At 55.2% G+C, this 138,015-nt stretch overlaps 6 protein-coding genes, 1 long non-coding RNA gene, 1 other non-coding gene and 1 pseudogene across 19 annotated transcripts in view; 4 read left to right on the top strand and 5 right to left on the bottom strand.

Moving 5' to 3' along the window:
* LOC117017632 (uncharacterized) overlaps positions 1–6,193 on the top strand; it is a 14,099-nt gene extending 7,906 nt beyond the window's left edge. The window contains exon 3 of the long non-coding RNA XR_004422109.1: positions 3,729–6,193. This is a non-coding gene — a long non-coding RNA (uncharacterized LOC117017632). The remainder of the gene's footprint in view (positions 1–3,728) is intronic.
* Positions 6,194–27,349: 21,156 nt separating this feature from the next.
* Positions 27,350–29,727, top strand: CCDC188 (coiled-coil domain containing 188). Its single transcript, XM_033097260.1, has 9 exons — positions 27,350–27,883; positions 28,081–28,188; positions 28,338–28,442; positions 28,548–28,604; positions 28,694–28,753; positions 28,884–28,948; positions 29,105–29,162; positions 29,402–29,451; positions 29,541–29,727. Exons 1-9 carry the CDS (start codon positions 27,350–27,352, stop codon positions 29,725–29,727), a joined length of 1,224 nt encoding a protein of 407 aa, XP_032953151.1.
* A 721-nt stretch (positions 29,728–30,448) lies between these two features.
* ZDHHC8 (zinc finger DHHC-type palmitoyltransferase 8) lies at positions 30,449–45,869 on the bottom strand. 2 transcript variants are annotated; one of them, XM_033098112.1, is made up of 11 exons: positions 45,713–45,869; positions 38,712–38,833; positions 38,378–38,535; positions 38,110–38,282; positions 37,815–37,917; positions 37,353–37,444; positions 37,046–37,187; positions 36,715–36,835; positions 36,534–36,643; positions 34,243–35,243; positions 30,449–31,372 (listed from the first exon to the last, which is right to left on the bottom strand). In XM_033098112.1, exons 1-11 carry the CDS (start codon positions 45,814–45,816, stop codon positions 31,147–31,149), a joined length of 2,352 nt encoding a protein of 783 aa, XP_032954003.1. In that variant the 5' UTR covers positions 45,817–45,869; the 3' UTR covers positions 30,449–31,146. The 2 variants fall into 2 exon arrangements, with proteins under 2 accessions (XP_032954003.1, XP_032954004.1); XM_033098113.1 differs by lacking the exon at positions 30,449–31,372 and adding an exon at positions 31,379–33,138 and having other exon boundaries at positions 45,713–45,867.
* A 3,512-nt stretch (positions 45,870–49,381) lies between these two features.
* RANBP1 (RAN binding protein 1) lies at positions 49,382–56,807 on the bottom strand. Of its 2 annotated transcripts, none has more exons than XM_033097979.1 (6): positions 56,634–56,807; positions 55,175–55,311; positions 53,202–53,359; positions 51,209–51,337; positions 50,321–50,386; positions 49,382–49,799 (listed from the first exon to the last, which is right to left on the bottom strand). In XM_033097979.1, the coding sequence occupies exons 1-6, from the start codon at positions 56,646–56,648 to the stop codon at positions 49,675–49,677; spliced, it is 630 nt and encodes a 209-aa protein (XP_032953870.1). In that variant the 5' UTR covers positions 56,649–56,807; the 3' UTR covers positions 49,382–49,674. The 2 variants fall into 2 exon arrangements, with proteins under 2 accessions (XP_032953870.1, XP_032953871.1); XM_033097980.1 differs by having other exon boundaries at positions 49,382–49,796.
* Positions 50,161–50,287, bottom strand: LOC117017918 (small nucleolar RNA SNORA77). Its single transcript, XR_004422149.1, has one exon. It is a non-coding gene; the product is annotated as a small nucleolar RNA SNORA77 (small nucleolar RNA).
* Positions 56,808–57,021: 214 nt separating the features above from the next.
* Positions 57,022–61,914, top strand: TRMT2A (tRNA methyltransferase 2 homolog A). 5 transcript variants are annotated; one of them, XM_033097974.1, is made up of 12 exons: positions 57,022–57,477; positions 57,643–58,199; positions 58,459–58,567; positions 58,838–59,019; positions 59,196–59,310; positions 59,408–59,523; positions 59,601–59,712; positions 60,301–60,423; positions 60,645–60,720; positions 61,020–61,136; positions 61,292–61,388; positions 61,579–61,914. In XM_033097974.1, the coding sequence occupies exons 1-12, from the start codon at positions 57,439–57,441 to the stop codon at positions 61,727–61,729; spliced, it is 1,794 nt and encodes a 597-aa protein (XP_032953865.1). In that variant the 5' UTR covers positions 57,022–57,438; the 3' UTR covers positions 61,730–61,914. The 5 variants fall into 5 exon arrangements, with proteins under 5 accessions (XP_032953865.1, XP_032953866.1, XP_032953869.1 ...); XM_033097975.1 differs by having other exon boundaries at positions 57,023–57,397; XM_033097978.1 differs by having other exon boundaries at positions 57,024–57,466; positions 61,579–61,913.
* A 694-nt stretch (positions 61,915–62,608) lies between these two features.
* On the bottom strand, positions 62,609–96,888 carry DGCR8 (DGCR8 microprocessor complex subunit). 5 transcript variants are annotated; one of them, XM_033097973.1, is made up of 16 exons: positions 96,733–96,887; positions 92,416–92,627; positions 91,780–92,008; positions 91,010–91,683; positions 90,382–90,541; positions 87,964–88,106; positions 87,517–87,799; positions 85,378–85,575; positions 85,031–85,132; positions 84,152–84,250; positions 82,404–82,486; positions 68,733–68,833; positions 68,293–68,399; positions 66,980–67,107; positions 65,539–65,652; positions 62,609–64,530 (listed from the first exon to the last, which is right to left on the bottom strand). In XM_033097973.1, exons 4-16 carry the CDS (start codon positions 91,670–91,672, stop codon positions 64,447–64,449), a joined length of 2,265 nt encoding a protein of 754 aa, XP_032953864.1. In that variant the 5' UTR covers positions 91,673–91,683; positions 91,780–92,008; positions 92,416–92,627; positions 96,733–96,887; the 3' UTR covers positions 62,609–64,446. The 5 variants fall into 5 exon arrangements, with proteins under 5 accessions (XP_032953864.1, XP_032953860.1, XP_032953863.1 ...); XM_033097969.1 differs by having other exon boundaries at positions 91,010–92,008; XM_033097972.1 differs by having other exon boundaries at positions 91,010–92,008; positions 92,416–92,730; positions 96,733–96,883.
* LOC117017579 (iron-sulfur cluster assembly enzyme ISCU, mitochondrial-like) lies at positions 68,852–75,777 on the top strand (annotated as a pseudogene).
* Positions 96,889–101,899: 5,011 nt separating the features above from the next.
* TANGO2 (transport and golgi organization 2 homolog) lies at positions 101,900–137,713 on the bottom strand. Of its 2 annotated transcripts, none has more exons than XM_033097818.1 (9): positions 137,628–137,713; positions 125,557–125,653; positions 118,165–118,253; positions 113,574–113,693; positions 112,877–112,961; positions 109,393–109,463; positions 106,683–106,836; positions 105,142–105,246; positions 101,900–103,024 (listed from the first exon to the last, which is right to left on the bottom strand). In XM_033097818.1, exons 2-9 carry the CDS (start codon positions 125,610–125,612, stop codon positions 102,904–102,906), a joined length of 801 nt encoding a protein of 266 aa, XP_032953709.1. In that variant the 5' UTR covers positions 125,613–125,653; positions 137,628–137,713; the 3' UTR covers positions 101,900–102,903. The 2 variants fall into 2 exon arrangements, with proteins under 2 accessions (XP_032953709.1, XP_032953708.1); XM_033097817.1 differs by having other exon boundaries at positions 112,877–112,991; positions 137,628–137,685.
* Positions 137,714–138,015: the final 302 nt, after the last annotated feature.

Here is a 138,015-nt window from a genome sequence, read left to right as displayed (position 1 = left end):
TGGAGCCCTTCCCCGGCAGCTCCAGCTCCCTGCAGAGCTGAGAGGGGCACTCGTCCCGGTCACTCCTCAATTATGATCCCGGTCACATCTCAGAGGATGTGGCTCTCCCACCTCCAGGGAAAGCGCCTCCACCCAAGAGTCAGGAAGCTCTTCCTTTATTCAATGCAACATTAATGGGGCATCTACTGTGAGTGATGTCTAGTGGGGACATGAAAGGACAGAATCTCCGCCCCAGTTCAGAGGCGACATCTGGGGACAGAGATTCCCACTTCTTAGTGTTTGCCCCAGGCCCTCGGTTCCTGGGCAGCCCCAGCCTCACCCTAATCCCCTGCACAAGACCGTGAGTAGAGCAGGACGACATCCCCATGCAGGCTACCTGCCTGTCAGACTGCCCTACACCTGAGATGCTCAAGGCACTGAGAAGTCCCGCAGGGTTTTCCTGGGGACGCTTTCTCCCCTGGCTCCACCCTGGATCTGGAGGAGTCTGTGGGGCGGACAGGCGGATAGGCCTCCTTCCCCGACAAATCACACTAGTCCTCGTTGATGCATACACTAACAAATCCAGCTTCACTCCGACAGTAAAATGATTCCCACCCCGATGATATCTTCTGTTCTTTCTGTTGTACCAGCAAAGCCACAGGACATACAGGGCTGCCCATGGCTCCACTGATACAGGCCAGGAGCTATAGCGTCACTCAGCTTAGCTACCCAGGGCCTGAAAGAGAGAGGTCGGCCCACCCCGGGTCAGCCCTCAGCTGCGCGCTCCCTGCGGCATCACCTTGGCTGACCCTCTATCTGGACATCTGCTGTTGAGCCATAAAGGGAACTAGAGAAAGTGCTTAGAGAAGGCTTCGTAGACAAAACACAGACTCTGGTTCCCTGCTTGCTGGGCCCTGCATCTCCTGGGCCTGGCAGGGGTTGCTGAGGGAGGCAAACCTCCCCCAGGGACTCCTGGGCGTCCTGAGCCATGGAGGACGTGTTGAAAGGTCTCTAAGAAGCTGTTGCCTCCCAGTTCTGGGACCCAACCTGCCCAGCAGGGTCATAGGATAAAGCTGCCTGTGTGGTGAGGCCTGATCCATGCCTCAGAGGCTGTAGAGCTCACACCCATCTCCTTCTGGAAGGAAAGGGATTTGCAATGGGGCTTTCAGGACAGGGGAGCTGACAGCAGGCAGAGGTGTGGGGGAGGAAACACTGGGTAGAGGGAAGGGTGGGAGCAGACATGGCGACTAAAGCACAAGCAGTATTGGAAACTGAGGCAGTGCAGTGGCCAGAGGGCAGTCTGGGGGATGTCGGGAGGTGGGGGAAAGCTGGGAGTGGCCCTGGAACCTGCCAGGCTGAAGAGACAGGTCAGAGTCACCGAGGGTAAGGGAGAGTTGGCCACTCTGACCACCCCGGCCAGTGCACCTCTGTCCCCAGCCCTTGTCCTGCGAGGCAGCTTCCATCCCTGTGTAACAGGGAGGAAGCCGGCCCAGAGGGGGCTGCTCCTCGAGAAGCGCTACACAGAGATCGCTGGGTGGAAGTCCTATGAAGCTGCAAGGAGTCGCTTCCGAGGTGGCCAGCTCCATCCTTGGGAGGGTTCGATCTGAGGCGACAGCCAAGCTGAGACTGTGCAAAGTACCCTGCCTAGGAGGCCAGGAAGGCAGGGCAGTCCCTGTGCCTGAGGTCCAGGGCTCAGGGGTAAATCCTAGGGTCGGGGGAGCCTCCAGGGGCATCAAGGCCAACCCTCCCCACTCCAGCCCTGAGCACATGGGAGCCTGAGAATATTGGCTGATTGGCCCTTGCCACTGTGTGCTGCTCAAACATGTCAATGTGGCGACACAACTGGCAACCTGTCAGTATGGCGTATGTGGTTTTTGAGGTGCTCCCGGGACTTGAACCTAGAATGCAATGGAGCTGCCAGTCTGTGAGCCACCTGAGCCTCTGGGGTGTCCCCAAGCACTCCATAGGGATTCCTACCCCCTCAGGTTCAGCCCCAAGCCTCAGGGTTCCCTGAAGGGCCTTTCAGCTTGTTAGGCCCCTGGGACTGCCACCCACCCAGCCTTGGGACATCAGGGGGCATGAAACCAGACACAGCTGTGAGTCCCAAGGGCCACGCTAGGGAGTCCCCACAGCTGAGGGAGGATGCCAAGCTCAAAGCCAGCACCTCCTCCCTGAGCCCTCACCCACCCCAAAAGCCTCCTGTCGCCATGATGCCAGTTCCATCCCATAATGCCAGCGCTGGACAGAAGGCTGCATCCATGTTCGGGGTGGGTGTGGTGGCCATGGGGGCTTGTGGGGACCCGTCACAGGGAGGAGGACGAGACCCAGTCCTGTGGGGCTTAGTCGTTGGCTCTGACATTTGCAGTTGTAGTCTCCCCTAACAGCCCCCGGTGGTGAGGGGTCAGGACGAGGACATGAGTGTTTCAGCAGGCAGTTTACTAACCCCTCAAATTAGCCTAAATGAGCTCCGTGACAAGAGCTTATGGACAGGCGTCAGAGACAACCTGGCTGGTGACCAAAACTGGAGGGCCAATCTCAGCCTCATCAGCCCTAAAATGCCCCCTCCTGCCAACCCAGGGTGACCAGATGGCCTTGCTGGGCCTGGCATGGCAGAGGGCTTCTTCTTCACCACCTAGAAGGCCTCCTGGGACCCCAGGGACCCCATACATGCCAGGGACTCCAGGCCCCCTTTTCCTGGACACACTCACAGGCTGCGCCCTAGGGACTGTCCTCACATGCTCACTCAGGGAAAGCTCATAGGCCCTTGCCAGCATGGCACTGCCAGCCCCCAACAGACAAGGACATGAGGCCCCGAAAGTGGAAGAGCCAAAATTTGAACCCAGGACCCAACCCCGACACACCTCAGGCCTGTGAAGGTATCTGCCACAGGGTGTCTGCCTGGGCAGATATTCAGATGAAAGCCTGAAAGGCTCCAGCGGTGCTGGGTCTGTGGTGGGCCAGGCATGGTGGGAAGGAAAGCAGCAAATTTTTCGCTTCCCAATGGCGGTATGGACCATGCTGTGGGGTGGCCAGGTCCAGTATAGCTGATCCCTCTGTGCAGGGCTCTGGGAAGCCCCTGGCCCCAAGAGGGCTCAGGGTTGGTGAGGCAGAGACAGGTGGCTGTTTTGAAGTCCCTGGCAGGGGAGCCTGCCTGGGGAGCCTGGTGCACAGTGGGGACAGATGGCTCTTGGCAGGACATGTGCCCCCACCCAGCGGGACCAGCTTCCCTAAGCTGGCATGGGGCAAGGCTTCCGGCAAACACAGAGGGGCCAGGTCTGGTGGTGGCCAGAGGCCTGGGGACGCTTGGGCTCTGCAGTTGGGGCCCCAGTGGGGTTGGGCCCTAGGAGTGGAGGAGCTTCCTGACCTGTACAGCCTCAACTTTTCTTATTACAAAAGGAAGCACACTTTCATGGAAATCAGAACATAATAATTCTGATAGAGAAACTAGGACGTTCATCCTACTACCTGCCCCTCTCGGCGTGGACTTCTCTTCCATCTCTACTGGGCCAGACCCACGAGCCTCTCGTGCCCCAGCTGCACTCGAGTTTGGGTCCTGCCTTTCTGTGAACAAGACCTCACGCAGCCACCTTCAGAGATTCTCCAGAAACCGGATTAGTGGCTGCCTGTGTTCCATCATTCGTGGAGCTGTCTTTCTCTGGTCGTATATTTGGGTTGTCTAAAACTTTGTGCCATAAATGAGCCTGCAGAGGAAGCATCGTGACGTGTCTGCATTTCTGTTTTCTCCTTAGGGTCAGTTCCCAGCGGAGGCCCCCAGGGCCCCAACTGTGGACCCTGGACCATGCTCAGTGCACCTCTGAACCAGTTACAGCCCTGGGGAACCCTCGAGTCTGACTTTGGGCAACGCCTGGACCAGCTCGGGAGGTGGGTGGTATGGGTAGACATTGCCCACGTCCTTGTACTCATCCTATGCAAACTCAAGGATGTAGAAACAGCACAGTGAGGTACCTGCCAGGAGGTGTGCGTGCCCCCTTAGCAGACCAGGCGCAGGGGCATGTGCCCAGGGTTGTATGGGGGTAGAGCTGAGCTCATTTCGCAGTGGCCAGACCTGAGGGAGTGGAAAATGCACGGCTCTCAGACATCGCTGGGCCAGCCTGACCATCACATACAAGACAGACATTCTCAGCCTGTGGAGCAGGTGGGTAGACTGAGGTGCATTGGGCCACCAGGCCTTCCACCACCCTTCCAGCCTGACATAATTCACTCTTGGGGAGCATGGTGACTGCTGTCAGCTAGGGCCCCAGGAAAATGCACCGTCGCTCTCCCTCTTTGACCAGTCCACCAGGGCTGCAAAGCCAGCCTGGACAGGCGCTCGTCAAAGAGCATCCCCACTGGGGGCTGGTCTCCTCTGCCTCTCCCCAAGGGGAGCAGGACTCCCAAGGAGCCCTTCCCTGTTTGGCAGTGTTGGCCTGGTTCCATTGCTGGGGCCAAAGCCTGTTTCCAGCATCATGCAGTGGTGGGGGGGGTGGAGTGAGGGCAGTGCCTGTGCCTCACCGGCCTGACATTTCCAAACAGGCTGGATGCACTTCCTCAGCCAGCAGAGCAAGAGCTGTCAGAGGCTCCCCAGGCTCCGAATGCCAGTGTGGTTGCCCAAGCGTGGCAGGGAGAGACCAAGCAGCCCCACCGGGCATGGGCATCAGGCAGGCTAAGTCAGGCATGGTCAGCAGGGGGTGTTGTGGGGGCCCTGGGGCTGACCTCCCCAGCACCACCCACCCTGGGGAGGGTAAGCTCCCATCCATGTGACGGGGCCAGCTGGCCTCCTGGCTGAGAGCTAGAGGGCGCAACCCACAGTCACCCCCCACCCCACGGCAAACATCTGGCTACACAGCTGGGGGCAGGGGAGGGGGCCATAAACCTTCCTGGTCCTGGCCCTCCCCACCCTTGTACATGAAGCCCAGAGCAGCCCACGTGGCTCGAGAATCAAAGCCACAACCACCGAAGGAGACTTCAGCAGCTGGTTTGAGAGAGATTCTCCCAATGCCAATGCCAAGCTCCAGCCTATAGAGTCAGCCAGCGGGTCACCCTGCTGGCCCCTCAGCCTCAGTGTGGAAGGAGCCACGAGGGAGGGTCTGTACCCCTTATCCCTGAGGTTAACGCACCCGGAGGGTCTGGGCCACCAGCACAGGCATCCAGCATAGAAAACCAAATTAACAGCCTGGCACTGACCAGGAGGCGTAATGGATATGAGATGACACTGGGCCTCTGATTCTGCCTCGTCGCTGTCAGACCCAGTGAAGGCGGCCATGGGGTCACCGGGGCCAGCGGCACCACTCATTAGAACATAAGACAGTACTCAACTGTGATAACAGGGCTGAGGAAAAAAATGGGCCTTTTTCTTTCCGGAATGAAGGATTTCAATACGAAACGTTGGAGATTCTGTTGCTAAACCGATTCTGCCAGTGACGACGCTGAAGCTAGTGGCTTGCTTCAGGTCCCCAGGAGAACAGGACCCCCAGACCCCTGGGAGGAACTGACCCTGTGACCCCTGGAAGGATCCAACTCCAGGAGGTCACCCAGTGACACCGGGCCAAGTGACTTCCAGGCTATGTGACTGAACCCCCACATGCCCACCCCTATTAGTCACCCTTTGCAGTCCAGGAAGACAAAAGGCCAAATCAACAGGTTCTCTCGAGTGACCCAATGCAGACACGTTGCCAGCTCCGGTGTGTCCTGGACCCAGGAGGAAATCCAGAGCAATGGGTCACCAGGCTGCAGTGGCTGCTGAGGGTGAGCCCAGGGCACTGCCAAGGAGACTGGGCCAGGTGGGCAGGTCAAGGGTCTCTCCACAGTGGAGTCCCAAAGCCCTGACAAAACTGAGAGCCTGGGGATGGCACCTGGTCCATGAGGGAGGCACAGGCCCTGGTGGACCCCAGCAGAAGGCCAGGGCAAGGGGGTTACAGGGTCAGCTACTGCCTCAGGGCTCCAAAGGCAGGGCACTGCACACTGACTGCACAGTAGCTGGGTCAGGGGACAAGACTCATACGGGCCAAGTTCAGGCCCACAGAGTGGGTACCAGCAGGGGCAGCCTCCAGTTTTTCTGCTTCGTGATGGATGGTCCAAGGGATGTGGGCTCCCAGCAGGTGCAGGAAGAGAACGTCAGGATGCAGAGGAGCTAGGTGGGTCCTGCACATGATGAGGGGGTGTCTGCACTGACAGGTGGCAGGCCTGAGTGTGAGGTGCTCCTGTCAAGGGCTATAGGCAGGTCTCAGAGGCCACTGTGGTAGCCAGCAGTGCTGGGCTCATGGGGGAGAGCCCACCACAGCTTGCTGTGGATAGCTCTTGACCAGGTGGCGAATGGCCCAGGATGGACATTGGGAGGGGCGGGGATGGCTCCACAGGGAGCTGAGGGGAAAACTGCTGTGGCAAGGGGCCAGCCACTCACCAGAAGAGAAGGGGGTTCCTTCGGGTCAGCTGTCTCACCCTCCCCCATGACCCCAGAGGGAAAGGAGCAGAGGGGGGCTCCTGGGGGAAGGGCTAAGGGGCCTTGACCTCATTAGACTCCAAATCACACCAGTGTCAGAACGGGACAGGGTTTGCTCTGCAAGCCCAGGTGCCCCCAGACCTTCAGGCCCTCCCAAGCGATCCCACCGTCCTGCCCGCGCCACCTCACCCCCACCTCACCCCACCCCTCTCACGCCCCACCTCTCCCCCCACGTATCACCCTCCCGTTTCGCCTACACCTCCCATGCCCCCCACACTTCCGAACTCCTAGGACACTGCCCACCTTGCCTCCCCACGAAGAGCCCTTCAAGGCTTGGCCAGTGGCATCTGTGCAGCCCACCCTTCACAGGGGCACTTCAGTCTTCCTTCTCTACACTCCAGAGCCAATGCTCAGAGGTCACAGGAGGGAACCTGAGGCACAGAATATCTGCCCAAAGCCATTGCTGATAAGTAGAGGAGCTCACGGCTCACCATCCCAGCTCGGATCAGGGCGGACTGTCGCCTCAGGCTGGAGCCCCAGACCAAGAGATGGTGCCTGGCCAGGCCCTGCACAGGATATGGGGCCTGCACTCTCGCTGAGTCTGCAGCACCCTCACGGAACAGCGCCTAGCCTACCCAGGGTCACATCCTCCAGAGTCACAGCATACGTCTGGGAGGCCTAGACCCCAAGCCAGTGCAGTCCGAGGGCAGACCTTGGGCTCCTCCCCCGCGGGAGGCCACCTCCCCAGGAAGCTGAGGCATGACACAGGCACGGGGCTGACTGAAGTGGGACTGCTGCTCTGCCTGCCCCTGCCCTGGAGGGCGGCCCTGCCCCACGAGGGGTCCTGCTGAGACCACGGCCAACCATACCCGCTAATGGGTCTGCCAGCCCGGAGCCTGAGCCGGTTGGTGGCTGATTGATGGGTAATTGTTTTACCTCTGAACAGCCTGAGCCCCATAATTTGGAGGCATAAATCCCAGCCTGTCGGGCTTGGCTGACATGGAATGACACCCAGAATTAAATGGAAGCATAACAATTAACAGCCCATAAAAATGTTCTGAGCAGAGCCCCTCCAACAGGAGAAGCATGTCTCCGTCTCCTCCGGGCCAGGTCCCGCGGGCTAGCTGGGCCTGCCTGGGAGGCAGCCGGATCCTAGTTCCTTGGGCCCCATGAGGTGGGGTAGGCTCCCCTCCTGGAAGGCCCAAACCTCCTCTCTGCTCACGGCTGGGCACCCCCAAGCAGGTTCGAGAATCTGCCTGCTCCCTCTCCGTTACTGAGTGTGGCAGGTACTACCAGAGCTCCCCTACCCCCACATCTCCCCAGAAGGTGGTACTCCACTGGGCCCCATCGGACCGAGCCCCAGCAGCTCACAGCACCCCACCCCCTGGCATACCTGGGTCATATCCTGCACCCCTCACCCCTGCTCATGGCTTCCCAAACAAGCTCCCACCCCCAGCCTCAGGTCAGGGTTCCTTTAGGGAGACCCACATTAAGATGGCAGCACACTCTCTACGTGTCTGAGGGCTCACTTGTCCCCATGTAGCCCCTGTGCTAACACTTCCTCAAGTCTCCTTGGGCCCATCCCTCGGCCTGAAGGATCTGAGGCTCACCAGGAGGGGGCCTGCCTCCCCTGTCTTCAGCTTCCTCTGTTGGGGCTAAAGGGCACCACCGCAGTCAGGGCACCCTCAGCCCTGGACAAATGGGGATGGAGTGCAGAGCCCTCCCCATAGCTCTCCTTGGCGTGTCCGGTGTCGGTGCAGGTGGAAGACGAGGCCCCTGAGGTTAGGGAGGGTGCCTCCAACAACCCCTGGGCCTGGAGGCCCAACAGCCATGTCCGTCTTTGGACTCAGCATTCCGCATACCCTGTGCCTGAGGCTGGGGCTGTGGTCTTGAGGGAGGACCTTCTCCCAGCATGCCCTGGGGGAGAGAGTGCCCATGTGCCAGCCGGAGCTGGAGACTGTCGGGAGACAAGCTGGGACCCTGCCCCACCCGTGTCTGAGGATGAAGCGGGAAGGAATCAGACAGGGCCAGCTCAGCCAGTTCCAATGTGCATGATGGCAGCTTCTAGGAGCTGTGCTGACCTGTGGCCCCACCAGGCCCACCTGATAGATGCCTCCTGCAATCGAGCAGGATCCTACCTGCCACAGGGAGCTGAATGGGGACCCCAACACCTAACCATAAGTTAACACAAAAAACTCAGTTTACTGATTTGATGTAGAGCCCACTTTAAGAATCAACTTTATAAAAAACTGCTTGCTTGGCATTGGGAACAGTCAAATCGCTGCTGTAACTTAATTGTCTCCGAGCTCTGTTTTGTACCTTGATAATTGTGATTCTGGTTTCTTATTAGTGTCATTGTTGTAAGCCTCCTCCAAGTTGTCTGCTGAGCCTCAGGGGGCTGCAGAGGTGGAGCTCCCAAAGGCTGCCTCCAAGAGTCTGGTGGGTAGCTCTGCAGAGACTGGCTTCCCTAAAAGTGCCACCCCAGTGGGGTGCTCACTGAAGGGGACATGGGAGCGGTGTCTCAGGGACAGAAGAAGCTCATCAGGTGCACGAGGGCCGAAGGTGCTCCAGGCAAGGGGAACGGCCTGGGCAAATTCACGGAGACATGAGTGTGGGTGGCTTGGTGAAGGTTGGACGCTGGGGAAGGGTGGGGGCCACAGGATTAGTGCTGCCAGTTGGCTAGGGCAGCATGAACTTGACCTTGGGTGTGTTACGGTTGAGAGGGCATCCAGTGGCCCTGATGGGGCCCTGCAGCCAGCCAGTGCTGAGGGGCATCCTGGAGATAGCCAAACACACCTATTCTGCCAGAACTAGGATCGGGGAAGCCATATGCAGTCCTGGGCTCTGGGCCCTGCAGACACCCCAGCCCTTTCCCCAGGCCGTTGGGCAGGGGCCAAACCACATTGGGAATTCGGGGCAGGTCGGCCTGCATGCTGTGTCAGAGAAATGCAACGCAATTAATTAGTCCCTAAAAAAAGTATTTGAAGTGTTTATTGCAGGACGGAGCTCCTGGTTTTATAAGCAGATGGGGAAATAAAGTGGTGGGGATGACAAGCCGGGAACAGCTGCACAGGGACCCAGAACCTAATTCATAATTCAGCAGACTAATCAGAGAACATCTTCTGCAGTCACATAATGAAAGGACGTGAGGCTGCGACTGATGAGCCTGCTCCCCGCTGTGCTGGGCTCCCATGCGCAGCCAGACAGACCCTGGGCAGCCCCTGCCCCCAGCCCTGGGTAACGGAGCCCAAAAGCCAACCTCCTGATAGGCCTTTTCTCAGCTGCAATGTTAGTCATAAGTCCATTTTTCAGGAGAGGAAACAGGCTCAGGACGACAGGCTCTGTCAGAGGCACGGTCCCCCAGGAGCCCTGGAGCCCTGGTCCTCCAGCCCTGGTGGCACAGGTCCCTCCGGCTTTGATGGGATGCCTCACACAATAAGGTGTCACCCACGTGGGATCCTCTGGCAAGGGCTCAGGTGGACTAAGGAGCCCTTACCTCCCTCACAGGTGGAAAAGGGAGTGGGAGAAGACGAGACAGGGTAGAGCATTTAGAGCCTGGCCGGAGCCAGCTGTGCCCTAGGGTAAAGCAGGTGAGTGTGTGGAGTGGTGCCTCGGAAGGCAGGAGGGGCCAGGCTTCTCCCCTGAGCACGAGCAGAAGTGGAGCTGAGACAGGCTGGGGTCCTGGAGGGTAGCTACCTGGGATAATGGAACATAAAAATTCACATGCATTTTATGAGTCTTCCAGCTCCAAGAGGAGTCCGGTGTTCACAGCAGTCATGGACTGTAAAATGCACCAGACATAAAGTCCTTGTTTTTCTCCTTGGCTGCTGTTGAAACAACAAGAGGCAGAGGGTGGGTGCCAGCCCTCCCTCACCCCCGCTGGCCCCTGTCTCTCCCGGTGGGTTTGCTGCACCCCTGGCCCTCCCCCGGGACCTTCTCCCAAAAGCTCTGCATTCTTGTCTGCGTGCCAATGTATGCCTGGCAAAATATGGGATGTAGAGAAGAACCCAGCTCACCCTGCTCTGAGCAACTCATGGCCTCCCCAGGCAGACAGATGGGGTCAGCTAAAGCTTGCACAGGCTGTTTCTTAAGCACACAAAACCACATACAGCCTCAAAGCGGTTGGTGCTATAGAAGAGGAAGGCATGGGTGTCGTGTTATCCCAATGGGGGGGGTAGCTGGGATTTGTGGAGCTGGGCTGAGAGGCACAGGAGGGGTTTGCCAGTGTGAGAACTGTCAGTCACTGTTCTCTATGCCACCAGGGCTGAATGGGATCGAGATTCGGGTTAGAATGGGACCCCTGAGTCAGACCCTGACCACAACCCTATCAGATCCCCCCAGGCCAGCCAGGCTGGGGTACTTTTCAGGGACCCAGGCCCCTGGGCACAAGCTTCCAACCCTTGGACAAGAGTCACCTTCAAACAGGATGTTAGAGGAAGGCAGAGGAACGGGAGAACTAGGGCCTAGTTTCCTACCGGCTGAAGGTAACAAACTGGCCCAGGGGCTCCTGTGTGCTGAGTCAGTGGGTCTGGAATTGGCCAGGGCTGGGCGGGTGAGGTTCTCTGCCATGGGGTGTCCTCAGGGGTCCTGCAGTGGCACGCAGTGCATGCCTGACTTTGGTGGGCTGGCTGGCAGGGGGCTCAGCAAGAGGCCGCTCTTCAAGGCAGTCAGACTCTGCATGTGGCAGCTCAGGGCCAAGCAGGAGGTGGAAGCTTTAGGCTCGAAAGGCCTGGACTCAGCACAGCACCATGTTCACCCAACGTTAATGGTCAAAGGTGTCCCAGGCCTGCCTGGGTCCAGGGAGGGACAAAGACCAATGTCATAGAGGGTCAAGGACCGTGTGGCCACCTTCAAAGGCCTTGTGAGTCCCTGCAGGCTGGGCTCAGTACAGTGTGCTGGAGGCAGCAAAGACTCACCCAGACCCACCTCAGAACTTACAGGTGCCAACATGCCCCCTAGAAAATAGGACAAACTGAAGCACCCCAAAGCTCCAGGTAGCTCCCTGTACGGGCATCTTTTCCAGAAAAAACAGTAGGGAGTGACCCCAAGATTGTAGGTAAGCTACCTCGTCTGAATAGTGATGGGATAAATCCCCCCTGGGTCCCCTCCCTTCCTGACTGGATAAGGGGTGCAGTAAACCTTGTACTGACCATGTTCAGGAGGTAGGGACAAGTGGGGACACTTGCCCAGGCAGGGTCTCAGTGCTCACATGGGATTCAGGCTCTGCAGACGGGGGGGGCTGCCTTCAATGCCCCCTGATATGCCCCACCCCCATTGCCTCCCCCAACCTGTTTGCCCTTAGCTGTTTGCCCAGGACGCCCCAGGGCCCAGCCCATGTGTAGCCAACACATTGCTCAACCTCTGTGTGGGAAAGATCCCTCCTTGTACCCTGCCCACTGGCTCAGAGACAGAAACCCACCTGCCCGAGGTCCCCCAGCTTATAAATGGCAGAGCAAGGACATAAACCCCGGTGTCCCTGGTTCCAGGGTCATGTTTCTGTCAGAGGCTCGCCCCACCTCTCTCCCAGTCATGTCCCCAGAGTGTCTACATCTGCTGTCCACACTTGCCACCTCCCACTCTTCCCATGCCTCTGATGTGGGTCTCCCTCCCCCAGAGAAGGGGACTGCTCCTCCTGACCTTGGGTCCAGGGCGGGCCCTCTGCGCACAGCCCTCAAAGCCCAGGAGTTGGCCAAAGGGCCACAGCAATAGGGCCACTATGTAAGGATCTGATTTGTGCGAGTCCAGTGCACCAGTATGGTTGGCTCCCTCGTGACCGTGCCATCTAGTTTCTGGATGGCTGCAGTGTCCTCACTTTCAGAGTAGCCGCAGTGGACAGAGCCACTCCCGGGGCTATGCTCAGTATGCGCACACTTCCCTGCCGTTCCTGGTCTGTCCTGTGGGGCAGCTCTGGCAGAGGCCATCTCACTAAACAAACACGCCCTGGATTTGCTCTGTGCAAACAGCAACAACTGTCACACCAGAGATGAGGAACTCAGAGAATAACCGAATGCACAGTGCGGTGCGGGGGGCCATGTCCTTCCAGGAAGGAACATGGGAGGTGGCCCTTCATTCCCCAAAGATGCCAAGCCATGGGACATCCCTGGGAGGAAGCACGGGATGCAGTGCTATCTCCTAACACATACACTTACACAGCCCCTCAGGGCACTGAGCTGGACACTGGGGGACGGGAAGGGGGAAGACGAACGCAGCCCCGGCCTCACGGTGGCTCCAGACAGCATACGAGCTGTGGAGGAAGTGCCAGGCATAGCACCGGCACCAACCAGAGCTCTGCCCTGGCCTCCACCCCTGAGCCCACCCCACCCCCAGCACGGCCAGCCCCACCCTGAGCTCCAATCTCAGGCTAGGGCCACTCCCGCCTCAGGGGTCCCCCAGGCCCCGTGTGGGAGCCCAGCACAGAGGGAAATCAACACGCACATGGTGACTTCCACAGAGCTCCCCTGAGTGGCCTTCCCTCCTGTCCCCTCCACCCACTCCTCACTCGCTCAATTACTCCAGGAACAGAACCAAGACTCAAGGCGGGTGATCCAACCAGGCATGACCCCTTGGCCACTGGCAGCCCTCCCCAGGGGCTGCCCTGGACAGTGGGGCCATCAGGGTAAGAGCCACCCCTGTCCAGCCACCCCCAACCCTGTGCCCTGGGGCTCTTCCGGGAAAGACCAGCCATGACGAATAAGGGATTCCTCACTATTGGCCTCCGTGCCCACTGCTTGCCCGAGGGACCCCTGCCTTTGCCTCACCACAAGCCTCCTCCAGCCCCTGGCAGAGCCCAAGGTAGACCCACAGGAAAATAACACAGGGAAAGGGATACTCATTTCTGGGGTGACAGGGGTCCTCCCTTTCCTTTCTCTAATTTTTCTGCATATTACAATTTTTCTTACACTGGCATGACTTTCTCATTTAATCAGAACAGAGTATCAGCAGGGAAAAGCAGTCTCCCCTCCCGTGTGCGGGGAACTGGAGGCCCTGGGCTTATAGGAGAGTCGAGCTCCCTCTGGGCGGGGTCCCCAAGTGCGTGGCCCAGTGACGGCCTCCCCCCCACGCAGGCAGGGGGCACAGGCTGGGTGCCTTTCTTGGGTGTGGCCGGCTTTCCCCAGAGCTGTACCAGTCTCATTTTACTGCCACTTGGACCGTTATATTAACTTGTATCTAATGGGACACTCAGCCATGGGACATGGAGAAATTCCAGTTTAATTATTCATCAGGAAGCTGGGCATTAATTAAAGAAACACAAGACTCAGCACAAGGCAGGCCGGACTTGGCAGGAAAGGTTCGGGTGAGGTGCACAGGGGTGGCCAACAGTATGACAGTGAGGGGCAGGCCCGTTAGCCCGAGTGTCCTCAAATCCTCTGTCACCTCCCACGCCGCAGGCCCGCTCACTAAAGGCCACTTGGGGTCCTGCTCCCTGATCTCCTGGCCATGCACAGCCCAAGGCTGGGCCTCTCTGGGCTTCATGTGTTGACTCCCCCAAGGAGATGGGGCAGGGGACACCTTGGAGTTCAGATGAAGCCCCCACCAATGCTCATCAGGCCCCAGCAGCCCTGGAGACCTATCACAGCCCCTGCCTGGCTCTGGCCAAAGCCCCATTACTCCACCGTGTGGCCCAACCCTGGAGAAGTCTGACCCCTGCTATGGGCACAGAACTTCAGCACACCTTCCTCCTACCTCTGGACAGGCACAAGGGCTCAGGCCCAGGAGGCATCTGGGGACAGCAGCCAAGGGCAGAGGACACAGGAAACAGGACCCAGACCCTGCAGCCAGCATGTGTGACTTACAACAACCTTCCTCCCTTTTCCCTCCCCCTGAGCCTCCCTCATCTCCCTCTCTCCGCCCACCCCCGCGGGGGGCGCATGGCCTCTCCACAGCCGTGACAGAGAAGCACATAAGGGTTTAGAGTTTGCTGCATTTATGGGAGGCGTTTTATTCTACTTTAAGCGTAGGAGATTTGAGGATTTTATACAGTGGTACCTAGGTTTTCGAACGTAATCCATTCCGGAAGACCGTTCAAGTTCTGAAATGTTCTAAAACAGCCGACAGCTCGGCCTCAGGATCTTGCACTCAGCGGAAGCCACGTGACAGGTTCGACTTCCGAGGAATGTTCGAAAACCAAAGCATTTACTTCCAGGTTTACGGCGTTTGTAAACTGAAATGTTCGTCAACGGAGACATTTGAAAACCGAGGTACTACTGTATTTGTTTCTCTAAGGAAAAACAGAAAACTAGATTAGGTGACTTAGAACATGGCCCTAGTTACTCCTCCCCTACCTTAACTGTCTCCCGAGGTTTCCCTCTGCCCTGGGCCTGCCCTTGGTCCCTCACAGGTGTGGCTGCCCCTCGGCCCCAGGACAGGCTCAAGACTCAGAGACCAGACCAGGACCCAAGGTTCTCTGGTCTAAGCCACTTCTACCAGCCCACACACAGTGTCACCTCCTTCCTCCCGGATGTTCTACCTTTGTTAATGTGCCCTGCTTTCCATCCTTGCTCCCCTGCGGAGGCTGAACTAGAGGTCTGAACCAAAGAGCACAGAGGTCCAGGTGTCTGATGCTTCTCACCAAACACCTGCTGCCCAACAGGCCCCTGGGCTGAGTCCAGGCCTTGAAATACCACGTGAGTGAGAGGGGTTTGTGTAAAGGCCATGAGGCCCTTCCCTCCTGCACTCTATCACCCAAGGGCTGATTGGGCAAGAGCCAAGGACCCCAGTGAGAATCAGCCAAGGGTGCTCACTACAACAGCGAGAGGATCCAGTCACACAACAACATCAGGCCATCTCCAGGCATCTGCTTAGGCCACCCGCGATACATACTTTTCGGAAACGCTTGAGCCTCCCAACAGCCCTCGTTTCTGAGAGCTCCTGGGGCTCAGCCAGGAGGTAACAATTCAGGGACACTCGGCAGAGAGTGGCAGAGCTGTCCTTCCTGGAAGGGTCTGGAAGTGGCTTCTGCACGTGGGCTGCTCTGTGCAGAGACAAATGTGTAACATCGTAATATTGACGTTTCCCATAATGGTGATCATATTTTTTCCATTGGTCGAGATGTGAATCAATGGCATTTGAGTAACTGAGACTGATTTTAATTAAGTCTGAGAAGTTTTGTGACCGTGCCTGACAGAGGACTCCCCTTTGCCGACTGCAGAGGGGATGGTGGGAATTGGACTCTTGTCTGCCTGACTTGGAGGTGAAGAGGCGTCATGCTCTTTGCCACCCTTGTGCGCCTCCTGCAGTGGCCCCCCCCCCCCAGGGTTGACTATGTCCTCTGCCCCCACTGGGTCTGACTCTCAGCCCATGAGGCAGGATTGGCTGGGGAGGGAGCTGGGCACAGCTGGGAGGGAGGGATTCTGGAGAAAGAGCCAGGCGGGTGGGGACAGACCCTCTCCCAGTACCCACTTCTTCATCTGGATTTTGGATGGTGCTAGGTCCCTCCCTTCCCTGATCCCAGTTTCCTCATCTGTAAAATGGGGTAATGATGCCCCCCAGTGGCCCAGGTTCACCCCATAGGAAGTATTGCCACATTGCTCCTTTTCTGTCACCTCATGGGATTGCCTCGAATATGCCGTCCAAGCATCCTTCCCCTCAAACCTTGTCCTCTAACATTTCTACCATCCCCAGGCCTCTGCCGCCAGGGCTTGGGCTACCCCAGCACTGCCCTGGCCATGCCCACTAACCACAGAATTCATAGGGCTTATGTGGGCTCCCTGCCCGGTCCCCACCCAGCTGTCTTCTGGGCCAGGCCACCACCCCTGCCCACTACCCAGAGCTTCTTATGACAATGCTAGGAGACGGGGACCAGGCACATGGCTCCCCTCCCAGCCTTCCAGAGCCCTCTCACATCTTAGGACCCCAGGTGTTACCAGTTGCCCCAGCTGCCTCCCACCACACAGCAAGCAGCTTGCTGACAGATTTAATGCCACAAAGGAGAGAAGGTCATTAACAGGAATGTATTATTAATGAAGAGGCCTAATTAGGCAAACCAATAAATTACCTGATCTCACCCTGAATCTCTGAGGACTAATGGGGGAGTAGTGCAGCCCTCCGGAGGGTCTGCCAGGCTACAGGTGAGTGGGTCCCTGGGTGCCGAGGACCCCAGTGGTGTCCAGGGCCTGGGCAGGGGCAAGGATGGCCATTGCCATGGCCCAGGGCCCCCTGCTCTGCCCCTGCTGAGCCTGAGTGCCCCCGAGAGCCCTCATGCCTCATCTTCTGAGGGCAGTCATGGACAGGACCCTCCCTGGCCTCTGGACCCGTCTCGGAAGAGTAGAGTAGGTATCTATTGGACAGTCACTGACCACAGCAAGTATGTCCAAATAAGGCCAGCTCATGGCTTGGCCTTCCACCCTCAGCAGCCTGCCCTGTCTCCCACTATCCACACTCTGCCCCTTCCAGGAAGGGAGAGGCAGCCCCTGGGGCAAGGCCAGCTCAGCACACAGCACCTCCCAGCTTCTCTGCTCCGACCCTGGGCCCCACGACGGGACTTGGCATCCTCACGATGAGATGGAAGCAGTGGCCAGGGAACCCATCCCGCACTCCCAGCCCAGGGGCCACGTGGAGGCTACACTCAGAAACGGCTTGGGCCCCTAGAACCCCTGATAACAGGAACCTCAGCACCTGATGACAGTGCCCAAACCCTCTTTACAGATGAGGAAACTGAAGTCTGGGGGACGGGCAGCCCCAATTACAGAGCAGAGACTGGGACCAGGCCTCTCCTGGCTGCCCGAGAAGACTGTTTCTGTAACTTCCTGGTTCCAGTGGTTGGGGTGCATCCTGGGAACACACCCCCGTCCCCCGCCCACTGAGATCACCAGTCCCTCCCGGCCAATGTAAAGAGGAAGTTTGGGGAGGGGTATGACCGGAGGAGGCAGGGAGGGCAGGCTGTCGTTAGAGCCGCTCATCCTGCTGTGTGGCCCACAGGGTCAGGGCCAAGGCCGATGGGTGCTCACATGGGTAGATAGTCAATTCCGATGCCAGAAAGGACATTTGCAGGCGTAAGAGGAGGGTGGGAGGGTGCCTTGAGGAGGAGCCTTAATGAGCAATCGGGCTCAGAGGAGCCGCAAATCCACTAATGGCCTCAGAGCCTCTGACCTCAGAACCGAGAGCAAGAACGGTGACAGGCTAATGAGGGAGCGCTGACCAAGGGATATTCCCAGAGCAGTGACCCCAGACCAGAAGTTGAGAGGATCTGGACCTGAGGGCCTTGGCTGGGGGCGGGGCCTGAGGGTTCAGGGGCCAACTGCCTACCTTTGGGACCTTGGCAGCACCAACCCTCTCAGAGCCCCAGGGGTGATGAAGGAGGTGGTTCTCTCCAAAGTGGGAGGTGGGGAAACTGACACAGGGACCCCACCACCCTTGTCCATCGCCTGTGGCAACCATGGGCTCTGAACGATGGCGTTCTCCTGGTCGGCCTCCCCAGGGGACTGTCACCTTTGTCGCCCCTTTGTTGCTCCAGCTGCCACCTTTTCTTAATTTTGTGCTTTGAAAAACTTTAAACTCTCTAAAAAGCTGGACGAGCAGTTGAAGTGGCCATCTGCCTGCCCCTGGCCCACCATCAGGTAGCAGGCACCTCTCTGTACCATCATTGCCTTGTGGCAGTCTGTGCAGAAACAGCACTGGCCTCGGGTGGCTACGAGGGCTCCGGAAACGGTGATGACTCAGGGGAAGGGCATAAATAAGATGGTTCTGCTCAGAGACCAAGGTGAGGTGTCAGCTGAGAGTCTGGCCAGGTGGGACTAGGAATGAGGATAAGAACAAATGACTCATGTGAAAAGCAGCAGGCCCCCAAATCCTGCCCCTCCCAGGGCTCCCAGCATCCTCTGAGCCACTGTCCAGGGCTTTGCCCTCCTCCTCTCCCTGCAGGTGAAGACTTCACTGCTAAACCCAGGAGACAGCAGGTCTAGAGGATTAGGGCAGCATGGAGCCACCAGTCACACTTCAGTGAGAATCGCTGAATACAGCACCCGGGCCAGACTTCAGGGGCCGTGCAGGGTGAGTTTGATGGTGAATGGGCACTCTTAGGGCCCAGAGGGGCTGTACGCAGTAGGAGGACCAGGCACTGGCCCACAGAGGCAGAGGATGTCCCTGCCTACAAGCCCGAAGACCCAGGACAGTGGCAGACATGGGGCCGAGATTCCTGGGCCCACTGAGCCAACCCTGTGGCCACTGCACAAACCCCCCGGGGAGGAAGACAGGTTCTGTCTAGCTGGCCTAGTGATTGAGCAAGACCTTCAACTGTCTGCAGGTAGATATGGGCCCCTCACCCTCTGTGTGTGCAGGTCCTAGAAATTGGCTGACCCAGAGGTCCCGCGGTCGTCCCCCAAGACGGCCGCCCCCAGCACCAACGTGCCCGCAATGGGCAGGGCGTCCGCCATTTTAATGGGTCTTCATTTAACTTTCTCTTTATCACAATTACTTTGAAAACTATTAAGTGTAGTTATTAATCATTAAGTAATTATTATCTGCTCTTGTATTAATTGTCTGGCCATTGGAAGTGTCACCAAGATTTAAGGTTTCTAATTGTTACTAATATTTCCCAAACAAGAGGGAGGTTTAGTGCACCGCCATATATTCTCTCCTGCCTGGGGTGAGGCAGGGAGGGCCCCACTGGGGCCACCCTAGCGGCTTGGGGTCAGACCCAGGTGCTCAGCAGAAGCCGCCCGGTGAGCTTCAGCCATGCAAAGCTTGCCACTGGGCAGGACGACGAGAACCTGGCTGTGCCAATCTCCTGCCTCAGCCTCAGTTTGCTTCTCTGTGAGATGGGATGACACGTGTCTCCTGCATAGCAGGCCACAAGGGCAGAGTGGTATGATTCTCAAGAAGGGCTATAGAGTGCTGCCAGGTAACAAGGGACCAGGGGCCGGGGTCAACAGGGTGGCCTTACTGTGTCAACTCACTGAAAATAGCGACAAGTGTTCAAGGATCTTACATCCACTGTGGTGCTAGGTACGGGTGTTATATAATGTTAGCCCACAGGGCCAGCTGTGTCCCCCACCCAGGGACTCCCCAGCCCCAGTCAGCCAGCAGCACAGCTGCCTTGTTCTCATACCAGCCCGTGACCAAGAGGGTGGCTCCTGGTGGCTCCTCCTGTGTCTGGTGCTCACGGAGTCAAAGCCAGAGTTTCTGGGGACACTGGAGACTGCAGTGGGGCTGAGTAGTCAGTGAGGCCTGTGGGGTCACATGGGCCTAGAGCAGGCAGTTGGGGGTTTACCTAGGGATAGCAGGGCCATCGGTGGGCACCTGCCACGTGGTAGGCACCTCACAGTCTAGTCTCCCCAGTGCAATCTTCCCAGCAGGCCTCCGTGCTGGGGCGTGCCCCAACCTGTGGGCCTCAGAGAGGCCAGCAGGTGGAAAGCTGGCTGTGGACACGGGGTGTGGGCCACGCTCCTAGTCTGCTGCTTTAAGGTCATATGGGAAGCTGAGGAGAAAGTTGAGTCATGCCCAGGCCCCAGGATGCACTCATGGGGGAGCAGCCCTGCTAGGCAGTGCCAGAGAAGTGATCGCCGTGACAGGGGTGGTGAAGGTGGTGGTGCTGGAGGTGGTGAAGGTGGAGGCGGTGGTGGCAGCGATGATGGAAGTGATGGTAACGACAGTCATGTTCACGGTGACAGCAGTGATAATGAAAACTGATTCTTTGGGACCCAGAATTTCCCAGGCAAGCAACGTTTTTACTGCCCTTTCCCTGCCTGGTGGGCTGTCCTCGGGAGTCAAGAAGAGAGAGAGCCTTAACCAGACCTGTCAGGACAATGTTATATCTTGAACTCACAGAGAACATTTAATTTTAGTTAAAAATAAATAAGTCCTACTATTGGAAAGGGGAAAAACAGCCTAGTATTTACTGCAAGTGAATTGAAGGTAATTACTTGGGAAAGTCCCCTTTAAGGATTCTGGACACTGTCACCCTCCTGTCAGGTCATGACTGGCAGGTGGGACCACTTTGGGCCTGGTAGGACAATAGGAAGGGGTCGCCCTACGTCCCCTGGGGGTGGGCCCCCTATATGTCCCCCAGGACAGTGGCTGCAAGGCTGGCAACGTCCCCTCTTCCCTGGTCCAGCCCCCAACTGTCAGCCAGGTCCTGGCCCATGGCCCCTGCATGCCTGGACACAGTCACAATCCAGCACCTGGCAGGAGAGGATGGCTCTGGATATCCCCAGGCCCGTGACTTGCCTGCTTTGCTGCTTACCTGCTGTGTGACCCCAGACAAGCCCTTCACCTCTGTGGACCTGTGTCCTCACCTGGAAAATGGGTGATGAGGCAGCCTGCTCCCTCCAAGGAGGGAAGAGGGGTCCATGTTGACGGTCAGGGTCCCTGTGGTGGGAGACAGGGAGCTGCTGGCCTGTGACAACAACCTGTCTGTGTGTGGAGGGTGACCTCGCCGTCCCTCTGGGGTCCACAGTGAGCACCTCCTGCAAGGTCCCCCGTCCCCATTTTGAGATAGAATCCTGAGCCTCGAAGCCCCTGGTGCAGGGTGGCACCGCACAGGACAGTTGGAGGCAGGTGCTGCTCCTGGCCAGTCTGGCCAGGCACTGGGCAGCTCGGAGTCAGGTAGAAAAGGGCTTTCAAGGGCGGCAGACCCAGGTCCAAGGCCAACTACGTACCCAGCTCAGCCCAGGACCCCAGCCCCTGCCACAGTACAGAGCAGGCCCCACCCCTGAGTCTGCTGCTTGGGGGCCTGCGGGTGTGAGTGCCAGGAAGACCTCCCACCCCCAGCCTAAGGGCCTCCTTCCAAGCCCCCCCCTGGTATGACCCAGCTAGGCCAGCCCCTCCTTCCCTCAGGGCTTCTCTCCCTCCCTGGCCTCTGGTTGCGTGGGGTCACCCACCCCCAGAACCAGTGCCAGATTAGAGGGCCTGGCGGTGACCCCAGCCCTGATCTCCGGTCCCTGCAGGCCAAGAGCGCCCCAACGCACATGCATGGCTGTGGGTGACGAGCTACAAGCTGCTGCAGCTGTAATTAGCATGAAACGGGCCCCTTTGCAGTGAAGGAAAAGCCCATCTAGGCTCCACATCCGGATGCCAGTTCAATTTCACCCTCGGGGCCATAAAACCCTTTTCCAATCACCTGGTGCTGTTGGCTGCCAGCTCCGTTAATCCTGGGGACATTAGTTAGAGCTCAGGGAAAAATTAGGTCCGAACCCCACAAGTAGCCCCACTCTGTTGCCTGCAGAGGCCTCTGGAAACAGACTATGCCCAGCCCTGGGCGCTGGGTGGAAAAGTGGGCGTCTCTAGCAGCCTCAGTCACTACGTCTCCCTCCCCTGCAGGCCTGCAGGGCCCCAGATGGGCCCATCTTGGGTGGGAAGACTGAGGCCAGGCAGCTTGGGCCCCCAGTAGACACAGCCCTGATCCTCCCCCTGGTTTGTATCATCCCACAGCCTTTCTCTAAAAATCGTTTCCTTGATTACCGAGGATAACAATGAAAACACGTAATTGAATTTCTAAGAAATTACCATTTTTATAACTTGTGCCCAGTTCCTGAGATAAATGAACCGTCTCCCTCATATGGCAGGCACTCAGCACGCATCAGCGAGAGATGACATTGCCCTTGATCAACTTCTCAGGGCCTTATTAAGAAGAATGGCTCGCTGCCTTTCGGGAGGTGCCTGGCGGGTCCACCGCAGCTCTGAGTGGGCAGCATTGGCTTGAGAGGTGCTCAGTCAGCCACACCCAGTGGTGGGTGGGCAGCAGGCTCCTGTGCTGGATAGCTGGCTGATGGTGTGGGTGGTAGGTTGGGAACCAGCTGGCATCGTAGCCCAGGCTCCCCAGAAAGCCAGACCTGAGGCCAGAGGGAGGGAGAAGGTAAGGGAGAAGCAGCAGTGAGCAGGAGTTACCCACCTGCACCCACTCCTGTTGAGCCCAACTGACACCAGGGAGCCAACTGGCCAGCAGTCTGGGCACCCAGGGGTCCCATGGCATCTCAAGGTCAGGCACTAACAGGCTCTGGGGGAGCAGCTGCTGGGCCAGCAGGGAGGCAGAATAGGAGGCCAGTTGTCTGAATGGTCAGTAAGTTTGTAAGCTGGTTGGTGGTGGGTATGATGGTCCCAGTTAGCTAGTGGGTGAGTTAACATGCCTGTGGCTGAATGGGGATTCGGGGGGGTGGGCGGCCTTTGGGTAGGGGGGAAGCTGACCCAAACTGTAGACTGAGTTTGCTGCAAGTGTTGGCAGGCTGTGCTCCGCTGACCCAACTTCAAACAAAGAACCCAATTGTGAAACCCCTCACACCAGCTACCACTGACAAACAGGGCAACATGGGGCCAGCCCAGACCTGCCTGCAGGGTTTCACAGTGGGGAAGGCACCTAGAGGGGAGCCCCAGCCCCTTGGGAGAGAGCAGGCAAGGGGCCCCTGAAGGGTGCTCGGGGTAAGTGCAGGGTAATTTTTTCAGGGTGAACCAGGGGTTGACCCTGACAAGGCACTTTCTGATCCCCACAGCCAGACAGCCGCTGCCTTAGGCCCCCACGGAACCACAGATATAACTGGGGCGGGACCTTCTCCCTCACCCCCAGCACTGCCTCTACCTTGCTGGGAGCTTCAGCCTGGGTGGACCCACCCCTGCCTGGCTCCTCAACCCAGGAGCATGGGGTCCTTTGAAGCCTGCAGCCAGTTTGCAGGGTTGTGGCACCATCTGGTGGTAGAACCTGGAACCCACTCCTCGGCTGGCCAGGAGAGGGCAGCCAGTCCTTCAGAGGGAGGGAGCACTCAGGCACTGAGGGATACTAGGACACTAGCCGGGCCTGTGGCCCTTCGAGGTCTCCAGCCCCCAACCAGCCCCTCGTCTCCCATTCAATTCCTTTGGGCCCATTGCCTAGGTACAGGGATGGACCCCAGGTCTCACAGTCCGGGACTGTCCACTCCCAGCAAAAGCCGAGTAGGAGCAGAGGGGGCAGAGGGCAGAGAGCAAGGAGGGCAGGTGTCCTGGTTTCTTGACCCCGTCAAGACCTGGGAAGGGGACCCTTAACCTTGGCCATTAGGCACTCTGGCCATGCTAGCACCCCAGGCAGTACTATGGCTACGAGGGACAGGCGGCCATGGGGGTACTGAGAAGGGGTGAGCCTAGCTGGGTGCAATTCTTGGGGGGTTCCTCTGGGCCCATGCAAGTGTAGGCACATTTAATTCACCCACCCTGGGGCACAGGAGTCCCAGCATGGTCGCTTTCCCTACCTGGAGTCCCCAACATACCAACCGGTGGTAATTTATTGGGGCTGAGTGTCCCTGAGAGGATTTTCCTGACGTTCTTATTATCTGTCTGATCCTTAAATCAAAAGTGTGAGCAGCAGGTGTCCAGAGTCACCGAGGAAGGGGAGACAAGTGGTCTGCCATGGCCTCGGCCCCGGGCGGTGCTCGGCCATGCTGGGGACAGGGCAAACATGGGAGCGTGCCCCCTCAGCTGAGCCTCAGCCTCTGAAACGAGACCGTCCGGGAGGACCTCACAGCCCAGCGCCCCTTCAGCACCATCCTCTGACTTTTACCTGCACCCCATTATCAGGGCCCACTTCCAGCCAGTTCTGTTGGGTCACCCACAGACCGGGGAGGGAAGGGGGGCTGCCCAGCACTCAGCACATGTGCCCACCTTCCAGGAGCATGCCTGCCCTCTGGCCCTGGGGTGGGCCGATCACTCCCCAGGCCACCCCACCCCTCACATGGCCGCACCCAGTGGATCCATCCGTCCCCCGGGCTATGAGTCTAGGGGCACCTGGGAGGGGAAAGACTGCCCTTCGGGCCCATGGACCCCAGCCACGGTTCAGCGTCTGTTGCACACTCGGAGCAAAGGACAACTCACTTCCCAGGCCCTGACAAGGAGGTGAGGGGCCAAGAGTGACCTGAAGGCCCAGGTAAGGGGGGAAACCCCAGCTCGAGTTGCTCCAGGAAGTCTGCTGGGCCTGAAGGACATGCAACGCGGCTCTGAGGACTGGAGGGGGAGGGTCTGGGCCAGGAGTCCAGGTTTGGGGGCACAGAGATGGGACTCTTCCTGAGAGGCGGCGGCTGGCCCAGGGATCCATCGAGTTCCATCTGCTCTGGGCCTATTTTCCAGCTACTGAAGTGAGTGTGGGCACCGAATGTTGAGGCCACAGTGAGTCCAAGCAGGTGTGCTTGGCTCAGGGCAGGAAGGGCGTGGGCTTCCTATCCCTGCCCAGCCCAGTCCCTGCTCAAGGGCTCCAGGCTCCCTGAGGCCAATGGGTGTCCTGGCAAGTTGGACAGGAAACATGGCAAGTGGGTCCATGGCCTGGCGTCCCCCACCCAGTGCTAGAGCCACGCCTTCCATCCTTGACCAGGAATTCCGGCCTGCACAGGACCCTGTCCTGGAGCTCAGATAGATGCAGATCCCCCTACTCCAATGGAGGACACTGATTGGCAGAGCGCTTTACAAACATTAGCATATCTGTCCCGTTCGTGGAAATGCCACCATGACTGTGGATCGCCAGAACTTTCTTTCCCTCTTGGAGCCCCCCCCACACACACACTTTGGGGTGTTCTCGAGCTCAGGGACACAGGGATGGGGTGAGGAAGGAAGGTTTCAGAGAAGTGGGGTCTTCAGCGCTGGGTTTGAGCCTCCAGTACACAGGAACACAGCTGGGGTAAAGGAGTGGGTGCATCAGGGAACCCCAGATTTGCAGGCTGGGAAGGGAGGCCTCCCAGGGTCATAGGCAGTAGAAGGATGCAATGGGTGGAGCCCAGGTTCCTCTGTCGTCTGGGTGGAGCCCGGGATCCCCATCGAACCCACTCTGGGATTATCGTTACCTTTGGGCTTCTCAGCTTGGCCTGTGTGCCCCTGGTGAGACATGAGCCTTAGCTTGGGGTGACGATCCAACACTTGTGAGGGACAGCAGGGGACACAAGGACTAGTCCGGCAAACTCCCCAGCCATCCCTCCCTCACTCCAGCCAGATCAACGAAATGCAGAGTAGACGTTTGCTGAGTCGGCAGGCCTTCCTTCCAGGGGCCTGACATGAGCACCCTCGAGCTCCTAACAGGGACAGAAACGCCCCGCCGCTCCTTCCTGCCTGCCTTATACCCAGGAGTAGAACAACCAGACATGCGTGGACAATGTCTAATAGGAAGTCCTAAGAGCAAACAGAAATAAAGGAACCACAAAGAGAATAGAAAAAATTGCAGGAAAAAAAACGGTCCCCCCCACCCCCCAAACCCACTTATCTCTAAAACAGAACAGGATGCTCTGAAAAAAGGAATAGGGGTATCTCAAAGAACAGTAACTATGTCTTGGAAATTTACAACATGATTGCTGAAATTCAAAAGATTGGCCTGGAGGACCATAGGGAGCCCTTCGAATTCCTGTGGGAAAACCCCCTCTGAGCTGGTTCTCTTGCTAGCCTGACGTGTAAGAAGCTCTCAGACCTGTGAGGGGTCTCACTATCTATTCTCAGGTGCAAACCACTCCAAAACGTCATAGCTAAAACAGTTTAACCCAGGACTTGGCAACTTGGCCACCCTGTGAGGCCATTCTCCGAGGATCTCGCTGGGCTTCTGGGTGGGATAACAGAAGCCTCTCTCCCAGTGACCTCACTTACTATATATAGCCAGGCCTCCCCCACAGCAGAGGGTCCTCAGAGCAGCAGGAAAGGGATCAAGGCCCAACACACAAGCATTCAAGCCTCGATGGCCAACATGTTATTAAAAATCCAGTGGCTCAAGTAGTGCCCCAGGCTAGCCCGGAGTCCAGGGTGTAGAGAGGGATTCCATCTGTTCATCCGTGGATGTGAAGTGGGCAGAGTCACGTTGCAGAGGGGCAATAACACACAGAGGAGGGATTTGTGGCCATTTCTGCTGCTCACAGAGGCAAGTTTCCTCTGATCCACATTACGGAGGTCCTCACTTGAAGATGCATTTCCATCGAACAAGGGAGGGAACGAAGAAAGAGGTCATGGAAACAGACTCCACGAGCAGTGGCCGGGGTCGGGGAATGAGGTGTGGAGGGAGGGGGGCGTACACAGTCGGCATGATGAAATCTTGGAAAGAAGGGTGGAGAAACAAACCAGGGACCTGAATCTGGTATGCAAACCAGTATGCACCCCTGGACGCATACTCTGCAGTCATTAAAAAGATCTCTGCAGCAGTGAAGAACAAGCTGGAATCCAAGGCCATCACTTAACAACAGTGTGGCCTTGGGCAAATGACTGTCTTCATGCCTCAGTTTCCCCACCTATAAGGATAGGATAACAATTGTCCTTACAGGACCATTAATGTCCAGTAAATTATTTTTAAATAAATACATAAATAGTAAATAAAACAAACAAACCCTGGAGATGTGTTAGGTAAAAACAAGCCAGGCTGGGGGATGATGTCTCCTGTGTGGAGAAGGGAGTGAAGCCAGATGCTCCGCTGAGCAGAACATGTAGCCATCCTGATAACGACCTGGCTAATGAGAGCAGGGAGGGAGGATCACACTGGACACTTTGTTTGTTGTTTGATTTTGTTGTAACCATTTGTCTGAACTATGTGTTTTACATTTTAAGAAAATAACTGGGGCAGCAGGTTAGCTCAGTTGGTTAGAGCGCAGCAGTGCTCTTAACAACAAGGTTGCCGGTTCGATTCCCACATGGGCCACTGTGAGCTGCGCCCTCCACAACTAGGTTGAAACAACTACTTGACTTTGGTCCTGGAAAAACACACTTAAAATACATAAAAGTTTAAAAGAAAAGAAAAGAAAATAGTTAAGGTAGGTGCAATGAGGAAGACGCAGAGGGGGTGACCAGATGAGGGTACTTCAGAAACAGAGACATGGTGGGAGGGGCCCCACAAGCCACCACCCCTGCCCATTGTGACCTCCGTGGTTGTGCCCAGGCCTTTGTGACAGGCACCCCTGAAATGGACTTGTGAGCCATGACACCTGGAGTTCCTACACCTGGAGTTCCCTCAGTAAGAGGGTGGCAGGTTGGGCCAGGCCAGAGCTTAGACCTGGGGTCAGGAAGGGGTCACAGGGAACTATGGAGGGACCACAAACCCTGCGACCCTGTGGCCACTCCCACCCCCAGTGCCCACAACCCTCAACTTCGAGTGGCCGTGGAGGATGCGTAGACCCACCCTGCCAAGGATTTGTAAGGTGGCCCTGCCTGGTACCTCTCAACTCCACTCACTCAGCGGAGTCTGCCAGGGCTTTCCCAGCCCCAGGAACAGGAGGCAGGGGGCCCAGGGTAGGCAGTGAGGTACCTGAGAGCTTTATTACAAGAGAAGAGGGAGAGGTGCGGCGACAGAGACCGAGAGATCCAGCTGGGGCGAGACAAGTACAGATGGAAGCAGGGCTGGCGTGGGGCTGGCCCCTGCACTCAGGAAGAGAGCAGGGGCCAGCCAGGCAGGGGGGAGCCCCCAACTCAGGGCCCAGACCCTGCCCATGCCCGCCCCTGCCACCGGGGACAGGGAGCCCGGCCTCACCCAGGGCAGCCCCCTCCCAGCTCCAGAGTGTGCCCTTGGGGCCTGAAGAACAGTCCTTCCTCCAGCTGGAGCAGGAGAACCAGAATCTGGTGAGTGAGGCACCCGCCACCAAGGCTGCAGGGCTGGCCACAGGCTCTGTGCCCATCTGTGCAATGGGCTTGCAGCTATTCCTGGACCTCCCAAACACCATGCCCTTTCTCCTCTAACCTGCCCCAGCCCTGGCTGCCTGTCTCCTGCCCAAGAAGCAGCTGTGACAGGCAGTCCCTTCTCTCTGCCCCACCCCCAGAAAAGGCAGAACCAGGACCTGCGGGAGCAGCTGGGGGCCCTTCTGGGGCCAGGGCAGCAATTCCTGCCTCTGTGCCCAGAGCACTCAAGCTGCACAGCCCTGGCCTGGGTAAGTGCAGGGCAGCAGCAGGACCTTGGGTGGCTGTCAGGAATGACCCTGTGACTACACGCACCACATCCCCTACTCCTGCTCCCAAGAAGTCCATGACCACAGATGGTGTCCATGACCTTGAGGCTGACCCAGGGGCTTTTCTGCAGCCCCCTGAGCAGGCTGGTACCCAGCCCCTGGAGGACAGGGCATCTTTGCAGCTGCTGCGACGGGAGCTGTGCCGGGGGGAGGAGTCCTTTGTGCAGCAGTCCCAGGTGGGCACCCAGAACTGGGCTGGTGCAGCTGTCCCAGGTAGGTGGAGAGGAAGGAGCTGACCACCCGCTGGCTCTACCCATGCCCACACTCTGCCCCTCCCCCAGAACGAGCTGCAGCGGATCCGATTGTCTTTTGAGAGGAAGAAGATGGCCATTACTGAGGTGCCCAACTGGCTAGGGTGGGAGGGGCTCTGGGGGACCCACATGGTGGGGTACATCCTCCGAGCATGACCCAGCCTCCCCCTCGCCAGGTGTGGGATGGCGTGGCCGAGGTACACATGGCCCTAAACAACCAGGCTTCCGGGCTCCGGGTAGGTCCCCAAAAGGTGATACCCAGAGGATGAGGGAGGCAGGAACTGGGTGGGGTTAGGGAGGTGAGTGGCAGGGGAGTGTGGCAGGGCAGGCAGAGGTAGAGGACCCTTTACGTTCTCTGCCCCTCAGAACCTCAAGAAGGACATCCGGGGCGTGCTGGACCAGATGGAGGACATTCAGCTGGAAATTCTGGGGTGATGTTGGGGAGCGGGGATGGGGCAGGTGTCCCGGTCAGGATGGGGTGGATGATCCCTAACTCCTCCCCTGTTCGACAGCACCAGGCCAGGGATCCTGCCCGGCTGGGGCAGGGAGCACACATGGCCCTGACTCTGCAAACCACCCCCCCCCAGGGATCGTGCCCACTGCCGCACCCAGACCAGGAAGGAGCAGCAGGCAGCATGCATAGCGGTAAGCCCCCACTCCTCTCCCAGTCTCCCCCCCCCCCGGAGACCCTACTCAGGGAGGGGAGAGGTGGGCTTCAGTGAAGGAGGCCCCAGGGTGGGAGCCCCACCAAGAGCCAGGTGACCAGAGTCATCCAGGAGACATGGTGCAGGTGCCTGTCCTGGGCGGGGGGAGCAGGAATGTGCAATGCAGGGACCCCTGCCCTGGGGCAGGTGCTGACCCAACTACCCCCCACCCCCTCACAGAAGGCGAAGCCCCAGCTGGAATGTTCTGAAGGCCTCAAAGGCCAGCTCTGGTAGGTGGCTGTGTGAGCTTGTGGGCAGAGCCCAGTCCCCTGGGACCATCCCGAGGGCACCCCTGCCCCCTGACCGCCGCCGCCCGCAGGCTGCTGGCCCTGAGGCTGCTGCTGGGTGCCGTGCTGGCCTGCACCGCCGCCTACGTGTACGTGGTGGACCCTGCGCCCTTCGAGGGGCTGGTGCCGCCCCTGCTGAGCCGCGCTGCCGTCTGGAAGCTCCGGGCCCTGCTGGGCCCGTTCCTGCGCCTCGAGGTGGACGACTTCCTGCCCTTCTAGGCGGGAGGCCCAGCGGCCCCAGCGAGGAGGAAGCCAGGCGGCCAGCGCGGCCCCAGGTGCCCAGCGGCCGTGCCGGCCTTTATCCACAGCACTGCCGAGCACCTTTTCTGCCAGGAGCCACGGAGAAGGGTGGAGGCGGGGTCTGTCCTGAGGGCTGGGCCTGCAGCTGGACATATAGTGGTGACACACACTGCATGTGAGCTTGTTTCCATGGAAATGGGGGCAGGAGGCTGTGCTGCATCCTGAGGCTGACTTCTCAGTGGGGGCCCTTCAGGGTGGCACCCCTACCTCGGCCCTCATGCCATCTGCCAGGTGGACGGCAGCCCTTCCACAGGAAGCCCCCAGCCTGCCCTGGCCACCAGGAGGGCTCTGAGCAGAGGATGTCGGAGGAGGGTCTCCACTGATAGTGAGGAATGGGGATTCTCATGCCTCTTCCCTCATCAGGGGTCAGCTTCTCAGACTGAATCTGCTGACCCTCTGACCTCATACCCCTCACATAACCCTCCGTCCCTGTCTGGAAGACTACAACTGCTCCCCACGCCCACCTGGCCACCACCCACCCGGTCCTCCCCCCAGCCCGCAACCCACTCCTCTCCTCTCTCCAACCCTGGGTCTCTGTCCAGTCCAGTCTCCTGGCACTGCCCCAAGGCTCAGAGGACAGGGGGACCACGTTGGTGGACAGAGCCGCGGAGGTAAACACCAAAAATTTTATTTAGGGCATTAAATTAGGGCAAGGAATACCTTTTAGAACATAGAGAATAGCTTTGTGGCTTGTTCATCCCCAAGTGGGAGAAATAGAGCTAGCTGCTGCTCAGGCAGGAAAGGGCTGGCCTGGGCCCAGCCCTGCCCCTGGGGGTGGCCAGGCCCAACTGGCTGGGGACTGCAGGGCTGTGGGCAGCAGGGCCGGAGCTCCCCAAGCAGACATCTCAGTGTGAAGGAGTGAAGACAGCCCAGGCAGGGCCTAGGCGGAGCCGGCTAGCTGCGCTAGGCGGCCAGGTCTCTTTCCACCCTGGCAGGACTTGAAGGGCTCAGCAGGCTGGCAACTCCAGGAGGTTAAGGCATCTGTTCATATGCTGGGTTCAGGGAGGGGGGAGTGCAGTGACCAGCAGAGGCAACCTGAGACCCCCACCCCAGCCCAACCACAGATTCCTGGACTCCCTGGGGCAGAAGTGGCATCTAAAGTGCTTGGTCAGGCAGGGAGGTCAGGGTGATGGTGGAACTCCTGGGGTGTTGAACTCCCTGCAGCAGGGGGGGACTTCCTGAGGTGGGTAGGCACTGGGTCACAGGCCCCAGTGGGCTGGGAGTCAGTCCTGGTGTGGCTGGTAGAGAGGGGACCTCCAGCCCATACCCTAGGGGTCATGGCAGCCTGGCCTCCTGGACTGTCTTCCTGAGCTGGCTTGTCCCAGGACCCACAGATGCCTACTTGGTGTCCCGCTCAGGCCCCGAGAATCTGGGGAAAAGGCTGGAGGCGGCCAAGTGCAGGCGGCACACAGCACCTCGGGGGGACACCCCAGCAGCTGGGCTCCAGGGAACCCGCAATGGTGGGCGGTCCTCAGGAAGGCCAAGGTGGCACAGGTGCAGGCCGGGGGGCACCCTGGGCGGGCCACGCCGCCCCCATCCTCGGCTGCAAGTGCCGATCCGCCCCCTGTGGGCCGCAGCGTCGCATGAGAGAGAAGCAGAAAGGTGGAGGTCAGCATAGGGCATAGCTGCCCACTGCAGGGTCCAAGGCCCAGGGGCCAGCCCCCCAATCTCTGCCTAGCTGTCACAGCCCCGAAAAGCTGTGTACTCCCGATGTCTCCACCCCCGACATTTATTAGGTGGTAGGGGGTGGTCCAGTAAATGCAGCTGCAGGCATGGCAATGGCCCCCACAGGGCGCCCAGCCAGCAGGTGGCCGTGTATGCACCTCCTACTCCATCTCCCTTAAGTCCCTGGATTCCCGGGGGTGCCCCTGGGGAAGCCGCAACCCCAGCCTTTCTCTAAATGCCCTCTTACTGCCAGGGATGAGGCAGACCCAGGGGAGCCGCACACTTGTCAGCCAAAAACCCATGGGCCAGCCCCTGCCTCCCTAGCCTCCAACTCGGCTTAAGTCAGCAGAAATGCCCACAAGGAACGTCTGACCCGATGCCGCCAGCCACCACCTCTCCCAGAGCCTGACCAGCTCTGCCCCCCACCCTGGAGCCCCTGAGTTGCAGCAACAGCCCTGGCCTTGCTCAAGGAATGGATAGAAATGACTCTTTTTCTTTTTTTAATAAAATTATAGATATATAGATGTAGATATAAAAACATAAAACATACAACGCAAGCGGACGCTGCTGTGTGCTTACTCTCGGGTCCCTGGTGCCAGGCAGAACTCGGACCCCCTCCCCATGTGCTTCCCACGCAGGCGCCAAGGCTATGGCGGCCCCGGCTCTGATGCCTTGGGGTGGGGACTCTTGTTTGGCAGGAAGGGACTCCTGGTCTAGAGCCCCTGTGGCAGCATCCAGCCTGTGCCTGCTCCCACCTGCCCCCATCACCTCCCACAAGAGCATAAAGCAGAGGTTAAGGCTTCAATGACAGCGAGTTTCCCGGCAGTGGGGGCAGCGGGAGCCCGAGCTTTAACACATGGGACGTGGCATGGCAGCTCAGCGCAGACACGGGGACACTCCCACCAGCTAGGCGAGACGGGACACATGGAGCCAGGACCCCACCCACAGCTGGTGGTCTATTTGTCTGTCTGTCCACCTATCCGTCAGAACCCAGAGCAGTCCTGGAGCTGGGTGCCTGTGGGCCAGGGCTGGGCTCCCTGCAGAAGAATCGGCCTCGCCAAGCTACAAACTTCTAGCCGGTCCCTGAAAGGCAGCGGGTTAGGAGCAGCAGGGTAGGCCCTTGGTCCGAAGACAGCCAGGGGCCCAGGCCTCTCTGTCCATCTCTGGGCCACAGTGACCTGTCTGTAAGGGGCGTGGGTGGAGGCTAGCCTGGTGACAACATCAAGTGCCACCGCAAGGCCCCAACTTGTGGAAGCAGGGCCACCGAGACATCCTGTAGCCCGTGGCCCTTGGCTCGGCCACGCCCTGGTGAGCAGATAAGTGGATGGACAGGCAGAGGACAAGGGACAGACTTATGGAGGCTTGGTTCTCTTTCCTGCTGATGTATCCATACCAGGCCTGGGCCTCCTCCCCAGCAGAGAAGTCAGAAGGGGGACAGCTGCTGGGGGGTCCTGGTCCCCGAAGTGCCACAGTGGATGGGTGGCAGTCAGTCCTCACACCGAGATCTCGTACGTGGTCCCACCCACGCCGGACACCTTCTTAACGAGTGTGTGACGGGCAGGGCTGGTGGAGGGCCCCGGGGGGCCGGTGGCAGGACCTAGGCGGGCCAGGCCCGGGGACTGTCCATTAAGCTTACTTGGGGGGGTCTTCAGCTGAGGGTGGTCCCTGCATCAAAACAAGCACATACATGCACACACACAGTGAACACGGGACCATGGCAGGACAGAGGCCAGCGGAGGCAAGAGGACAAACGATACAGACGGAGCCCTGGGTAGCCCCTGCCTCTGAGCTCAAAAAGTCTCACTCAGAAAGTGGTGCAGAACCTGCAGGGGGAGGGCTGTGCTGTCACAGGACAGACAGACAGATATCAGAATGGCTGTCACACACGCCCTCTCCCCCAGGTCCCTAGGTCCCACCCATTGGAATAGACCACAAGCACGGGGAGGCCAGGTGGATACCAGCCAGCCAAGCCCCTGGCCCTGCCCCGCCTTGGTGCCCTAAGCTGGGGAGCCCAGTGGGCATGTGTGGCCCCTCCCTGGTTCTGTTAGAAAAAAGAGGGGCCACCTTCCTGCCCCACAGCCTGCCCAGCAATGACCTCACTGCCCAAACAGTCATAAGGCAAGAGCCTCTCCCTCCTTCAGCTGCCTCCCTGCCTCTCTGTGCAGCTGCCACCCTGACCAAGCCTTCACTCAAAGCGGCTGGAGTGAAGCCCTGAGGATGCTACTGCATCTAGCATGGGATCCACACACAGTAGGTGCTGGGTTCCTGTACTTGGACCTGAGCTGCCAGGTAAGTTAGCCTGGCATCCTCAGTTCCCCACCTACTAGGGGGACCTGGGACCAGCCTGCCCCTCCAGTCCCAGTTTCCCCATCTCTAAGCAGGGAAGCATCTGCTTCCAGGAGCTGTGTGTCCCACCCAGGGCAACACACTGTGCTCTGGGGTAATGTCCCCCAGACTCAGCCTCCTGGACAGGGACCATCTCCTGAGGAAAAAGCCCTGGGGTCCCCCACTCATGGGTCTGCGCTGGCCAGGGGAGAATGTGGGGCGTTGGGCTCAAGATGCAAATCCTCCCACACTCTGGGACGTGCCAGGGCATCCTGGGAGCTGGGCAACCCTCCAAGTGCCAGAAGCCTCCAAGGCAGGGGAGGCCCATCCCACAGGTGGCCACAGGCCTCCTGGACAACCCACGTGTGATCAGCCAAGAGGCCCCCCACAGGAGGCTGGACACCTGCCCCATGTGGGGAAGCCTGCAGCATCCCCAGCACCCACCTCTGCACGGCCAGTGAGGGCGGTGGTTCCGGGAGGTCCGTGTGGATGAAGGCGACGGCTTTGGGGCCCATGTAGGTGGGTGAGCGGGGAGTGCTGGGAGGAGAGGGTGGGCCCTGGCGCAGGGGAGACCGCTGCGAGCCACTGCCTGGCCGGGGCCCTGGGGCATTGTTGTTGGCCAGGTCGGCCTGCAGGGAGGAGGAGGAGGTCCGAGGCGCCCGACTAATAGCGCTAGACAGCGAAGACAGCGATGTCTGCAGTGCAGGGTTGTGGGCGCCTCTGAAGCTGGGGCCAGCCACCAGGTCGTCTCTGGAGCCATAGTGCAGCGCAGGGCCGCGGGGACCCTCGGACAGCACGCTGGCCTGCTGCAGGCTGTAGGAGCTGGGTGCGTCGTAGACGCCTGAGTCGCCAAAGAGCGAATCGGCCTGAGAGCGCAGCAGCCGCTCACGCTCCTCCCTATCCTTGCGCTCCTGGATAGAGGCCATGATGGTCCTGGACAGGTTGTCATAGCGCACGGGAGAGGGCTCCCTCGGCCGGGGGCCCAGCACGGGGCTGAAGCTCCGGGGCGGGGGCCGTGGGGGGTCGCCCACAGCCCCAGGGTGCAGGTAGGGCGAGCGATAGCTGGCCATGCCAGCCGAGGGATGGGCTGGGCACGCGTGGCCACTGGGCGAGCCGGGGTTAAGGAGGCTATCATAAGACAAGCTGCCGTTGCGGTTGGGCAGCGCATGGGGGGCAAAGATGCTGTGATGGGGCGTTGGGGCCCCACCCTCAGAGCGCAGGGACTGCAGGGCTATGTGGTCCCCGCCCCGCCGGCTGGCGGCCTTGAGGCTCAGGGAGCGCAAGGCCCCCGAGAAGGTGTCGGAGGCGCTGAGGGGTGGGGACGGCGGGTAGGCTGTGTGCAGGCCACCAGGTGTGTAGTCAGGAAGGTCCAGGTTGGGCTCAGACGTGAAGTCGAGGCTGTGGATGCTGTCCTCCCCCAGCGCCAGGGAGTCAGGTCCTGGAACCTACGGGGAGAGAGGGTATACATCAACCACTGCCCACCCACCACGCCCTGCCCAGCCCCCAGGTATTCTGTGCCCACGTGGAGGCTACTATCCTGGTGACATCAAGGTGGTGTCAGGTGCAAGTAACAAGCTGTCCCCAGAAGTTCTCTATCCCCTGACCACACCACCTGGTCCTTGCCCACCAGAGCAGGAAGTGGGGGCAGAGTGGAGCAGGGCAGTGGCCCCAGGCGGTGTCTCCCCAGGGAAAGGTGTACACCAGCTCACACTCCCAGAGGGCAGGGGACACGGGGGCAGCCTCAGGAGCCGGACCTTGAGGAGATGTAATCACCACACAGTGACCAGGGCCCTCTCCCAGGCTCCCCACCTCAGAGGGTCAGGGTGCTGTGAGGCCACAGCTGGCTGCTGTAGACCCCCAGGGCAGTGTCCTTGGAGCCCACCCAGCCTACGAAGCAGCCACAGAGGCACGGACGAGGGGTCTCTTTGATTTTCTGTGATTTGAGGCATATAGGCTTGGATTTGGGAAAAGAGCCTGGGGAACCCCAAAACCCAGAGGGGGTGTAGGTTGGGACAAATGTGGCCTCAGGGCACTTGGCCAACACCAGACCCTGCGTGGGATCCAGGACAATCCCAGGAAGGTGACCCAGCCCAGGGCACCTAAAGCCCCACCCCCACCCCCCACCCCAGGAAGGGCCACTGCACACTGGCCAGGGAGGCCCAGACTCACTGCCCAGATCAGTGGGCCTCGAAAGGCAGGGCGAGGCAGGACATTGGTTCTGTGGGGTGGGGTAGGGGCTGGTGTCGGTGTGTTGGTCCAGCCACAGGAGGGCCTCTCAGGTGGCTGTGAAGGAGGGCAGGCAGGCAGCCTGGGCATGCTCGGGGAATTCCGGGGAATTCCACAGCCGACTGCTCCACAGCGAGCATGGAGTGCTATACAACTCAAGGAAATAAATGTGCTTTCTAAAACAATCTCAGATTCTTTTGAAGCCTTCCCGTGGGCCTTACAGAGTGACTAATGGTGGAATTCTAGGCATCCTGGCACATACTGCTCCTGGGGGTAGCCGCCTACTGGGCCAGCAGGCAGGCCAGCCAAGGCACGGGGTGCCAGAACTGCCTGTGCCAGGCCCTCCCTGGACACCCTGCCCTGCTCCCCTCCACCACTCCCAGCTGGGATCCCTGCAGGTTGGGGTCCCAGGAAGGGCCTCTATAACCCAGGAAGGGCCTCCTGGGGGATGAGGCCTCTGGGGTAGGGTCTCCAGGGCAGGGACCCCGGGCAGGGCCAGGCTTCCTCACCTGCTCGCCTGGCCCGCAGAAGGGTGCCTTGGGACCCATGGGAAAGGTGGGCCGGAACTTATACATGGCGGGTGTCGGGGGGCTGGTCCTCTGTGCCGACAGGGTGCTCTCTGGGGGAGATCGACCATGGTCAGGATGGGGTCAGTCCGTGCCCCCCCCCGTTTGGCCGGCCCCACCTCACCAGCACTGCCTGGGCGTGGGGTCTGCCGGTCACCGCTGAATGTGACAGCCTCAGCCTTGGGGGGCAGTGGTGGCCCCAGGTCCAGTGGCTTCTCATCAAGCCGATCCAGGCTACCCTTGGACTGGGAGGGGGCATGGTCAGTGGTGGGTAGGGTGTAGCTTGGGGGGGGCTTAACTGGAGACGCTTTCCTAGGGCCCTGGGAATTGGACCCTTCCCCAGAATCCACCCAATTCCTCCCCCTCCCCTTCTTCTAGGCCCCTCCAACCTAGCTATTTCCCGGCCCCAATGGTCTGACTCCCACCCCATTCCCTACCCACCCTAGGGTCCCCACCTTGCTGTGGCCCAGGCTGGCCTTCAGCCCGTTGTCGCTAAGCTTGACCTTGAGTGGTGCAGCTCGCTCCAGGAGCTCAGGCCGAAAAAAGGGAGGCTTCAGGCGAGCAGCAAGTGGCAGCCTGGGTGGCTCCACCACATACCTGTGCCGGGGTAAGAGGGGTCAGTGGCCAGGACAACCCAGCCTAAACACACACCAAGGGCAGGACCGGCCCCACCTGCCAAGGACAGAGTGGACCAGGCTTAGGGTCAGCAGCTGCCCACCCCGAACCCAGCAGAGGCCCCTTGACACCCCACCCGGGCCTCACCGGGGAGCCAGGGGGCTGCACAGCACGTGTTCCACGTTCCCATAGCAGCCTCGGGTGAAGGGGTTCACACCCCCGCGGAACTTCCCTGTCACCTGTGGACACGGGACCCCTCAGCCAGCCTGGCTACCCAGGGTCCAGGCCAAGGTGGGTAGAGGGACAGGTAGGGACAGCTAGGGTTCCTCATGGGTTGGACAGAGTGAGCAGAGAGGTGCCCCCACCCAGGTCACCCCCGCCGGTCCCTGCAGGAAGCTGTGGAATTTCTGGGCCCTCACTGGTGGCTGCAGTGGCATGGCCCCACACCCCAAGCCCCACTGGGGTATCCAGGGCCGGAGCCTCCCCCACCACAGCTGCATAGGCCACCTGCAGCCCCGTTCCAACACCCACCCACCCTGTGCAGCCCTGGCCCTCTCAGCATTGGGGAACCCCCATCCTCATCAGTGTGGCCCTACCCAGGGTCTGCACCTGCTCATTGGTAGTGCGCCCCCGAGTGACCAGCACCACGTGGAAGCCGGTGAGGCCGATGACAGGGATGAAGAAGAGGCCAGCCACACACATGACAGCCATGCTGGCCCGTTAAGGCCAACGGCCGTGGGCGAAGACACGGAGCAGGTGCCTGTGGACAAACTACCCAGCCACCCAGGGAGGGCAACCCACCCTGTGGGGATTCGCAGGCAGCTGACCCACCCCTCTGAGCCTCGGTTTCCCCTGTGAATTGTGCCCCCGGCCCACACTGCCTTTGTGGGCGGGCCAAGGATACGTGATGGTGGTGTGCGCAGCTCCCAGCCCTTCTGCGTGGTTCAGCACGTAGACCAGGCCGAAGGCGACGACGCCCACCATGTGCGCACTGAGCGACAGCAGGAACAGGAAGAAGTAGCGGTAGTTGCGGCGCCCGATGCAGTTGTTGACCCAGGGGCAGTGGTGGTCGAAGTCCTGGGAGGAGCGCCGTGTCAGGATGCATGGCGGGCAGGGGGGAGGAAGGACACGAGGGGGCGGGGGCGGGGCAGACGGGATGGGGGGGTGGTCACCTCTACACAGTTGTCACAGACGCTGCAGTGGGAGCAGCGCGGCGGGCGGTAGAAGTGGCAGGTGGCACACCACTTCATACGGACCTGGATGCCCCGCACATCCACATTCTTGTACAGCGGGGCCCGGAAGTCGTCTTCCTTATCCTCGTCCTCATCCGCTGTGGGCCAGGACCAGGGGGAGGGGCAGCAGGAAAGTGACTTCCTTGGCAGGAGAGCCCCTCCCCGATCTCTGCCAGACCACCCTCCAGGATCCCCCCACCCAGGACTCTCCCGGGTCAGCCACTCACACTCTAGCAAGTGTGAGCAGATGATCTGCCCCAGCATAGGGCCCTACCTCGGGGGAAGATGCCAGGGTCCATGAAGGTGGCCATGCTGAAGTTGGCCAGGACAAAGAGGAAGATGATGCCATTGTAGACGGGAACAGCTGGGGACACAGCTCGTGTCAACCACGGGCACCTGTGTTGTACAGCAGGGCAGAGCTGGGTCTGGGGGTACAGCGGGTGGGTAAGGGGGGACTCGGGGGCAGAGGAATTAGTCATGTCCATGCGTGTGCAGGGCTTCAAGGCCATGGATCAGTGCTCAGCTGGCAGTCAGCAAAGCCACTGCTGCCTGGGCCTTCTGGGAGACCCCATCCATCAGCCCGCTGCTCCTTTGCTCAACCAGCCGTCAGGGGCTGTGCGTGTTCTCCACAGTGAGCGGACTCCATGTGCCAACTCCGACCCTGGCAGGCCCCCAGGTGGCTGTTAGGAATTCAACTCACAGTTGAGGAAACTGAGGCTCAGAGAGGCCCATAGGCCTGGGGTGGCACCATTTCGGAGGGGTGGCCTGAGCCCACCCACGTCCTCCCACCCTACCCGGCATCTTCCCTGGGCTCCCCTGCTTTAGGGGGACAGACTGTAGGCAGGAGCCCGGGAGGGAAATGAGCCCGTTCTGCCCATGTGCCGTGACGGACAGAGGTCAGTAACCTGTCAGGCAGCTCAGGCCACCTCCAGTCCTCACCCAGACCTGTCCCCAGCCCAGTGGGGCCCCCTCAGCAGGGAGATTCTGGGGCACGAGGAGCCCTGTTCCTGGTCAGTAAATGCAGAGCAGGAGTCACCCCTGCTCTTCCCTGAGGGGCATGGTCTCACGGCACACCCCCACCTAGGTAGCCCCTTCTTTTCAGTTGGTCACCTTACTCTCCACGTGACAGTGTAGAGCATTTGGAGACTCTAAAAAAGTATGGCGCCCTCACCCCTTCACCATCTCTCACTATCCCTCACACTTGGCTGCAAAGCTGCCCGCTCTTCCAGGAAGCCTTCCCAGACTCCTGGTACCCTGCAAGGGTCACACACACCTCCCTGATGGGTGCTCTGCCATAGAGAATGTCTTCCTCAGCCTTCTTGGGACCTGACCAGAGCCCCCTCAGTGGAGATCCACCAATCCCTGGACATGTGGTCTTTGGCCCCCTGCGCCGACCCTGCAGCAGGTCCCTGAGTCAATCCACTTGGCTCCCACAAAGCCCCTCTGGCCTCAGGCTCCCCATCTCCTCTATGGCTCCTGGTTATCATGACAAGCAGGGACATTCAGGGGGTTTGCTCCCCTCCCAGTACCAAGGCCCACAGTACTTGGAGTTCGGGGGGTGGCGAGGACCTCCCACAGTAGCCCTGACCATGAGGACAGTGTTGTGGTCGCCAGCAGGGTGAGCAGTGCCCACAGCCCTGCCCGCCACCCAGTACAGGCTGGCCACACTGGCGCACCCACGCCTGTCTTGGCCAGGAGCCAGCCCCACCACCCCAGCAACCACCTCCATGGCAGCAGAACTTCGCTATTTTTAGTGGAAGGCAAGAGGCTATTTAAAGATTCCCTTCCCACGGCAGCACACTTGGCACACGGAGCCCGAGTTACCCCTTCCTCTTCTCCAGGACCGCTGTGGAGGTGGATGCACGGCCTAAGGACAGAGTTCCCTCTGCCGGGAGGGCCTTCCTCCACCACCCCCCACCAGCAGCTGCCTTCTACACTCCGCATCCCTGGGGGCTGAAGCCTGGCATACAGACGGCACTCAATGAGTGTCTGTGGCCTCTGATCCAATCCCATTCAGCAAGGCGACAGTGGGCCCAAGGCATGGTCTGCCCAGCAAGGCGGGGATGGGGGCACAGGTCCCAGGCACGCCCGGGACCCAGGGAGAGGTGGGATACCTCGGACCCCTGTCAGGCAGTGTGAGCCCCCTCCTCATGGCACCTTATGGGAAGGGGTGACCACATCATTTGTACAAAATAAAAATACAGGCTGCTTGTTTAAATAATACCAAGAATTTCAAGACAGTGACAGGAGAGCATTAAAGCAAATGCAGGCCCTCACACACCTGCACAGTTCGAGGGCCAGGGGAAAGTAAGAGGCCAAGGAGACCCGGGGTCCACTGGGGCCGGCTGAGGACAGGAGGGTGTGCAGACACGAGGCACAGCAAGCAGGTGGGCACTGAAGGCGGGAGGATACATGGGGGAGGCTGGCGTGTGGGCCCGGCCCACCATTCTGTCCAGGTTTTGCTGGTGAATACGCAGGGCCCGCTGCCCACCTGCCCTGCACAGTGGACCATACATTTCACCCTCCCAGCTGTGTAGGAGGGCACTTCTCTTCTGTCCTCCCCATTTTACAGACCAAGAGCAGATATCTGAGGGCCTGACACACACCCAAGGCCTTGGGGCGAGTCTGCGTCTGAGCTGGGGTTTGAACCATTACCCAGGCTACCAGAGACTGGACCTCAAGGGCAGCCCCCCGTGCTGACCAGAGCTCCCGTTGGCCCGGGTGGTCTGTACTGCTTTGTCCTCCCTGAGCCTTGATGAACCCTCAGGGCACATGGGCTAGACATGGGTGAGATGCCTGGGTCTGGAGAGGCAGCAGCTGTGCGGCACTGGGGCCACGTGGGAAATCTGCACTCTGACAGGGCAACGCCTGCATTGAGGCGCTGGACTACGCATACCTGGGGAGAGCAGGGCAGGGCCTTAGCTGATGTCGCGCAGGCTCAGGAGGGGTGCAGGTCCTCCAACTGGGACCTGAGCCACTGCCCCCTCCGCCCACCATCTCTGAGGCCCCAGGCTTGACTCAGACCCGGGATCAGATACTCTCACGCATTCCTGTCCCCACATCACCCCCCAGGTGGCCTTCACTACCCGGCCATGCCATAAGGGGGACTCAGGCCTGGGTCACGCCTAAGGAGGATGGCTCATCAGCCAACGCTGCCGAGGCCTGGAACTCAGCCACCTCGGGAAATGTGTGAGCTAAGGCGGGAAAGATGAAAGAGCCCATGCAGGCATGTGCGCAGACACACACGTGTACCCACTTGAACATGCAGGGTCACATGCACGCACATGTGTGCAGTACATACACACACAGAAACATGCTCCAAGACATACATGTGCATACATGTGTGCATGCTGCACAAGCATGTAGGCACACGTGCATGCATAATTACACACAAAAGGCACATGTGCACAAACACATGCAAACCTGTGCTGACATGGAAGACACACACATCTACAAACATTTGTGTGTGCAGATATGCACACTTTGGCACACGTGCATGAACATACATACACATGACAGTAAAGGTATACCTGCACAGACGTATGGACATGTAAACACACACCAATGTGCAGACACGCCCCTCCCACTGACCCTAGCTCCAAACGACCTGGGCTCAGCTGCCTCGCACTGCCCTTCCACTTCTCTGAGCTTCCCTCTGCTCCCTGTAGACTGGGCAAGCGTGAGGACATGTGAGGACAGGCAAGCTCTGGGCAGGGCCTGGCAGGCAGCACTGCTCAGTCCACCCTGAGTCCATTCTAGACTCCAGGAGGGCCCCTCAGCCCACAGGAATGATACCCCACTTCCACCCAGGTAACGGTACACTACAGGCGCAGCCCAGTGGGCAGAGATCGGCCACTCCCTGCTGGCTACAGCCACGCTTCGGGTCAGGGCAGGCCTGGGGGAATGGCTTCGCTGAGGCTCCTAGCCCTCCTCCCTGACCAGCCCGTCTCCTGAGTGTCAGGGCCACATGCCAGTGCCATGGGTCTCACCCCGGTCAAGGCCCCGAGTCCCTCCTGGGAAGGCAAGGAGACACCTTCCCAGGAGGGACTCGGGGCCTTGGGGAGGGTAGGGGGTTCTGCAGGAGAAGCATGTGCACCACAACTAAATATAGAATGGAAACTTTTAACTCAGACGTTTTCATTTAAATCACGTTCTTCATTAACACTGTTTGTGTTCACACATGGGGCACATGGGACCAGAGGGTCTGCAGCCACTCTGTTCTGATTAGGCCAGGCAGAGCCTCTGACCACGTGCACCTACCCATCCAATCCCTATAGACATCTCAGCAGATGGAGAAACTGAGACTCAGGGAGCCAGGGGTTACCCAGGCCACATGCAACAAGTCCTGGCAGGAGGCTCACACCACCGCCCCATGTGGCCCCTGCCAAGAGTCTCCGTCTACCTAGGCCTGCCACGGGCTATCCTGGTCCTGGGCCGGATCTCCCACTGTCCCAGGCTGGGCCTTGCTCCCTGACTGGGCCTCCAAGCATGGGAAGGGCTCAGGCCCATCCAAAAACCAGCCCCAATATCCCAGAAATCAGTCCGCTGGACCCAGACAGAGACAAGGCAGCCGACCCAGCCCAGCCCCAAGTGTTGGTATTCTGCCAAAAAGCCCAACACTCTGATGTTCACAGTCCCCATCCTTCTGCAAAGTGGCCCTGGGAGAGTAAGGGGCAGGGGACTCTCGGACACTCCTCTCAGCAGCTGACCTAGCTGGCACTGAGCCAGTGTGAAGGGCTTCTGGGACCTGGGGAGACACAGCACCAGGGACCCAGGAGGGCTTCCTAGAAGAGGACGGCCGCTGGGACTCTGCCCTGAGGTAAGCTCCCCACCCTCAGAAGGGGATGCCCCCACTCCCGGCATCCTTCCCACGTCCCAGATTCTCCTGGCAACATGTCTGAAGGTCCTGCTGGTCCCAGCCCCCTCGATGAGCTGGCCCAAGGAGGGGTCCTTGGTCCTCCAGGACCCCAGTTCCCTACCCTACATGACACCAGAAGCTACTGCCTGTGTGGACCTGCCCCAAAGGAGGCAACTCATGCTTATTAAGTGCAGAGAGGAGGCCTGGGGCCCCTCAGTATCCAGTGAAGTCCAAGGAGCAAAGGGAGAGAAGACAGAATCCTATGGGCCTGAGGGTGGGTGGGAGGGCACAGGAGCAGCTGCTCCCTCCCAGCACATGTCTGAGTCTGCAGCAGGCTTGGGCCCAGAAACAGGGCAGAAGCGTGGGTACTGGGATGATGAGAAGCCAGTCCCAAGAAAGGGGCTGCCTGGACCCTTCCTAGCCCAGAACTGACACATTGTGCTGGTGTCGGTGGGCCTGGCCCGCCCAACAGAGCCTCTTCTCAGGAACCCAGCTGCCAGGGCAGATGCAGACCAGGGATTGTGGCCCAGGGATTGTGGCTTCGGGGTTGGGCTGTAGGAGAGCCCTGTCCTGGAGAATGAGCAAGACTCCCTCAACTAGATGGTCACTTCACCTGTACCCCAGCTAGTGCCCCTAGGTCCCCATCCTGCCATACACAGGTGCGGTGTCCCAAGGAAACCCTGCACCTCCCAGCATTGATGTCCCTGAACCCAGACCCCCAGCTGTGAGAACACAGGAAGGAAGAAGACCTGACACTCAGCAGAGTGCAGTAGCCTAAGAGCCCACCACTTGGGGACAAGTCAAGTTCACAGGAGAGCAGAGTAAAGGCTCTCTGAAATCACGGGAAGGGCTCACCTCACAACAAGTACGCAAGCACAAGACGGGGGGCCAGGTGAGCCTAGGAGGACAGGGGATAGACAGGCTCTCTGAGGTGAGGTCGATTTCAATTTCTTTTTATGTTTTTCTTTCTACATTTCACAAGTTCTCAACAGAGAACCTTTATCACTTTCAAAGTCAAGAGGAAAAATGCTGAATTGCATTTAGGGAGTGAGAAACTGAGACAGGCAAGTGAAGGCCAAAACTCCCCCCAAACCCCCACCCTGGCCCCAGAGCCAGGACTGCACTGGGCCTCACCTCTCCAGAAGACCCAGCAGGACATGTCCTCCCTCTTCCTGCACCTGCTGCCTGCCTGCCCCTCTCCTTTCTGCCCACAGCCAGCAGCATCTGAGTGACAAGAACACGCCTGCCCACCAAAGCCAGAAATAAGCCCATCCACACAGGCCTTTTTAAACACATTCTTGGCAGCCTGTGGCACCCACCCAGCCCTGGAGTCCAGGTAGGGGGCTCTCCTGCCTCCACAGACATCCAATGCAGACTCACCATCCACAGGGCACCAACCTTGCTCTTGCTAATGTGAGAGGGTGTCAGGCTGGCCCCTGCCCACCCTGCTCCAGGCTCACTCACACTCAGGGGCTAACCCACCTCTGAACAGCCACCCGTGAGGCCTCAGGTCCCCAGGAAGGTTTGACTGGTCATTGCTCTAGTAACCAGGGCTGTGTCTCAGCCTGAGTCTTGTGGAAGGGGGTGGACACAGGCCCACGAGGCTGAAGTCTGGAGCTTCCAATCCCTCCTGGTGCCAGAAGGAACCTTCGGGAGCCCCCATGACCATGGAGAGGGAGCTGTGTCATCAGCCTGCCACTCTGGTCTGTGAGCCAGCTTGTGTTTCAGGTGAAGAAGCTAAGGCTGCAAGAGCACAGAGCCCTGCCTCCTTTCTGCCTCAAGGGTCCCAACGCTGGCCATGGTCAGTGTCCCTGGGTGTGGCCTGGCCTGGGCCCTCCAGCTATGATCACTGGGTCTTCCTGAGGTCAAGGAAGAGTGGAGGGTAACTGCCAGGCCAGTGTCTCCCAGGGCTGTGGGGCAGGCACGTGGCAGACTGGCCAGGCCACACCTACGCAGAAACAACTTGGCTCTGACCCGGTCAGACAGCCGGGAGGGGACCCAAGAGCCGCCCTTGGCTCCTTGCGGAGGGCTGGTGGCTCTGGACAGCCCACGTCCCCTCCTGCAGCCTGTGGGGAGGGGAGGGCTGAGCCACACCCTGGGCAGCCACTGCACACTCTCCTGTCCAGGCCAGTGCCTCACACCCAGGGCCTGGCTGGCACACTCATTAGGTGTCTACCAGGCATGAGTGTCCCAACACACAGGACTCATCACTCCCTGGTGCCCCAGGAAAAGCACACTCACAGCCTCAGCCCAGGGTGGGGGCTCACGTTGCCCACAGCCCTGGTGCCAGCCCTGCCCTGCCCAGCACTCTGGCCCCTGCCCCCAGTCCCGTCGGGCTGTACACTGTTCCTATACCTGGTCCCTGCCCCTTCTGGCCCGAATGTGGCCCCTGCGCCCCGGCGACGCGGTGGACTTACGTGAACACGAAGAACAGGGTGCTGGAGCCGACCAACAGCGCGGCGGCCGTGGCCACCGGGATGTACTTGGCGGGTTTGAGGCGCGTCCCGGGGCTGCGGGGCATCCTGGGTGCCGCGCCGCCGCATCCCTCCCCGGGGCCGGGCGGGCGGGGCCGACGGGGTCGGACCGGGGTCGGGCGGGGCGGGCTGGACGCGGCGCAGGACCCGCGGCGGCGGCGGCGGCGGCGGCGGCGGCGGCAGCGGCGGCAGAGGAAATCCCACCCCACGGGCGGCGCGGCGGCGGCGGCGGCGGCGGCGCGCTGATGTCAGCGCGCCCCTTAAGGTAGACCAGGCGACGAGGGGGCGGGACAGGGGGCGGGGCGGAGAAGGGGGCGGGGCCAGGGACCCTCGATGACGCGCACGCCCCTCTCCAAGCGCTGGGTGCAGGAGCCTGCAGCCCCAAGACTCCAGACCCCGGCGCGCGACAGAGAAGGGCCGGCCTCCTGCGCAGCGCTCAGGACTCTCGGACGGCGGGCCTCTCCTAGCCTTGGTGCCCCAGCCCGGCGAGTGCCCGCGGCTCTCTGAAGCCACTCGGCCGTTGCACACCTGCAGGCCATGCCTACCGGTGGACACAGTAGAGGACCCCAGGCACCCTGTTCCCAGCCCGCAGGCCCTGATGCTGTGGCATGTCGGTCACTTCCTGGGCCTGCTTGCACAGACCTTTCTCTAAACACCTCGGAACGTTTCCCTGCGGGCAGACTAATATTCCCTGTTCCATGCTATTCGGGATTGGGCCAGACCCCTGTCCTCTGGAGTCTGCCACCCCCCACCCAGGCATTCAGGAGGGGGGTGGGGCTTGTGACACTGCAGGGGCACCTTGGTTGTTTATCCCCTGCCCACCTAACAGCCCTCGGGCCGTTAGGCTGGACTGAGCCCAGCTGGACTGGGCCCAGGGTAAGGAGGGCAGGGAACGCTGAGCCCTCCGCGTCCTGGCCCAAGCTGCAGGCTTGGGAGTGTGGGTGAGTAGGAGGCCCAGGGCCCGGCGAACCCCTCAGCCTATCCGGGGGCAGGGTGGAACGAAGCGCAGGACACACTGCCCCTGCCTGGGATAGGCCTGTGGTGAGGCCCACCTCCGGCAGGAAATCTCCCCCGCGCGCGCCGCCGCTTAAGGTGGACTAGCGGCCTAGTAGCGCTCGCGCTGGGTAGGCGGGACCAGCTGGACAGCTGGTGCAGAGTCTCTGGGAGATTGGGACTTGGATCAGGCTCCGCAGCCTACCCAGTGAGGGCCAGCAAGTGTCTCAGTGCGGCCATGCGCGGCACAGCGGCCACCTCCTTTCGGCCAGGTTGTCACAGGCCCTGGGTCTCCTCGGTCTGGAAGCCCCTCCTTGCTCTTCTTAAAGCTCCAGAGGCTGTGGGTGAGCTATTAAGGAATCTGTGATGGGGACCTGGCCACGGTGTTAATGCTGGTTGAGAGCAGATACGGTGATGGACATTCTCCCACAACACTCAGTTGTAGCCTCTGGCCTGTGTGTGTGTGTGTGTGTTGGGGGGGTAGTCCCCCCTCCAGGAGGCTCAGCACCTATGGGAAAGGATAGCTCTGAAGGGGGTGGTTCTGAGGCAGCGGAGCGACTTAGCATAAATGTGGGCAAAGAACAGATCCCACCTGGAGGAGAGCCCTCCTCCTGGCTGTGCAAGTTGCCACTGCCCTTGGGACAGGAGACCCTTCAGCCAAACTGTGCCCCAGCAGCAGCCTCACTCTCGCTCCTGCCCTTCTGCAGTCCCTTACTCGGAGACAACCCTGCCCCGCTCTGGTCACACAGCTTGAATGCAGACCCACCCATCAGGGGAGACTCCCCCACTGCACCCAGCCCCAGGACCGTATCGTGTAGAGGTGCCAGGATGGCTGAGCTGTGGAGTACCAAATGTTGGTCATGTCTCCTTGGTGAGGTCCCTGCAGAATGCCTGGACAGAAGGGAATCCCAGATGGAATACACCCAGTGAGACCACAGCCCAGGGCGTCTTCTCCCAAGGAGTTAAGATCCCAGGGAAAGGAAAGCACTTTCCCCAACCTGCAGGAATGGAAATGTTGTATGTTATCATTTTTCTCCATCCCCAACACCTTCAGCTCCTCAATTCTCGCTTACCATCATTGCCTGTGCCACAGGGCGCTCACCGGAAAATACACTGGATGAGGGGATCAAAGGAAACCCCACTGGGTCCTTCCTTGTCCCAGTGGGGCCGACTGTGGCACCTGCACATATTCCTTTGCAGCATGTTCTGCAGTGTCAACAGCCATTTGTAAATGCACCCAGACCAAGGACCACTCTGACCCCCAGCCATACTGAGGGGCCTCCCCACTTGGAGACACAACTCCTTGCGTGAGAGGAAGTCAGCCTGGGCTTTTACATCAAATGCAAAGTTATCTTTTATTGGAGCCCAAAGCAAAGACAATGTGTGAAACATCCATTCTGTGTTCACAGGAGTGTCTGACCACCCTTCCCTCAAGAATCAAGCCCCTGGGACCAGTCAGCCTCATGCATCCAACAGAGGCCCCACAGGGGAGCAATATCTGCCCTTCACAGTGTCACAATTCCAATTCATCAAGACAGGCGAGGCGCACCAGTTTCAACGTCCCTCCTTGGGCGGGAAAGACCCAAGTGCCAGAGCCAACTTTAAGAGCACCGCAAGAGACCTGTGCCCCAGGGCCTATGGCTGCCAGGACATAACAAAGCTGGCCAGTGAAGTCTTCAGTTTTAAGAGTGGCTTCCGTTAGAGGTGTGTCCCTCAGAGGGAACAAGGACACAAGGTTTAAATGGGACAAAGATCACAAGACACACAAGACCCACTTAGTAGACTTGGCCACACTGTAAAGCAGCTCTGGTTAAGGTGTTAGTGGCAAACAGCCACAGGAGGCACAAGCGTGTCCACTCCGGGTCAGTCTGAAAGTGCTCCTCCCCTGCTAGAGGGTGGGGAGGCCTCAGCTCCTCAGAGCCCTGGTGGGCTCTCCAGGACACACGCTGTCACAGGTGGGACCATGTGCTTTCAAAAGCCTGTCTGCACACTTTTGAAAACTCTTCTCTCTTCTTAGGATGAAGTCTACAGAGCATCCCATCTACAAGACAAAACCCCAAATGGCACTAACCCATTTGCACTCTTGAAAGCATCCTTTTATTTGAAGCTATTGCTCATGTCCACAATTTCATCCAGATGGAGACACCGGGAGTGAGTGGACAACGGGATGGTTTTCTCCAGTGATGGCGGTGGGGCCAAGTTCTGCCTGAGCACTGCACCAGACTGAACATGGCGTGCTATAGGACTGACCTTTTCCAGACCCACCAAAGACAGCCTCGGCCAAAGCCTAGAGACCTGCTTTGGCCTCCTTCTGCCAGAGCCAAGGAATCTGGTGGTCTTCCTTTCTTTCTGCAAAACAAACGAAAAAATTCTACCTACTCCTGACCATAGGGCAAAAACACACAGGGTCTTTAGGAGGCAGAGCACACAGCACTGGCCTGCCCCACTAGCACCAGCTCAGACACACCTTGGCCCCAGTGGCCAACAGCGGCCCAAGCTCATGACAGAGTGAGTATGACACGGGGTTGGAGCCAGAGTGCCACACCACACACTGGGGCCAGCAGGAACCCCCACTGCTCCCAGGACAGGGCCGGCGCATACACGGTCCTGCCTTCCGTGCAGGTTTCAAATGTGTTGTTTATTCACTATTTTTGATGACTATAAATAAGTGTTTCCACTATGGAAAAGAAAGTTAGCACAGTACATTTTCATGACTGGGGAATGGATTTTTCTGAAGTCATCTTCAATAGGGCAAAAACTTAGAAAAAAACACCTGACTGTTGGAATTCAGTTCTTTATATAAAGTCCCTTGTAAAAACAAAACAGAATAAAAACAAATCAAAAAGAAGGGGCAGGGCAAAATTTTAAAAAAAGGAAAAGAAAGGAAGGAAAAGAAAACAAGGGCAGAGGACTTATTGCTTCTCCTCAGCTTTCTCCTTGGTCTCATCTTCAGACTCCTTGCTCTCCTCCTTCACCGAAAGAGCTTCTAGCTTTTCAGCCACTTTCTCAGCCACTTTCTCACTTTTGCCCGATCCTGCTAAAACACAGGGGAACACAGTAAGGAGACAGAGAAGCACCCCTCTCCACAGCCCATGCTGTAAACAGATGCACCTGCATCATGTGAGCCTGGCACACACTCCCCACAGGACAGGCCGCTGTTCTCCCATATGCCTCCAGACTCACCCAAATAAATACACACTCACGCCTGGGACCTCGGTTAGTCTGCTCAGTTACATCTGGTCACTTAACATGGAAGCCATCATCAGGCCCCAAGTAGGAAGGTGACCATGAGGACCTTTCGAAGCCCATTCAGACTTGACCATTTGCCCAAGTGCTGAAAGATCGGGCAGTGAGCACAGACTCGGGGCCTGGACAGCCAGCGCACTCCCCAGACAGCTCCTTGTGTCTCCAGAGAGCTGTTATCACCCTTGACAGGTCAAGGCAGTCACAGCACCCAGGGATGTTTCTGTGGCAGACGGAAAAAGCACCCGCCTGGGATGGCAGCCGGGTACAGAGTGAGTCTGCAAGGAGGACCCCCACCCACGAGCACCACATTACCTTTCTTTTCTCTCTCTTCAATCTCTTTCCTGCATTCTTCAAACTTTGTTTTGAATTTCTGTGCATCTGCAAAAAGATGAGACTTCCTCAGAGCCCTGAGCAGTGAAGGATACACGCCCCCCTGGGTCTGAAGAGCCAGGATTCACAAAGGTCCTGTCCCGTAACTATTTCTGACGTAAGGAAGAGCTGAGCTGTCTAAGGTGGCCCTGGGCCCACTTTTGCCCAGACCCTGGGTCCTTCCTGAGGCTGGTGGCTATGCTGGGCATCTCCTTCCATCTGACTCCGTAACAATCTGGGCACAGCAGCACAATGTGGTGGCCGGAGGCAACCAAGAGCCGGGGCCCCTCGCCAGACACTCTGCTCTCCACTCGTGCTGGAGTAGCTTCTGACAGGCGCCATTCCCAGGGCAGAGCAGAGGTCCACTCAGTGCTGGATGGTGAACTCCGCTGGGCTCCAGCACCCACCCAGCTCCTCCAGGGCCCACTGGACAGCTTTTGACAATCTAGGCTGGAAAGACACCCAAACCGGGGAGATGCCAGCCTCGGCCTGTGGATCTCAGCACAGCCCCTGCTGGCACCCAGATATGGTACGGTGACATGCTTGCCCTGGGCAAACCAGCTGGCACAGCCTCCTTTGAGGTTAAGAGGAAAGTGCACTGCTCATGGACTGAGTCTGGGAGCAGCCTCGAGGGCACGTGGCTTGAATACACTTGAATCCCTTCCTTGAAGGGCCACCAGACAGCAGGGCAAAAACAGTCTCCACCAGTTTCCAATTACTGTCAATTCTCTCTGAAAAGCAACCGCGTTTCTGTTGGCAATTAAACTACAATGCTGTGCAGCAGGAAGCCTCAGTGAGGCAGGTCCAGAGGCCCGCCAGCTCTTCTCTTACTTTCAGCATTAAGGAAGCGGATGGCCAGCAGCTCCGGTTTGGGACGCTCATCGGCAAAATCGGCGTGGGTGTTCCAGACCCAGGCGCGGTCACTGCCCGCGTTTGGCTTCAGCTCCATCATCGGCGTGACTGGGAGAGAAGCACCATGAGCACAATGGCCACTTCCTGGCCCCTAGCTCACCACCCCAGCCACCCCACCGCAGAAAGTCCTGGTTACCAACCCACGGTCTCACTTTGGGCAAAAAGGGACGATATGAGGTCCGCCAAAGTCTTGTGAGATCTGAACTTTACCCAAAGCTCTTTGAAAATGCTCCATGTTCACTTAAAACCAGGACCGTCCTAATTTTGGGAAAGGGTGGCCTGCTCCCTGACCACGACACCTTGGTGGGGGTCTCCAATCCCAATGCAGACAAGGGCTCCAAAGCCAATGTGGCCACTCACGCACGCCCCACCCCTTGGTGCAACCCCCAGACCAGGGACAGATGTGGACACAACGCCAAGCCAGCCCAGTCCTTCCCGTAAAGGGCATCCATCACATGGCCGTGGCCACATTCGACCACACCATCAAGGATCTGGCCCACTGGGAGGCAGGGGTGAGCAGAGGGCCAGAAGCTAGGAAGTGGGGTGAGCACCCATAAAGGCACATGGTCAGACACCACGGAAGATACAGCCATGGCCTGGACATCTGCCCCATCTCCACGCAGACCCACGGAGACGAGGGAGACTAGCTCTCCAAATAGAAGCACCCCCAGTGCCCTGCCGAGCAGCAGGCCCCTTGCAAAGGTCTCCGGGGATGCGGGACGGTCCGTGCCCAGCCCCAGGCACATAGCACGGTCTGAATTGAGAGCAATTACCCGCCTCCTACTCAGATGCCCAGCAAACCCACCACTGTACAGTGCACATACAGGTGACACAGATTCCTCCCACCACTAAACACCTGGTTTACCAAGGGCCTGTGGTTTACACCAGGCCGAGGACCCACTTACACCCCACACGTAAGTGACCCAGCAACCTGTTAAGGCTCTAAGAGAAGCATGGATGTCAGGAAGACCCCCGAGAAAGGGATTCGAGCTGGGCTGGAGGGCAAGGACTAGGCCAGAGCAGACAGGCTGGGCTGTGGAGACTGGCCCAGAGGCCGAGTGGGGCAGAGGCGACTGTGGCACAGAGAGGTCCCTCCCGCCCTCAGGGCCTTTATAAGCCCAGGCATCCTCCCACGTTACCCTCAAGAGCAGTTCCACTCTGGTTCCTGCCAGTGGTCACCCCATGTGCCCAGACAAGAGGCCTTGCCCTGTGGGACACACAGGATACCCAGAAATGCAGACATGCCCCCGGATCAGGAACGCAGCACAGGAAACGCCGGCTTCCGAGGACACTCAGAGCAGAACAGCCCAGCAGTCGAGAGACTGACACAGCTCGGAACGTCCTGCTGCCCCTTCACGGGCCAGGCCTCCCGTGGCTTTTCCTGGACCTATGCCTTCATACATTGAGCCAGGGCTGATGCATCACCCCTGCCCCAAAGCACCCGTCCCACTCCCCTGTGCAGCTTCACAGACCCCTAAGGATGAGGCAGCCGCCTTCTCCCTGCCCTATTTCCCTCCTGGATCCTCTCCAGGGGACACCAGGGGACACTAAAGAAAGGGAAGTCTGCCACACAGGCACCTCACACAGACAAATGTGAGCAGTCACACAAACGCACTCACAGGCCCTGGTTCTCCAGTAGGCACTCGGGTACCAAGCCCACACTGGGACTCTACGTCCATCCTGCCTGCTCAGAATCCACACTCCCGTGGGCTATAAGCTTCTCTATAGGTCTGCTCTGAGTTCAGGGGCACGTTGGGAAAATTCATTTCCTATTTTAAATTCAAAAAACACATCGTGAACCTGCACTCCATGTAACAGTGCACTCCCAGGTTCCCAGCACAGCCCTGAAAGCAGGCTGCCGGAAGATCCAAAGCTGTCCTCATGAAGAACACACACCCGACGGGCCACCTACTATAATGGTTGGCGCATATCTTCAGGGTCTTATCCCTCCTCATGAGGAGGCGGATGGTCCCTTTCTCCTTATGCTTCAGGAGCTTGACGTCGCCAGTGCCTCGTTCCTTCCATTCTGGGAGATCGTTCTCTGAAGCAAACCGGAATAGCTTTGCCCGCCTTCAAATAAAGCCATTAAGCGAGAGCTTAGACACACAAAGAGGAACAGATAAGTCAAACTTTTGCTTGGAAAGAACACACATTTTCTGGGCAATAAACAAATGGCTATACCTGATGTCTCGACAAACATTCTGTTCTTTTTTTTGTACTCTAAGAACTATAAACCAAAACATCAGCAAAAGAACAAAACAGCCCAACAAATTCAAAGTTCTAAGTTGATGATTAAAAACAAATTTTCAGTCATGTTTTCTAACAGATCCAACTCCTTGGCAAAGTAGCCCACCCGAGTCTGTTGGGCATGTCTGCCATCAGGGTGGAGGGGCTTCCTGGGCTCGATAGGGCCACAGGGGCTGCATGGAAGCAAGTAGAAGCCAAGGACCCCTGCCCTCCTCAGGGCTACCCTTCCTTCAGCTGTGAGATCCCTCCTGTGTTTCCTTGGCCTCCAGCCCAGAGAGGGAGCTACAGGCCTCAGCTCAGGCCACCAGGCTCTGGCCCAACATCCCACCTCCCTGCCCAGAACAGCACCTCACACCGGGCCATGCAAGGCCCCCATCCCAGCAGTCCTGCCCTAGGGCTCAGGCTAATGTTTCCCAACCCCACTGACCATCCTGCCCTTTTGCTCCCCATCACAGGACCCCAGCTCTGCTGGTACCTTTACTGAAGAACACTTTGCTCTCCCTCCCAAACGCAATTCTGTTAAGAGAGATGATGTTCTCACAAGGCCACCTCCAGAGCTTTGGCCTAGAGCCCCAAGGGCCCAGATATAAAGGCCCTACTTGCTGGCTTCACTTCCCTCAGGAAGGACTCGTGTCTAGGGCACCAGGAGCACTTCCCACCTTCTGTGCGGGCAGGGAGGTAACAGCAATAGCTCCACCAGCAGTCCTCACTCTTGGGAGGAGCCAGCCCCTGGCTGCAGCATCATTTCTGGACAGAGCAGAGACCTGGAGAACCAGTGTTTTCAGGGCAATTCCACCACCCTGAGACCAAAGAGGGGTTTGCCACCTCTCCTTTCCCAGGCCTTTGGGAGTGGTGGGGAGGGGCTGGTCTCCCCCGTCTTAACCTGGTATCTTGGATAGATCTGAAGAGGGGCAGGCGAGTTCCACAAGCTTGGACAAGGGAAACACTATCACCATTAACTTGTAACTGAACCTAGCATTTCTTGCAATTCTGAGCATAAGCAACAGGCCACAGGCTGGGCAGGGCTGTGACTTTGTTGCAGACATCTCAACAACACGTTGCTAGGGCAGGCACTGCTTCAAAATAACACCTGCACTGGAGCTTCTCACTGAAGGCACCAAGAAGCACAATTAGAGTAATTTTTAAAAGTAATCTTGATAATTCTAACACCACCCACTTTTGTCGTAATTCCAGGCATTAATTTTGTGCATTAAAAACATAAATCAGGGATTCACAAGCTACAAACTGCCAAAATCCATGGCAAAAATATTAATAATAACGGAAGTAAAGGTAGAGACTCCCTGCTCAACCAGGGGAAAGGGGCTGTGGGAGTCAGCTGAGACACAAAGGAAAATACACCCTGTGAACACAGCAGAAGTGACAGGACTCTAGGGAGTGTCTGTGCCCTCCACAGCACTGGCCATGGGGCAGCAGTGGCACCCACTAGTAAGTAATCTAATAAGTGGATTCTAACAGCAACCTTGATTTCCACGTAGTATTAGCCATCACACAAGTCTAGGCCCTTTCTTCAGCCTCACTCTGATTAAAGGTCAGGCCAGAAACTCGACACCCATAAAAACCTTAAACTGCATCTTCAACTAACAATATTTATTTCTGAAGTAACATCAGGTCACTTACATTTTGAAAAGCTCCTCTTCGTCTTCTTCCAGCGTTTTAATTTCTTGCTCGGGAAGAGAAACTATAGGCTCAAACTGCGGGTCGTGGTTGGACTCATCTGCATTCTCGGTGGAGGTATCATGGTCCTCATGGGTGTCCTGTGGAGGGAGGTGTGGAGAGGTGACTGCTGGAAGTGGCCATTCGCACTGGTGAATGGCCTCATCCCAAAGCAAGAGATTAAGCCCATAGCCTTTCACACTAGGAAAGGTTTGCATGTACGTCCAGCATACAGTGAGACGCTGGACTTCAGCATCGTCCCCCAGATGCATCAATCATATTTGACTGGGATGCCTAAAACTCGGCTACCTATTGGTGGAATGGCCTGAGAAACTGCCCCATCTCTTTGAGCCTCAGTTTCCTCATCTATAAAATGTGGATAAGTGATACTGCCACGTGAAGACCAAAAGACACAATGAAGGAAGAATTGAAGAGGGCCTCAAAGGCAATTTCACCCTTAAAGCAAAAAAACAACCCTAAGAGTTTTTACTGGCTGGGAAAAATCTGTGCTCTTGCTTACTAGAAGAAAAAAAAGTTGGGACTGCTAGTTTTACACAAAATTCACAGTTCTGTCAGCACCTTTATGTTGCTTCAGAAACCAAGTTAATAAGTCAAAAGACAACATACAAATAAAAGCCATAAAATGCTGGTCCATTTTAGAGAACTATAGAACACAAAGGATCTTATGTTAGATCGAAGTGTTTACAGGACGAGTGGCTTGGTGAGCTATAAAACCAAAAGAAACCAAGACACTTCACTACCAGATGTAAGCCGAAAAAGAAAAGATAAGCCTTCGCTGCTTTCCTTGGTTGGAAAGCACTGCGGCTCGGCCGCAGCCAGCTCACCCAAGCAGCCACCACGCAGCCAACAAAGCCGTCCCCTCCCTGGGTCGGCGCGTCCAGTACCCGTCCACCCCGCTGGAACGCGAGAGGTCCTGCCGCAGAGGCCTGTGGCGGATCGAGACTAGGACAGAATGAATGAAGTGCTGCGCAGACGACGAGAAGGAGGGATGCATGGTCTTGGTAAGAAGCCCGCAAGTGGGCCGAGCAGAGGAAACCCGCCACCCGCCCTGCGTCCCTGGCAAGCGGTGAGAGGAACGCGAGACCAAGGAGTTGGGGCGGCGGGGCCGCCCCACGTCCTGATGGAGCTCGCCCGACCACCCGGGGCCGCCCCAAGGTCACGCGGGCACCCCGCAGCCCCCGGGCCCGAGCCCGCGCCCCCAGGTCCCAAGCGCCCCCGTCTCGAAGGCCTCGAACCCCCAGGCCGCGCTTCCCACAGCCCTACCCCGCGCCACCGAGACCCCAAACGCCGAGACCGCAGGACAGCGGGGGTTGGCGGCGGCGGCGCGGGCCGCCCACGTGGCCGCCAATAGCGGCCTCGGCCCCCCGGCCCCCGTCCAGTTCCTGCCCGGGCCCAGCCGCACCTTGGCGGCCGCCATGGAGGCGCGGCGGCGGCGGCGGCGGCGGCTCGGCTGGCTTGGTCGTCCCTGGCTCCGCGGCCTCTCTGCGGCTAGTCGTAGTTCCTTCCCTCCGCGTCTGGCGCCGGCGCCTCCCGCCCGCCCGCAGTTCCCTCCGCCCCGCGACCCGAACCCTGACCCCTGACCCCAGCGGCGGGAAACGCGCCGTGATTCAAAACCAGTGCAGCTTTATTGGCTCAGGCGACGGACAATCTCATTGTCCGGCCCACCCCGCGCTTCCCGCCAAAACGTCCGCGGCGCATGCCTGGCCCGCCCGGACAGAGCAGCGTGAGCTCCCGGCGGCCTTCGCGCGCACTTCCGCCCCACGGCTGCGCGCGCCCCTCGAGCTTTCGAAAGCAGGCGACAGACACCGGGGTCGGTGCCGGCGCACAGCGATGACGTCGACGGAAGCTAGGATAATAGACACGCGCCACCTAGTCTGCACGAACTGGCCGACGGGAGAGCTGCGGGCGGGGAGAGCGGCGTGCGCGGGGCCTCTGGCGGGCGGGAAGTGTACCCCATACCCGAGACCGTGGACCTGAGCACCTAGGGTTCCAGTCCTACCCACTCCCTCACGGGGCGGGACCGGGGGCGGCCTCTCGGCGCCGCACCTGTGCTCTGAGCGCCTTCTGTGCGCCAGGCCCAGGGCGAGGAGGCGGAGGCGGCACTTGTGGGGCTTCCAGTCCAGGCCTTGGACAAACTGGACGATGAATGATAAACTCGACAACGAAGTAAAGTGAAGGGAGATCCTAGCAAGAGACGCGGGGCCGAGATGGCGGACTGCGTGGGAGGGGCTGGAGGGGGGGGAGAGGTAGGAAACCCGTGGGCACGGGGAGTTGAGCTGGGAGAGGAAGGAAGTGGGGGTAAAAAGGGGTAGGTGTAGGATGGGTGTAGGATGCACTAACGGAGGTTTGGGTGTGCGGCCGGGGAGCCTGGGCGTTCAGCCCTCATCCTAGCCCTGCCTGTGTCCACACAGGGCCCGGGGCCAATGGAGGGCTGCGACCAGGACAGCAGCAGTGCTCTGGGCAGCCCTGCAGCCCCCGCCCCCCAGAAGGAGACGGAGGAAGAGGGGGCTGGGGCGGCTGCAGAGTCAGGGCCTCAGCCTGGGCTTTACAGCTACATAAGGGACGACCTGTTCACTTCGGAGATCTTCAAGTTGGAGCTGCAGAACGTGCCACGCCGCACCAGCTTCAGCGATGTGCGGCACTTTCTGGGCCGCTTTGGCCTGCAGCCCCATAAGACCAAACTCTTTGGGCAACGTCCCTGCGCCTTTGTGACATTCCGCAGTGCCGCTGAGCGGGACAAAGCCTTGCGTGTGCTGCACGGTGCTCTCTGGAAGGGCCGCCCTCTCAGAGTGCGCCTGGCCAGGCCTAAAGCTGATCCCATGGCCAGGAAGAGGCAGCGTGAGGATGAGAGTGAGCCACCAGCCACATGTGTGGCCGATGTGGTGACTCCTCTTTGGACCGTGCCCTACACAGAGCAGCTTGAGCGGAAGCGGCTGGAGTGCGAGCAGGTGCTGCAGAGGCTCGCCAAGTGAGTAAGGGCACAGTCACTTATGTGGCACTGGAGTTCTGCTCAGCTCCATGTTCACTCAAGCCCATCCTGTGCACTGTACAGACACACTCAGGGTCTGCACATTGTCTTGGGGAGCTAACCAGTAAGACCCCTGAGTTACCAGTGGGGATAATGAGGTCCCAAGGGAGGTTCTGGGTGCCTGGGTATTTGGAGAGTGATTGGAGATGGGTTGGGAGCAGCAGGCTGAGTCCAACCCCGGCCTCACCTCACCCTGCAGGGAAATTGGGAGCACCAACCGTGCCCTGGTGCCCTGGCTGCTCTCACAGAAGCACAAGCACAACAAGGCCTGCTGCCCGCTGGAGGGAGTCAGGCCGTCACCCCAGCAGGTCAGGCCCACAAACCTTCACCCCATGCTCTTAAAGAAGCTATCTTAGTCCATCTCTCCCATCCCTCCTGCTTTCCACTTATTCCTCATACTCGTCACGTGACTGCTGGTTGCTGTCAGCCTTGTGCCCTGGACTGCCAGGCCCTTTGGGGAGCTGGGACCTCTCACTCGTTGCCATCTCTCACTTCCTGCAATTTTCCCTCCATGTACAAGTGCGGGAATGCCAGGGTAAGGTCAGGAATGTCTCTGCCTTCCTCCACCCATTCTGCAGACCGAGTATCGTAACAAGTGTGAGTTTCTCGTTGGCGTCGGGGTGGATGGGGAGGACAACACGGTCGGCTGCCGGCTAGGCAAGTACAAGGGTGGGACATGTGCTGTGGCGGCCCCCTTTGACACCGTGCACATCCCCAAGGCCACCAAGCAGGTGGTGAAGGCCTTCCAGGATTTCATCCGGTGAGGACTTGTGGCTGGGCTGGGGGCTCCGGGATGTCCTGCGGTGGTCTGGGAGCAGAGGGCCGGGTCCTGCCTGGTGGGTGTGGCCGAACGAGAGGAAGGTAGGCTGATCTCCCAATTCTGGTCAGCATGGGTGGCAGGTCTCATGGACTCACGGCCGCTCGTGGCTCCCACAGGTCCACTCCATACTCGGCGTACAACCCAGAGACATACTCAGGCCATTGGAAGCAGCTGACCGTGCGCACCAGCCGCCGAGGCCAAGCCATGGCCATTGCCTACTTCCACCCTCAGGTCTCAGGCAGGGTGGCCCTGCTGCGGGAGGGTGTCCTGGCTTGAGTGGGCTGCATGCAACACAGTCTCACAGGACCTTCTCTACTTCCTACTCCAGAAACTGAGCCCTGAGGAGCTGGCAGGACTGAAGGCCTCCCTGGCGCAGCACTTCACAGCAGGGCCGGGCAAGGCCAGTGGCGTGACCTGCCTGTACTTTGTGGAGGAGGGACAGCGGTGAGGAGCCTGGGTAGGTGGTGGGCTGGATTCCTGCCAGAGCTGGTGACACTAACCAACTGGCCTACCACCCATAGGAAGACTCCCAGCCAAGAGGGCCTGCCCCTGGAGCACGTGGCTGGGGACCGGTGCATCCATGAGGACTTGCTGGGCTTGACCTTCCAGATCTCCCCTCACGCCTTCTTTCAGGTAGTCCAGAGTCCCCGTATCTTCATAATCAAGACACAAAGGGAGTCCTGATGTGACGTCAAGATGTAATAAAGGCAGTGCGCTAGGCGGTGACAAGTTGTTCACCTGCAGAGGTCTGGGGGAGAGCATCCGGGCTGTGAGGTCGGAATGAAGTCGTTTGCACTAACTAGACCCTTGTGACGAGTGTGCTTGAGGGCCCTATGTGGGGTGTAGGAGTTGGCGATGCCAGGGCTCTTGTGTGAACTGTGATGGAGTCATCCATGCCTGCTGCTGCTGTGGGTGGCCCCATACATCTGGCACTCAGTTCATAAGTTGGGGGAAGAAGGGGTCAGCATCAAGTTGCTTTTTAAGGCCCGGGCCCTGGGTGAGGTTATGCAGCATTGGTGTATGGAGGGGCAGTTGGAGGTGGGGAAGGGGTGGGAGCAGGAGACCTAGGAAAAGGGGGAGTAAGCCAGGGACTGGGCCACAGGTCTCCTAGCAGGGAAAGAGCCCTGCGGAGTACAGGCGTGGTGGGGGCGGCAGGAGGGGAGGCTGACCTGGGACGCAGGACTGCTCTGACATCCTGCGTGGTGCTGGCCCGCCCTCCAGGTAAACAGCCCGGCCGCGGAGGTGCTCTACACGGTTATCCAGGACTGGGCCCAGCTGGACTCCGGGAGCACAGTGCTGGATGTGTGCTGTGGCACTGGCACCATTGGCCTGGCCCTAGCCCGGGTGAGCCCTCCTGCCCCAAGCTGAAGACACCTTCTGCCTACCCCCACCCATGTGCTATCACCTCTTCGTGACCCCCACTGACCCCCACCTGAAAGACTGAGGTGAACCCCCAGCCTGTCCCAGAGCCTCTTCTCCCCATAGTGCCTCCTGCTACTCCCCTCCCCAAGAAGCCCCCAGGGTGGGGCAGGGCACTATCAGTCTGTGCCCTTTCTTCACTTCAGAAAGTGAAGCGAGTCATCGGGATTGAGCTGTGCCAGGAGGCTGTGGAGGACGCCCATGTGAATGCCCGCAACAATGGTGAGAGCCAGCGCACCAGTGGGCAGTCATCTCAGCACAGCACCTAAATCTTATTTCATGGCTTCTAGGGGCGGGGTGAGGGCAGGGCGGTGTGCAGAGCACAGCAGGGCTCCTGCTGTGTCCATGTGTGCCCGCAAGGCCCGGGCTGTGTGACACAAGTGCTAACAGGCTCCTTGGCTAGAGGTTTTCTTAAGGTGCCTCAAGACAGGGGCATCAGGACACCAGGCGGCTGGGCAGGCCCGAGGGGGTGCGCGGGGGCGGTGTCCTGCGTCCCGACAGGGCTGCTGTGCTATCTACAGAGTTGAGCAACGTTGAGTTCCACTGCGGGAGGGCCGAAGACCTGGTGCCCACCGTGGTGAGCAGACTGGCTTCTCAGCAGCTTGTTGCTATCCTGGACCCGCCTCGTGCTGGCCTACGTGAGTGGCATCCATTTGGGGATGATGGAGAAGAGGGTAGTGACACTGGCTGGCACACCAGGCTGTGCAGCCTCAGGCCTGATGCCCATGCTCACTAGCCCCACCAGCCCTCCTTGAGGTGGGGACGTTTCCCTGAGGGAGTCTTATTTCCTCAGATTCCAAAGTGATCCTGGCCATCCGCAGAGCTGAGAACCTCAAGCGGCTCTTGTATGTCTCCTGCAACCCCCGGGCAGCCATGGGCAACTTTGTGGAGTGAGTGTGAGGTGGGGGCCCCGGGTGGCTGGAGCCAGCACCGAACCCCCTTCCCCCCACAGGAGCCCCAGCCACTGGCTGACCTTGACTGCTCCCTTTCCACCACAGTCTCTGCCGGGGCCCGTCTAACCGGGTGAAGGGCACCCCCTTCCGGCCAATCAAGGCTGTAGCCGTGGACCTGTTCCCGCAGACCCCCCATTGTGAGATGCTCATCTTGTTCGAGAGGTAGAGCACCCCGATGGCACAGGGACCCTGGAGCCAGAGGACCCTCCAGCCAAGGCCCTCAGATGATAACCAGCAAGAAACGGGGGCTGCCCCTCCTTAGGCCGCTGGAGCAATAGAAATTGGCCCTCCCAGAACAGGGCAGAGTCTGCATCACGATCAGAAATTAAGGGGCTCCTCAAGTCCTTGCCTCACTGCAAGTGCTCAGAGGTAGGAACCAGCAGGACAGAAGACCCAACTGTCCCACCCAAGGCCAGCTGGTCTCTGTGGGCCGTGGGCTCCAACAACCCCTCCCTCCCCCCCCCCCATTCTTTTTGTAAGAGTTGGGCCACGGGGGGCAGAATAAACAGCTGCTGAACTACCAACGTTTCTGTGATGAGAACCCAGAGCTTTGGCATGCAGAGGCTACTCTGCCTGCCACTACAGGTGCAAATGGACAGAGCTAGGAGGGGACCCTGGACAGCCCACGGGGGTTAGTCTAAGCCTCACCTCAGCCTTGGTTCCTGCTAGTACCCTGCTAGCACCCTGCCAGCCCTGTGGACAGTCAAGAATCAACTCAGCTAGGACTGGGTGTTGGGCACTTCTTCTAGCATCTGTGTGGCAGAAGTCACAGCAGAGCTTGCTGTTTGATGGCAAGTCTGGTTTTATGCTTAACCCCGGGGGAAAAGATTCAGTTCTCATGGCCAAGGGCCAAGTGTAAATGTGTAGTAGAGAGCACAGGGCAAGGCGCTGGCCCTGCCTGCCTCGTCCCCAATTTTCCTGCACCAACTGAAGGGAGGACCCTCAACGTCATTGCATCCCTAACTGGCCAAGCCCTGAAGGGAGGCCACTTCCACAGTGACCAAGGAAGGGGCCAGATTGGGGTACTGCTGTAAGAGCAGCTGTGTCCAGGCAAATGCCCAGCCCATCGGGGAGAGCTCCAGAAGTTGTGGCCAGTTGAGGGTTTCCAAGGGCTCCGGTCTCCCATGGTTTAAAGAAAGAAACATCAGTCAGAACCTTTTGGACAGTTTTGCTTTATGCGTCCAGACAATCAAGGCTCACTGTTACAGCCACGGCCCAGCTGTCACCTGGGAGGTACATGATGCAGAAGTGGCACCAGCACAGGCTCTCCCTGCCCTCCACTCCCGCAGCACAGCTATGTGCACACAACACTCACACCCATACACAGGACAGAGGAAGGACATGGGGAGGCTGCAGCATGTCTCACCCACTTCTACTAGTACGTGTGCACAAAGCTTTGGTTCACAATGGCGCATCTGGCTGTTCTAAGGGCAAACAGTCACGGTCAAATGATTATTCACAGCTGCAGAGGAGGCAAGACAGAAGCAAGTGTCTAATTACAGCAACTTGATTTGAGAATTTTGTTATAAAGGTCAACACAGAAGCCAACCTTGGTCACATATGTGGTGAGGGAGGGATACACTGTAGGTGGCCTACAAGGCTGACATCGTCTTCCTGGAAACACCATCAATCAATACCATCCATGGGGGGTATGGTGGAAGATGGGCACACCCGAAGAAGAATGTGACTACAACCCAACACTGGGCTCTTTGCATCTGGCAGTGTGCCAAGAGCATGATACTCTGAACAGGAACTGGAAACAGAGCCAATGGCTGACCACCACCACCCTATATGTGGGGACAACCCAGGACCCCAAGCATACCCACATTCCATGGGACTCAGGGCAGGGTCACATCTATCCCTGCACCTGTCCACAGGGGCCACCTGGAAAACATAAGCTACTGGTCAGAGAAGCGAACTGGTCACCAGGCCCGGCTGGCTACACAGAGCAGTTGCCTTTGAAACCCAGTGAAGCCTCAGTCACGGGAGCCGGACAGCCACACTCTCCATTCGCCTGCGCCAGCTCTGGAGAGGTGCCAGTTTGTGATTAAGAACGGGCAATTGCACTGAAGGTCCTTGTTTTCTTAAATAAATCCACGTGCTAAAATGCATTGTTTATATCTGCTACATGATTCCAAATCTATCTTCTACTCACTGTAAAAGTTTCTTTCCAAATGCTAAAATATCATAAAAGCTTTAAAAATTGAAGGGTGGCCAGGTGGGGCTTGACTGTGCAAAAAGCTTTAGTAAAAAGTTGCCAGAAACCAGTGAAGGTGAGGGGCCTTGGTGTCTAAAAAGGCGAGTTTTTAGGGCATTAAGACTTACTCAGAAAAACGGACCTCACCCCAGCCCAGGGTCAGAGCAATAAGCCAGGCGGAGACTCGCACTGGCTGAAGAAGAATCACCTTGACAGTTTGCTTGCAATCTCTGAAAATAGTTCTGATGCTAAAATTGTGTTTAAACCAAAAAGGTTTGAAATATTCCTTCCTGTTATAACATTTTCAGAGAAAAAGGGAAAAACAGGAGGCAGGAAAGGGCATGGGGTGCCAGCGTGCGCCTTCTGACCAGGTCCCTACAGTGGCCCAAAGGAGCCCTGGGTACAGGACGCCATAAGACTTGACTACCACTTTCTCATTTCATCTGTCATCCAACTATCATTTCTTGTCAGTGCATGTTATATACTAAAATTCATGAAAACCTTCATAAAACCAGTCTGCAGCAAGCAGAAGTCCAGAGCTATCTCCAAGCTTGGCTTCCACATGTACAGACAGGCTGAGTTGACGCTTGAACACGTCCACTCAGACCTGCGGGCAGCCCCAAGGAAACAGTATGTGGCCCTGGCTGTCCCGATGTACCAGAGCCCCACCCCTCTGGCCCCGACCCTCAGACATGGGGCCTCGGGAAGAATTTAGATTGAAGGCGCAAGGCTGCAGAGCAGTGTGTGGTCTCCCTGGCAGCGGAGCTGGCAGCCCCCACACTCGGCCTGCCACCTGCCTCACACGTCCACAGTGCACAGGGGCTCGCCACCAGGTTGGGCAGACGCCACAATAGACATCTTCGGTTTCTTCCGTGTCTCCTCCTAGAAGAACAATGAAAATCAGGGATGCTGGCGAGGTGGGAACATGCAGCACAATTTCAGGCAAGAGGCTCTGGAGAGGGACGGGGGTGTGTGGGGTGTGGGGGGGTAAGACTGGCAGGCTGGAACCAGGCAGCATCTGGAGTAGGAGGGCACCCCTGCTCTGTGATGCCAGGCTGGAAGGAAGCAGGAAGGCCTGAGGAGTGGGCTGGGCAGGGGGCTTGGTGGAAGGGTCTCCCTCGATGCCACCACAAAGCCCTGCATACTGGCACTTTCCTGGGAATCAGGACGCACACCCAAAAGAAGGGCCAAGGAGATCACAGCCACCAGGAACAAGCCACCTGGGTGGGTCCTTCTCCCCACCACCACCTGATGGCAGGAATGAGGCATCTCCTGGACCCAAAAGGTCACAGAAACAACAGATACCTCCTTCAGGGTTTACACAGGCCCGGGCTGATAACACAGCTGAAAAGTCTGAACCCAGAGGCCTCTCACGTGGGTGGCTTTAGGAAACGGCACGGGAAGCCAGCCCTACCCGGGTTCAATTGTTCTGTGAGCCACACATCCCCTTTTCCCCCTCACAGAACTGCCTAGGACTCCAGGAGGAAGAAGTCCAGGATGGCAGTCTGTCACCCACAAGGACCCTGAGTGAGGGTGGCCTGGCCAGTGTACTGTCCTTGCCCTCAGTCAACACCGAGTGGGGACCCAGAGTCAACACACACGAGGCCAAGCCCTTCATAATCATAGGCCAAGGCTGCCAGATCTCACTGACTAAAAATACAGTGACTTGGTACAAGTATCATGACTGCTGAAGCTCAAGGAAAAGCAAATCTCATCTGGAAGGATTAGGGCTTTCTGGGTTCTCAGGCACTGCCCCGGCATCAGAAGCCAGGGCTGGGTTCCTAGATCACAGCTTCCCCCCTCAGCTGCCAGTGTGACACAGCTCGGTGCCCCTCCCCTGCCTGAGGGTGAGGGGACGGAGGGCATGGAGGAGCCACGGCGCATGCGCACCCTCTCCTCCGCCAGCCTCTTCATCTCCTCCTGCAGCTTGCTCAGGATGTGCAGGTTCGGCTTGTTCTTCTTGGCGTACTGCTGCAGCTCAATCACGCTCTTGTCCGAGGTCTCCTGGGGAGCACAACACAGCACTCTCAGAACTGCCCCGGGGAGCAGGAGCTGGAGCTTAATGACCCCACACCGGCTGCCCCACTCTCCACCTGCACCTGGTGGGCTGATGCAGAAGCAGAGAACGTGGCGTAGTCCACGCTGCCCCCATCCTCAATAGGCAAAGCCACGACTTCCTCCCTTCACGGGGCAAAAGCACCCTGGCACCCAGCTGTCTCCGCTCCTGCCCAGGCACAACAGGGAAGCTGGACATGGCCTCGGACACAGCCATCGACCAGGCACTCACTGTGCTCAGAGCCCTAAGGCTGGAGTGCCCCGCCCTGGCTGGGAGGCCATCAGCCCCAGGAGCTGAGCTCTCTGCATGCCCCAGACTTTCAGAGCAGGATCAAACTGTCCTGACGACCCCAACTCTCAGGACGGCTGCCCTGCCTGGGGTGCCAGACCCCACTTGCATTCCAAAAGCTGCATGCTGGGCTGTGCCTGGACTGGACCCCTCACCCTCCAGCTTGGGGACAGTTCCCACCACAGGCCAGAGTGGGCTTTCTCTCCCTTAATCTTAGCCCAAGAGGAGGCACGGAAGGAGGGCATATACCAAAGGCAGAGGAAGCTTCCTCGGCATTGCATCTCAGTTTTCTCCAAAACACACACCCTAAAGTTCCTCTAAGCACCTTAGGGGCCCGTCACCTCCCGTACCCTGCCTTGTCAGGCCCAGATGCAGGACCTCTTCAGGCATGGCCCGAGGATCTCCAGCACGGTCCTCGGAGTCCCCACCTTCAGTCCCCACCCTCTACACCGACCACCCCTCTACTTACTGGGGTGTCGATAAACCAGACCGTTTCTGTAAACATCAGGAAAAATCAAAAATGTAAACTCACCTCCCAGTACTTCCCCCCACCCCACAAAGCACACAAAACCTAAGGGTATTGGTTTAAATCTTGAGATCTTGGTAAAGCAGCAGAAACCAAACAGATGGCACACACAGGCTGTTGAGTTAAAAGCTGACTGACTCGTAGCTGGCAGAGCTGTCCTTGCATGCTCACTCTCCCATAGCCACTAAGCGGCCTCAAATTAGCACAAGCGTTCCTGCCACTGAGCTAAGGGCTCCGGGCGGGCAGCATTCGCCACCTGCATCTCCAGCCCCCTCACCACAGTGCCAGAGACAGGCCCAGGCCCCTTGGCCATGGATTACCCCACCCCACAAAGTCACAGGATGGCCCTGCAGAGAGCCCGAGAGTGGTAGCCATGAACAAGAGCAGAGATGCCCGACTGTGTCCCCATGACAGGGGGACCCTAGGCATGTACTCCAGGATTGGGAGAGGAGTCTTGTTACCTGTTTGACCATCTTGCTGCTTTCACGGCCATACATGCGCAGTAAAGACCCCCAGTTCTTGACATGTGGGTGCAGCAACTGAAGGATTTTCTGAGAGGCTAACTGTTTCCCAACTCTCTTATTCTTACCTGTGAAGAGGGGGAGGATACGCAGAGAGGCAGTCACAAACATCCAGCTGTCCACGAGGCCACCTGGCCTAGACAGCAGCGCACCTGCCTTCCCCCCACTGAGCTGAAGGCTCATTCTACAGGAAGGGGGTGAAGTGCTCCAACAGCACTGGGCACCGGCATCTCCCCACCTCAGCCCAGAACTCACCTCTACCCCACTTCACAGAACAGCCCACCAGAGGCTCCAGGAGGTCAGGACGTGACCAAGGTAGATCACACAACTTAAGAGGCCTCCCTCCAGCCACAAACCCATTATTTCCAGACACACAGACAAGCAGCAACAAGGCGTCATGAAGCATGCAGCCTGAGGCTCCTTAGGGGAAAGCAAGGGAGGAGGGCTCTACTGGAAAGCCCACAGGAGTGTCCAGAGGGCGTGTGTGCTTTGGAGGAGGTTTCTAGAGAGGGGAAAGGCAGGGCTAGGGGCAGAATAGATCTGGAAAACATCAAGTGCCAGCTGGGCACTCTGGTTGGGGGGACTGAGGCTGGCGATGCTCCCATACAGGGCCTCCCGGCTCCGAAGAGGGAGTCCTGGTACCAGGATCCCTCGTCTGTCCCATGCCCTGCCCACCTGCTCAGGAGCGGCGTCTCAGCGGGACTGGTGCCTGCTGGATTGCAGGGCACACCAGGTCTGACTGTGCTTCTGCAATTTCCCTTCCAATTTACACAGCACTGGTTTTGTGTTTATAGTAGCTACAATAAGTTTTCTTTTAAAATAAAGTTGTATTTTAAAAAGTGGTTACTTCAAAACCCAAATTAGGTAAAGGGCACAGGTAATACACACGGACCAGAAGGCAGAGGGTGGCGCATGCCCAGCACAGGGAAGCAGAGCACGGCGGAGGCTCTGCTGCCGCTTGAGTAGGACGCCCCGCTCCTGCCACAGGGTCCAAGGGCTGGACAGGGGCAGAGGTGGCAGGCCTAGCCAGAATGACCAGCCCAAGCCCGCAGGAGGGAGGACAGAGTCGGTGCAGCCAGGGCTATCACAGTTGCACCTCAGGCTGACTGCTTCAGACATCAATGTGAGATGCTGGTGGCCACAACCACAGGCCGTCAGTTGACACGGCTGGAGCTCGGGAGCAACAGCAGGAGAACACCCTCGTGGTCATCTGACAGCATGGTGAGTGGCAGGGAGGAGGGGCGGGTCCTTACACCAGCCGCGCACTGTGTGCTTGCCGCACGCCATGACATATTCACTCTTCTGGTTTTTACCAGGAACCACTTCAAACTTGATGGATGTGTCACCCATTCCATGGTTTCTTTAAGAGAAAACAAAGACCGTAGGTGATATTAGCTGAGGAGGAGGAAACGGCTGCTTCCAGAAAGTTCTTTAAGGGCTCTCTGAAGACAATGCCAACCCTTCCCCCAAAATTCCCTCACAGTTGAAGAGGAGGTTACCGAAGTACACCCATCCAATCCCACCGGGCTCTGAGGGGCTGCCTGGCAGAGGGGCTTCCGTGCACACAGAGAACACTTGCAATGGCTCGGTCTTTAGCATCGACTCTTGGGCCAGGATAAATAGCCAGTAAGGATGTTGGGCACCCACGGCAAAGCCCCCACAAACTGACTTAGGAGGAGAAGCACCACCCTACCTTTTAAGGCACTCGTGGAGGATCTGATAGGGAGACAACAGTCCGGCCTTGCTGGTCAGCTCGTAGACCCTTGAGTCTTCGATACTGATGTGGTTAAAATACTACAAAACAAAGCAGCCACTTCTAAGTGCTGGACTAGCCCAGCAGCCTCACAGAGCTGCTCTCCATGCTGTCTGCTTCTCTCAGGGGCTTCCTGTCCTTCTTATTACCTTACAGAGCATGTCACAAACCCCCACCTCACTGTCCAGCCGGCCCACTGAGACACGAACGAGAGCTAGCTGCACTGCAGGTGACTGGAGAGAGTGCCACGGATGGGGTGGGAGACCCTGGTGCAGCAAGGCCCTGGGCTGCACAGCTAGCCCGCCTGGAGAGCCTTTTCTGAATCTGAGTCTGATCATACAATTAATCAGAAACCTAAAGGTGAAAAACTTGAAGATCCTCTAAGTGAGATTACAGAAGAGAGAAGTGAAGCCAGACACAAAAGCTGCTCTCTAATAGGCCAACCTCTCTGAAGGTTGCAAAGGGCCTTGCGTGGCTCTAGTCTCAAACACAAAGTACTCTTGGCTCTATGACCAATCACTGTAACCAAAGAACAGAAAGGTTAAGAAGGGTTAACAGGAGATCACTTAACCAGTTAAAGGAAAAAAGGGAAGCTCTGCACAACAGAGACAGATGCCAGCCAGGAGGTGGCTTTGACCCCAACCACCCGCTGGTGAATGGAGGATTTCATCCAGTCCACTCAGGAGCATGGCCCACCTCCCCAGCGGGGGCTGTGTTAGTCTCCTGGGGCTGCCATAACAAAGTACCACAAACTGAGTGGCTTAAAACAACTGAAATTTATTTTCTCACAATTCTGGAGGGCAGAAGTCCCAAATCAAGGTGTCAGCCAGGCCCTGTTCCCTCTGAAGCCTCTCAGGGAGGAGCCTTCCTTGAACTGTCCATCTTCGGGCAGCCCCATGTGGCTTGTGGCGGCATCACTCAGTTCCACACGGTGTTCTCTCCTTCTCCCTTTCCCTCTTCTTATAAGAACACTTACAACACAGCTGCTCTGAGCAGGGCGGGGCAGGGGGGTTCCTCTACCTCCACCTGCTTCAGTGAGGAGGCAGGCTCACTGTGACCAAGGTGAGGACAGAAAGGCACTGTTTCTGCAGACGTCGCTGATTCTGACAAACAGGAAATCCTCTTGCTATCATTTGGCTATTTGTCCTCCAACAGGTCCCCACAAGATGCCTCCGCTCTCAGGTGCCCACTTCAGTGGGGGTCAGTTTCCGGAGAAAGTTACTCACCAAGACATCAGGCCTTGGACCCGTCCTCAAGGGCTGGCCAGGAAGCCAACCCATCAGCAGTGTCTGGTTTTCTCACTCAGCCTGTAAAGACCACTTCTAACCAGCGCTCAGCACCTGGGCTATGGGCCTGTAAACGGGTCAAGCAGGTGGAGAACCACCTGCATACTCTGTAGCTCCAGGTTCTTCCCTGACAGAGCTGAGGTCCAAACACACTCATACACACATTCTCTCTCTCAGAAGCCCCCAAATACCCAACAGCCTCTGGCAAAGGCCCACACCACGATCACCTGCACCAAGTGGCTACATGCTGTTGATGGTTAACCTGCCAGGGAAGTGTGGGACCTCCAGCTCAAGAGAGCACAGGCAAAGGGCAGAAGTGGCCCACTGAGAACAGCACAGGAGAGCCCGGGTGACCAGTACTGGACAGACAGTGAAGGACCATGAGGGAGCACCAGATAGCCCAACACCCGTAAACTCCAAATGCAGGTAAAACAGAGCAATTCCTAAAAAACCGCAAACTACCTGAATTGCCCTATTCTAGTCAGTAAATTGAATTTGTAGTTAAAAACTTTTCTACAAAGAAAATTCCAGGTGCAGATGGCTTCATTAATGACCACTACCAAACATTTAAGGAAGCAATGACATTGATTCTACAGACTCTTAAAAAAAAAAAAAATCTCAAGAGGAGGGACAACTGCCAACTCTGACACTGGTAGTACCCAGACCAAGAAAGTACAAGAAAACTACAAACTAAACTCCCTCACAAACCAGGTGTAAAAATCATAAACAGTATTAGTAAGTTGAAACCATTAACACATAAAAAGGAAATATATGTCATGCCCAAGTAGAATTTATCCCAGGAATGCATTTTAAAAAATAAACCAGCAAGCCCGCAAGATGGAGCTGGCTGGAGCCAACCACCTGAGGCTGGGTCGTCAGCTCAGTTGATCCGGAGCCCACGCCGTCCAGCCCAAGAGCTGTCAGCTCAGGCCCAGCTCTATCACAAAGTTGTTGATCATTATGAAAATCCTAGAAACATGGGGGTCTCTTAACAAGACATCTAAAATTATTAGAACTGGATTAGTGGGGGCTCCAGCATGTCGTGATGTACTGAAATTACAGATTCAAGTTGATGAAAAGGGGAAGATTCTGGATACCAGGTTTAAAACGTTTGACTGGTTCTGCAATTGCCTCCAGCTCGTCAGCCACTGAAAGGGTGAAAGTGAAGACAGTGGAGGAAGCCTTGATCATCAAAAACACAGATATCACCAAGGAACCCTGCCTTCCCCCTGTGCAACTGCACTGCTCCATGCTGGCCGCCCTGTCTGATTACAAACTGAAACAAGAACCCAAGAAAGGAGAGGCAGAGAAGTAAACGCTTGGCGAACCTTCCAGCTAGACACATCGGCTGCTTGCCCACCCTCTGTGCAGTCACCGTAGATTTCAGAAGCCCTTCTCACTACAATGAAAGAGCTTTGTTGATACGCACAGCACTTGCCGTTCACGTTGTGGCTCTAATGCAAGCAAAATGCACAGTGCAATTGTTCTGAATCCTGTGGTTTTTCCAGCCCACTTTTATCGCCTTAACCCAGTTTATGTATATTTTGAATTGTGTGTCTGGCCTCAAACAGAAATCAGTAATGAAGTCTCACGTTTTGACAGTCCCTGAAGTGCACAAAGATCTTTTATCGGAGTCTACTTTGGGGAAGATTACCAACAGAATACCTTTGTGTGATTCTTTGACGGAACCAAGTATTGTACATAAAATACATCTGCAAATATACAATAAATAAAAGAATGCAAGACAAAAAGTAATAATCATAAATCAACATAATTCACTATTTAACAAAGAAAAAAATCTTATGATAATGTTAATAAATACACAAACGGCAGTTGACAAAATCCAACACCCTTTTATGATAAAAAAACACTCAATAAAGAAGGAATAAAAAAGACATTTCTCAGCCTGATAAAATGACCTAATAGCTAACAACATACTCAAGGGCAAGAGACTGGATGCTCCCTGCTAGGATCAGGAAGAAGGCAAGGACGTCCACACTCTCTACTGCTACTCAGCATTGTACCAGGGGTTCTAGCCAGAATGGTAAAGCAAGAGAAAGAAATAAATGGTATCTGGATTAGAAAGGAAAAAGTCCAACCATCTTTAATCACAGCCAACCTGATCCGGTACATAGAAATTCCAAAGAAATCTATAGAAAAACTACTAGAATAAATGAGTTTCACAAAGGGTCAATATACAAACAAATTGTATCTCTGTACAGTCATGTCAGAATTGAAGCTAAAGTACTACGCACAACAGCACAAAAACACACGAAATACGTTAAATCTAAATCTAGTAAAATACGTGCAGGATCTGCGTGCTGAAAATGACTGAATACCAGCGAAGGACATCAAAGACCCCAATAAACGGAGATACACTCAGTTTAGGAATTAGAAGACTAAATATTGTTAGAATATCAATTCTCCCCAAATTTATCTACAGATTTAACACAATTTCAATCAAAATCCCAGTAGAATTTTTTGTAGATATTGACATAATGTTTCTAAATTCTATATGGAAAGGTAAAGGAACTAGAATAACCAAAGTGTTTTTGAAAAAGAAAAAAAAAGTTGTAAAATTCACAGTGATTTCAGGACTTCAAGTAATCAAGACGGTGTTGCTTAGTGCAAGGACACACAGACCAATGGGACAGAACCGAGTCCAGAGGCAGACCCATACACGTGATCATTTGGCTCCTGATAAAGGTGCAAGGGCAATTCTAGTTAAACATACACCTACCGTTAAGGCCCAGCAAGCCCATCCTACGTGCTTGGAAATCTGGACAGCCTCACAGCAGCCTACGGCTGAGCATCCACAACTGGGAAGGTCCCCAACACCCCTCAATTGAGGAGAGCACACCCACGTGGCCTTGTGGGGAGCACTACTCAGCCAGCGACAAAGCCACCAGCACAGATGACCCCACAGGCATCAGGGGCAGCTGGACCTGCTTCAAAGGTTGCCTACCCGTAACTTCACTGGTAGGACACTTGGAACTGGCTAATCTATAGGGACAGTTCAGTGTCTACAAGGGGATACAAGTGGGGGCAGTTTTGACTATAAAGAGATAGTTCGAGAGAATTGGGAGTGGACCATTTGAAAATGGTTTGTCTTCATTGTGCTATTGGTTACATAGCAAAACTATGCATTTGTCAAAACTCGCAGAACTGTACAAACAGCGAATTTAACTCTATGTAAATTAAAAAATAAATTAAAAAAAACACAACTTGTCACTAACGCCTCAATTCTAGTATATCTGTGCACCAACCAACCCATAGCTAACTAAAAAAGCAATAAAATACCAAGAAATCTTTCCAGGCCTTTAAAAGGGAACGGAGACTGCTCTGGTCATGTTCTCCCTTTTTAATCAATACCAAAGGTGCTTTGTCTTTAGCCTCCACTTCCTTCCCGAGGCAGCTCTCGTATTCTGTACCTGCGCCACCTCACATGTGGACCTTGTGCCACCACAGCTCCCAGACAGCAGCCAGCAGCAAGAGCTCCCAAAGCACCAGGGCTCTCACAGCTGGAGTCCAAACAAGGAGCAGACACTGCCCCCACAGCACCCAAACTAAGAAACTGCACCCTGTACAGCACATGGTGGCTCTGGTGCCACATCTCCAGGGACACCACAGGGAAGAGGGGCCCTCCACCACTGAGCCACTCACGAGAACGAGACAGACAGAAACAGCCAGTTTCAGGCCAACACATGTGCTGCTCCAACCCCCAACCTGACTGGAAAGCTGCTTTATCCTCTGATAAATTTCAAAACGAGGAAATAAACACAAGATGTGGAGGTGTGCACACATATACAATTAAATTAGAAGTGTGAAAAAATAGCTCTCGAGCGCACCGGCGCGCGTGGCCACTGTGTCCCGTTCCAGGCACAGAGCTCCTAAACCCCATAGAATTTCCAGCTGACAGGAGTCACCTTTTGTCATTAACGATGAGCCCCTTTGTACACACCTGCGTTTATGCTAATGAGGCGGCTCAGAGTGAGCTTCCCGGTGACCAGGAAAAGCAAACTTTCAGCCCCACCTCCTGGGAGAGGGGACTGGACATTGTGTTTTACAATTCTTGAACAAGATTTAGGGAGCTTCCGCTGGTGAACACATCCATGTGCCAGGAAGGCAGTGCTTCCGAACTGTACAGGGACAGAGACTCCTGTGCTCACGACACTTCTGGACCTCAACCTAAGTACCTCCTCTGGCCGTACTTTTGTATCCTTTATAAAATAAACCAGTAATCGTAAGGTAAGTGTTTTCCAGAGTTCTGGGAGTCATTCCAGCAAATTATGGAATCTGAGGGGAGGTCATGGGAACCCCTGAATTTGGAGTTGAGCAGGCAGAGTGTGGGTAGCATGGGCATGCCATTTCTGGCTTCTGAAGGGGGGCGCAATCTTATGGGATTGAGCCCTTTCACCTGTGGGATCTCATCCAACTCCATGGAGCTCTTTGGATGAGAGTTGTCAGAATTGAGCTGAGTTGTGGAAACCCAGATAGTGTCAGAATTGGAGAACTGACATGGAAAGCCCCTCGTATGTACAAGGGAAACTTTCACCCGGGATTTCCAAGTCTAGTTGATGCTATCCACATGGCAATCCTCCCATGTGCCCTTCTCCACCTGGGGAAACCTCCTCTTTTTCAGGCTAGTTTCTGATATGATTCTAGAAAGACCCCTCACTTTCCAGAAGAGCCCCAGAGTACGTGGTGAGAACCTAAATCCTGTTACTGTGTGGTGTATGACCGACCACGTATGTCACCTTGCTGTCTGTGGAAGAAAGGGAACACCAAGGGTACATATCAGCCCGGGTCTGCCCGAGCACAACTTCCAGAAACCTGCAGTCTCTTCCACGCAGACACCTCACCAGAGGCCCTGAAGTGAAAGGCTCTAGGGATGACGCTAAGGCCACAGCAATCCTGTAAAGACTGAAGGACAGGAGGAAAGGTGGACGATGACAGAACAATTAACACAAAGACTGCCAGCTGGTCATCATCAAAACCATGTGCCTGCAACAGAGAAGAGATTCTGTTCAGCTAACCGCCAACCTCCCAACACCAAGCATGAAGCAGTGACAGGTTTGATGGTGCAGGCTGGGGCAAGCTGCTGCCCTCCAGGTGTGTATCCCATGGCACTGCCACACATGAGGAGGCCACATGCAGGCAGTCGGGTTGCAAAGGGCAGCTGAGGCAGAGCAGGGAATCAGAGCTACAGGAAGCACCTGTTATACAGAGTGGGGGTTATCAGTGTAGCAGGAACACAAATTATCCTGCCGAGGCTGGAGGACATGGACACTCCCGGGCCCTGGGTCCCTGTGCTGGTCAGAGTGAAAACTGGGCAGCTCCTGCTGAGAAACCAGAGGATGCCAAACACAAAAGTAAACAAAAGCAAGAGTAGGCATGGGGACCGTCAGAATGATTAAAAAATGAACTGAACCGTGTATTCACTCAGCAACCAACCAAGTAAGATGCTGGTTATCACTGTGGCTACATACTATGTAGAGGCTCTCTTAGATGCTACCTTGAAACAAGACATTCCCAACCCTCACTCTACCAACCCTGGAGAAATTTCAATTATCTCAACATGTCAAAAATTTCTCAAATCAATCTTAATCTACTTGAATTACTGTAAACTTTACCACAATAATAATCACGACAAGCAGGATACGGGTCCTACAAGCTCAAACAGATGAGACCTCTCCTAGGGGTCAACAGCAGAACCTGCTTAGATCAACCGCTGCATCAAAGCAAAGTCCCATCTTCCAGAAAGGCTGCTGGAGCCACGCATCCCTACCTGCCTGGGTCCAGGCCATTTCCCAGCACTAGAAGCACAGTCACTGCTTCATATTTCTGCTACTCCGTATCAAAGGACAGGGAGGGCTGCCTCTTAGAAAGAATGGTGGGGTGAATTTTATATAGCCTAGGCACCATCGACTGCAACAATCATCCTGAGTCTGGCTGGGATGCACGTAGGGTTCTAGGCAAGGGGTTCTTCAATGTGCCTTGAAGCCTCCCTGAGTGTGATCTTTCCACAGCTGGGTCATTCAGAATTAAAGCTGAAGTCCTTTTGAGACTTTCCTGGGAGTGGGGTCTATGATCTATCTTTGGCCTATCCATGACAATAACCATAGAAAACATTAGAAGCTTAAGTGCAACTTAACACCGCCACGGGCATTTTACCATATTTTGTAACAGTATCAGTCCCAAAATATTGGAGCAGTCACTACAAACAATCCCTGAAGAAGATGGACTTACTAGACAAAGACTTTAAAATTTTAAAAATACATCCTGAAGCACTTCTGGAGTAGAATAAGGACCTCCAAAATTTATTCCTCTATAATAAAGTATGAAGAGCACTGTCAAAAATTGTCAACTGAACTTTTTCAGAATTCTGGAAATTAATGATAACAATCTAAGGAGCATTTACTCAAGAAAAACTACTGAATCTTGTTAAGAACAATGAGACTTTGTGGAGTTTTAACTTGACTCATTCCTATCTCCCCTTCCCAACTCCATGGCAGCCTTGGGAAACAGCAGCTTTCTAGCCAGAAAGCAGACTAGGACCCCAACACCCCAACCAGAGATCTTTACTTGACCCAATTCATAGTTCACTAAGTGAAAACAATCCATTCCCCAGGATTTGCCAAAAATAATCAGTGGCAACTGTTTCATATTGCAGTTGCCTGAAGTTAGGATTCCAGCTTGCAAGCAAGAGGCAGCTCAAAAACTACAAAAGGAAAAGCTGGAAAATGAGATGACCATAGAGGGCTTTGAAAATCTCCAACGTGTCTAGGGATCCAGACAGCCATGTGGATGCCCAGGAAAGAACTGAGAAGGCCCTAATCTCTCACAGGGGTTGACTCAGAAACTTTATATACAAGTGGGAAGCAAACACTAAAGCAGAGTTTTCAATTACTGGAGCACTGAACGTGAACCCACACGTGGTGGCAAAGATTAGAAGACTTACTGGTTCAGATCAGGATATCTATTACCTGAACTTCAGAATTACTCTCGGAAAGTCACTGTTATGGGTTGAATTGTATTCCTGCCAAAAAATTTACATGTTGAAGTCCTAACTCCCAGTACCTCAGAATGTGACTTTATTTGAAGATAGGATCTTTATGGAGATAATCAAGTTAAAATGAGGTCATTAGGGTGGGCTCTAATCCAATATGACTAGTATCCTTGTAAAGAGGAAAGCTGGAGACAAACACATATACAGGAAGAAAACCATGTGAATAATGAAGATAGTCATCTCCAAATCAAGGAGAAAGGCCTGGAAAAATTCCTTCCTTCACATCCCCCAAAAGGAACCAACATTGCTGACATCCTGATTTTAGATGTCTAGCCTCCAGAACTGTGAGGCATAAATATCTGTAGTTTACGCCACCCAGATTGTGATACTTTGTTACGCCAGTCCTAGCAAACTAACAGTCACTAAACAGACAGCAACAACAAACAGCAAAAACAACAAATCCTGGCAAGGGGAGGGAATCTGATATCCATAGTTTCCACATCGTATTATTTTAAATGTCTAGATTATTTAAAATTTTTTGTTCAACAACAACAAAAAATTACAAGATGTGAAAAGAAACAGAAATGTACAGACCATACATGGGGTAGGGGAACAGTCACTACAAACCATGAGGAAGATGGACTTACTAGACAAAGACTAAATCAGCTATAATAAATAAGCTCAAAGAACTGAAAAAAAAAAAAACTAAAAAAAAAGCCTAAAGAATTAAAGGGAAGTACAACAATATTTCACTAAATCGAGACTATCAAGACAGAAATTATGAAAATTTCACTAGAGGGCTTCAACAGCAGATTAGATCAGTCAGAAGATCAGCAAACTTGAAAACAGACCAACTAAAAATATCCAGTCTGAAGAACATTAAAAAATAATAATAAAATAACAGAGCCTCATAAATATTTAGATGCCATCAAGTGGACCAATTTACACATAATAGGAGTCCCAGAAAGAGAAGAGAGAAAAAGAAGGGCAAACAGAATATTTGAGGAAATAATGGCTGAAACTTCCCAAAGATAAAAAAACAATCTATATATCAAAGAAGCTCAAAAAACACCAAACAGAATAAACTCAAAAATATCCAAATCCAGACATCTCTAAGGCCGAAAGCAAAGAGAATCTCAAAAGCAGTAAGAAAAGCAACTCATCTATAAAATGATCCTTAGCAAGATTAAAAGCTGAATTCTCATTCCTTATAGAGGCCAGCAGGCAGTAGAATCACACATTCACATTATGAAGGAAAACAATGTCAACCAAAAATTCTATATCCAGCAAAACTATGCTTCAAACTGAAGGAGAAATGAAGACATTCTCAGATAAACAAAAACAGAAAATCCATTGCTAGTAGACCTGCCCTCCAAGAAACACTAAGGAGCCTTCGGGCTGAAATAATAGGACACTACAGACCGTAACTTGAATCCATACAATAAGAGCACTACAAAAGGTAAAGGTAACTACATCAGTAAATAAAAGACAATATAAATGTATTTTGTTTTGTAACTCCACTTTCCTCCTAGGTTAAAAAACAACTACACAGAGCAATAATTATAAATCTAGTTGATGGACACAGAACATATAAAGATGTAATTTGTGATAATAACAGCATAAAGGTGGGGGTAAACAGAACTATATAGGAGCAACGTTATGTATACAACAAAAATTAGTTGGTATTAATACAAACTAGACTGTTTTCAGTTTAGGTGTTACTGGTACTCCCTAGGACAACCGCTGAGAAAATTAAAAAAAAAAAAGTTAAAGAAACACATGAATAAAATGGTATGTTAGAAAGTATCTATTTAACACAAAGAAGGCAGTAAAGGAGGAGTTGAGGAACAAAAAAGACATAAACCAGAAGATAACAGCATAATGGCATACAGAAACTCTACCTTTTCAGTATGTACATTAAACTTAAATTGACTAAGCCCTCTGATCAAAAGGCAGAGATTGACAGAATAAAAACAAAATCCAACTTATGCTATACATAAGAGACATAGTTTAGATTCAAAGACACAAATAGGTTAAAATTAAAAGGATAAAAAGATACACCATGTAAACAAAAATTGAGAGAGAGCTAGAGTGGCTACTATATCAGACAAAACTGACTCTAAGACAAAAACTGTTCTAGTAATAAAGAAGGATACTCTATATAATAATCACAAAAGGGTCCATCCATCAAGATGACATAACTATTACAAGCATTAAATAAAAATTACTTCTACTCTCAACATTTCTGAAACCAAATGTGTGGGTTTTCCCCACCAAGCAATTCTGACACTAACTGCCATGAGTTAAAGCAGACCCCACGGATTAAAGGCTCAGTCCCACAAGATAGCTACCAGAACTTTAGATGCTAATCACAAATCCAGGTTGTTATCTGTGCTTCTGACCAAGAAGCTATGTACTGGAGGTTCCCACAAACCCCTCCTCAGGTTGAATAACTTGCTACAACAGCTAACAGAACACAAGAAAGCAGTTTACTTACTAGATCATTGGTTTATCGTAAAAGGATGTAACTCAGGAACAACCAGATGGAAGAAATGCATAGGACAAAGTACAAGGGGAGGAGCACGGAGCTTCCACACCCTCTTCAAGCGAACCACTCGACGCCAATCTCCACATGTTCACCAACCCAGAAGCTCCTGAACACCTCTTGTTTGGGTTTTTTATGGAGGCTTCACTACATAGGCACAACTGATTACATCATTGGCAATTAGTGATTAACACAACCTCCAGTCCCTCTCCCCATCCTTGGACATTGAGGGTGAAATGAAGGGTGGGGCTGCAAGTTCCAACTTGCATCTAAGTAATTAGATGGTAGGTTCCCCTAACAACTAGCCCTCACATCCTTAGGAGCTTTCCAAAAGTCATTTCATTAACATAAACTCCAGGAGGTTGAAAGGGGAGTGTTAAGAATAACAAAAGACATTTCGATTCACCTTTGTCAACCTAGAGCTATTTCAAGAACTGGGAACAAAATAATAATAATAACTTATTGTATTACATTAGAAGCTCTGCCCAGGAACCCAGGACAAGGACCAAACATATTTTTTGTTATATCAAATATCACAAACATATATGTACCTAACAATAGTGCCAAAATACATGAAGCAAAAACTGACAGAATTGAAGGGAGAAATAAACAATTCAACAATAAGAGTTGGAGACTTCAATACCTCACTTTCAATAATGCCTAGAAGAACGAGGGAGAAGACCAACAAGGAAAGAGAACAATAAACACCACACAACCAACTAGATCTAAAAGACATCTGTTTCATTCCACCCAGTAACAGCACAATATACATTCTTCTCAAGTGCACATGGAACATTCTCCAGGACAGACCACATGTTAAGTCATAAAACAAGCCTCAATAAATTTAAAAGAGAATTGACTGAAATCATACAAACTATGTTTTTGAACCACAACAGAGTTACGTTAAAAATCAACAACTAGGGGCCGGACCAGTGGCTCAGGTGGTTGGAGATTCGTGTTCCTAAGGCCAAAGGCTGCCGGTTCGATTCCCATATGGGTCAGTGGTCTCTCAACCACAAGGTTGCGGGTTCGACTCCTCAACTCCCACAAGGGATGGTGGGCTGTGCCCCCTGCAACTAACAATGGCAAATGGACCTGGAGCTGAACTGCGCCCTCCCCAACTACGATTGACAGGACAACAACTTGACTTGGAAAAAATCCTGGAAGTACACACTGTTCCCCAATAATAATAATAATAATAAAAAAATAGTCCTGTTCCCTTTCTCCAATAAAACCTTTCAAAAACAAAAAAATCAATAACTAAAGGAAATTTGGAAAATTCACAGATATATGAAAAGCAAACTCTCCTAAAATAACCAATGGTTCAAAGAAGAAATCAGAAGGGAAATTAGAAAAATACTTTGAGATGAATGGAAAGAGAAAACATGCAGTTAAAGCAGTACACTGAAGAAAAATTATAGCTGTAAACTCTATGTCTAAAAAGAAAAACTCAAATCAATACCCTAATCTTAAAACATTATTATAAAAGAACAAATTAACCCAACCTGACAGAAGAAAGGAAATAAACGCTAGAGCAAAAATAAACAAAATAGAGAATAAAAAACAGGAAAAGTCAACAAAACCAACCAGAAGTTGGATCTTTGAAAAGATTGACAACACTGACAAATCTTTAGACTGACAAAGAGAAAAAAAGAGACTCAAACTGCTAAAATCAGGCATTAAAGCAGGGACATCACAACCTTATCAAAATAAAAAGGATCATAAGGGAATACTATGAACAAATGTATGCCAATGAGTTAGATAACCAAGATCAAATGGGAAAATTCCTACAAAGACACAATTCCCAAAACTGGCTCAAGAAAAAACAGAAAATCTGAATAGATGTATAACAAGTAAAAAGACTGAATTAGTAATTAAATAACTTCAAAGAAAATTCTAGGCCCAGATGGTTTCACTGATGAATTCTATCAAATGTTTAAAAAATTCATACCAACCCTTTGCAAACTATACCACACAATGGAAGAGGAAAGAACACTTTCCAACTAATTCTTTGAGGCCAATATTTCCTTGATACCAACAAAAACAAGAAAACTACAGATCAGTATCCCTTATAAATAAATATAGCTATAAAAGTCCTTAACAAAATACTAGCAACCCAAATCCAGCAACACATAAAAATGATTATGCATGACCGTGGGATTTATCCCAGGAATGCAAGGTTGGTTTAATGTTCAAAACTCAATGTAATATACCATCATGTTAGTAAAGTAAAAGACGAAAACCACATGATCATCTCAATAAGAAGCAGAAAAACCATTTGAGAAAACCCAACATCCATTCCTGGCAAAAACTCTCAGCAACCAGGAGAAGGAAACATCCTCAATCTAGTAAGACCCACAGCTAACACAGCATACTAAGTGAAAGAAACTAGTAACAAAGGATCACGTCATGTGACTCCATTGCTATGGAATGTCCAAAATTGGCAAATCCACAGAAACAGCAGCAATTAGTGGTTGCCAGATGTTGAGGGGCTAGGAAATGGGGAGATTTAGGAGTGATTGCTAATGGGTATGAGGTGTTCTTTTTGGAGCATTAACAATATTCTTAGATTGCTGTGATGGTTGTAGAACTCTGAATATACAAAAACCCACTGAACTGTATAGTTTAGAAGGATAAAATTTATGGTATATAAATTATATATCAATAAAGCTGTTATAAAAAATGCATTCTTCAGATTTGAGAAGCCCTTGCTACAAATAACCATAGAATCAGATCAGCAGCTCAAAATAGGGCAGAATCATGACACTCACCTCGAGCTCTTCACTGTCTTTGGGTTTCTCCTCAGAGGTCTGTTTAACAAAGTCAGGGATGAGGATTTCCAGCGTAGCTCGGGCTAGGAAAAGAAAAACTCTGAGGATGAGGGCTTGGGTCCAGCCTGCTTCCCAACTCCAGAGCAAGCTGCACACTGGCTCCTATGCAGGGAAGGCCAAGGTCTCCACAGCTCAGAGGGGAACAAGGACCCCAGGGAGCAGCAGCACTTTAGGGGTAGGGACAGCAGATGGAAAAAAGTACATCCTGAGGAATGGAGGCAGTGCTAGGGGTGCTTTTGCCCTGAGACACTTGTAGCAGGTGAGGGAGAGATCTGTGTGTCAGAGGAATCACGTAGCAGAACCTGGACCAAGTAGGAAGGACTCCAGCCTGAGCAGGCTACTGGAGTGCGGCAGGAACAGGCAGCCACACAGGACGATCCTCTGGAGAAAGCATCTGCAGCTCAGAGCACAGGGATGGCTCCTTGATGAGCACAGGCGCCTGAGTGAGCAGGGCTGCCACTTGCCACTGGGTTGAGGAAGTGGGGCACTGGTGGAGGGGGGCGGGATGTGAGCAACAGTCTGTCCCTGCAGGGTTGTAGTGCTAGCAAGAAATCTGAGTGCAGATGTCTAGAGAGCAGCTAGGGCCTGGGTGGAAGAAGTGGATCCCTGCACATGGAGAGGAGTGCAGCAGAGCCTGCCACGAGGATGTCTCAACCCCCATGCTGGGCCCCGCTCTGAGGGTTGAGCTTAAAAAAAGTCTTTTGGCAGAATTTCTCAAAATTGGACAGCAGGCATTCCTGGAAAACGTGGCTGAGTGTGTGAGTCCAGCACTGCCTCCCAGAGGAAGGACAGACAGTAATGTATTGTTCCAATTGTCCTCAGCATACACCATCCAAAGAAAGCATTACCAAGGGAAACTGCGTCTCACAAGCAAAAATACTTCCACTGACCCGAGACCTTGTGAGACTGATAAAACTGACATACTTCACACTCTGGGAAGGGCAGAGCTGCGCTGGAAGACAACAGGGGAATGACAGAAACCTCAATAATTGACTTATGGGTGCCAGGGCCTGGAGTGCACCCAACAGCCACCCTGCAATGTGGTCCACTCCAAGAAGAAGCCAAATAGTCCTGAGGCTGGGGCAAATGGCTTCTAGAAAAGAATGCCAATGACTACTAATCTTGGGCACAAAAGCAAACAGCACATACGTGGTCAAAAAGAGCAATAGATTTTAACCAGAAAACATAAGCTTTCCCACAATCTGCTGCCATGCTGTGTTCAATGAGTGGCAGTCCCAAATTTGGAGTTTGAAGGACTTAGGAAATCATCCTTGCGAACGTCAAAACCACTGAAAGAAAATGCCAACAGCATGCTGACCCACCTGTTTTTCATCTCCTAGCATGCCCACATTTTGCTCAGTTTAAATACAAACCCACTCTAAAACAAGTGCCCGGCACAGCCCAGTCAGCTCTGTGAGCAGTGGGGACAAAGACGGGAGATTCCAGCTCAGTTGCCCCTGAGTAGAGAAGGGACCTTCTATTTTTATTTCTCACGTTTTACTTTCTGTATTTAAATCTTTTCCAATGAACACACAATTTTATAAACCCAAAGGAGATGACTACATAAATAAAATGGATTTGCCCCAGCCATTCCCCTCCCACTTGGGCTGCTGCCCAGCCCTCCCCAGCCAAGGGGAGGGGCAGACACAGCAGGCAGCGTGGGGTTGACACCCAAGCAGGCACATTACCAGCTTTATTCTTCGCAAGTTTTTTGCTGCTTGCAGTTCCAGATCCATAGGTCACACCATCAATGGTCACCGAGGCGCCAAAAGGCTCACTTGGGTTCTCTTAAAATTAAAATTATTATTTTAAAACACACTTGCCAAGACATTAAAAGCATGCGCGCGCACACGCACACACACACACACACAGACACACACACACACACACACACACACAGAATCTGCTCACACCAAAATAAGGTGGTGTCAGGGCTGCTGCTAGAAGGCAGAGAGCTAGGGGCTCCCTGAGGCATTGAGACGGGGCTGAGGAATGGTCAGCAGGCAGACAGCGCACCAGGAAAGTTGCGGGAAACAGGACTGTGGGATAGTGAGCTGGAAGGGCAACAAGAGGACAGAGGCAGAGCCACCAGAACAGGGACCAAGCTCTGTAAAAGATGGGCAGAGGACGGAGGCGAGGGGAGGCACAGATGCAGTTAAGCCAAAGAAATAACATGAAAAAAAGGAGTGACTCCTAGGTTTTGGCTTCCAAGGAGAAAACAAACTGGTTTTCACAAAGGTGTGATGAGGATGGATGGATGAGAGACAGCTGGTGGAAGTGCAGGCCTGAAGCCCCTTCATCCACCTGGGGGCGCCTGGAGACAGTGGGAGGCGCTCAGGGCAAGGGACAAAAGGAAGGTGGGGGAGGGGAAGTGTAGACAAAGGAAGAAGAGGCACAGATCCTCAGGCGGGACACAAATGAACCGCTTCTCTGCTGCATGCCTCTCCTTGCCCTCCCCTTTCATTTCTATCCCAGCTGCGTAGTGCTAATGGCCAGTGCCCGCCTCCCCAGCCATGACTGAAGTGAGGTGTTGACTTCAGGACTGAGATGCAGAAGGTCAAACTTACCACATTCAAAGAAATTATAAACCGGGCGGACCTTGAGAACGCGCTGCATGTACTCGTGCAGGATGCAGACCTCGGATTTCCCATTGGGGTTAATGACAAACTCTGTGACAAGAAGAACCGTCTCAGCAACAGTGTGAGCAACCCACCACAAGCGAGCACTCGGGGTCTGGCACCATCCAAGCTACTGAGTCACTGAACGGGAGGGGCTCACCACAGTGAATGTGGCGGAGTCAACATAAGCTCTGAATTAAGTGCAACTCAAGCACAAAGTATACATTTTGAGCATCAAATACAAAATAACAGTATAACCAGTCTGCCAATGTTACAATTTACAATCTCCAACCTACCTTTCTTTGTGGGTGCATCTTGCACGGATAGAGTGATGAGCTTCTGATTGGCTGGCAGAATGGGCCGCTCGGACTCAGCCTGCTTCCGTTTCATTTCTCTGTTGAACTGCCGCCGCTCAGCCCAAGTCCTGAATTTCTTCACAGTAACTTGCTCAAAGTCGAAACGCTTCTCCAGGTAGTTCCGAAATTCCTCAAGATCTGTACAAGATTTACCAGAGAACCAATAACTAATTTTCAATGCAAGAGTCATATTTCCTCTGCCCAGTGAGTTGGACAGCAGTGGGCTACCCATCAAACGGGTCCTGCCACTGGATACCCACTGCCCTTTCCTTGTTCCTTTTGAAGGGCAAGGAAAGTAAAGAATTAGGTCCCTTCACTTAGCCAACTCAAATTATTCTGCCAGGTCCCTTATGAACAAACTTCTGAGATGTCCTTTTAGTTTATTTGGAGCAAGAACTAGGATTTTTTTAAAAAAAGGGAAGCTTAAAAAAAAAAAAAAAAATCAGACGGCCTTCAGGGCCTTTCCCCCTGTATCAAAACAGGGACCTGCCTGCCAACAGCAATCAGGGGGAGCCGTGCATCCACTGCCACCTCACTCCCTCCCCTGCAGCCACCCTGGCCTCCTCTGCATCCAACAACACAGCCACGTAGCTCAGGCCTTGGCATTCATCACACCTACCCCCTCTCGGTCCCTGGCTGGGCCCCATGGCTCACCCAGGTGCCTTGCCTCCAAAGCACACCCCTCTGCCCTACCATTCAGGGAGGTTCCCATTCAGTGAGGGTCCCTGGGACCTCCCGCTTTTACTGTTGCACCCATTACCCCCCACTCCCCAGGACATGCTCAAGGTTCCCATGGCCTCACTGGTTTCCTTCCTGCCTGCCTCCTACCACTCAAGCATAAGCCCCAAGATGGGGACTGCCGTGGCACACAACCAGCCCTAAGAGCAGTACCCCAGAAGGTGGAGGGAGGAGTTCCATGTAGGAAGACTGATATGTATACAGTTAAAACAAAAGGCTACAAACCAATTTACTTGTACCTACTTAATTATAAACTGAAACTACGCATTTCTTTACGTATGAATGCAGAGAAGTGAGTCTGGAAACAAGTATCAGTGGTCACCTCTTGCAAGAGAGGGAGGCAGGTGTTTTAGAAAATCAGGAACAAGTTCAGGTGTTACATGTGGATAACACATGGTATGAAGAAATAAACCACTACATTAAGTTAAAGTGTTAAAGGGAGAGCTTCCTTCCAGCTAGGTCCCCGAGAAAAGCGCCAACACACTGACAGAGGAAGCCGACTTGGATGAGGGACGAGACAATGCCAGGCAGATAGTCTGAGGGGAGACTGAGATCCATCCATCAGGGGACCTGGGGGGCCAGTGAGACGCTTTGCCCTTTCCCTAGCCGCACCGTGCTCCTCCCCCAGCCCCCAGAAGCCAACCTCCCCTTCCTCGGCAACAGTGCCCCACCTCCCGAGTTCTTCTAGGGCTCCTCATATGCAAGATTTATGAGACAGGCCAGGCAGCAACACAGACAGTCAGAAATCCTGAAAACACGAAGTCCTCTGAAAAAGATTCAGCAGGTAGGCTAAAACAGCTCACCATCACTGAAGAGACAAGACTTGAATGGGTACAACTGAACCAAAAGACACAGAAGAGACAGTGAGAAACACCAACACACATCCAAAAAGCAACTGCAGGATTTAAGCAGGAAATGTCCACAGAAGAGTGGCAGAGTTTCCCCACACTGAGTCTGTGGATTGAAGTAGCTCACTCTGAGTACATCAGGATAAATCAAAACACCAAACACACATCCTACTGGAAATGCAAGACTTCAGGAGTGAACGTAAAAGTGACTAGAGAAGACCGGTCTACACTGACAGCATTGGCCTTGAGGCCCTGCAGAGCCAAGGCACAGGGGTCTGGAGCTCGGGACCCGGACAGGTTCTCCTAAGAACAGGGAGATGAGCCTTTCCAGCCACATGGGACTAAGACAGAGATCCCTAGCAATCCCTGCCTCACAGACACAACTAGGAACAGATGGCATTCAGCAAAAGGAAGGGAAGGTGTGAAGTGCAGGGGCATCCCTGCAGACAGTCCTGGCCAGCAAAGGGGAAAGAGAGTTCATCCGGAAACTTACCAACTGATTCGTCTTTGCACACCTCCACTTTGGCCTTCACCTGCCCCAGGGCCCCGGGGGCAGCCTCAGCTCCCAGTGGGTCCTTCTCGTCCGGGGGCCCTGAGTCCGCCCCCATGGAGTCAGGCTCTTCCAGGGGAAACTCCAGCTCCGCAGATCGGCTGAGAGGCTTGCCAGGGGACACTTCCCCACTAGGGGCGAGCTCACTGTTTTGCTCCCTTTCCTCATTGTCCTTCATTTTCTTGTAATGCAGACAGGGGATGCTACTCAGAGGAGGGTCATGTTTCTGCGAATAGTGAAATTGCGACACAGATTACAAGGATGGCCCCAAAGGTCTGACAGTCTGATGCTTTTCACCTGCCTTGACTTGGCTACAATACAATGTGCGCAGATGTGCATGTTTGAGCTGTGAACTTACAAAACTAAATTCATGAGTGATGTGTCCCCTACCCGTATGCTTCCCGTTCCCAAGAAGTACGGCCTGGACCAAGTGACCACCCGAGACTCTCTGTGGAGGTACACAGGGACTCCGGAGTTATGGAATGTCATGATCCACCCATCTGGCAACGGTTCCGTAGGTGGGCGGCCACGACCTGCGCAGAAGACAAGAACATCCTACAATCACTTCATAAACACAGAACCATTGGGATGTTTTTAAAATGGACATGTGGTGGATGAAAACAGTAAAATAGACCAAATATTGAGAAGAACCTCTCAGAACTAGGAGAATAGGGGAGTAGAGAAGTGTCCCGCCCTCCACCAGACAGAGCCTATCCCAGTCCTGCCTGCCACCCAATACCTCCCATGCACGAAACTGTGCTCTCTTGTGCTTATTTATCCTGGGTATAATGTGAAGGAACCTTGGCTGCTGCCTCCACAGCTGGTGAGCACCATGGATACTCGATGGCTGACTCGCCTGCCTTGGCTGAGGCCAGAGGCACCCCAGGGGCTGGGTAAGCTTTGCTAACAAACTGCATGTTTATTGAACACTATTCTCCGTAACCAGGTGACAAGTCTTCACTGTAATGAAGCATATAAAATGCTACTTCAAATTAATAAATTTATAAATCAGTTTTAAAACACTACTCCCAACCTCTTCCTTGTTTTACAGGCAGTCGTTAAAAAAAAAGCTCAAGACTTGTTATCCACTTGACACCTGCCACTGACAGGCCTAGTGGCTGGGAAAAACACAAGACAAAAATTTAACTAAAACTTAATTTTCTTACAGGTACTGGGGTCCAGTTAAAAATTTTAGAAACAAAAGGAAAAAAAGCAAGTGAAATCTACAAAAATATATACATGATAAAGAGAGCGCCAAGGGACTCCCTTGGCAAAGGGGTGGCGCCCTAGTACCACATCCCCGCCCAGCACCGAGGGCCCCAGGCCTAATACCCACAAGTGGCCGATACTGGACAGCTGGTGTCAGGACGGCCCCTGGGAGGGAGTGTCCGTGCACTGTCACACACTCTCCCCAGTGAGCAAGGGCCAAGAAGCCGGCTTACACCAGCTTTGGGCTAAGTCAGGAGAAGGAAAAGCAAATGAAATCCAAGCCAAGCACAACACGGGACACAGGTGCATCCGGGGCACTCACTCATTTGTGACGATGAGCAGTCACAAAGTTGGCCTGGCTGTCTGAAAAGCTCACATGCCACTCATAGTCTGTGAGCATGAGGACCAACCTGCAACTCCTGGGAGGGAGGCAGCACTGCGAGGCAGGCTGCCAGGTGGAGAAGGCTGCAGGGGAAAGGCAGTGCCCTTGCAGGCAGGCCAAGTGGCCAGGTGTACTCCGAACCTGTGTACTGCTCAGAATGGACATGGCTTTACCTGCTCAGAGTGAGACTGCTGAAACCACAGAAAATGCACAAAGCAACCCTGCTGGAGGCACCAAGGTGAAGACTGCCCCCTCTACCCCTTCTCAGAAGCTGAGGCCCCAGGTTCATCTCCGTCTGCAACCAATGAACCCCACACCTGTCCTGTTCCAACCACTAGCCAACACGGGCAGACACATGTGGGGCCCAGCAGTGCTGACATGTCCACTCCACAGCCAGAGACTGCACACCACCTGCCCCTCAATTTCCTCCCATCACATCTCGCCAACTTCTGCACCCTGGGTCTCATCCTAAGGTGTCACCTGTGTGCCAGTCTCCATGCATCTCTTCAGCCTCTCTCCGCTGCCCAAGTGCCCAGCGCAACATCTCCATGGAAACACTCACAGGCGCCTCCAGACCAGGACAGACAGGAGCTGACACCAACTCCTCTCAGACAGGCACCGCTTGACAAAGGAGCTGCAGGGGCGCAACTCTGGGCACCTCCTCACTGCTCTCCACATTGTCCCCAAATCCTGCACCTTCAGAACACCTCCACTTGTATTGTACTCGAGTTCCCATCCTGCCCACTTGAAGTGCATGGGCCATGCTACAGCGAGAGCTGTGCTTTTAGACAAAAATTGTATAACAACACCTGCCTGCTTCCAGTGGCTTCTTCTCCCGACAACACAGACCCCAGAACCCAGACCTTGACCATGGCCTGCCTCCACGCTGAGCACCCACTACTGGCCTGTCTGCACATATGCTGGTTGCCAGTCGTGTCATCTCCTAGCACACACCAATGCACCCTCCTAAGGGGTCCCCTCCCAGTTCCTCTGCGACACTCCGGTCTCTCTGTGGTTTCCACAGCACACACCACGATCTGCACCTGGCAGGTCGTGATTCTGGATGCAACCTGTGTCTTGTCTGTTTCCTCCTCATCAGACATGACTATCCTACGCTCCACAGCACGCCCAGACTACTGTCTGGTAACCCGAGTGCTCTCAAACTTGCACTCCTGCCTGCCTGTGAAAACTCACTCCTGGCTGACCCGCTGACTTACTTTTGAGCACTGTTTTAATCTTGGTCATCATGGGCTGCACGCTTGTCTCTGCATCAGACGGATGGTCGCTGTCTCCCCCGTATTTCTCCTCCACTCTCCTCTTTTTGGGAGCACAGAGGCCCTCTTCCAGCAGCGCATCGACATCGTTGTCAAAATCGTCCTGCAAAACAAGCTGTTCAGATACCATGGCCCCAGCACCCGCATTCCTGCACAACGGGCAACCTTAATGGCACTAGTGAGAACGGACACAGAAATGAGGCGCTCTCAAGGGGGCCTAGGTGTGTCTTTATGGTGCATGATCATCTGAAAAACAAATGGGATGAAACCGACCACTGAAGCCAACAGGCTTGGTCCAGACGCACACACCATCAGGGAGCGCTTCTCAGCAGCACCTTCCAAGTCAGGTTGGGTAAAAGGTACAAGGCCAACCAGTCAGCCAAACTTTTCATTAAGAAAGTTTAAAAATCTGGACTCTTTATTGCTGTCTTTTTTCCACATTAACATTATTCCACCTCATACGGTTTCTTTTTTTTCTCTGCAACATCACCTTTCAAAAGATGCTGCAGTTCCCAAACACCTCTCTTTGGGTTTTGCTAAGAGCACTCCAAAGGAGGGGTCACCGACATACCTCGTAGGAGAAATTCAAGGCCTCTTCATCCACTCTGTCTCTCTGCACGATTGCTTTAGCCGTGAACCCGCCTGCTCCTTCTTCATCTAGCTCCAAATTGTCAGTAAAATCTTCTAACTCATCGAGCACTGCATACTCCACTCTCTTTTCCTGATCCAGCTCATTCTCCTCATCCTTCTTATCAGCACTCTCACCCCCTACACCTACCCCATTACCAATACTCCCGCCAAAGGGACAAGCATGCACGTCTCCACTGACAGGGCTAAGGGCCAGACCGCACTCTGCACGAGCGTCGCGCTCCACTCCTGTGTACAGCACCTTCCTGTCCTTACTCCTGCAGCTCTCGGTAAAGCTCACGCTAATCTTTACATCCTTAAGCAACTTAAGGTCAGGGGAGAACTTCCGGACCGCAGGTGCGTGCCGGGCGGTGCGCGGGCTGTGGCCACTACAGTTCGGGTCTATGAGGAGGCGGGCCTTAGAGAAGGATCCTTTGGAGAGAAGAGAAGCTCCGTAGAAGTTGAGTGGGTCCTCAGCAGGGGGTTCGGCCTGTCCATCACCACCAGAGCCAACGTCCATTACCTCTGCATCACTGGACGTTTGCAGGGGAGGTGGTGGAGACTGTTCACGGGGCAGCACTTGGAGGGGGCAAGCACGGTTCTCCATCACCGCTTCTCCTGCGGGCTCACGCGGGAGAGGAGAGGGACTCTCATATGTCTCCATAGTAAAAGTGGTTAAGACTATTTTAAAAGACCAGTTTTAAAAAACCTTACATAAATCTATACAGCTAACATGCACAAGTCCGTCGAGACCCGGGTGCCGTCCTGCCCGCGCTGCAAACGCTGGCGGCTTAGTCAAGCTGGCCACATTGCTCTTTTCATTAATGTAGACAGCTTTTAGAACCACTGCCTCAATTATTGGAAATCACAATGCACTCAGCTTAAATGACTGACGACTAAGCGAGTCTGTCTTCATGCCAAAGTGGCACCTTTCTTCTTCCACCTGCAAAGAGATTTAAAAACATCATCACAAAATGACAGAAACCTTCCGCTTCCCTGGTACCAAGAGTCGACTGCTATTAACAGTGTAGTAAAGAAAGTAATACTGCCTAAGAAAATCTTTCAGTCTTTAAAACTAACTTCACTTTTTTTCTTCAGAACCTAAATTATAACTTAAGTCCAAAGTTAAATATTTTATTAAATGTCCACTGTAGTTCCTACTTCAGAAGCATTAAAAACAATATTATCTTAAGGCTCAGAAGGATTAAAAAACTACACTAAACTTCACCGCAGCATTCCCCTAACTCAGTTTATTGGTAAGCAAGCACGCGGTGCAAGGCTGCCCTTTCCAGAAAACACATAAAGTGTGCGGCCTCCCTCCGGCCATCAGAGTGACATCAATCCACTCACCTGCTAGGGCTGGGTCAGTCAGAGGGTGAATGCGAGACCCTCAGCTCAACTCTGCAGCGCTAGGGCCTCAGAGGTGCAGCCAGGCGCTCTGCTACCCTGGAACCCCAGGGCTCTCCTGGGCCCACAAGCTGGCACGTGGACCAGGACAGTGATGCAGCGTGCTGAGGTCGCCAGAGGTGGCATGGTTCTGTTCCCAGCAGAGGGGGTGGTGTCTGTGGGGAAGGGAGCCAGGCTGGGGTTGGTAGGGGAGCTGCAGGAGACAGCTGGTGCCAAGGCACAGGGAGTCCTGGGTGCCATCTGGAGCCTGGCTCCATCCTGGGGGCAACGAGGAGCAACCATGGGTGAGGTGACTCTCATGCCACATTTCAGTCCCTATTTGAGAAAGGAGACTGACCCCTGTGCCAGGCATAGTTCCTGTGCCCAAAGCGTAGGAAGAGTACTCTAGGCCAGAGAGCCAAGGGGTTCAAAGAGGCTCTGATGCCTGGGCAGGAGCCCTCACGTACAGTGAAGATCAGAACTGACTGCTCTGCTAACCAGGGAGGTTACACAGACAAGAAAACTGAAGACGAATGAAACTCCCCCCTGGAGGGGCACACGTGTTCCAGCACCGAGGCAGGAGCCCGTACAGGAGACGATGGAGCCTCCAGGCAGACCTGTCCAACAGGTGTTGAGGCCACAGCTCTGGAGCTGTGACTGGTCCTGAGACACAGGGCTAGAACCCATTAGCAAGGTGGTAGTCCCAAAACCAAAGAAGAGAGGCTGCGCAGAAAGGGAACACAGAAAAAGAGCTGAGGAAGCAACTCGGAGAAGCTTTACTCCAGAGGAAGCATGACAAAACTAGCAGTGAAGGCAGCTCAGAAGGGCAATCTGAAAACCCAGACGTCTGCAGGAGGGCTGAGCACCCGAGCAGGAGAATCACGTGCAGGCACACACACGTGAATATGCCGTGTACATGGGTGCACATACACATACAAACATGTCCATCTATGCACACGGGGCAACTTGACTAGTTGGATGGTCTGGAGCCATCAGACATCACTCATTTAAGAAGTTTACAGTGAAGGGATAGAGCATGGTGGTTGTATTTTGAAGGTGACACAATATAAAAATCAGACACTTGTTTAGATTTAATCATTTCATTCAACAAATACTGACCGTCTACTCCGAGGGAGACACTACCATAAACAAGAGACAAGGTCCCCACCACCTGGACAGTTGGAAGGGCAATGACCACTGAACTGTCTGTCACTCTATTCCTAGATTCTAGAGTGACCACTGAACTGTCACTCTATGCCTAGATTCTAAGACATCCTTATGTTCTGATTTCAATGGGAACTTAACATGATACTTCCCCCCGAGATGTGTCTGTGAAAGGTGCTAAGGATGAAGGAAATGCAGGACATAGATAATGACAGACTCTGAACTGCAAGTAAATGCTGAGGAGGCTGCAGCCAGACAGGCACCTGGAACACTGAGTGGAGTAAGGCCAGTCTCCTGGCAACCAAGAAAGATCATTTAAGAGAAGGACAGGCAGGTCAGCACGCCCAGCGCTACAGAACACAGCTCAGACCTGGATCAAACCCTCAGCACCTGGCACGTCTGCACAGACCCCAAGAGCCAATCTGTGATTCTAGGGGGCTAAAACAGCTAAAATGAAGACATGAGGAGATGGAGGCATCGAAGACAAATGGCAGTACAGGACGGGGAACATCAGCTACCATGTTAAAAGGCTAAGGAGCAGCCACGTAGAAGCACAAAGCAAAATGACAATGATAATAACTGATGAAGGGAGACCTTTAAGAGGTGCACGGGGGGTGGGGGAGTCAGAGAGCTGTGGAGAGAGTGTGTGCGCTCCTTGGGAGATCAGGAAACTCTGCCCAGCCCCAGGGGGCAGTAGCTCAGAGCGCACAGCCCCACAGTGGGGCCGTCCTGGGCAAGTTCCTTGCTTTCCCTCTGCAAGCTTTCTCTAACTCATTCAACAAGTGTCTGCTGCGCACCTTCCACGTGGCGCACACATACCATCCCAGACTCTAAGGACACAAGACAGACACACAAGACCCACAGAGCTCACATTTTAGCAGGAGAGATGATCAAGTAACAACTAAGAAAAACTGAGACATGGTCAAGAAAAAACAAAGCGAGGGGTTAGGGAAGGGGAGGCATCTTCAGGAAGGGTGAACAGCGAAAGCCTCACAGCCAGCATCCATCTGAAGGCAAGGAGAGCCAGGTGGGTAGTGTGGGGTGTGAGGAGGGGACAGTCCAGGCAACCCAGAGAAGAGCAAAGCCCTGGGGTAGGAGTATGGCAGGTGACAGCAACGTGCTGAGGAGGCATGACAGGCGGCCATGCCAGTGAGGGCCAGCAAGACTAGGACTCTGGCTCTTCTCTTGAGAGAGATGGGCCACCAGACAGGGGGTCAAAGCAGTGAGGTCGCATGAACCAAGGGCAGCAGTGGCAGCCAATCCTCAGCCAGACCCTGTCCTGAGCGCTTTATACATCTCCACTCAACAGTTCTCACACAGCATTGTGAGAATGGGTAAGCAACTTGCTCAAGGTCACACAGCTAGAAAGTGGTGCAGCTGCTTCACCACCCAGGCAAGCTGGTTCCTGTCTGTACTGCCTCAGTTTTACACTACCTTGCAGTTTAAAAGCACCACTCTGCATTCAGAAAAACTATAGCAGGAGGATGGGGAGAGGAGCAAGAGTGTGAGCAAAGAAGAATTAAGAGGCTCAGGTGGCTGGGACCAGCATGTTAAGATGGTGAGAAATGGTCCTGAGGGTTGCATGGAGGCCTAAGTGGCTCCAAACCAAGGACAGAGCTGGCATGCGCTGAGGTGGTGAAGGCAGCATGAGGAGTGTTTTGGGGTGAGTCAAGACTGGGATTTAGGTTTGGTCAGGGCTACTTGGCATCAAAGTAACACATGGAGATGGGGAAGAGGCAGCTAGAAAGGTGAGGCTGCAGCTCAGATGGGAAGCTGGGGCTGGAGATGGAGATGTCAAGGAGACAGCATTAAAACCAGGAGGCTGGATGAGATCGCCAAGGAGGGGAGGGCAGCTACAAGAGGCCCTGACCAAGCAAACCAGTCAGGTATTTCCTACCTCCAAGGTCACCATCAGACTATAAAACAACCCTTGGGAACTGCCCCACACAGTGCCTAGCCACACGAAGGGCTCAAAAGACGGTTCTCCCGCCAATGGCTTCATTACTGCTTCAGCTGATTGAACACACGGATATAGAGCTTTCTTGGCAACTGGATGGTAAGCCAGCAGCAGACTCATAGCAGGCTCCCCTGGATCTCTGACACTGGGGTAAAACCAATATGCCTGGACAGTGCCCTTGGCTGGAGTCCCCTTGCTGGGCTGGCATGGAGGTACTGGCTGTGACAGTCCAGTGAGTGGCTACTGCCTTTAGGTCAGGCCTCTCCTGCTGCAGCTTCCCGCCCAACCCAGCGGCAGTATGACCTCATCCATTCCTTTTGTCATCCTCCAACGGGCCTCACATCCCCGTACTCACAGGCAGCACCAATTATTGGCTATTCACTCCATTTGGTGAGTGAAGGCCTGCGACAGGGTTGCCTGTGGCCCTGTGACTGAGAGTCCATCCTGCTACCAGGAAACAAGAGGGTCCCGGCCTAGTGGTTGGTCTTGCAGTCACCAGCGCTCGACTGGACTGCCGTGCACGGGGTAGCAAGGTACATGCAAGCATGCAAAACCACAAATCAAACTTCTACCACGAGCAACCCAAGTCCATCGGCTGATACTTGACAGGTATCACTGTCAACAGGTTGCCACCTTCCATTTATTTCTATCATGATCATTGTTACAACAAAACAACATTCCGATTATCTACGTGATACTCAATCCATGAGCATGTGGTGAAGAAAAAGACTTGGGCGACTTCTCCGATTTCCCCAACTGTGTTACAGCCGGCAGGGTCCTAAGCGAGCAATACCCTGTTCATACCTTTCCCGCCTGAAAGCGACGCTACGGCTTCGGGCCCACAGGGCGAGGGGCTTCTTTACACTGGGGCTCTTTACCCAGGCAGAAGGCTACCGGCGTCGGTGCCACCTGAGCCCGGGGCCCGCCCCCCAGCCGCACCCCCCCGGGCGGGACCTCCGCCCCGCGCTCTTCGAGGCCCGCGGCCATGATGCTTCACAAAGGCCGGGACTCCGCGTGGCCAGGCCCACCTCGCGCCCTCCCGCCCGCCCTCCCTCCTCGCCGCCCGCGGCCCCCGGCCCGAGAGTGGAAGGGCGCGCCCTCACGCAGGCCGCAGCGCCCGCCCGCCGGCCCGCGGGGCGCCCCTCGCGCCCCGCACCTACCTCCGGCACCCGTGGCCTGCCCGAGCTGCCCGCAGCCCGACCACAATAGGGAGACCCTCACGGCCCAGCCGCCGCCGCCATCCAGAAAGGCCACCCAGGCTCTCCCCGGTCGGCGGGACCCGCCTGCCGCGCGGGCGAGCGGAGGGCGGACCTTGGCGGCGCGCGGCCAATCCCTGCGCGCGGCCGCCCCGTATTGGGGGTGACGCCAAGCGGGCTGCGGAGGCCACCAATCGGCCGCGCGGGGCGCTCGCGGCCTCGGCGCGCGGCCCAATAGCGCGGCCGCGCGGGCGGGACCAGGCGCTGAGGCCACGGCCGCGGTAACGGTCCCCGCCCGGGCGGGGCTCGCCTCGCGGAGGGCGATGGCCGCGATGAGCGCCGGGAACGGGGAACGCGGGGAATGCCGGGAACAGATGAACGCGGGATGCGCGGGGGACGCCGGGAACGGGGCAGCGCGGGGGCTGCCGGGAGCAGAGGGCGCTCGCGGCCGTCCCGGTCCAGGCAGTACGGAGGAGGCCGTTGACACACAGGCATTTTCCAATTAAAAGCATTGAATGTAATCAGGAAAAAAGGAGAAGTATGTTCAATTGTCTGGCACTTTTTCATTTGCTAATACTGTATCAGGAGCCTCAGAAAAGGGAAGGTGTAAGGAAATGGAGAAGGGACCACTCTTCCTTAATTAGGCCAGAATTCCAGTAAATGTAGAAGGAATGATGAAAGAAAATATACCATTTGGCAGCCAGCACATTAACTGCTGCAGACAAAAACTATGGATGTTAAAGATATTGGGCTGAAGTATGAGGGGGCGGGTTGTTTTACAAAGTTACAAAGTTTCTCCCCCAAGATACTTAGTAACTGCAAAGGAAAAATGGTAACTTTACAGTGGAAAAACCTCAGACACCACCTTACCCAAGTGAGTCACCAGTAAATGTATACACATATCCAAACTTATCAAGTTATATATACTCTTTAAGGATGTGTGTTGCATTGTATATTAATTATCTCAATAAAAATGAAAAAAAGCACCAGGAAAGAGATGCTGTGGGCCTCCTGAGGACATACGGGGTGGGACAATTAAGTTCTCGAACTCATCCTAGAAAAAGTGCTACATACCTCATTGCTGAATATGACTATGCTCACTTTGAAGTACTCCCCTTGGGAAGCTATGCACCGATGCGAGCACCTAGTCTACCCTTCAAAGCAATTCTGGAACGCTTTTTCTGGAATGGCCATCAGAGCTGACGTCATATTACGCTTGATGTCCTGAATGTCATCAAAATGTTTCCCTTTCAATATTTCCTTTATCTTTGAGTAAAGAAAGAAGTCACTGGGGGCCAGATCAAGTGAGTAGGGAGGGTGTTCCAATAGTTATTTGTTTACTGGCTAAATCTCCCTCACAGTGCCCTGTGAGCTGGTGCATTGTCGTGATACAAGAGCCATGAATTAATTGTTGGTGAAAAGTTCAGGTCGTCTAACTTTTTCACGCAGCCTTTTCAGCACTTTCACATAGTAAATTTGGTTAACCGTTTGTCCAGTTGGTACATATTCATAATGAATAATCCCTCTGATATCAAAAAAGTTGAGCAATATCATTTTAACAAGTTCATGAACTTAAGTGTCAGATCTCGTATATCACTGGTATTAATGCACAAAGGCAAAACCTGAATGTAATCCTGAAGAAAGATCAGACAAACCCAAATGAGGGACATTCAACCAAAAAACTGGCTGGTATTTTTTCAAGTATCAAGATCATGCAAGTCAAAGACTGAGGAGCTGTCTTCGATTAAAGGAGACACAAGTAATTATGACGTGGGATCTGGATCTTAGATTGGAATCTAGTTTAGGAATGGGATATTAGACAGTTGGTAAAATTCAAATAATGTCTGTAGATCGTTTAATATTGTATCAATGCTAATTTTCTGGTTGTAATCATTTTACTGTGGTTAGGTAAAGTTAACATTTGGGGGAACTGGATGAAGGATATTGGAATTCTTTGTTCAATTTTTTCAAGTTTGTAGCAAGTTGAAATCATTTCAAAATGAAAAGGTTAGGAAAAAGCAGGGAAGAGGGAGTGTTGCAAGTGAGAAAGCTGCAGGACTACCTAGGCCGTTCCCTCCCTTCCTGCCCCCTCAGTGGGTAGCACCAGGCACCTCACAGTGAGCATCAAGCCCTGTGAGGGTCTGGTTTCTGGGCTCAGCCTGCTGCTGGCCTTGGCCCAGTACAGTCAGAGCCCATGGGAACCCTCAGCACACCACCACCCAGCCATAACCACCTCTCCACACTTCCATACTTGCTGAGTTGGAGGCCCCACTTGCCCCAATCAGACATGAGACCTCAGATCTGCACCCTACAGCCAGCTTCCCACATGGCCTGGGACCAACTGAGTGACAAAGACCCTCACCACAGGACACCTCGCAAAGTCCCCACCTATATGCAGCCTCAGAGTCACAAGATGGATGCCTGAAAGCTGGAACTCCAGCCCAAACTGGGGAAGGAAATTTTTCCCTCTGGGCTCCTGTGTTTTCACCTCAATCCAGCTCACCCAAGAGCCAAACCTCTGATGAAGGGCCTGGATGATACCTTAGCCACGTGATCAAGGTCACCAACAAATGCATACACATGCAAATTTATCAAAATATGCGATCTAGGGGTGTCTCTGAGGACAGAAGGCCAGGAGCCCAGGTCTGCCAGCATGAGACCTGAGGTCAGGCTGCATTCCGGGGATGGTCATGCTTGCCTCGGCATCAGTCAGCCCCACACCTCCAGCCTGCATGCTTGGACACCTCAACTCGGCCATTTTGGAGCCAGAGAGCAGGAGAAGCTCATCTGAGAAGGGGGTAATTCCCCATCCACCTGGGAGAAGAGGACCCATGTTGGGAACTCAGGGGTAAGATGCATCTGGTGACAAGCACAGAGAATTGGCTAAGCCATGCCAACGTCAGGCCCAGGCCTTCCTGGATGGCATGTCAAAAGCACTTCTAGAAGGTGTCAGCTTCTTAGGGTCCTTATACCCTTCTAATAGCACAGGGGCCTCACTTCAAGGGACTCACCTAAATAAATGAAGCCTTGGGAAGCACCAGCACTGCCATCCTTTGTTCAAATGTCTACCTGGCCTAGGCATCAGGATTCAGCAGTGGGCAAGAGAGGAAAAGTCCTAACTTCCTGGAGCTCTACTTCCGACAGGGTGACATACAAGGAACAATGAAAATACATACGAGTAGTGCATCAGATAGTGCTGCTATAGAGAAAGAGCAGGGGACAAGGCAGGGAAAATTGCAACTTCAGATGGGATGCCCCCCACCCCAAGACTTTAGCAAAGACCTATGGGATATGAGGGAGAGTGTGGTTAGGAGGAGTTATTCAGGCAGACGGTATAGCAAGTGCAAAGGCCCTGGGGTAGGAGCTGTGCAGAAAGCGTGACCATGCCCGGGGCAGGGGCTGGAGCAAGTGACGTGAAGGTAGGAGAGGTGCCGGGCAACAGGGTGAGACCAGTATGGGAGGGCTGTGGGCCCACGGGGGCAGGCACGCCAAGGTCCAGTGTCCTCCTGCTTCTTCCTGGCTTCATGGCTCTGTCTCCCCACCTGCCTGGGAACTGAGAGACTGTTACAGTGTCTCCCCAAGCCTCGGTTTCCTCATCTGTAAAGTGAAGGTCACAACTGTATTATTTTGCTAGGACTGCCATAACAAAGTATCACAAATGAGTGGCTTAAACAACAGAAATTTATGCTGCCACTTCTGAAGGCCAGAAGTCTGAGATCGAGGGGCCATCCTCCCTCTGAAGGCACCAGGGAAGGATCTATTCCAGGCCTCTTTCCCAGCTTCTGGTAGTTTCTTGGCGTGTGGCAGCATAGCTCCTGTCTTCATAGGGCGTTCTCCCTGCATGTGTGTCTGTCCCTGTGTGCAAATTTTCCCTTTTTTATAAGGACACCAGTCATATTGGATTAGGGCCCACCCTAATGACCTTATTTTATTTTGATTATCTCTGTAAAAACCCTAATAAGGTCCCATTCTGAGGTCCTAGAGTTAGGACTACAACACATCTTTTTGGGGTACAAAACTCAACCATTACCATCACAGAACTACACCCTGAGGTGTTCCTTCGTGGGGGGGGGCAGATTGTTGGGGAACCCTGGGCAGGCTGGGTGCAGAGGGGTCTATGACAAGGGTGGAGAAGCTTTCCCTGGATGCCCCACCCCTGGGGCAGAGGTGAACATCTGCAGAGGCTTTTCAGTGGCTCTACACCCAGCCCAGCAGTACCCCACGAGTGGACATTCCTGGCCAGAGCGGGTGCTGGCATGGGGCACTGGTTCATGCTGTGGGGTGGCCTGCTGAGGCAGACAAAGGCCGTTGGGCGTCAGCAGTGCCTGAGCTGGGAGCCTGGCTCCTTGAGGCTCAGCCAGACACTTGTAGGACTTGGGACCGGTTTCCTCTTGGGCATGAGGGCATGGGCTATGTCACTGCTTTGAACCACCTTCAAGCCTGGGTGCTGTGCTCAAGCACTTTTCTTTTGAGTTCAAAGTGAGTCAAGGAGGGCATCAGGCCCCTGAGGGTGGTCGGGGTGGGAAAGAGGAAGGGCAGAGGAGGCAATTCGGGCCTGATGTAGGTCCATACCCCACCTCAAGCTCCCATTGCGCTGACAAGGCCAAGTTGGCGGTCAGCTACAGAAGCAGAGGGAAGCCTGGGTCTTGGCATCAGATACGTGGGACCCCCTTATGCTTGGCCCTGGCTGGGGACAGAGACTCCCAAATGCTTGCCCAAAACCAGAGTTCTGGGGTTGAGACAGGCTCTACTTGCCCTCTTACGCTGACACCCACCACATCCCCTGGCCTCCCTGGTCCACACCAAGTGCGCGCCTGCTTACACCGATCCCTCAGGGAGTTCCCAGAGGCTCCCACTGCACCTGGATAAATCCCTGGCTCCTCTGCCCAGCTTAGGAGGCCCTATTACCAGCACCTACTGTGCACACAGTCTCTCTCGCACCCTGTCCTCTGGCCAAGGACCCTCAGGCTTCCATCATGGTACCCAGGAGGCCATATGCAAAAGGAGAAAGTGGAAAGAGCCTTGTGCCAGTATCTGTACCACGGGAGCTCCTGCAGGCTGGGAGAGCAGCCCCCTACCCCACCCACACAACAGTTCCCGTCTTCTCTATCACACAAGTTAAGACTTGGAATGCATGGACTCACCACAGCCTCAGGTTTTATTATCAACATCTCACTTCAAGTACAGATTCCTATGAAGTCTGACTCCCCAGGGAAAAGGGAAGGGCAGGGGCTTGTTGTGTCCCTTCGCTGAGGTAGGCCTGCCCAGGACCCATGGCCCCCAATGGAAAGCAGGCCTGACAGGTTGCAGAGGTGCCCAGCACACACAGGACCCCTAATATATGCAAGACCACCCCCCACAGGATAGCCCTATGCACACAGGACCTCCTGGCGCACACAGGACCCCTGGTGTATGCAGAACCACCCCCCACAGGACAGCCCTATGCACACTGGACCCCCTAGTGCACACAGGACCACTGGATCCACCAACCAGACTCTGCTTCTGTTACGAGAGTAGGTTTTTCTCAGGTCTTCCTCATTTCTCATTCCAAATGTGGCTTGTCTCTCCAAGAGCAGGTCTGGTTGTCAGGAACTGGACTATACCCACGAGAGGAGGAGGCTCTTCGAAACAAAGGTCTACTCCTATTGTTTTGATCAAAGCAAAGACCCACTGGAGAGATGAACATGCAGGTGTGTGAGGCATACCTCTGCCTGTCTGGCACGTACACACGTATGTGTGTCCCAGCATGTGTGCACACATCTGTTGCCTGTGCATGTGTATGTGTATGCCTGTGTGCATGCCCTGTGGGTGTCCATGCGTGCCTGTGCACCTGTAGGTATATATGTAAGCACGTGCCTGCATGTGTGTCTCTATGCACGGGCAGGGGTAGGTCCAGATGCATTCACACATGCACAGCACACCTGGGTCTACCCCTGACCTGGCTGTGGGATTCTGTCACTCCCACTAGCATAAGAGTGGACCTCGAGCTGGATACAGGGACACAGATGGATCACACACAAATCAGAGGGCCCTGGTCCTGGGGCATACTGGCTGAGTCACAGGCAGGGCATGTGCTGTGGAAGATTCCCATCCACCCCTCAAGGCAGGGCCACTGGCCACTCCCAGGGGTGGGACTTAGCTCTGCAGCCTAAACTCATGGGTGCTGGTCTCCCAGCGGGAAGGATCCTTGTCCAGCATGCTGCGCTCTGTGAAGGTCACATGCCCGTCTGCATCCACAAGGATGATCGTGTTGGTTCTGAAAGAGAGCATGGGGCCCATGTTCAGCCCGCTGCCCTTGGCCACCTGTCAGAGCTCCAATTCGGGGAGAAGGGTCAAGCCCACTACACCTGGGGCCCGTGCTAGGCACTCAGCCCGGCTGGAGGCAGGTCACAAATAAGCAGCAGCCTCCGCCTTTGGGGAGTGGAGGGGCCCGTCTGGGGCAACTGGGCACCGAGTCTGGTGGGGCCTGGAGCTCCCCAGCTGGCCATACAGGCCCATGCTCGGCGAGTCCTGTCGCCTCCACTCTGAAACAGCCCAGCCTGCCCTGCCCTCTGCAGCGCAAGCCCCAACTGCCCACCACTCTCACCAGGGTGGGCCCTGGGCTGACCATGCATGGCTCCACTCAGACACCGCCCCCCCAGGCTCTCGGGCAATAGCCTAGCACCACTACCAGTGGCTACCCAGACATTTGGCCATGCTCAGCTCTTCCAAAAGGTTAAGCTGTCAACTGCTTGGGGACTAGGTCTTCCCCACCTGGAAACCTCCCTCCGGTCCTTCCTCACTATCCCCACCACCCTGTCCCAAAGGCTCAGTACACCTTCTCTCCTCCTGTCTGGCCTCCTCACGGTACGTACTCACTTTGTTAACACCCGTATCCCACTGATGGAGGGCGGGCACTGGGTCCCCAAGCAGTCCCAGCGCATGCAAGCTGACACCCAGGGTGGGCACATGCATACTGAAGGCTGGGAGCCCCAGTCAAGGTGGGACCCAGAAGCCATGCTCCCAGCCAGGGAGCAGACCTGACGCTCTGCTTCACGCATCAAGTACCCGCGAGCACACTAGTTAGTCACAAAAGTAAGCCAATGATAGACGAGGGGCTTGAAGGAAATGATAGCCCTGCCGAGGGCAAAGCTAGCCCAGACGGAAGGGATGCCATTCAGGCATGCAACCCACAGGCCCTGGGGTATCAGTGCCAGGTGTTCATATCATACTGGCCTTGCCCCAGCCAGAGGGCTCAAAGCTGTCATTTCCTGAAGGCAGGCAGACTCGGGGGGCCTGCTGCCCTCTCAGTCAGCAGAGCATCAGCCCCCGCCTGACGCCCTCAGCCACATCACCACAGCAGGGTTGGCTCACAGCCTCTTGGGAGAGCTACCTCCTCACCTGCATGGAGCAGCAAAACCCAACCCCTCCCACTGCAGGGAGAGAAGGAGCCTGGCTCACTCAATCTCAAATGACCTAAACCCAAAAACGAGGTGTATATGTGACATCACCCTGACATCAGTCAGCACTTGTCATGGCTCAAACACCTGAGTACTCAAGTTCCTGAGTACTTGGCGGCCATGGGCCCCCAAGGGCAAGGCCCATCTATTACAGTCACTGCAGGTCCTCAGCCTGGCACAAGGCTGGCACCCAGGAGCCCAGTATAAGTCCAGCTTAGGAAGATATGGCTACACATGAGGTTACTCTCCACTTCCAAGCCAGGTGGGTCAGGCATGTGGCAGCAGCATTCCTGGAGTATCCTGGCTGGACCAGCAGCCTTCCCTCCTCTGTGTATCCCAGCCACCTCCAAGTATAGCATGTGGGCTGCCCTCTGATGGAGCCACATGGATGGGCCGGGCCTCCCTCCCTCCCAGGAGGGAGGAAGGCGGGAAAGGAATTTGCTGGGACAGCAGACACCCATGTCAACAGCTTCTCCCTCCTGGACATTTTCACCTTGTGGCAGGGACCAGTGGTTGTCCCTTTCCTGGGGAAAGATGACATCCCAGGCTGAGATGATCTAATCCCGTCCATGGTAACAAAGAGAACAGGACAGGCCCAGGGACATAAGGCAAGTGAAGGGAAAAGCCAGTCAGTGGACCTCCGGGCCCACAGGGATTTCCTGACATGAGTGTGTCCAACGACATTCCAGCCCCCTCATGGCTGTGTAGAGGGCAGGGAACAGCCTAGGACTCCTTCCTGGGAGGCAATGAAAGCCTCAGGGGCCTCTTGCCTGGTCTGCAGCACCCCTGGGAGCTGGTATCTGCTCACCCCACAGCCCCCCGAGGTACAATGGCAGCTGCTTCTAATAAAGCAGAGGCTCTGGGATCCATGGAACTCAGATAAAGTCAGGTTCCTCATGGGACAGGACTGGATGCGCCAAGCAGCCCACCATACCTGGTGCCATAGTCTGGGCAACGCACACACACAGCTGCATATTTGTTCAGAATGGGCTGCACGTACTCCCTGCCCTGGTCCTCGATGGCCGGGTCCGGCAACTGCCTGGAAGGACAGAGTAAGGGTTACCACCAGCCTGTGTTGCCCACCTGTGGCCCTATCTATGTGCCTGAGGAGCCCACCAGCCTCGGAAGAGCTATTTTGTGCACTTTACTGCTCAAGGCATCAAACCTCTATCAAGACTTTCATGTAGGACCCCATCACTGGGCCTGGGCTGCTGGACAGTGATCTCTGGGCCAGCTCCCCATGCCAGGGCCACCAGGAGCTTTCCCAGGACCCAGGACCCCAAAGACATGAGCATCTGTGTGCTGAGAAGGCTCTGCTGGATCTGAAAATCCCTGCAATCTGTTTGGTCAGAGCTGTGCAGGGCCACGTGGTGGGGGGAGGGCAGAAACTACCACAGGAGTGAGCTTGCCTTCTCGTCTCAGCGGGGCCTGGGTGGTGAGGGCACTTCGGCCAGGGTCACAGCTGAGAGGTGCAGTCACCTGGCCACACACGCTCCCTTCCCATCCCAAGAGGTATCCTATGGGCATCTCTCCACTCGACCGGAGGCTGCTCAAGCCCTGCAGCTTGCTGGCCACTATAGCTGGTGCCAGGGCCAGAGCTATCAATAAGAGCAGCCAGGGCCTGTCATGGGCCAGCCAGGGCCATTGTCTGTCAAGACAATGACAGAGTTTCCCCAACTCTGTACTGAGTTGTGTCCTGGTTCACAGTTCAGAGAGGAGAGGTCGGGTGAACAAGGGACAGGGAGGGGCCTTAGGGGTGAGGAGCAGGAGGCAGGCCATGGGGGCTCCTTTAAGGGGCCACTGGGTATCTGGGCAGGATGTTGGTCTGGCCTGAGCGGGGTAGGGGAGGGATGCGTGGGCGGTATTGCTGTGTGGGAAGAAGGTAGCTTGGCCAGCATCGTGACCCCTGCTGGAATGGCCGCGATATGCCAGGGGGTGGCATCCCTGGGGCAGATGCCCTGCAGGGAAGTCAGGTCAGGGCCTCCTTTTCCCTAGGCAATTCCTGGGACAGGAGTGTCGGTGCCATGGCTGCTGGTGGGATAGCACATGGGGAGCACACCAGATGTATTCTGAGGCTGGTACTCTCTTCTATGGTTTGTTAAGCACCTGGAACCTTTTAAAATCTCCCACTAGCCCTCTGCGTGCAGACAGGGGAGCTTCCACGTACTTTCTGCCCCATGTGAGCCACACCAAGCCTCTGAGAGCACCGAGTTCCCTCGTGCACTCGGCCACAACTGCCCCATCTCCCATCATCAAAGGCCCCCCCATTGGAAATTTCAACTGCCCCCAGGAGCAGGCAGGAGGGGGGCAGAGGACAGTGTGTCAGTGTATCCATCAGGTTCCCCTGCAGCGAAGGAGCTGGCCCCAGTCACCTCCACAGGCCTCAAAGGGCCGCAGAGACTGCCTGCTTCTCTGCCCCAGGGCCAGAGTCATGGGCAGACGTTCTGCTCACCCCCGTGTGACCCACCCACTCACGCCTCCTCGTTGTTGAGCACGTCCAGGAGCTGGGCGATGAGGACATCCTTAGGGAGTGCCTGGCTCCGCTCCACAGCCTCCAGGAAAAGCCGTTTCCCAAAGCACAGCTTCCTCCAGGGCGTCTCCAGCAGCGCATTGCTCAGCCCATAGGTCCCTGAAGGGAGGGGGTCAGCCAGCCAGTGCAGAGGCCCCGCTGTCTGAATTTAGGGTAAACTCCCACCCACCCACCCAGCACCAGCCAAGGTACCAGGGACACAGCCAGGGGCACTGTGACCGGGCTGTCCCACACTCCAGCATTTTCTCTACATATATTCCCAACCCATCTACACAGGGAAAGGTGGAGAACTCAACATGGTGGGGTGCCTACAGGAGACCAAGAGGCACAGATGCCAAATGGCCTTGATAATAAGGAATAAACAACCTGAAATCCAACTGGGCAAAGGAAAAGAGAACCTTGAGAGGGAAACACCTCTCTATCTCACTTGTGTCTCTCTCTAAGCTACAAGAAAGCTGCAAGGTGTGGGTCTACCTAATATGTCAAGGGTGGGAGAATCGGCAGCCTGGAGGTCAGGAAGGCACCAGCCCTCAATCAGTCCTGACTCACATCAGTGGTTAGGGAACCCACTAAGTCAGGACAGCCCCGCTTAGTGGGCACAGGCAGGGTCTCCTCTACATACCGGAAGGGGCCCTGCAGGTAAGACTTAAGGTCTCGGCTCAAGTTTCTCAGAACAAGTTCTCAGTGGTTAACAGAAGGCATTACAAAAAAGAAAAGGGTTTCTCAAGTCAAAAAAAGGAGAGGCACAGCCTTGAGGTGGAGAGGCAATAGCAGGCAACAGGGACAGGTGAGCTCGGAGTCATGCGTCCTGAAAGATGCACCAAGGACAGGGAGCGGCCACTCTCTGCTGTGGCCAGACTTTCAGGGCAGGATCCTGACTGAGTATGATGTGACTCCACCCACTTCCCAGGAAGACAACCCTGGCTCTGCCAGGCCCCAGTAGCCACGCCACCAGTTCAGGGTATCACTGTGCTTTATCCAGCAGGAGCGACAGGAAAGGCCCCTCACCAGTGGTGCTGGGCACCTGGGTAGCCACATACAAAGAATGGAGTGAAACCCCTACCTCACACCATACACAAGAATCAATTCAAAATGTCTCAAAGACCTAAATACAAGAGCTATTAGAAGAAAACCTAGGGGAAATGCTACACAACCTTACATTAGACAATGATTTCTTAGCTATGACACCAAAAGCACAAGCAACAAAAGAAAAAAACAGGTAAAACGGACATCATCAAAATTTAAAATGATGTGCTTCAAAAGATACCGAGAAAGTGAAAATAAATCCCACAGAAGGGGAGACAATTTTTGCAAATCATGTATCTGATAAGGGGCTAGTAGCTAGAAAATATAAAGAATTACAACTCAATAATAAAAATACAAACAACGCAATTTAAAAATGGGCATACAAATCTGAATAGTCAGTTCTTCGAAGTAGATGCACAAATGGCTAAAAGCTGCTGACCATCATGAGCCATCAGGGACATGCAAACCGAAACCACAGTGAGTTACCACCTCACACCCACTAGGATGGTTGTAATAAAAAAGAGACAATGACAACTGTTGGCGAGGATTTCAAGAAACTAAAACCTCGTACACTGCTCTTGGGACTATGAAACGGCAAAGCTGCTTTGGAAAACAGTTTAGCAGTTTCTCAAAATGTTAAACAGTTATCTTATGATTCAGCAACTCCACTCCTAGGTATCCAAGAGAAATGGAAACGTGTCCACACAAAAACTTGTAACAAATGTCCATAGCCGCATTATCCACAATAGCCAAAAGGTAGAAATAAGCCCAACGTCCATCAAGGGATGAATGGAGAAACACAATGTAGAATATATGCACAATGGAATATTATTCAGCCATAAAAAGGAATTAAAGCCCTAATTCATGATACAATATGGACGAACTGTGAAAACATTACACTAAGTGAAAAAAGGCAGACACAAAAGGCCACACGTTATATCACTCCATTTATATAACATGTCCCGAATAGGCAAATCCAGAGACAGAAAATAGATTGGTGGTTGCCAGGCGCTGGAGAGAAGGGGGAATGGAAAGTAACCACTAATGAGTATGGTTTCTTTTTGAGGTGATGAAAATGTTAGATGGCAGTGATAGCTACACAACTTTGTGACTGTACTAAAATCTACTGAATAATGCACTTTAAATGGGTGAACCATGTGATATGTGAGTTACAGCTCAATAAAGCTGTTAGGGCTCAGGGATGAAACAACAGGATGTAGCTCAAAAGAATTTCTTCCAAGCAGAAATCTAGCCACAAGAAAGCATCTCCAGTCAGAGTCTCCAGCACTGAGAACTGAGGGCATTGCAGAAACAGTTTCCAGATGTTTCCACAAAGGCCTCTGGGCCAAGGCATAGAATTGGGGGTGGCGGGGGTCTCTGTGTCCTTTTGTGCCTTTTGGTTTCCAGTTCTCTCTAAGCAGTCATGGGTTCGGCACTGGGGAAGGCAGCCTAAGCTGTGGGCAGCCTGCCATGTGGACCAGGTACAGGCCACAGGCCATAAGGTACACAAATGGCCAAAAAGCGCAGTCCCAGGAGACAAATACGACAGGAACCTAGTCTCTGAAAAGTACAGAGGTGTCCCCATAGGAGCAGCCCCCACCCTGTCACCATGCACCAGAGCAGGCTCACCTGGCGCCAGGACAACAGGCTCCGGCTCCCCCCGGTTTCCATAGTAGCAGATGACATCTCCCTTTTCTGTGCTGTGAATAGGAGGGCAGAGAGGGTCAGACGGGGGCTATGGATCGTCTTGACCTCTCACTGCCCTGCAATCTCCACAGCCCCATTCCCAGTGACCCTGTCAGCATGGGGACAGTGGCCCGCTGCAGCCAGGACAGGGGCTAGTGAGGGCCCCAGTCTCTCAGGGGACTTGCAGGCAGGGTCATCGAGACCCCTGGTTCCCAACTCCTGGCTAACCACAGGGACCACTGGCCTGGGAGCGGTAGCATCTAGAAGACCTCACTGCCTCACTGGATAACCCACAGCATGGGCACTCGGAGGCCAAAGAGCAGTGACCAGTGCCGGGAGCTGAGCCCCGCACTCATGAAGGCCGGTGCCCTCCGTGAGGCCATCGCCCCCAGCCCCACAGCTGATCTCTGAGCACCTCTGGACTGGACAGGATGCCCCAGAGTGATAGTGGCTTCGAACAAAGCACCAAAGACCCCATTTTCCTCCTTTCTTATGCTGAGTGTGCATTTAAAAATAATTTAAAATGCTCCAGAGCTGAATGTGTTCCAGTTCCAAAATACCATAGTAAATCTTTCTGCTAAAACCTGGAATGCCTTTTCTGCAAACTAAAGAGGGACATTTTCTGGCCTGTGAGCCACCTTCCTGGTGGAACGCTAGACATGGAGACCCGAACCTTCGGGATGAACAAACATGGAGGAAATGCTGGCCAAGGAGTGCTGGGGAGTCCCACTGGCCAGCCCCATGCCAGCCCATTCCTCCTGCTCAATGCCACCCTCCAGGCAGGACCCCTGGCCCCCAAGTGGCTTCCCATTCTGCTCACATTCTTCCTCCCCACAGACCTTGACCCTTTTCTTAAGACGTCTAGCTAATGACTTCAGAGATTTTATTTACAGGCAAAAAGCTGGAAAGCATGAAGACCTGCAGGAGTGGGCACTCACTCCCACCATGCCTGGTTAGGTGGAGGGGGTCTGACACAGGGACAGGCAGTGATGGGGATGAGGCTCTCCTCTGGGCCTTGATACCCTCCTGGGACCCACCACCAGGGCTGCTGGCTGAACTCGGACTCTCTATAGCCTGGCTCCCTCTGACCTCTGACCCCTCTACGCTCTGGCCTGTCCTGGCATGCTCCTCGGGCAAAACCCTCTGGGTTCTCCTGGCCACCACCTGGCTGTGTCCCTGGGAGCCAGGACAGCTGCCCAGGCTCTGAGGGGCCTGAGCCCCCACCCCGCCCCCCACCAGCAGGAGCACCTGCCCATGTGTGCATCCACTCCGAGCACGAGGCTCTCATCACTCAGCCACTTGGCACAGCTGCTGAGCACCAAGTCCTGCTGGTGTCGCAGCTGAGGGGCTGGTCTCCCGAGCCAGGTCAGACACACACAGAATTACTAACAAAGTGATCACTAAGCCGACATGGAGGCCCCCCTTCCAGGAGCTGCTGAAGGGGTGAGCAGGCCAAAGCAGGGAAGAGAGGGCTCCAGGCAGCAAGTGCCAGTGCCAACACCAGCCTGAAGCCTTGGCCCTCCTCCTGCGGGGCACTGCATCCTCTGGACTGATGCCTCTATCTGCGAGGCAGGGGCAGGGGCCCAGCACACCACGTAGCAGGCCTGGGGCTCCCAGGCCCGGAAAGAGGCCTGTGGACATGCCCTTGTGGAAGGATGCAAGGTCAGAACAGGTATATGTTCATGGGCCAACAATAGAGCACTGACCGCCTACCCTGGGGAAAACATCCACCAACTTCTGGGGCTTTGGAGGGGGACAGAAAGGGAGCAAAGAGAGAGCGGGGAAGGGCAGGAGAAACGGAGGGCGGGAGGATGCTGACTTCACTGAGTGGCAAAAGACACAAAACCCCTGCAGTTCTCACATCCTTATCTCTAACTGACACTTCATATGGGCGGGAGCCCAGCACAGCAAGCCCGCGCTGGTTGGCGATGTAAGCTGCTCCTGCCAACACCTGAATCGACCGGCTACTCTCCAAGGCCCTTAGGTAGCAGAGGGTGAACACCCAGCCAGTCCCTCTCTACACTCTCCTCCCTTCGTGGCCACAGCACTGCTGCTCTCCTATCCAGCACATTCTACCACACACACTGAAACTGCCAACAGCATCAGCTCATCTGTCCAAAGACAGACCAGACAGGAGCTTGATATCCAGCCTACAGACTCCTGCAGCCCCCTTGTTCCTGTCCACTAGTGTCTGCTTGATGGCGCAGGGCACAGGCTCTGGGGTCCCTCCCGCTCCGCCCCAGGACACAAGGGTGCCACATGTCTCCGTGTCTCCCACTAGCCGGAGCCAAGCACCAACAATCACTTCATCTCAGGGCTCAGTGTCTGCAGTGGGAGGTCGACCACACTGATGCCAAAAGCAGTGCCTCTGCAGCTGGTGCCTGAGCTGGTGTGGGGCAGAGGCCAGGGTTCAGGCCCAGGCGCTGGAGAAATAAACACACACTGAGAAGCCAGGCAATGACCAGTGGCAACCAGCCTCAACTGGAAATGAGCAACTGGAAATGTGCACCTCCTAGCCTGGTGCACAACTGATGGGATGCAATTGCTGTCTCCGGGGGTATCAGGACCCCAGCACAGCACCAGGGGACCCCAGCTCCACCTTGCACATCTAGTGGTCATGGCCAGGTCACCTGCCTGTCTGAGCTCAGCTGCGTCAGGCACACAGGTGGCTGTGATGTGCTGAGCATTGCTCAGCATGCGGCCATCCAGATAACCACTGACTGCTACAGCTATTAGCCCCCTGCTGCACCTCTCTGTGTGCCCCACATGGGCCTGGCAAGACTCCAACTGCCACTTTCCCACAGGACTCGAGCCCTCTGCAGGGTTCCAGCAACCTGACTCCTCAATCTCAGAGCCCTGGGCTTCTCCCAGAACCTAAGACGAACCACGCTGCCCGCTCAGACCTAGCTCTCTGAAGATGCCACTGCAGGGCCCCAGCACTGAGTAGCACTCAACCACCACAGGGTCTCAGAGTACTCCAGAACACGGCCAGTTGTGTTTGCACCTTCCTTCTCCAACCTGGAGCATCTCTGCCCACCAGAAAGCAGGGCAAGTGAGGTATGGCTCAAAAACAGCGGGCTCTGCAGCCACAGATATGGGGAGAGGCCCTGGGGGCGGAGGGGCAGGTATGGGCAAGGGGCGCACCCTGGGCTAGGACAGCAGCCCTGCAGTCATGCTCTAGCTCTCTCACGGCAGGACCCAATAGCCCTTACATGGTCACAGGAAGCCCCCCCTTCAAAGATCTGCTTCCTGAGTCCCCACAACAGTGGGTCTGGGAGGGGCTCGGCTCTTGGGATGCTCACCACGCCTCTGGGGAGGCTGCCACCTAAGCTGAGTGGCGAGGCAGGAAGCCCACTTCCTGCTGCGCCCCTGACCCAGGCCTGGAGTCGCACTCGATGAGCTGCCATCCCTCCTCTGGTAGACCCACCTCAGGTCGGCTGCTATGAGGTTGAAGCCGTTGTACAGGTGGCCCTCTGCGGAGACTTTCTTCAGGTAGGTCAAGCTGTCCACGTCTGTGGTCAGAAAGTGGGCCACAAGTTCACCTGTGAGCAGGGGACAGACACCCATGGCCGAGGCAGTAGGCTTAGCCCCTCTCCCTGAGAGACTGATGGTCCTGCTTGGGCTGGCCATCTCATTGATCTGGCAGCCAAAAAGATCTGCATCAAGAACTATGTTTTTGTTGGCTTTAAAATTGTTTTCCTCCATTGTGTCCCCATATAGAAGTCCAGCATGAGGGAAAAAGTCTTCAGTAGAGACAATGTGTGTCTATGGAGCTGTCTTCCAAGGGGCACCTGCAAACATTAAACAGGTGGGAGACAATGACACAACAGTCAAGACTGACACTTTGGCCAGGGGACAAGTATGGAGCATGTTCCCTGAGAGCAGTGAAAGGTCTGTGCAGGTGGGTGTCATGTGGGCCAGGCTGAGGGTGGTTTCCACGGTGAGACTGCGGAGCCCAGGAAAAAGCCCGCCCCTCTTCCCCATTCCAGCTCCTCCTCCTGCTCTGCAGGTGCCCAAGGAAGGGCCTGCCCCGAGGCCCCACCCCAGACCAGCCCCCAGCCCCACCCCTGAGGCCCTGCTGCCATATCCCCGCTAAGCCAGCCCCTAGGCCCATCCCGCAGTACCTCGGCCCCTGGCGTCCCGGTCCAGCCGTGGCTGCAGGTAGTTGGTGAGGGCCGCCAGCTTCCCGCGTGTACTGATGCCCAGCCACGTGCCTCCTTCCCTGCCTTCCTCCATGTCAAGCCCTGGGAGGACACCAGCATCACCACCAGAAGTGCCCACTGCGCAGGCGCCAGCCCCACGCTGTCCCCACATCCTGGGGAGCCGCACTTCAGCCCCACAGCTCTGGCTGTGGAACAGGGGCTCTGACTCCGCAGAGTGCGTAGCCCCTGGGGCCCACCGGACACGTGGGAAATGCCCTCCCTGTGCCCCGCCCCACAGGACAACTGACACAGGCAGAAGCATCCTGTTGCTTGGGTCAGCGCTGGGCTGGGAGCAGAGCGCCAGCTCTGTTGTGAGGAACCTCGTCCTGGATCTGGTGCAGGCACTGGCTGCCCTCCCCGCACAGAATGCATGGGGCCCTCGCATTGGGCGCTTTACTAGGAGCCCAGTGCCACCAGCAAGTCCCATCCTCAGAGTAGAGGTTCTTCCGCGGTCAATGCGACACAATTCACCCGGCTCCATCATAGGTTCAGCCAGGCCCTTAAAGCCACAGAAGAGCGTCTTCCTAGACTAGAGAGTCATTTTACTTGAAGATTGGGATTAAGATGGCTAACTCATTAAAATGTTATTTTTATTACAAAGAAAGCAACAAAAGCTGTAAAGATCAAAAAGAAAGAAGTAAAACTGTCTTTATTTGTAGATGACAGGATTATATGTGAAGAAAATCCAAAAGGAATCTACCCAGCCCCCCAAAAATCTACTAGAACTAAGTAAATAGTAGCAAGAAATGAAAAATGAAAATTTAAATATACCATTTACAACAGCGCTAAATAATTTTTTTTAATACTTAGAAAAACATTTAAGGAAAAATGTGTAACACCTAAAGACTGAAAAACACAGAGCAGTACTGCAAGAACTCGAGCAGAACTACTTAATTGAGACGTGCCCTGTTCACCCACCAGAAGATTCAGTATTGTTAAGATGACAATTCTCCCCAAATGACCAAGAGAGTCAACACAATCCCAACTAAAATCCCAGCAGGCTTTTTGTTTTATAGAAATTAACAAGCTGACTCTAAAATGTATATGTATATACAAAGGACCAAGGATGGCCAAAGCAGTCCCGAAAAATTACAAAGCTGGAGGATTTACACTGCTTGATTTCAAGACTTGGTAAAAAGCTGCAGTAATCGAACAGTGTGGCACTGGCATCAAGACAGACACACAGATCAATGAAACACAAGAGAGTACATAATAGACCCATGCCCACATGTATGTGTTCAACTGATTTTCAACCAAGTTGTCATAGTAATGCAATAGGCAAAAGAGTATTCAGTAAATGATGCTGGAACAACTGGAGAAATGGGAAGGTATGTTTTTCAACCACTATCTCACACCATGTACAAAAATTAATGTGAAATAAATCATAGATCTAACCATAAAACCCAAAATCAGAAGGCTTCTAGAAGCAAACAGAGGAAAATATCTTTATGACCTAAGGGTAGGCAAAGACAAATAGAACAAACCATAAAAGGAAAGAGTAGACAAACTGCACTTCATTTAAATAAAATATTGTGCTCACCAAAACATATCATTAAGAAAATGAATAGGAAAAAAAAAATGAGTAGGCAATACATTTGTCCAACAAAGGACTCATATCCAGAACACACAAAGAACTACTACAAATCAACAATTAAAAAGTGAATGAAACTTCTACAATCCAGCCAATCAACAAGGACCAAATTTACCCTCATATATAAAACAACCAAAAAACTAAACAAATGACATGAAACAATGGGTTTCAAGACCCTGAACATCAGAAAACAAAGGTAACAATATCTGAGAGACAGGAAAGGAATGGGTTGAGTCCCACAATTGGACAGTCTCTGGGACACAGCACAGGGAAGGGGCCCAGCAGAGTTCAGCAGGCTCCCTGGCTGAGAAAAGGGGCTGAGAGTCTGGGGAGACCAAGGCAGCCAGAGTCTTGGGACAAAAGACCAGAGAGAAGACAGCACACAGAGAACCATGGACATCTGCTCAGTGCATGTGTGTGAGGAAACTACCCAAGGCCGGGAAAGAACCATCCAGGAGGATCAGAGGGGACGGTGCTCACACAGGGCCGGGAACAGTGCCTGTTCCCAGAAGCCAGCCTGGAAAACCCCAAGATTCAGGGGATACTGGGAAGAACAGAAAGAAGGATCTTGCTTCAGTATAGGGACTAATCAGCTTTGTTCTGGGCACTGCTTCAGACCTAGCACCTAACAAATCTAAAAAGCGAGACCCGAAACTGTTTCAGAGTAACTTACCTGTGTCCCAGAACAAAGCTCAAGAATATTTATAGGTTACAAAAATATTTAGCCCCCAACAAGATAAAATCCACAAATGTCTGGCATCCCATCAAAACTTACCAGGCATTCAAAGAAGCAAGAAAACATCCCTACCCTCTAAGAGGAGTTCAATCAATCCATTAAAACTGATCTGGAACTGACACAGATGTCAGAATTTGCAGATAAGAACACGCAAACAGTCATTAAAACAGTATTCTGTATGCTAAAAAAGTTAAGTAGAGACAAGTAAGACATAAAAATTGAATTTCTAGAGATTAAAAACTACAAAGTGTCAGATGAAAGATATACAGGATGGGATTGAAGGCAGATTAGATACTGTAGAAGAAAGGTTAGTAAATTTGAGGATATGGCAAAATAAACCACCTAAATACCTAAATAAAGCAGAGACAAAAGAAGGGGTTTTTTTGTGTTTTTTTTTTTTAATGAATCGAGCATCATTAGAATGTGGGACAACCTCAGGTAAACTAATATGTGTTTGGAGGCAGAAAGAGTAAAAGAGATTGAGAAGAGAGAGCAGGAGACAGAAAAAAATATTTGAAGAAATAATATCCAAGTTTGTCCTAATTTCTAACGAGTTCCCAAGTAATGCAGATGCTACTGGCTCAAGGATCACGCTTGGAGAAACACTCACCTACAACTCTGCACACAATCTGCCGATGCCAGACAGAGGCAGGACGTGGACCTTGATGTCTCTGGCCCTAAGCCAGGAACCCTGGCTGCTGGGCCCACTCGGCACTGTGGTGACCCCCTCCCACTAGGCGGACACCTGTATCAGCATGCCAAGGGCCTCCTCCAAATCACTACAAAGGGTGAACAGTTCCGAGTGGCTGGAACTCCCCAGCTGGATTGGTGCTGATTCACGGGCAGGGTGCAGGTCCGGGGAGCAGGGTAGAATGGAGTCGAAGTGACCAGGATGGCCAGGGGTCCAGGCAGGCTAACCCTTCATCTGAGCCTCCGTGTCTTCATCTACAAAAATCCTCGAGAGGTGCCTCCTGCTCAAATTCCCCAGGGTACCAGCCTCTCACCCCTCATCCCATGCATCCCGACAAGCCTCCCCCATCAATACACACACACACACACACACACACACACACACACACACACACAACCCCCCCCCAGGGTTACTGTACTGCTGTGCCTAGAGTTACAAAGCAAGGGCCTCCTTGCCAGCCTCACTTTATGCTCCTGTCTGCAAGTCTAGACATTTCCAAGGTCTCCTGTGTAGTTTCTGATAAAGCCAAGACACAGCAAGAGACCCGGCCTCTTCTCCCTCTTGCACTCAGCCATCCTGAGGTCCCCACTCACAGCCTCTCAGCAGCTTTCCCCACTGCCTCCCAGGATGGTGCCCTGCCCTGGTCCCCCTCCCCCTGCCCTCCCACAGAGTACCAGGACGATCCAGTTTCAGCAGTGTTTTCCTCACAATACTGCCCAACCACAGTCTACATCAGACGCCTTCCGTGGAAGCTTTGAGACCCTGCAGGCAGAACATGGCACACAGCCTCCCTGGACCCACATGGCCACATGCCCAGCACACTGGGCACCCCATCAGCTCTGCCAGGCTCCCTGTGTGTGCCTGGTACCTGGCTCACAGGCAGAGGGACTCCTGACCTAAGCAATACCTGTCTACATGCCCTCCAAGTAGACCCCGGCCCATCCTGTGGGCAGGAACTGCTGGGCAGGGGGCCCGGCTGTCACCTCCACTTCTGCCACCATGGGAACTCCTCGTGAAGTTTCCACCTGAAGATGCCCCAACCAAACCTCTGCTCCCCAAATTCAAATCAGCTCTCCCTGGAGCAAGGGGCGCTTGTGCGTAAACAGAAATGTGTGCAGACATAAGCACACGTATACACACACCTACAACTCTGGTGCTGCAGAGTGATCAAGCATGGACTTCACCTCACACCAACCCAACCGTGTGCCACAGGGAAAGGATGGATCCTAAAATCCTTGCTGCTACTTCTTCAGGGGATCCACGGCACATGAAGCCACGTGGATGGTGCTGGGTGGACAGTGTTAGGGACGGTCAACCCAACGCTGGGCCCGGATTGTGACTTTGCAGCCCGCCCCACGAGACTCATCAGTGTCCTCTTATTCATTCTGAATTTACACAGGGAAGCAGCATCCATAAGAGTTAGAACCAGCTGGGGCTCACACTTCCTGGCGTGGGGCTCACACGCCATGGCCACTCACACCAAGGGAAGACTTACCGCTGAGGATCTCATTGTTGTTCCCCCAGAAGTCTGCTAACTTGGATGGTCTGTGGTAGAATTCATCTCTGTTGGCTGCCAGGATGAGCCTGAAGGAGAAAGCATGACTGCAACTCTTGGGTGAAACAAAAAAGCCATGTTTTTTTCCTCTCTACTTAACAAAGAAAATTTGCCTCAGTAACAACATGGGCAAGTTCCAAAGAGAACAGGAACGTGCATGGGACAAAGGTCTGTGGCAGCTCCAGGCGGATGGTTTCCTGGGGAGCCTGTGGCCAGGACTGTACCCCAGGGCCCTCCAGAGGAAATAAGAAGGAGATAGGCAAAGATGTGTGTGCACACTGTTCAGGGCCAGGGGACGAGGTCCCTACACACCCACTGCCCACGGCAACAAACTGTGAGTGAGACCAGGAGCCGGGCAGGTGAGAGCCCTGAGCGGCTGGCACCAAGCAAGTCCCAGACAGCCAGGAAGCAGGGAGGTACCACTCCTTCTGTCCATCTGTCCCTTCCCCTGAGGATACACCAGCCAGTGTCCCGGAAGTGTTAAGTACACCCACAAGAGCAGCTTGGGGTTGCGTGGGACCCCAGCAGCACACAGGGTCTCCAAGGGCAGCTGTCCTGAGCTTGGGGTGTTTGGTGGAGGGAATGGGTGAGACCCTCTCTGTGTTTCACTAGTTTTTTTCATTATGAATCAAACAAGTGTTTCTTTGGCAATTAGAAAACATGTCACAGTTTTCAGAGCCCTAGCTTAGAGGTAAGAAATCGATGTTTCCAGTTGGCTTTGCGGTTTAAATAAGAATATAGATGGTGTTCTGGCCCGGTGGTTGGAGCGCCGTGCTCCTAAACGAGGTCGCCAGTTCGATTCCCACATGGGCCAGTGAGCTGCGCCCTCTACAGCTAAGATTGTGAACAACGGCTCTTCCTGGAGCTGGGCTGCCGTGAGCAGCCAAAGGTTGGCATGAGCTGCCGTGAGCTGCCACCAGCTACTATGCACCCCTGTGAGTGGCCGGTGGCCAGCGTGAACTGCCGTGGGCTGCCGTAGATTGCTGTGTGCTGCCATGGGCTGCTGAGTGCTGCCGTGGGCTATCATGCACCCCGTGAGCAGCCAGTGGCCAGCGTGAGTGGCCGGTAGTCCACGAGCTGCTGTGAGCGGCCAACAGACAGCTGGCGACCGGCTGCCTCAGCCAGGGGAGCGCAAGGCTCATAACACCAGCATGGGCCAGGGAGCTGTGTCCTACACAACTAGACTGAGAAACGACGGCTTGAACTGGAGTGGGGGGGAAGGCGGACAAAAGGGGGAGAATATAGATGGTGACTGAGAGGGACACCTCTGAGACTAACAAGTGATCACTGGAGGACCCTCTGAGCACCACAAGCAGGTGCACAGGTGAACAGAAGACAATGGGTCAGGGACCAGGTCTTGGCAGCCTGTGGTAACTCTGGGTGTGAAACCACATTAATCTAGTCAGTGGTCAGGACCTAAAAAAACCTTCAAAAATAATTTTTGTATTGTCTTATTGGTTTTATGAACATTTGTTCAGGGTACAATGTGAATTAATAAAGATGTTCATAAAATTGAAAATGAAACAAACCAGTGCTGGGCCGTGGAAGTGTTTGCACCTCATGCACGCGGCATGTGACCCCCGCCCCCACTCTGCACCTCTCTATGTAGCCCCGGCCACCAGTGCCAGCACAGCCAGGCACTGTGCATGGCCATGGAACCCTCGGGTCTGCCCTGGAAGCCTCACCACTTTTGAGATGCCCATCTGGCCAACAGCCACTCTCTATCCCCTCTGCACAGCTGGCTCCAAGGGCTGTGCCAGGCCTCAGGGACATGCACCCAAGAGGGAAATGTCCCCGTTCCTGATAAAAGCCCCAGCCATTCACAGAATGATCCTCTGCAGCTTCAGCTGCCAAGCTCCAACCAGGACCCCAGCCTTGGGTGGAGATGGATGACCTGAGGGAGAGGCCAGCTGGGCCCTGACCCTTGCCTCCCGCCACACCTACTCTGTCCCTTCTGGGACCCAGCCCCGGATCTGTCCTGGCTGGCCCTGCTCCTACAGGCTGCCTGAGTGGGCCATCCTGGTGGAAGGTGGCCAATCCAGCATGGCCTGGACGGCAGTCAGGAGAAGGGAGAGTGCCACGTCCCCATGTGGGGGGAAGTCTCCGCAGCTGTAGTGGGAATGCAGCAAGGGCCAGGCCCCCCACCGACCCCCATGGGTGGGGGTCGTTTCATGTGGTCATGATCAAGAACCCAAAACGAGGCTGGTGCTGTCAGCTCCGGCTGATCCTTATGCAAGGCTCCAGAGAAGGAAAAATTAGGGAAAGAAAAAAAAAGCTGATTGAGCAGAACCTTCTGTCCTACGATTTTCAACTGCCTATTTTTCAAACAAGGAGCAGTTACATGTGCTTGTTAATAACCAGGAGCGTTAATTTCTGGGTTATTTTTGTCAAAGGAGTCACTAGCTGAAATTTGTGGTTTGCGGGGATTGCCTTAAATTGTAATTCAGAGACATGCAGGCGTGATGAGCACCCACCTCGAGGCTCCAAGCAAGAGAAGTATTCCCTCAGGCACCACTTCTGGGACCGCAATGCCGATACAGGGCCATCTGTGCTGCTGTGGCCAGAGGCAGGGAACTTGGTCACCACAACAGTTGGGGCTCTGAGGACAGTGGGTCCCCCAGGGCTTTGTTTTGTTCTAATAATTGAAACCACTAATTAATTATTCAGGACCAACAGGCACTCCTCACCCACTGCTGAGGGTGGGTCTGTGCAGTCTAGGGAGGGTGGGTCTGCCAGCTCACAGTTCACTTTGTACATCTGGTGAGGTATGACTTTTTCTTCAAAGAGCACATATCCCTTTGCAATCAGGGAAACAACATCAATGGAATCCCATCAGAACACAGATGCCTCTACAGAGCATGGCAAGGTCACTGGAATCCCAGAGCAAAGCTGCAGCCAGCATGGAAAACTTCGAAATCAGCATCTCACAGGCCACTAATGTAAGTCTACCTACTAGGCTCTTTGCCAGAGCACCCCAGTTAGTCATACTAGAATTAAAAACAGAAGCAAGACCGACAGGCACCCAGACTGGATTCACACTGGGTAACCGCCACCAAGGCAGTTACCACACTGGAGGCTCCAAGTGTCAGGCGACAATGGGCGTGGAAGGCAGAGGCTAGAACAACCTAGGAGATCACACCGCTGGGCAGGAGCCATGACGAACTGTGTCCACGGTGACCCCAGAAGGGAATGACACTCGAGGAGCCCATATGTGGGTAGGCAGCATGCAACCTAGAAGGCACACCTCACCTGCACGAGGGCCAGCCCAGCAGCCAGAAGACACACAGGGAGGCCCAAGAGCGCTGGGGGGAGGCAGCAGTGACATGTGACATGGGGGCTGCCACCTCTGGAGGGATGCACACTCCCAATAGGGAGAGCATCAGGGTGGCAACAAGAGAGATGGGGGGTGCAGACCTCGGGGTCTGAGACAACTCGGCCCAGCACTAGGCTTGGAGTTTCTCTGCAGGGGCCATGCTCACATTCACTCCCTGGGCAGGCACTGAGCTGGCTGCCCTCCCCTCCACCCCCACGACGGGCGACTCAGACAGTGGACTGCTAAGTCTGGGCATGAACAGACCACAGGATGCACACTCTGAGTGACCCAGGCTTTCTCCTGTGGGAAAGAGACGACAGGATGCTCGAACACAGCCAGAGAGAGGAAGAGATGCTTCAGGAACCATGCTTCAGGCCAGCAAAGCAGCAGGACGGGTAACCCTGCACATCACGGGCCATCCTGGGCAGAGCCCCTTCCAAGGAACGAACTACTGGGAAGCTAGAAAACATTCCCATGAGATCAGCATCGGTAAAAGGCAGAGCCACAAGCAACACTGCCCACAGCATCAAAAATGAAGATGTTTCATCTCTTGTGCAGGCCGAGGTGATATGTTTGAATCACATTTATATATACAGTAATGATGGCCACAGGTCCAACTGTAAAGGTCCTCTTTGCAATCATCTGACCTGGAGCAACACTGACTGCAGGGATGAGCTTAACCCACGAATACGAATAAGAACAGGGGCTATCGTTACCCTGAGGGCAAGAGGCAGACTTGATACTGAGGGTGCTGGAGGGAGCACACAGAGCCACAGGGGCCTCCTCACCGGTCGCAGCCACGTCTGCCAGCTTTGTGGGCAGCAGGGTCCACGTGGACGGTGGCCCTGGCACCGGGACCACCTGGCTGGGAGGAGAGGACCTGATCTGGACAATGCACAATGATGACATAATGACACACGGTGAGGACACTCTCTGCCACCCAACAGGGGACATGCGCTGACATGGCAAGGGGAGCCTATGACAGGGCCATCAAAAGACACTTGAAGAAATCAACTTGGTATTTCCTCAAAAAGTCAAACATAGAATTGCCATATCATCCAGCAATCCCACTTCTGGGGATACACCCAAAAGAACTAGAAGCAGGACTCGAACAGGTACTTGTACACTAATATTCACAGAAGCATTACTCCAAACAGCTAAGAGGTGGAAACAGCCCAAGTGTCTACTAATGGATGAATGGATAAACAAATGTGGTCTATCCATACAATGCAATATGACTTACCTTAAAAGGGAATGAAATTCTGACATATACTGTATGATATGGATGAACCTTGAAGACGTCAGGCTAAGTCTAATAAGCCAGTCACGAAAGGATAAATATTGTATGATTCCACTTATATGAGGTACCCATAGTCAAAGTCGTAGAAACAGAAAGGAGAATGGTGCTTGCTAAGGGCCAGGGGGAGAGGGAATGGGCCTTATTATTTAATGGGGACAGTTTCGGTTTGGGAAGATAAAAAGAGTTGTGGAGAGGGACAGTGGTGATGGTTGCAAGACAATGTGAGGATGCTATGGAACTAGACATTCACAAATGATTAGAATGGCAAACTTTTATGTTACATATACTTTAACACACACCCCCACACACTCCCATCCCTGACTTCTGCTACGTGGGGGGCAGATGATGTCATAGCAGTAGTGGAAGCCACGGCAGGGGGCAGAGGCTGCTGCATCCTAGGCCAGGACAGCAATGGCTGAGGTAGGAAGGAGCCCAATAAGGAGCGCTGGGGCAGGCCCTGCTGGTCCAGACAGCTCCTGGCAGCACTGGACAGCCATGCCAGTGGCCCTGGTGCCGGGCCTGCATCCCCTTCGCTGCTCCCCATTCCTCTGCAGGCACTGGGAGGCCCTCCTCAGTCTCTAACAAGCCCGGGCTCAGCTCACCAGGCCTCTCCTCCCTGGGCAAGCTGTGGTGTCCCTCCCATGGCAGCCCCACCCTGCTCCCCCGTCCTGTTCTCGCATCACACACGAACAGAAGTGCGTACATGGAGAGCCTGCAGCCTGCCCGTTCTCATTGTCCGGACACCCGCTAGAACAGAAGCAGCCCCCAGAAGCCTCTCTGGCCCTCCTACGTGGTTGGGAAAACACTGAGCATATTCAGTCAGTCACCCGGAGGCGGCATATTTGGTCTTTGGCTTAGAGCTTCGGAAAACACTTGAGAGAAACACTAAGGCTGTCTTGAGTCACAGCCTACAAGGAGTTCGCTGTTAGGAGGACAGGTCCTGGCAGCGACGCACAGGTTCTAAGCGAAAGCAAGAGAGACCCGTCCGTGCTCACCCTCCTCTCTCCTTCTTCCCTATTTTATTTTACTTGCAGGAGGTTGTAGATCACCTCAGGGAAGAGCCTGTCAAGTGGGGCTGTGGCTGACTCTGGGAGTAATGAGGACAGGCAGCAATGGATCTCGTGACTGTCAGGCTGCATAGCCTCATCTGAGAAATTCTTCACTTGTTGGGCGGGAAGGGAGTTGTTTTGTTGGAACGCGGGAGTTCAAATGCGCGTAGACAAGTGATACGAAAGCTCAGTGGCCAAGGGGGCGGACCATGCCAGTTACCCATTTATTACCTCTCCGCCCCAGATTCACACTCCATTGCCTGCTCTGTGATAAGGAAGCGGAACTCTGCAGCTGGTACCATGTGAAGTTTTGTCATTCGAGGGCACTGGAGACACACTAGAGGAGAGGCCTCTTTTCCTGGCTCCTGTGTGCTTTCTCAGGAGGCTTCCCCAGCCCACTGTAGTAAGCAGTGCCTAGTGCCAAGCACTTTCCCCCAGCACCCTCTCTGCAACAGCTGCCAGCACCCTTGAGGGCAGATTTCCAGCAAGTTCTGCCAGTGCAGCACCCCAGTGACTTCCTGGTCATCCAGGATGCCACAGCTGCGTCTTCCCAGCAAGGTCTGGATCTCAGCCCAGGGCTGAGGGATGGTGCTCTGCCCTGGGCACCCCAACCCCATTAGTTAGTCATTCTGTATATTACACTTTCCCCGCTCGAAATCACTGTGCCTGGGTCCTGTCCAATGGCTGCACCCTGACTCAAACAGCTCACCGTATCGGGGGCCGGACAGGGTCAGCTGCCAGAGCCTGGCCTGGCCCTGCTGCGCCCTCTGAGGGAAGGGAACAGTGGACACTCCGCACCCTCCACTTTCTGGCCTGGCATGAGTTAATTCAGCCACTCAAACAGACAGCAGGTATTTGTACACTAATATTCCTAGCAGCAGTATTCACAATAGCTAAGAGATGGGAACAACCTACATTAGTTAGGCAGCGTGCTGTCTGTGATTTTGCACGGTGACTCAAACCCAAAGAGCTGGTCGAAATAGTTCCAATCATTTCTGGTACAGATTTTAAAAGGATGAACTTTTCCCAGGCAACTGCACTAGTAAGCAGTTTCAAGTATCATTTTTGGTTGTGGGTTACATCTCAGCCTCATTCTCTGTGTGGATACACGCTGATATGTTCCCCCCGGGGTGCTCTGGGGAATGGAGGGGTGTCGTCCATATCCCAGGGTCATGAGGAGAAGGGGGTCAGTCCTTAGTCTCCCACTTCCTTCGCCTGATACCCCGCTGCCCCCACCACCTCGCACCTTTACAAAACCACCCAGACTTCTCTCTGGCAACATGAACCAGCCAGCCCAAGTGGGGCTCTCGCTCACTGTCACCTCAATTCTGCTGCCCCCCTGAGCCCCCATCAGAGCCCATCGGGCTGTGCCCTTGCCCGGACCCACTTCCCTCCCCTGTCCTGCTCACACAGCCATCTTTAGAGGCTGACTCTGACTATCTTTGTACATCGCCTCAGGGCCTTTACCACTGACAGGCATTCCCTCCAGTGCCCCGTGCTGAGCGATCACTGTCTGAAAGGGCAGGGCCAGGCCTGTGCGGCTCGTCCCGGGCCACCCTCCCCTCGGCCTGCAGGTAGCAGCCACATGCCCCTCTTGCTCACAGCACCACCACGGGCATTGAGGACTGTGGGGCACCTGAGAGTGAGCAGACACAGAGCAAGGGGGTTACCTGTATGCATTTTTGGAAACGGGGCGAGGATCAAACTTAAAGAAGATAATGCACATGGGTCCCGGAGGGTGGCTTTGCTCACACGGGGTCACACGGTCTGCGGGAAAAGGAAAAAAGTGAGGTAAGTAAACAGCAGACAACAGAACCACCTTCCCTGAACCTGCAATGCTCCCTCATCCAGATTAGAACCAGCCCTGAGAAGCCAGACCCTCACTGGAAATGCCATAACCACATGCCCAAGACCGTGACGCTCGCCAGCACCACACAACTATCCCCCTAAACATATACACTCGTCAGCACCGCCCTGACACGCAGTGTCTTCATTGGCCCTGGACACACGCATGGGGTGGTGAGTGGGCGCTGGAAGGGGAGACAACAGCAAGAGCAAAACCCTCGGGCACCGGGGGGCAAGCCGGCCCACAGCCGTCCAGGAGACTCTTCGGCTTGCTTCATGCCCCCCACCCAAACTGCCATTCCTTCGCCTGGCACCAGCACCAATTCCAGCACCCAGCCCTCACGGCCGCAGAACGTCCAACCGACCTGGGAACACTCTGTAGCAGTGTCTACAGCAGGTCCTCAGCACGTGCCCTCCACCCTCAACAGCCCAGGCGTGGCCAGGAGACCCAGAGGGCCCTGCACACTCCGTCGGCAAGGGACACAGGCAAAGTCCCCGTGCCAGTGACATGGACACACACTGGTGCTGCTGAGGGAGAACTCGGTGTGCAGCTCCTCCCTCCACACACAGGCTCCTCGCCCAGGGCCTCCGGGGCCAGCAGGTCTTTTCCCACAAACAAGTTGAGAACTGAGATGAGATCCCAAGGCCACCAACCCTGGACAAGGTGACTGTGAGTCCTGCACGCGTGCGACAAGCTAGGGACATTGCTCCAGTGCAGAACCAGGGCCTACAGCCAGGAAACAGGAAGCACAGGCTGTGTAGGTTCTGAGGGGTACCAAGATGTCCCTCAAAGAAAGAGCCTGATGAGCAAGGGGGGAAGATGTGTTCACTGTATGTGCACATATGTGAGGCCATGAGGTCTGTGCGCATGTGTGAGTGCATGGATACGTCTGCCTGTGTGCTTGTATGTACACATGTGCACTCAGGCAAGTGTCTGTGTGCATGTGTGTCGAGGGGAGGCCACTGAGCTCTAAGCACCCTTGCCTGCCTGGGGCACCATGGGATCTGAGAGGGTCCATGCAGTGGCCTGTCCCAGGATGGTGTCTGCTAGAGCAAGGCCTGGGCTCCACTCGGGGGGCACATGTGTAACGTAGGTCTGTGAGTCAGGTCCTTGCCGGGGGAAGAGCAGGGCCGGATTCCCAGCCCTAGCCCATCCTCGCTGAACACAAGGCCTCCATGGCTTCTCTGCCACTCCTGCCCCTCTGCCTGAGGCCTCAGAGTGGCCACACAGGGGAGGGGACCCCCTGCTGCTCAGCACAGAGCAGAGTCCCCGCAGGCATGTGGGCAGCAGGCGTGGGCCACGAGGGCTCCAGCTCACGGCCTCAGGCCCGGGGCCCCACCATCCACACCACACAGCTCCAGAAGAGGCCATCGCCAGCCACGGGGACGGGGCAGGTGAACAGTGACGATGAGCGCTCTCCTCTGACATCAGTGCAATTGCTCCCGGTTCTTGGGTCTCTGAAAACGTTCCTGTCTCAGGACTCGCCGCTGGGGGACGTTCGCACCACACTGACCCTGCCGTCAAAGCTACGCCACACCACGGGCGGGCAGGTGGGCAGCAGGGGCTGCGGCTACAGAACACAGAGCCCAAGGAGGCGCCAAAGCCCTGAGCAAGCCCCTCAGATACACCCCCAGCCCAGAGCCATGCGGAGGCTGCCAAGCTCCTGGGGCCTCCCCATGGACGATGCCATAGTGTCCCTGCCACTCCACTCACTTCTGCTCACTGGTCTGGCCAGGGTGGGAGGGGAAGGACTCACTCCACTACTGTTGCCATGGCTCCCACAGGCCCTGGAGAGACCCCCGGACTCCGCCCCCATTCCTCCCCAGCCCTCACAGGCACGGGCATTGGTAATGGCCAGCAGGGATGACACTTGGCCCTCACTAAAGCCTGTGGTTGTGCAGCTGAGGTGTCGCCATAGTGACTAGCAGAAGTGCACGGTGCAAGGGGATGTGTAGCCATGCGAGACGGGCTGCTGCCACCAGCCCACGCTGACAGGAGAGGCTGGGTTCCCACCGGGGGTTACCTGGTGTGCCCACTGGGGCCATCACTCCAGGGGTGCTTGACGATCCCAGTACTGGTGGGCAGGCTGGTGGGGCCAACCCTCCTGGTAAAAACGACTCAAAACACTTGCGAGAATATGAAAACACCTTAAAAGCAGCCGAGAGCTGACAAGGTCATGTAGAATTTAGACAACATCTTGGAGAACACAGGAATTCGGAGAGGAAAGAAAGCAGAGTTCAGTGGCCGTTCCTGCCTTGGGGCATTGACCCGTCTGGATAAACCGGGCTCTGGTGGCCCCAGGAGTGAGAAGGACAGAAGACAAGGCCCAGGGCCACCCTCAAGAGATGATCGAGAAGCAATCTTTCCTCCAAGGGAAGCTGGGAGCCTGGAGAACAAACTCACAGGGTGAGGTGAGGCTACATCCACAGCCAACCACGGACTGCAGGAACAGCTCAGAAGAGCAGGGGTCCCTGAGAAGTCCCAGGAATGGAGCCAGGGCCACACCAGGCTTCCAGGGACCCTCACGCCGAGGCTTGGTTTGAGGGGCCCCCACACTGGTAGTGCTCCTGAGCACCTGGCAAACCAAAGTTCTCATCTTCATCCTAGACCACCAAGAAGCCTCACAAATAATTTCCAGGACAAAGAGCAGTACACAGTCAGAAAGAACCACATAACAAAACAAAGCACCGTGAACAAGAACCAGCAGAAAGAGATCCCTATACGTCTCGTAAACCAACCACACTCTGATTGCAGAAAAGGAAGCTTGGAGATAGTTGCAGAGAAAAGGGAAGTGATAAAGAATAAACCAGGAGGTACACAAAGCACCAGAAAGTTTTAGAAACGGAAGCTATAGTAACCATGAATTAAAATTCAGGAGTGGACGTAACAGATCAGACACAGCTGACAACGGGTCAGTAGAATCACCCAGAACAAAGTGCAGGGAGACAGGAAGCTGGGCCTCCTGGGGCCCCAGGTGTTCCACCTGCCAGGTGCAGCTGACAGGGTTCTTAGCACCTGCCACCTGACCCCAGTCCAGCACAGAAGACACAGGCCCCCTCCCCTCACAGGGGAGCTGGTCTCTCTCAGACGCACAAATGCCCCCGGCAAGGCTGGCACCCAGGCGGCCAGCCCACCTGCCGAAATGCCACTGGCCCACATCCCCACTGGGATGAAGGGCTGTTCTGAGGGCTGCCCCAGCATGGATGTGCCACTCTGGACTGTCAGAGGAGGCAGCCATCGTCGTCTGCTTTGGCCTACGGTGTCCCTCCCCGAGCTACATGCCTGGCCACCAGGTGAGGCCACTGGCCAGGGACAGCGCTGGCCACCGATGCTCCCAGTCCACATACAGGACGCCGCTGTCCAAGCCGGCCCGGGGAAGGGGCAGACCAGCTCTCCAGATGCGGTGGGGAGGGCTCTGTGGTCTAAGGAAAGCCACCGACGGGTCTCGGGGCAACCTGCTGTCAGGGGTGTGGGCACAGAGCCCAGGGCTGCGGCCTGGACGGAGACGCGGTCATTGGGAGGGAAGGACCAGAGGAAAGCCAGCCCCTGGGGAGGGGACCATCAGGAACTGCCTTTCTCTCCAATCCCTCGCCCCCCACTCAAGACAGGCCCGCTGCCCGACAGCCCCGCCCTTTCCTGGCTTCACCTCCAGCCCCCCACCCCCACCCCCAGCATCCCTCTTTGCCCAGACCTGATATGCTCCCTCAGCAAGCCCCTGGAAGTTCCCAGGGGTGCAGGGCCCTTCTCCCAGCATGTCCCCACCCAGGCCCACCAGAACTCTGACACCCCCGCCAGGGCCTGACAAAGTTCTCCCTGACAGCCCCGCTCATCGGGCGACCTCTCACCCCTGCTGACTTTCAGGCTCCGAGAGCAAATCTGGGTACAGCCTCCGTTGGCCCAGTCACAGCCTGAGGTCTGGGTGCAGGGCAGGCAGGCAAGTGGGTGGCTAGAACTCCTCCCACAGTGGCAAACAGCGTTCTGCCGGCCCGGTCACTCAGGGCCTCTGAGAAAATGCTCCTCTCCGCTTCCCATAGCTCCGTGACCAGCAGAGGGGGAGGGGCTGCAACAGGTCCCACCATGCCCATGAGGCTGGGCCCATCCTCGCCAGGTGGCGTGCATGCTTGTCTGGAGGAGCTTACCCTGAATGCCACCTGAGCTGGTGAAATCTGCAGGGGAGGGCAGCATCCTGGACAGAAGTGTACGGTACTTGCTTTCTCATCTGTCCCCACCTCCATCTGGGGCCCAGCACATAGGCCCAGGCCCTGATAGAATGTCCTCTTGCCCCTGGAAGCCGGAGAAGTCAGGGCTATGCAGGCTCTGGGGTCACCCCTGAGGGCAGGGCAGCCGGAGCGAGCTCACAGCCAGAGAAAAAGGCAGGCAGGAAGGTCCCAGGGGGTCTGTCCAGGAGCCTTGCCAACAGGCCTCGGTGATCACAGTGTGGCCTTAAGGTGAGCATCCGAGCACTGCAGGAAGCCATGCCCCACTGTGTCCTGTGTCCAGTGCACTGCTGGCCCCCACAGGCCAAAGAGACCACGACGGTAATGTGCACACCAGCCAAGCCTGTGGACGGCAGTGAGTTCACAGGCCCGTCCTCTGCCTTCCCTCCCTCCCCCTCACTTGGCCTCCCAGCAACCGGGACGGCAGGACAGAAAGGTGGGCCCACGACAGAACTTGGCTCTCTGGGCAGTGACACACTAATCCAGAGGAGGCTGGGCCCTGGGTGCCACAGGGCAGGGGAGAGACCGCTGGGGACAGCTGGGAAGTACCTTCCCATGCTGGGCATGTTCCAGGCGTGAACCCCTCTCACCACGAGCTCAGCCTGAGCGTACACGGGAGACTCGCTGGAGGGCTGCCTAGTGGCTGCACTCAGGGTGAAGGAGCAGGCACACGTGGGATGCTGGGGTCAAGTGGGCCTCCCTGACCCCCCATCTATTCCCAGGCAGCCCCCTACAAGGCCAGGATGCCCCCAACTGGACCTGCACATCTGCACTGCCCTGGCAAGTCCACAAGGAGCTCCACCCAGCTTCATCATGAAAATACTTGAGAAGCCAGCATGCTTCCTGCAGGGCACCCCCTGGCCTCACTGTTCTCTCTGTGGCCGACCCTCTCCAGGGTGTGAGAAGCCCCAGGAAAGCTGGTGAGGGAGCAGCCAGCTCATCCAGGCACGGCGGAAAGTCACTGTGTCCACATGTGGTCCCACTGGGGGCGCTGGCTTACAAAGGCCCCGCACACGGCTGCGGCAGGTCTTGGTCTGGCTCACAGGGATGGAAGACCCCAGAGCGTGGCCTGGGCCAAGGAGAGGAAGACAAGTGGGCAGCAGTCGGGAGGGACCACACGCAGGATGGGAGTGGAGTCTGAGAGGTGGCCAAACATCCTGACAAGCGCCTGAGACACCAGCACAGCACGTCTCAGCGGAGGGCTGCACAGCCAGACATGGAGAGGTGCCATCTTGCTCACCGCTCAGCAGTGTGTCCTTCCATGCGCACTGCATATGGCCTGGGCCATTCTGTACAGAAACCCAGGGGCTGGCCCCGCTGAGGAGGAGGCCGGCGTCGGCAGTTTCCACGCCCTTGGAGCATCCTCACCACGGCTGCCTCTCGACTCCACGTCCCACGGGTCACATGGATTCCCCTAGCTGCACATAACAACCAGGCAATCTTTGTCACCACCAAGATTTCACATAAAACACTGAGCTCTGTGAGCTTGGCCACATGGCAGCTCTGCTTTGATAAACTACCCAGGGCTTTTCTGGAACTGAATAGAGAGTAGCATGAAGTCCTGCCGAGAACAGGAAGGCTGCAGCTCTGGAAGCGTCTTCTCTCTGACAGTGTCCGAGAGCACACTGAGACCACGACAAAGGTCCCCAGACCAGGGATTGTAATTCAGGCTGGGCAGGTGCACGAGGCTGCATGTGCACAGATGAGACAGGTGCACCCACACCTCACACCTGCCCACTCACTGCTGCTCACAGCCTGGGGCGCCTGCTGTGACCTTGGCCCACCTAGAAACAGCCAAGGAAGCACTGTGTCCTCTGGGGTGGCCTCCACCAGCCTGAGTGTGCACCTGTTAGGGCCTCCCACCTGCAGCCGGGGCGGATCCAGTGAAGGCTACGCTTCGCACATGCACTTGGAATCCCTGGGCACACCATAGCCCTGGGAGGTATGAAGCAAAAGGAAAGAGCCCTCTTCAAACCAAAGCCAAGGGCTTCCTGTCCTCTCACAGAAAGCTAGGGGAAGTCTTCCCAGATCATAGCTCAGCAAGTCTGGCTTTCCCCTAGTTTAACCACCTGGTAATTCTGCAAAACAGGAAGAACGGGTCACGGACTTGGCACCAGTAATTCTTAGTACACGGTGCTGCCTGCGAAGCACAGAAGCTTTCCAGGCACTCACAGCCCATCTGCTGATAACGCTTTCGAGAGTTCTCCCAGCGCACTCCATCCTGCCTGCTCACCCACTGCCTCTGAATCCCCACTCCAGCCAGGGCCTCCTTCCTCCTCCCCTGCCTCCCAGAGGACCCACAGGGCTGTTCCCAACAGCCAAGTAGAACCCGGTAAACTGCCTCTGTCAGAAGGACCAGGCTCTTCAATGAGTCAAGCTTCAAACCTCACTCCACGCGGCATCGAACAAGAACACGAGAAAATAATCTAGGTAGACAGGCCTGGCCAAAGACAAGTCAGGGTCACACATTAAGGGATGCAGTGACGACTGCAGTGGCTCAAACGAGGGCCACTGGGGACAAGGCCTGGCACCCCCCCAATGGACCAGTCCTGGTGACCAACAGTGAGGATCTGTTTCCCTGGCCCCCAGTACCCGGCGTGGACAGGGACAGGTGGATGAGACGCAGGGAGGGTCAGTGACCTCTCAGAGGCCACTGAGAGAAGAGGCAAGAGGGGCCTAAGGGGCCTCATTGTCACCGCAAGGCCTGATGGGGAAGGACCCGGCAGAGGGACTGGCAGACCTCAGCACTACTGGGGGTAGTCTCCACCTGTCTCCAGACCCTACCTGGCTGCCCACCTCACCGTGCCCAGGGGCTCACAGCATCACGCGCTGATTGCCACGGCCCACCCCATGCCTACCAGCACCACCTCCTCCAGCACTTACACCAAGGGCCTCTCCCCTCCCCTGTCTCCCAGCCCACCCCATCTTCTCTTGTCCGCTGCTGGCTCTCCGTTCCCAAGCTCAAGGCTCCACACCTCCTGCTACCACAAACAGCAGTTCCTGGGGGCCGGCAGGGTCTGTGGTTGTGGTTCCCACTCCCAGGTCACCCAGGCACACATTCTCATCTGGAGTTTCCAACTACATGTGACCAGCAAAAGCCCCATCTCTGGTCAACAAAGATGTGCTTCCAGATGTTTCTCAGCAAAGTACAGGTGTGTGCTGTAGGGTTATCACACATGCAGGACCTCGCTGCTCCTGTCTTCCCACTAACTGGCTATGCAGGTCCATCCTCTCCAAGGGACAGTGCCCTCAGCCTGCTCGCTGCTGCCCAGCTTTCCTGGGGGTGGCATCCCATATATATGCTCTGTAAGCAACGGAGGACCTTCCTAGGACAGCAATCCAGGAGGCAGAATGGCTCAGTCAGAGGCTGAGGATCTCAGACGAGAAAACGTGGCCAGCTCCCTCCAAACATCCGGTGGCGGGTAGGGTACTACCCGCCATGCAAGAGGACATCTCCTCCCACCCCCGCTGGGGTGGACCTGCCACGCTTACCCTCCTGCAGTGTCAAGAAATGCTCTTTCCACAGTTTCACTGGCATCCCCCAGTACTGGCACGTCTTATGGCCACCCATGTCCATGAATCACCGCTTTGGGAACTGAATCCCGGGCCTTTGCTGCACTGACCTGTACTGCGGTCGACTGTGGTGTGGGCAGGCACTGCCTGTCTGCTCCATGAACCATAGATGTCTTCTCCCATCTGCCTGACAGCCTGGCCTGTGGTGGTGCCTGTCAAAAGACTACTACTTTACGGCGAATCTTCCCATCTCTCCTACACAGCAGTCACCCTCCCTATCCCAAAGTAAGAGCACCTTTCTCTTGACTTCCTTGTGAGGTTATACTTTGGCTTAGTTCTCAGATCGGCTCAGGGTCTGCCTGGGTGGGTGGTGTGAGGTATGGACCCCTATGCTTCCCCCACCTACAGGGCGTCCAGTCTGTCCAACCTCGCCACACCCGGACATCCAGTCACAGAGGGCCCTGCGTGTGTCACCAGGTCTCTAAGCCTCAGCACATACTATGGTGCCTGGAGGGCAAGTCTCCCTCTTAGCTATTCACAGAACCTTCTAAAACTCTGACCAAGTGTGCCATGCCCCACCCCCACTGGCCACACCAGGTGTTGTTGCAGGCACCCCGTCCATAAAGCAACATGGGCAAGTAAGTCCAGAACTGGAAGCTACTCCGTGTCCACAGTGGCATCCACACACCGGAGCAGCAAGCAGCAGAGCAGGAGGCCCCATCTGGGCGAGAGTACCCCCGCTTGGTGCTTCCACAGAGGACAGAAATAAGCAAGACTTGTCCACAAGGCCAGAAGTCAGGGTAGAGCGACCTGGTCCTGCGGATAATGAAGGACATGAGGGAGACACCTGGGTGCTGGCAATGGTTTCCACACCCTGATGTGGACGGTAATCGTGAGGCTAGGCTCACCGCACCATCCAAGGAGCTACACAACATTGGCGTATTTGATGTCAGGGGAAAAAACGGATTGTCTGCCCCCAAAAGCTGCCCATGAGAAGCAAGTGGACAGACCCAGCTGTGCTTCCTCACTGGCTTCAAGACATTCCTCTGGGTGGGGGGAGGTAAAGCAGGAAAGGCTGGAAGAAGAGTCTACTCATGGGAGTCTGGACAAGAACGGACTCAGCCCTGGCTCAAAATGCCTCAAAACAGGACCAAGCACTGACGGGCTGTTGTGAGTGCTGCACGATGCCACCCACATGAGCCGACAGCAAAGCCACACCTGACCAAGTCCACACCTGACCACCGGGGCAGAGGGCTGTGGGGGACCTGCCCCCTTGCAGGAGCCCTTCCCTTTATCAACTAAAAAGGCCAACAGGGCATCTGGGTGGAGGAGAGATGCCACGTCAGAATGCAGCAATGAACGACAGGGACTCACACCAGTGACTAGGGAAGTATTTTTGTCACGACACAGAGCAGAGGGGACAGAGCCACTCGGGAAATTGAGGCTCCTGGTTCACATCAAATCAGTATCCTACCGGGCTTCACGTGCTAACGCTCTGGACAGAGGTTAACTGGGCCCTGGAGTAAGGCCCCATTTTGATATGCCAAGCACTTTACACATTTGGGAATATATTTTTAAGGCTAGCCATCTGGTCTTGAGGGGCCATGCAGAGGATGGGGTACCTCAGGCTTCACATGAGAGGGCTGCATGGCCAGGCACCTCATCCCCACCCTGTGGCAGTTCCCAGGGGCGGAGCTGGAAAGCATGGCTGCTCTTTCCACGTGATGCCTGAAGTTCTCCCAGCAGCTGCCAGCAGAGGAGATAAACATACATGGGAACACAGTGTCGCTATTCCTGGGCGTTGGCTGAGAAAGCCCTGACGTCTGTAAATATTCGAAGCAGCCAGCCCACTGCAATGCTCCACCTTCCTCCCCGGTCAGTGACTGAGGACTCCTCAATCTATGTTTTCTCATTTTGACTGTTCCGTGGCATTTCACCATGACAAATTTTCTATAGTGATACTCTTCCTGAGATCTTCCAAGATGTTTTAGGAGCACTAATTCAGCCTCATACCAAGTGTTATTGTCCCTTCACAGTTCAAAGGAGCAGTACAAATGAGGGATACAGTGAGCATTAAGGAAAGCTCCAGTCACGAGGCAGCCGTTGTACCTTGGCCCCTCCTGGCAGGGTCACTCGACTTCCTCACAAGCCAGCCCAACCTCACAGTGGCTCCTGTAGCTTCTATGGTTAATAAAGGAGGAAAGGGCCACCTTCCCCACTAACCCCTCAAAAGAGGAGGAAAGTAAGCATTTAAAGTTAGCAAGGTCCTGAAGACCTCGACGGAGACACCCCAAGTGGCAGCTGCCACCAGGAGACGGGAGCCAGCCTTTTTTACTTTTAAGTGTGCACATACTATTTTTGCAATCTAAAAAGGAAGTTGTGAGAGAAAGAAAAAAGTTGCATTGATAACCTGAAAGGGGAGCTCAATGGTGCTGGGGTGATCTTGCTTTCATGAAGCCCATCACCAAACCCTGTGGTCCAGACCAACAACTGCCAGACTCTGCAGTACTGCCCTCATGAGCCAACCAACATGTTCGCAAAGGATGGGCCTCATCCTCTCACATCTGGAATGTCAGTTACAACGCGGTCCCACTAGTAGAAGCCTCTCAGCCTCCCTGCCCTGGACCATTTCTCTCCAGACAGGCTCTGGGGTCTGGGTCCCCTCGTTTTTCCACAGACCTCTTCAGCAGCAGCGCCACCCACAGTGCCTTCAGAGAGCTTCCCCTCTAGTGAGGAGACCAGGTCTGAGAACATGGCACACGGTTACACCCGTGGGGAAACATGATCAAAATGACAGCTCTCAAATGGAAGCATGAAGGAGTAATAACAGTTCAGGGACTGGGTAGCCAGGCAGAGCAGATGGCCTGTTCCCTTCTTTCAGGGCAAGGCTGTCGTACCACACATTGGAGCACGCAGTGGCCTAGTCTGAAGGACCTGCAGTTTGCAGACACATCGTAACATGAAGCAGCCGCAGGACTGGGGTGAATGGTCAGGGGCCTGAGAGGGTGGGAGCACCAGAGCAATCCACCCTGTCCCATGGGAGCCCTGGGATGCAGGGTGGGGGGACAGAGGCTCTGCTGTGTCCACCAGCCAACACAACATAGCCACCCTCTCCAGCTCCCCCACCCCACCAGACAGGTCACCTGATGCAGAAAGTCTTGTGGGAGAGAGACCCAGACGGAGCAGAGGCCCTGGTTCTCAGTGACCTGGGGAACACCATTTGCCCCTCAGTCTGTTTTCTTTGCTGTGAATAACGTTTGGCCAACGAACACTTGCCCCAAAAGGTTGTCCTGAGGATCATCAAGCAAGTGAGAGAAAGCACTTCCAAAGCACTACCAGAGGTAGGCACCCCTTATAGCTGCCACCAAGTCAGACTTTGTCAAGGAAGAGGACTCTGAGTCCAAACAGCAGCAACAAAACAGTGGTCAGCAGGTCCAGAGCAAGATAACAGGCCAGTCCTGTGCTGAACATGTGATATCTCCGCTGGAGAAGAGACCTGAGGCTCAGGGACTGGTCCAAAGGTTCCCCTTAGCTGTGCCCCAGAATGAAGCCAGGAAGCATGGAAGGTGCTGGGGTGGGGGGTGGGGTCTCAAAGGCCAGCAAAGGGGCCAGGCCTTGGGCTGGGTACAACTCTGCCCAGGCCCCACCCCTGATGCGCTGGGGGAAGGGTCTGGCTACCTGAGCCACCCCAGCCAGGAAAGCTATGTCCAGGCACAGGGATGACCCAGCACTTGCTGCCTACTCAGACAGCTGTCACCCCGCTGCACCCGCAGCGGGACGCAGGGAGGCAGCAGCGTGACTCAGGGCTCCATAGCTGACCGACGCCGTGACCCACCCACCACGCAACTCCCCCAGCCCCGCCAGTCTCTGCTTCCCTGCAGCAAGACCAGCCCGGTCTGCCAGTGGCCCCCCCACCCCAACCCGGCGGGGATCACTGGAAACGCCTCCCAGTGGAGCCCTTCGTTGGCCTTGGGCGGTTTGGTCTCCCCGGACCCTGCAGCTTGATTTCCATTTCACGCCTCGGGAAGGGGAAACTGAGGCAGGAGGGGGGTACGGCCCCGCCCCTCCCCGCCCGCTCCTACGGAGCCCCGCGCCCCCGAGCCCGGGCCAGCCGACTCCGCGGGGAGTGGAGTCCGCAGGCCCGGGCAGCCAGCCGCGCACTCACCGCCTCCGCCGCCGCCGACTTCCGGGTGCCGCGCCCGCGCGCTGCCGCCACCGCCCAGGCCCCGCCCCTGCCGCAGTCTGTGCGCAGCCATTCGGCTGCGTGGCTAGGGACAGAGCGGCGCGCTGCAACCCGAGGCACAGTTGGCTACGTGCGCTGTCGCTCCAGGGGCTACGCCCTCCCAGAGCCCCGCCCCTGAGGCTGCGCCAAACCTCTTGGCTGCGCTGGTGTCTGGACACCGCGTGACCCCCGCGGCCTTCCCAGCCTCCTGGCTTCCAGACCCGGGGACTCCCGCAGGAGGTCGCAGCCGCTTGACCCGTCAGGGCCGCTGTCTGAACTCGGTCACCGGCCCACCTGGTGGCCCCGGCTTGTGCACTACAGGGATGCTCAT

The sequence above is a fragment of the Rhinolophus ferrumequinum genome, chromosome 25, assembly GCF_004115265.2.
Source record: "Rhinolophus ferrumequinum isolate MPI-CBG mRhiFer1 chromosome 25, mRhiFer1_v1.p, whole genome shotgun sequence".
Classification (NCBI taxonomy): Eukaryota; Metazoa; Chordata; class Mammalia; order Chiroptera; family Rhinolophidae; genus Rhinolophus; species Rhinolophus ferrumequinum.
Note: the sequence above shows the minus strand (reverse complement) of the source record. Positions and strands in the feature narration are given on the sequence as shown.

What these genes read in the sequence shown, in the direction of transcription:
- TRMT2A (XM_033097974.1), top strand. Translation starts at nt 57,439, where the DNA reads ATGGCGGACTGCGTGGGAGGGGCTGGAGGGGGGGGAGAG. An exon ending in GGGCTGGAGGGGGGGGAGAG is followed by an intron (nt 57,478 to 57,642) that starts GTAGGAAACCCG and finishes GTGTCCACACAG; the next exon opens with GGCCCGGGGCCAATGGAGGG. An exon ending in CCCGCCTCGTGCTGGCCTAC is followed by an intron (nt 61,137 to 61,291) that starts GTGAGTGGCATC and finishes TTATTTCCTCAG; the next exon opens with ATTCCAAAGTGATCCTGGCC.
- CCDC188 (XM_033097260.1), top strand. Translation starts at nt 27,350, where the DNA reads ATGGAGGGACCACAAACCCTGCGACCCTGTGGCCACTCCCACCCCCAG. An exon ending in AGCAGGAGAACCAGAATCTG is followed by an intron (nt 27,884 to 28,080) that starts GTGAGTGAGGCA and finishes CCCCACCCCCAG; the next exon opens with AAAAGGCAGAACCAGGACCT. An exon ending in ACCAGGCTTCCGGGCTCCGG is followed by an intron (nt 28,754 to 28,883) that starts GTAGGTCCCCAA and finishes TCTGCCCCTCAG; the next exon opens with AACCTCAAGAAGGACATCCG.
- ZDHHC8 (XM_033098112.1), bottom strand. Translation starts at nt 45,816, where the DNA reads ATGCCCCGCAGCCCCGGGACGCGCCTCAAACCCGCCAAGTACATCCCG. An exon ending in TCTGTGACAACTGTGTAGAG is followed by an intron (nt 38,283 to 38,377) that starts GTGACCACCCCC and finishes CGCTCCTCCCAG; the next exon opens with GACTTCGACCACCACTGCCC. An exon ending in TGCAGCCCCCTGGCTCCCCG is followed by an intron (nt 37,188 to 37,352) that starts GTGAGGCCCGGG and finishes ACCCCGGCACAG; the next exon opens with GTATGTGGTGGAGCCACCCA.
- TANGO2 (XM_033097817.1), bottom strand. Translation starts at nt 125,612, where the DNA reads ATGTGCATTATCTTCTTTAAGTTTGATCCTCGCCCCGTTTCCAAAAAT. An exon ending in CAACAATGAGATCCTCAGCG is followed by an intron (nt 113,694 to 118,164) that starts GTAAGTCTTCCC and finishes GTGTCCTCCCAG; the next exon opens with GGCTTGACATGGAGGAAGGC. An exon ending in TGCCCAGACTATGGCACCAG is followed by an intron (nt 103,025 to 105,141) that starts GTATGGTGGGCT and finishes GCTCTCTTTCAG; the next exon opens with AACCAACACGATCATCCTTG.
- RANBP1 (XM_033097979.1), bottom strand. An exon ending in GAAGAGGAGCTTTTCAAAAT is followed by an intron (nt 53,360 to 55,174) that starts GTAAGTGACCTG and finishes CTTTATTTGAAG; the next exon opens with GCGGGCAAAGCTATTCCGGT. An exon ending in CCGCTTCCTTAATGCTGAAA is followed by an intron (nt 50,387 to 51,208) that starts GTAAGAGAAGAG and finishes ATCTTTTTGCAG; the next exon opens with ATGCACAGAAATTCAAAACA.
- DGCR8 (XM_033097968.1), bottom strand. Translation starts at nt 91,729, where the DNA reads ATGGAGACATATGAGAGTCCCTCTCCTCTCCCGCGTGAGCCCGCAGGA. An exon ending in AGATGCACCCACAAAGAAAG is followed by an intron (nt 85,133 to 85,377) that starts GTAGGTTGGAGA and finishes TTCTTGTCACAG; the next exon opens with AGTTTGTCATTAACCCCAAT. An exon ending in GCACACAGTGCGCGGCTGGT is followed by an intron (nt 67,108 to 68,292) that starts GTAAGGACCCGC and finishes CCCTCTTCACAG; the next exon opens with GTAAGAATAAGAGAGTTGGG.